At 42.4% G+C, this 142,500-nt stretch overlaps 10 protein-coding genes and 5 long non-coding RNA genes across 20 annotated transcripts in view; 11 read left to right on the forward strand and 4 right to left on the reverse strand.

Moving 5' to 3' along the window:
* Window positions 1-5,487, forward strand: part of LOC109643007 (ras-related protein Rap-1b-like) — an 8,138-nt gene extending 2,651 nt beyond the window's left edge. Inside the window, 8 exon segments of the mRNA XM_069519372.1 lie at window positions 2,126-2,198; window positions 2,973-2,983; window positions 2,985-3,039; window positions 3,181-3,237; window positions 3,381-3,521; window positions 3,693-3,836; window positions 4,157-4,249; window positions 4,338-5,487. Of these exon segments, the coding sequence (XP_069375473.1) occupies window positions 2,142-2,198; window positions 2,973-2,983; window positions 2,985-3,039; window positions 3,181-3,237; window positions 3,381-3,521; window positions 3,693-3,836; window positions 4,157-4,243 (552 nt within the window). The 5' untranslated portion in view covers window positions 2,126-2,141 and the 3' untranslated portion in view covers window positions 4,244-4,249; window positions 4,338-5,487.
* Window positions 5,488-9,360: 3,873 nt separating this feature from the next.
* Window positions 9,361-20,110, forward strand: mdm1 (Mdm1 nuclear protein). The gene is made up of 16 exons (XM_069520121.1): window positions 9,361-9,560; window positions 11,695-11,794; window positions 11,909-12,058; window positions 12,137-12,316; window positions 12,590-12,681; window positions 12,764-12,901; window positions 13,170-13,331; window positions 14,035-14,150; window positions 14,261-14,303; window positions 16,874-17,091; window positions 17,199-17,354; window positions 17,436-17,518; window positions 17,594-17,655; window positions 17,945-18,167; window positions 18,388-18,438; window positions 18,816-20,110. The coding sequence occupies exons 1-16, from the start codon at window positions 9,543-9,545 to the stop codon at window positions 18,923-18,925; spliced, it is 1,902 nt and encodes a 633-aa protein (XP_069376222.1). The 5' UTR covers window positions 9,361-9,542; the 3' UTR covers window positions 18,926-20,110.
* Window positions 20,111-20,259: 149 nt separating this feature from the next.
* Window positions 20,260-22,573, forward strand: il22 (interleukin 22). Its single transcript, XM_069520122.1, has 6 exons — window positions 20,260-20,474; window positions 20,572-20,799; window positions 21,060-21,125; window positions 21,248-21,397; window positions 21,723-21,782; window positions 22,128-22,573. Exons 2-6 carry the CDS (start codon window positions 20,617-20,619, stop codon window positions 22,254-22,256), a joined length of 588 nt encoding a protein of 195 aa, XP_069376223.1. The 5' UTR covers window positions 20,260-20,474; window positions 20,572-20,616; the 3' UTR covers window positions 22,257-22,573.
* Window positions 22,574-24,590: 2,017 nt separating this feature from the next.
* LOC138406747 (uncharacterized) lies at window positions 24,591-26,297 on the forward strand. The gene is made up of 3 exons (XR_011240108.1): window positions 24,591-24,670; window positions 24,819-24,911; window positions 26,166-26,297. It is a non-coding gene; the product is annotated as an uncharacterized lncRNA (long non-coding RNA).
* A 16,795-nt stretch (window positions 26,298-43,092) lies between these two features.
* On the forward strand, window positions 43,093-50,274 carry ifng1 (interferon gamma 1). The gene is made up of 4 exons (XM_020109277.2): window positions 43,093-47,337; window positions 48,025-48,096; window positions 48,778-49,026; window positions 49,683-50,274. Exons 1-4 carry the CDS (start codon window positions 47,215-47,217, stop codon window positions 49,833-49,835), a joined length of 597 nt encoding a protein of 198 aa, XP_019964836.2. The 5' UTR covers window positions 43,093-47,214; the 3' UTR covers window positions 49,836-50,274.
* LOC138406748 (uncharacterized) lies at window positions 47,644-50,632 on the reverse strand. Its single transcript, XR_011240109.1, has 3 exons — window positions 50,542-50,632; window positions 49,662-50,390; window positions 47,644-49,570 (listed from the first exon to the last, which is right to left on the reverse strand). It is a non-coding gene; the product is annotated as an uncharacterized lncRNA (long non-coding RNA).
* Window positions 50,633-55,877: 5,245 nt separating this feature from the next.
* dyrk2 (dual-specificity tyrosine-(Y)-phosphorylation regulated kinase 2) lies at window positions 55,878-68,570 on the reverse strand. 4 transcript variants are annotated; one of them, XM_069519546.1, is made up of 7 exons: window positions 68,387-68,570; window positions 64,074-64,177; window positions 62,747-63,089; window positions 62,317-62,480; window positions 61,768-62,157; window positions 61,579-61,669; window positions 55,878-61,373 (listed from the first exon to the last, which is right to left on the reverse strand). In XM_069519546.1, exons 1-7 carry the CDS (start codon window positions 68,556-68,558, stop codon window positions 60,721-60,723), a joined length of 1,917 nt encoding a protein of 638 aa, XP_069375647.1. In that variant the 5' UTR covers window positions 68,559-68,570; the 3' UTR covers window positions 55,878-60,720. The 4 variants fall into 4 exon arrangements, with proteins under 4 accessions (XP_069375647.1, XP_069375649.1, XP_069375651.1 ...); XM_069519548.1 differs by having other exon boundaries at window positions 68,265-68,484; XM_069519550.1 differs by having other exon boundaries at window positions 68,298-68,446.
* LOC138406746 (uncharacterized) lies at window positions 56,142-69,372 on the forward strand. Its single transcript, XR_011240107.1, has 3 exons — window positions 56,142-56,272; window positions 62,047-62,121; window positions 69,137-69,372. It is a non-coding gene; the product is annotated as an uncharacterized lncRNA (long non-coding RNA).
* Window positions 69,373-70,343: 971 nt separating this feature from the next.
* On the forward strand, window positions 70,344-74,498 carry LOC109645641 (F-box only protein 15-like). Of its 2 annotated transcripts, XM_069519552.1 has the most exons (11): window positions 70,344-70,619; window positions 70,702-70,785; window positions 71,381-71,485; window positions 71,575-71,814; window positions 71,984-72,181; window positions 72,257-72,380; window positions 72,492-72,574; window positions 72,783-72,913; window positions 73,021-73,145; window positions 73,320-73,470; window positions 74,357-74,498. In XM_069519552.1, the coding sequence occupies exons 1-11, from the start codon at window positions 70,384-70,386 to the stop codon at window positions 74,386-74,388; spliced, it is 1,509 nt and encodes a 502-aa protein (XP_069375653.1). In that variant the 5' UTR covers window positions 70,344-70,383; the 3' UTR covers window positions 74,389-74,498. The 2 variants fall into 2 exon arrangements, with proteins under 2 accessions (XP_069375653.1, XP_069375652.1); XM_069519551.1 differs by lacking the exon at window positions 74,357-74,498 and having other exon boundaries at window positions 73,320-73,746.
* Window positions 74,499-74,524: 26 nt separating this feature from the next.
* tspan9b (tetraspanin 9b) lies at window positions 74,525-82,365 on the forward strand. The gene is made up of 8 exons (XM_069519553.1): window positions 74,525-74,665; window positions 79,060-79,122; window positions 79,246-79,365; window positions 79,744-79,818; window positions 79,935-80,030; window positions 80,301-80,411; window positions 80,582-80,665; window positions 81,196-82,365. The coding sequence occupies exons 1-8, from the start codon at window positions 74,609-74,611 to the stop codon at window positions 81,274-81,276; spliced, it is 687 nt and encodes a 228-aa protein (XP_069375654.1). The 5' UTR covers window positions 74,525-74,608; the 3' UTR covers window positions 81,277-82,365.
* Window positions 82,366-84,700: 2,335 nt separating this feature from the next.
* Window positions 84,701-88,333, forward strand: LOC109642244 (23 kDa integral membrane protein-like). Its single transcript, XM_020106941.2, has 9 exons — window positions 84,701-84,944; window positions 85,740-85,805; window positions 86,001-86,126; window positions 86,217-86,291; window positions 86,510-86,605; window positions 86,695-86,795; window positions 86,875-86,968; window positions 87,103-87,186; window positions 87,337-88,333. The coding sequence occupies exons 1-9, from the start codon at window positions 84,885-84,887 to the stop codon at window positions 87,457-87,459; spliced, it is 825 nt and encodes a 274-aa protein (XP_019962500.1). The 5' UTR covers window positions 84,701-84,884; the 3' UTR covers window positions 87,460-88,333.
* On the reverse strand, window positions 85,173-86,875 carry LOC138406745 (uncharacterized). Its single transcript, XR_011240106.1, has 3 exons — window positions 86,449-86,875; window positions 86,198-86,378; window positions 85,173-85,830 (listed from the first exon to the last, which is right to left on the reverse strand). It is a non-coding gene; the product is annotated as an uncharacterized lncRNA (long non-coding RNA).
* Window positions 88,334-91,290: 2,957 nt separating the features above from the next.
* LOC109642242 (tetraspanin-8-like) lies at window positions 91,291-97,222 on the forward strand. The gene is made up of 9 exons (XM_020106938.2): window positions 91,291-92,161; window positions 93,419-93,475; window positions 94,564-94,683; window positions 94,766-94,840; window positions 95,116-95,211; window positions 95,669-95,791; window positions 95,890-95,922; window positions 96,006-96,089; window positions 96,173-97,222. Exons 1-9 carry the CDS (start codon window positions 92,102-92,104, stop codon window positions 96,260-96,262), a joined length of 738 nt encoding a protein of 245 aa, XP_019962497.2. The 5' UTR covers window positions 91,291-92,101; the 3' UTR covers window positions 96,263-97,222.
* A 14,328-nt stretch (window positions 97,223-111,550) lies between these two features.
* Window positions 111,551-142,500, forward strand: part of LOC109644512 (thyrotropin-releasing hormone-degrading ectoenzyme-like) — a 134,275-nt gene continuing 103,325 nt past the window's right edge. The window contains exons 1-3 of one of the 2 annotated variants that reach the window (XM_069519826.1): window positions 111,551-111,613; window positions 120,186-120,250; window positions 138,087-138,215. The gene's annotated coding sequence lies outside the window, so the exon portion shown is untranslated. Of the gene's footprint in view, window positions 111,614-120,185; window positions 120,251-138,086; window positions 138,216-142,500 lie in introns of those variants that run through there. The other variant, XM_069519825.1, reaches the window with a different exon arrangement.
* On the reverse strand, window positions 113,393-123,299 carry LOC138406771 (uncharacterized). Its single transcript, XR_011240143.1, has 3 exons — window positions 122,837-123,299; window positions 118,854-119,454; window positions 113,393-115,520 (listed from the first exon to the last, which is right to left on the reverse strand). It is a non-coding gene; the product is annotated as an uncharacterized lncRNA (long non-coding RNA).

Raw genomic sequence — 142,500 nt, forward strand, 5'->3', positions numbered from 1 at the left:
CTTGTTGCATCTCATTAGAGAGAGTTGGAGCGGCAGGGACTGTTCAGAGCTTCAGGCACCGAAACACACCTCTGCTGGAAACTCCAGATGTAAAAGAACTCCTGTTCCAATTCTACCTGCAGCGTTCAGGATCATTTTTAGAGAGTTTTTGAAATCACAAACAAAGGGTCCGTGCTTAGTCCCTGAGAGATGATAGAGAAGGTGTCAGTGAATGTGTGAACTTCGTGTCGTGCAGGTTGTGTTGGTTCAGGCGGTGACTAAGGTGTTACTGCTGAGATGTGATGTGGCTTCTTCAGAGTGTTGACAGGTCGAGGCTTCGTCTGCAGTTTGTATTGGTTGTATCATAGACTGCAAATAAAGACGGGCGACATGACCGCTCCCAGAAGTGAAGGCAAAACATCGGGATCGACCCCTGGTGGCCGGCTGCAGTGTAGCTCATCAACCTTGCTTCCTCTATGTTAGTTACTGGGACATAAACAAGACTAAAGGAACATTCTGCTTTTCCTGATAATGATATATTTGTTCTTGTAGATTACGTTCTCCGTAGTTGTGTAATCCTTCTGAAACCGCAGCTAGGGCGTTGCTAAGGTTAATGTGATAGTAGATGCTATTACATGCCTGCTAGTGCCTTGCTAGGTGGTTGTTTAGTTGGTTGGTTTATCTCTGTAAGTTCAGGCCAAATGGAAATACACATCACATAGCATTTTCTATGTAAACCTAAAACAGACGATCCTCGAAATATGATGCGAAGGTATTTAGCCCAGGGCTAAATGTTTCATGTTTACATTGTAGGAGCAGCTAAGCTAAGCAGCTGTTTAACAGCAAACATCTAGCCCTGTGTTTCGAGTGTGGTCCAGAGCTCGGTCACAGGAGCGTGAAACCCTGAAGTGTGTCCTGGTGGTTCTAGAAGATTCAGGCTGGTTTGTCTGTGAAATGAAACAAACAGAAAAACAAATTCAAAGCTGAACAAAGCCAGTGAAGAGAATTTTATTTTGTCATGTTTGAACGTGTCAGAAACGATTCAATCACACATACAAATCATTTCAGTCAAAGAATAAATTAAAACTGATAATCACGCACATTGTTGATCACAGGATTAGAAAAAATCAGCGTTAGATGAAATCTTTTTTTTAATTCTGCAAAAACATGAGAAATTTCTCGAGCTGAAGCAACAAATCAATTAATTAACCAACTGACGGAAAACAAGACGCATTCTTTTATCAACAAAATAACACAGGAAGGACAGATGTTAATGTTTGGTCCTGACACCACACACACACACACACACACACACACACACACACACACACACACACACACACACACTCGCTGGCTTATTTCATCACCATGGTTACGTTGGCAGACCCTTAACAGATATAGAGGCTGTGTGTACTTGTACATCTATCTTTGTGTGGACCATGTTCATCTCTAGTACTAACCTTTGTTTCAGGGGTTAGGATGTGATTGGGTACGGGGGGGGGGGGGGGGGGGTAAAGTTGGAGTAAAGGGTTCGGAATCCCTTGGTCCTCACTGAGGTAGAAGTACAAACACTTCTGTGTGTGTGTGTGTGTTGTCTTCGTCATGTTGCATCTTGCCGCCACCAGCACCGGGGCTGCAAACACATGTGAAGCATGACTGGTATGCACACACACACACACACACACACACACACGTCTCCATATCACTGGCTAAGTGTGTAAACAGTCTTATGTCACCACAACATGACTAATACATGTGCACGCACACACATACACACACATAGAGGCATAGCAACGGTAACCAAGTGGGATTCCAAAGTTGTGACATCACCGCCAGCTGGGCGATCACGTGACCTCACTGTTTTCATTAACTCACACTGATGCATGCTGGGTAATTATTACCTCCCAGTGAGAGAGAGGAAGTGTGTGTGTGTGTGTGTGTGTGTGTGTGTGTGTGTGTGTGTGTGTGTGTGTAATTAATAGTTTCACAGCTCCAGGTGGATTGCAGTAGGAGGCGGGGCTTTGCTGTAATGCTGCTCTCTGATTCGCTTTTGGGAAGTGAAGGAGTGAAGTAAGTAACCTAGTAACCTCTCTCTCTCTCTCTCTCTCTCTCTCTCTGTATTCCTCGGTGTCTCTCGCCCGCCCAGCAGACAGACAGTCAGAATGCGTGAATACAAACTGGTTGTTTTAGGATCAGGAGGAGTCGGGAAGTCGGCGCTGGTGAGTAACGACTTCACCGTCTCACCGTCGGCCTCTGATGTTATTTTATCATTTTTTATTTAGTGCTGTTGAAACTGGGGCTTCACAATAAAACAATATAAATAATTTTCACAGTATAATCATCATTAACAGCAATAAAACTAAATGTAATCCTCAACATGGTGATGTATTGTGTAATCACAGATCATTGATTGACCTCAGATTGGTTATATATTTAAAATGCTTTTAAATCTTTGCTCATAAAGAGTTTAAAACCACAACCTTCATGTTTTGTGATTATTATTGATATGGACTCATGTGAAATTTGTTATCTTTGGCATAAATTCTCTAAATTAAAGGCGACACCACAGTTAAGTCTCAGTATGGAGGGTTAGTCAAATCACTTTTCACTGGGAATCGGTCTCTGACACACACACACACACACACTCTGGTGTACATCTCACTACAATGAAGTGCTTTACTCCAGATGATATAATGGAGACGTGTCAGTGTGTCACATTAATTCCAGTCCAACGACTTTCAATAGAAAACAGAACAGAACAGAACAGAACAGAGCTCCATTAACATTAACTCACGATACTGCCCTACTTCTATTTCTCTCTGTCTCTCTCTCTCTCTCTGTGTCTCTCTGTCTCTCTCTCTCTCTCTCTCTGTCTGTCTCTCTCTCTCTCTGTGTGTCTCTCTGTCTCTCTCTCTGTGTCTCTCTCTGTGTGTCTCTCTGTCTCTCTCTCTCTGTGTCTCTCTCTGTGTGTCTCTCTGTCTGTCTCTCCCCAGACTGTCCAGTTTTCAGGGAATCTTTGTGGAAAAATACGACCCAACGATAGAGGACTCGTACAGGAAGGTAAGACAGCCTCCACCTCATCTCATGTTCGTCTTCTACGTGTACGGCTCCTCTTTTTCTGAGATTCCGCTGATGTTTATTGTAAAATGCTGACGAGATGTTTGAAGTATTGACGACTCTCTCTGTCTGTGTCTCCTCCAGCAAGTGGAGGTCGATGGACAACAGTGTATGTTGGAGATTCTGGACACAGCTGGAACAGTAAGACACACACTTCCTCCTGAGGTTTCTCTTCCTTAATCTGTTAATAAAGATGGTGACCACCTGTCTGTGTGTGTGTGTACGTGTGTGTGTGTATGTGTGTGTGTGTACGTGTGTGTGTGTACGTGTGTGTGTGAGTGTAGGAGCAGTTCACGGCCATGAGAGACCTGTACATGAAGAACGGTCAGGGCTTTGCTCTGGTTTACTCCATCACAGCTCAGTCGACTTTCAACGATCTCCAGGACCTCAGGGAGCAGATCCTCAGAGTGAAGGACACCGAGGACGTACGACACACACAGACACAGACACAGACACACACACACACACACACACACACACACACACACACACACAGACACACACACAGACAAACACACAGACACACACACACACACAGACACACACACACACTGACCGTTGAATCCAAAGATATTTAATTGCTTGTACGGCCGCAGGTTCCCATGATCCTGGTTGGAAACAAGTGCGACCTGGAGGTGGAGCGGGTGGTGGCCAAAGAGTCGGGCATCGGCCTCGCCCGCCAGTGGAACTCCTGCGCCTTCCTGGAGACCTCGGCCAAGAGCAAGATCAACGTCAACGAGGTGAGCGCTCACAGATGAACATGTAGACGTAGCAGCTGTGCTGAATTTCAGTTTTGTAATTTGATTTCATGCTACTTCACAATTTTTATTGCTGAGGGAAAAAAGACAGAAAAGAACAATTTGTCATGATCCTTGACGTGAGCGACCCTGACAGTTAGTGATGCAACCTGCTGCGTGTGCATGAGGCCGTAGATAAACTTAGTTATAACTACATGTTTGCATCTTGGCTACCTTGTGTATCCTGTGTCCGTTTGGCCAAATTATGAAATCTGTTTTCTGTGTTTGTTTACGTGTTTGTTGGTTTACGTGTTTGTGTGCAGATCTTCTACGACCTCGTGCGACAGATTAACAGGAAGAGTCCAGTTCCAGGAAAAACTCGCAAAAAGTCCACCTGTCAGCTTCTCTAATGACAGGTGGGTGTGACACGCTGACATCATCACTGGCATCTTAGCGTTCTTACCGTTATTCATAAAAAACTCTCGTTCTCTTCCTTCTCTCCAGTTTCCTGCTCACCTGACCGACAACCAACCAACCAACCAACCAATCACAGGACATCTTCCAGCTGGTCACACCCCTTTAACATAACCATGTCATCATCAACATCAGCCACCTCTGACCTCTGTTTCCATGACGACCCTTTTCCTCCCCACCCTGTTTAACAGAGACTGTTGCCTTGGCTACATTTAGTCCAAACACCCAGACATGGCGACGGCGATGATGATGACGATGAAGATGTTATTGCAGGAATTAGAAAACAACTACCCAAATTTAAACCACAGTTCCCATCATGCTCTCTGCATAGCCATTTTGCTCCGGGGAGTGGCTTCTTGCTTTTTTATGTTTAGATGTTTCTTTCCTGTTTTCCTTCCTTCTTATTTTCCAGCACAACAGAGCCGCTCACACACAGCTTAACCACTGTCAGCCATGTTGGCGCCACGGCTACCGTGTTGATGTTGCGTGTAACATGGCTGACTCTGTATATGTGTCTCTGGTTGAACCTGTGGATCCATACAGTGATTATTATTATTATTAGTTATAATTATAATTATGTGTGAAAGGGTATAAAATTATTTTCATGTTTTTGTTTTTTATTTGGGGGTGGGGGCCGGGGGGGTTGGGCGTGCAGCAGGTCGGGCGTTGGCTCACCGCGTTGGTAACTTTAAGCTAACTTCAGTTAGCTGACCACTATGACTCAACTTGTAAAAGGGATTGCTTGTTAGCATATTGTTAAAGAAATGAATAAGCTTGTTAGCCGAGCAGCTATTACAATGTAGCGCCATGTGTGGTGTGATAGCATTATTGGGATATCCCCCCAAAAATGATCGTAGCTGCTGAGCATAGGCTGTGGTGAATGCTATCAAAATGAATTCCCCTTGGGAGTGCTAGTGATGTTCACATATTTTTTTAAAGAAATGAATGTGTACATTAGAATACCTTGGTATGTCAGGGAATGCTAATTATTCTATTTCAATATGTGAGGGCTGTTAGCATTGTTTGTATCTCAAAGAGACAGGTGGAAGCTGCCAGATACAGGCTAGCTCTTACTGCTAGCAGCTAATGGAATGATTTAGCAATGGTGTGAGCAGTTGCTAAAAATGTTAAGGAGTGTTAAAGATGTCAGCATATTCATAAAGAAATACATGCATGTTAATGGCTGTGAACTTCCTTATCAGCTACCTGTTGGCTAACCTCTCGTCCTAGTAGCTAATGGAATTTATTAGCAACGTTGCTGCCCAGTTTCCCTGGGCTAGTCAGTCAGCCATCTTGAAAACTGTGTCAGGATCATTGTCAGGAAAAGGAACGTTGTATTTAAACATCAACAATGAAACAAGTTGTTTTGGTCTAAGTGTGTCCGTAAAGAAACTGAACTGTGACCTGGTGCATTAGCCACTGGATGCTAACAATGGTACACTTCCAAACAAACAAACAAATGATAGTAGCTGCAGGCTAGCTGGTTAGCAACACGGTGAACTGACTTCAGATCTGCTGCTCGGGGCGGACAGGTTGCCTTTCGACAGCAGACTCACACTGGTCCAGTACCTTAGCTCTGTGTGTGTTCGTGAGTGTGTGTTTTGTGTGTTTGTGAGTGTAAGTGAGTAACAATGATGAACTAGAGCGTTGGCCCGACATGGAGCAGGGGTTGTATTTACTGAGCAGGACAGACAGACAGTTGTTTCTGTGTTATTAACCACATTATTACTTGATTATTAATATTATTAACACGTCTGAGGGAAACACGAAGGTCCCTTAACTGATGGGAACATATCCAAGTGTCACGATCAGGAAATCGTTTGTGTTGGTCCTTCGTGTTGCATGTTGATCAGTGGGTGCAGCGAGTTTTTTTTAATGCACATTTTCAAAAAAGAAATCTTGACATTTTGCATAAAATACATTGGCTTGGCTGAAAATTGATGCCTGGCTCAGTAGAAAATTATCACCACCAGCTATTTTTCTTGATGATCCTACTTTGAATATTCACGGATCAGGACGAAATTAACGAATTAGCATTTTCTTTTTTAAATCTTCATGTTATGAGTTATCGTAGAATACTGCGGAGAAATAGCTGGTTATGACGTCAGTATTCTGAAACGTTAAAGGAGCTGAGCTCACCTCGGTGTCTCGTCAAAACAGTATCACAGCTGAAGTTGAAAGGGGGTTGGGCTTGAAGTTGAAGCCCCGCCTCAGATAGACAGAGGGCGTGGCCAGTGAAGCAGTAGCCGGAGAAAGCGTTTGAAAAATCTGCGTCTGTTGAAACGTGAGTTCCGCTCACAGATTCCGTATGTTGGACCAGTGACCTCTGTGAGTACTGCTGTGCACAGTGTTGTACCACCAGGAGTACTTCTGTCAGTATTCTGGTTCTCCCCCAGTACGTTCAGTCATGTAGCATGTTGATGTTTCTGTCAGTTCTCGGTCTGACCTCCGGGAGGTGCTGCGACAGTTTGCATGCCGAGCAGAAGCTTTCAAGAGAAAAGTCTTATTTGCGGCCGAGACGGTGCATTCCGGCTAATTCCAATGTTGGCAGAGTTATTGTAATGTGCAGTTCAAGTAAAACCGATAGGAATGCCAGTGTTTTGATCACTGCCGGATTATTCCCACGGAAAAGTTAAGGGAATTGAAAACACCTTTCTGATGAAGCCATAAAGTCTCATTACTGCCCCTTGTGGATGGATGGCAGAATTCACCCACTGCAACTACAGTAGTAATGTGTGTTTATTTTTTCAGGCCACAAGGGGCAGCAATGAGTCTGTTCCATACTCAAACAGTAACTTGGTCAAGCCACGCGAAGGTGAAATTTATGGTTCATCAGACATGTTTTCAAATATCTTTTTTTCTGGTTTTGTAACAGATAAAGAACTTGTTTGTTTGATAAATGCAAAGATTTTCCGGGTACATTTTATTTGAATGTATTTTTAGCATTTATAAACAGTATATAAACACTGTAAAGAGATGAGGATATTTTAATGTTTATTAATAAGTTATTAATCAACATTTAGAATTTCTCCTGCAAAGTTTCTACAACTGCTGTAAAAACAGTTATAAATATATAATAATATTCAAATTATGTTCAAACATGTAGCCCAAGTACTGTTTATGAATGCTAAACACGTGCAGTTTAAATGAAACGTACCCACAGTGGACGACACATTCCCAAACAGGTTTTGCGTGATTAGCGCTCCTGTGATGTGAAAGCTCACTTAACTCCTTGGCTGAAAAAAACAGCCAATCAGATCTTAGCGTGGCTGCAGCTGCAATCAGACCCTTCAGCCTCCCCGAAGCTGCATTCATCATTTAAGTTGTAGAAATGTAACATTGGACGATTCGTCATCCATTTCTAATCCTCACGTCCCGGCATGCTTCAGAATCGCTAGGTTACACTATGAGGAGCAGACGACCTCTGTGGTGTTCACATTAAAATAAGATTCAGAATAAGCCTGAGAATGAGGCTAACACTTTGCCGTAATTTCTCGGTCCTGCCGTTGCTGCTTAAATTTGGTGTGATTGTGATAAAGTAGAGAAACTTGTTAGATTCTGTTTAAAATAATTTGACCAGCACTTCTTCTCAAACACACTGAGGCCTTGACAGTTGTGGTAAGCCGACATCACATTTTATTTTAAAGTTTCCCTTCTGTGTCGCATTCATTAGCAGTGTATAAAACTGAATAAATGGTTATTAGAGAACTAGAAGATACACGTAAGCAGCTGTAAGTGTTTATTTAAGTATTTGTCAACAACTCTAGCACCCCCTGTGGGCTCCCATGAGTATAGGCTGGTGTATAACCTGAAGATAATGATTGATGATGTAACAACACAGATGGAATCTAAAATATGTCGTCACAGGAGATGTTTACATTGTTATGAATACCAAAAACATTTATGGCTGCATTATAGTGTGATTTAAACTGTAAAATCTTTATACACTGCTTCTAAATGCTAAATAAGTGTTGGCGGCTAGCAGTTTCCCTCTGCTTCTAGTCTTTGTGCTAAGATAGGTTAAACACATTCAGGACCTTGTCTGTGCTGGACTCAGATTAAACTCAGAGTTTCATGTGTAGCTGCAGCATCATGGCGATCGCAGCTGCAGCCACCCGGAACGATCCACTGACGACAAGAAGAAATGATTATTGTTCATCACTGAAATGAATCTGCTTCTTTTCCTCTGTACGGCATGATGACCAGTGAAATGTAAAAGAAACCAGTTCAACCGCTGAAACATCAGGTTCAAAATCCCACGTCCACTCCGCTGAATCTTTTCACTTCAGCCGAAGGGACTATTTCAGGACCTGGTATCAACCTGGTTTGAGTACAGTCTGGACCAGGTCTAAACCTGAACCTGGTCTGAACCAGGTCTAAACCTGGTCTGGACCTGGACTGAAGTGGTTTCTTCCAGAACAGCATCAGGAGGTTGGGGAGGGGGAGTGAGGGAGGGGGGAGGGGGTGAAGCCAAATGTAAAGTAAAACTAAAAAGCCTTAAATGAATAAAAGTGGTGCAATTTTGTAACAGCAAACTGTGACGTCAAGTTTCTATGGATGGATGAATGAATGAATGGATGGATGGGTAGATCTCATGGGTAGACCTCATGATCAGGAGGTTGATCAGTTTAGAGTTATATTGAAACAAATATATTATTCATGTGAGAAAAAAATGATGTATTGTATAAATAGCAATCCAAGTATATAATGTAAGTAAAGAGGACGATATAATATTCTACTCATCATAAAAGTACAGGATCTAAAGATTAAGATTTATACCAATCTACTGTAATTCAACTTTCATTATATACTGTGATGTGTATTGTAATGTATATAGTATTTTATCTTACCATGTTATTTAATACAAAATAGGAGCAACTATTTGACAATGTAGTATATATATATTTATATATATATGTCATTTTGATAGTAATAACTTTGGTAGATGCTTGTTTTCTTTTTTAAATGACAGTAAATAAGAGAAGAGATTATTCAACACATCTAATAATCCAGAGGGAATTAAACTCTGATGCTGGTGACGTCACTTGTCGAGCGACGCTGAGCTGCCATGGCAACGGCGGCATCAGCAGAGGCTCGGTGTCGCCGCCGGTTAGCGCGCTGGTCGCTAGTTAGAGAGTTCGTTAACTAGTCGTTACACGTTCAACCAGCGAGTTAACACGGGTCACCTGGTCGCTACGTCATGAGGGGTCGCGTGAGGTCAGCGGGGACAGCGTCATGACGGTGCGCTTCAAGGTAAACAACGACAGCTGCTAGCTTCAGCAACAGGTTAGCATGAGAGCTAATGAGCGAACACAGCTGTTAGCACGGTTCTCAGGAAGAGACCGGCAGACGGAGAAGTGGGGAACCGGTCAGAGTGACCTGTTCACCGGACTGAAGCAGACAGAGCACCGCTCAGTCCGGATTAATGGGAGATAATCTGATCACAGCTAATCCAGCGAGTCAGGGAGGGATGGTCGATAGATATAGAGATCTAATCATAGATAGATATAATTATAGATATCATTATAGATAGATATAGAGATCTAATCATAGATAGATATAGAGATCTCATTATAGATAGATATAATTATAGATAGATAAAGAGATATCATTATAGATAGATATAATTATAGATATCATTATAGATAGATATCATTATAGATAGATATAGAGATCTAATCATAGATAGATATAATTATAGATATCATTATAGATAGATATAGAGATCTAATCATAGATAGATATAGAGATCTCATTATAGATAGATATAATTATAGATAGATAAAGAGATATCATTATAGATAGATATAATTATAGATATCATTATAGATAGATATAATTATAGATATCATTATAGATAGATATAATTATATCTATCTATGATTATATCTATAATTATAGATAGATATCATTATAGATAGATATAGAGATATAATCATAGATAGATATAATTATAGATATCATTATAGATAGATATAATTATAGATATCATTATAGATAGATATAATTATATCTATCTATGATTATATCTATAATTATAGATAGATATAATTATAGATATAGAGATCTAATTATAGATAGATATAATTATAGATATCATTATAGATAGATATAATTATAGATCTCATTATAGATAGATATAATTATAGATCTCATTATAGATAGATATAATCATAGATAGATATAGAGATCTAATCATAGATATAATTATAGATATCAATATAGATAGATATCATTATAGATAGATATAGAGATATCATTATAGATAGATATCATTATAGATAGATATAGAGATCTCATTATAAATAGATATATAGATAGATATAATTATAGATAGATATAATTATAGATAGATATAGAGATCTCATTATAAATAGATATATAGATAGATATAATCATAGATAGATATAATTATAGATATCAATATAGATAGATATAATCATAGATAGATATAATCATAGATAGATATAGAGATCTCATTATAAATAGATATATAGATAGATATAATCATAGATAGATATAATTATAGATATCAATATAGATAGATATAATCATAGATAGATATAGAGATCTCATTATAGATAGATATAATTATAGATAGATATAGAGATCTCATTATAAATAGATATAATCATAGATAGATATAGAGATCTCATTATAGATAGATATAATTATAGATAGATATAGAGATCTCATTATAAATAGATATATAGATAGATATAATTATAGATAGATATAGAGATATCATTATAGATAGATATTATTATAGATATATATAATTATAGATAGATATCATTATAGATAGATATCATTATAGATAGATATAGAGATATAATCATAGATAGATATAATTATAGATATCATTATAGATAGATATAATTATAGATATCATTATAGATAGATATAATTATATCTATCTATGATTATATCTATAATTATAGATAGATATAATTGTAGATATAATTATAGATATAGAGATCTAATTATAGATAGATAGATTTAATTATAGATATAATTATATATAGTAGAATTATAGATATAATTATAGATAGATAGATGGATGGAATTATAGATAGATAGAAATTATAATCAGTTACCAAAAGTTAATTTAACTTTCCTGTCAATCGTCTAATTGATTAATTGACTCGGGTCAGGGTGTATATATACATGTATACATTTAAATACAGAGTCACCGGCTGCAACACGTCACTGAAGCTACATGATGCAACAAAAAGTGAAACGTTCAAACATTCAAACCAAACATTATCTTTATATTCTGTCTCCTGAATGGTTTTACATCACTGACTTAATTCAAACCAAATACATTCAATGTGTGTGTGTGTGTGTGTGTGTTGTGTGTGTGTGTGTGTGTGTGTGTGTGTTTCAGTGTCAGAGTGAATACCAGAAGAGCTACAGGGTTTCCCGTTCCAGGAGCGTGTCTCCTCAGCGCTGCGCCCCATTGGCCGGCCTCCGCTCCGACCAAATGAGTAAGAACATTTTTCAAACATCTTTATCCTGAAATATTTGGATTCTTCCAGTTTCACGTCAAAATGTCTGAGTTTGAAAAACTACAGTTTGTCTCTTTGACGTTTGTGTCTCAGGAATCTGCAGAGAACCAGGTCTGCAGCGCCGGAAGAGACTTGTTCCTGGAGGTCTCGCTCAGTCCTGCACTTCACTGCTCTGTCCGTCAGACCCACAGCGCCCCCTAGCTGCTCCGACTGCTCTCACTCACAATAAAGTGCCCTCTGATGGTAGACAGTGTAGATTTGCATGTCAGCATGTTAGAGTATGAGTTAACGAAGTGTTTCATAAATTGATTTCTTCTTCAGCCTCTCGGAGTCGCTCAGCCCACAGGAAGGATCCTTCCCCCAAACCTCCAACGCCTCCAGAATCTCGAGCAGAACCCAAATCCCCGGCTCAACCGGAATCTCCAGCAGGACCACGACCTCCAGAAAGATGTTCTGCAAACTCCGGATCACCAGGAGAACCAGGAGTGACTGGAAAATCAAGTAAATATGGATCACACACATTCCACAGTGTAAATAAGTGGATGGATTTTTTTGTTTTTCAGCTTCTGAGCTTCACAAACATTTAACGTGAAATAAACGGAGGTAAAGTCTCAGCTTTGATTCAAGCAGGTTAAAGATTAGATTCTGAGCCTGATGTAAACACATCTGTCCTGATAATCTGGATTTAAACGCAGCTTCACTTTCTTCTTACTCCGTTCTGTTTTCACTCACTTCATTTTAAAGATTATGATTTCAAATATTCTGTCTCCTCAGGAAAGCTCCACCCCTCACAGCTCAACAACCAATCACAGCCCAGCCGCCCCTCGTCAGCAGCACCTGATGGACGGCAGCCCTCAGCCAATGAGGTGAGCTGCGTGAACCTGTTTCTATTTTTCTGTTGAAAACATGGAAATGGAAATAATTCGGATTAACTGGATCGGGTTGCAGGTTGATCATGCTCTGCGCTGGAGGGCGGGGCTGACGTCAGCAGGTCAAAGGTCAGGAGGTCACCGGTCCGAATACCACCGACAGTTCAGCTGGAAGAAACCTGTAACTTCTGCTTCACCCATGCTGACGGCTGAACAGGTACAGTACTCACTAATACTCATTAATACTCACTAATTCACCAAATACTACAAGAACGTCACGTGATTATTACAGAATAATCAACAATGAAAATAAGTGTGATGTTTGAAGACTTGCAGTTCATGATAGTGTCCACTAGGTGGAGGTAGACTCTTTATTTTCAGATTGAACTGAACGTGTCTGTCTGTTGACACAGAGATTTTTATTGATGAGTCGTTCAGTCGTCAGAGTTTTATTGATTGATTCGTTTCCCTCCGCCCCCCCACAGGTGCTGTATTCCAGCAGCAGGTCTGTCCCCCCCTTTAAGAAAAACCCCGTCTCCATGGAAACCGAGTATCAGCAGAGCTTCAAGGGTGTGGCCCCTCCCACTGGACCCCACCTTCTGAAACATCTGGAACATCAGCGAATCCCACTGTTCCACACGTACATGGTACACACACACACACACACACACACACACACACACACACACACACACACTCAGTTGTGTCTACGTTACTTCAGAGGACATTACATTGAGTTAAATTGATTTCCTGGAAAGAGACTCTTACTCTTAACAACAATTACTACTTATCTTATCTTATCTTATCCTAAACCTTAACACAAAACATCAACCTAAAACTAACTTTAGCCTAAACCTTCAAACATGACTTCACATTAATATTTTCTGATTTATGTTATAGGGACTTGATTTCATGACACACACACACACACACACACACACACACACACACACACACACACACACACACAGTATTTGTGGTGATGTAGCTTTGCTGACTAACATTTTGTTTCAGGATGTGTGGGTTTGTGTTTGACCTCATTTCTCCTGAATGATTCTGTTCATATCAACAATGCGACTGAGACGCTTCTTTGAATCTTCCAGCTGCAGCGCTGGCTTCAGGTTCTGTGGACTGAGTTTTGAAACCTCAGTGTTCAGCACCGGTTCTTCAGACAGGTCTTCTTAAACCCACCGCCGCTCTTATGGTCACAGGTTCATGTGGAAAAGACGTCAGCGTCAGTTTGAAACTAGCGGAGACTGTTTAAAGATGGACGACGTGTTAGCTTCCAAACCTGAGGCCAAATGTCGGATGTGGTTGATTAAACATGTTTTCTCCCGTATTCATCTCCAGAGCAACAAGAAGAGGAGGGAGGAGTCTCAGAAGAAGCCCCGCCCCAAACACAATGATCCCGCCTCTCAGGAGGATGACATCACAACTCCTCCTCCTCAGGTGCAGAGAGGTCACAGGTGTGTTGTTGTTCGTGTGTGACTGTTGAAGCCTCTCGTGTTCATGTATCGTCCGTGTGTCGCAGAACCGTGACACAGTTTGAATCCAGCTTTCGTTCTGCCCTCTGCAGGATCCTAGAAGAAGGCGGGGCCATGGACGGTGACACCCCTCAGGTCAGGTTCATTTGGGGGCGGGGTCGTGTGACGAACCCGATGTTGATGGGTAAAATCCTGAGACATTAATTATTTTTCTCGTCACACACAGAAACCTTTCACACCGAGTCCCATGTGTCTTTTTATTCTATTCGTTCTGAGAATCGTTTCCTCTCGAAGAAAACGTCGGGTCCATCCAAACCTGAGAAGTCGCCTGGAAGAAGGAGAATTTCATCTTCTGCCAAATGATCCGATCACTTCTACGTCTATTTCAGGACGTCAGTGGTCAAGTTTGATTTACTACCACACATTAAAAAGATAAACTCATTTCTGGGATCTAACTGATCCAGAACATCTCCAACAACAAAAACAAACCTGATCCACAAAACTACATAACGAACAAAAGTATCTGACTCATCTTTCCAGTATCAAGATAATAAAAATGAACAAGGATCAGATGTGACAGGCAGATTTTTATATATATTTAAAAAGATGCTTGTGAGAAACAAAACTCACAAGTTGATATAAGAAGCTTCTGAATTTTCTGTTCCTACTTGTTAAAGTCTTCACATCTCAGGCAGGAACTCGTTTCACATTCCCATAATTACGTGGAAGTGAAGGTTGTAGCCGAGTTAACGTGGCTCCGCTCAGCGCTGACATAATGTTTTGCAAACGGGTGAGATTTTGTTTTTTACGGCGCTACAGAACGTGTCCGCGTCGAACGATGTGTCGCCGCTTTCACTCTAGAAAGATCCGACTCGTTATTCGTTTATTTTTCTCCAGCAACGATGTGAAGTGTTTCTTCTTCTGATATTCAATCATTTACACACTTAACACAAACACTTCTAATTATCTAGGTCGTATTTTTCATTGTGTGTGTCTGTGTGTGTGTGTGTGTGTGTGTGTGTGTGTGTGTGTGTGTGTGTGTGCGTGTGTGTGCGTGTGTGTGTGTGTATATGTGAGAGTGACTGATGTGTTTCCCTGAAATGAAGCTCTTGTGGTTTCACCGCTGACACTCAGCACTTGGGTTTTCCATCAGCCACACACACACACACACACACACACACACACACACACACACACACACACACACGTCTTGTGGAAAGTGTCGTTGCAGAGACTTTTTGACTTGTCTGACTCCAGATAAGCTGAAAACATCGAACAACCTGCTAATGTTCACAAATCTCTGCATGTTTCAAACGAATTATTTTATCCCTCATGAGGCCAGAAGTATGTGGACAGCTCCCGCACCAGATCCCAAATATGAAGACTCAGTTATCTTTGTCATAAGGGTTCATAACGACGTCTTAGGAATCATTGACACATTTATTTTTTTAATACCATTTGTGTATCTGTGAATATATCTGACAGTTTTTAATAATTCTTTATCCACATCGATCAAACTCTGTTTTTCTCAGTTTTATTGCAAAGAACTCGACTCATCCTTCAGCCTGAAATCACATTTTTTTGTTTATTTCATATTTCAGTTTGACAGACATCATTTCCCATCAGCTCCAGACGTTCACATGCTCAACGTGACGTCAGGACTCGCTCTTGATTTATTAATTTTAAGTTGCAACATCGTTTAAACCACGTGTCAACATTTTCATGAGCTTTTATCTGTCACTGATGAAGTTTGTACATTTAGTTGAACGACGCTGCAGCTTTTTTGACTCATGCCAACATAGAAATTAAACAACTACGTGAAACTCAGAAATCGATGAGTCCGTGCGATGAGAAGTCGCCTGATTAATTTTCCGTCCTGTGGTTGTCAGCTGACGTAGGGAGCTGCCTGTTCAGAGGAAACATGAGTGTCGTTGAGAGCAGAGATGTGCAGCGCCAGGTTTACAGCTTGTGTTGAGGTTTTAGACTCAGGCTGAGGTTTGCTTTGAAGACGGGGTCTGGGGCTCCCCACGATCTGGACGAGGGTCAGGGTTAGTGTTACTGTTTACCAGAAGTGACAGGAAGAGGCGTCGACATCAAGGTGACACAGAAAGAGATGGATTATTAATTTAACTATTCAATATTAGAACTACACAAACCATTTTATAATTTCTGGTGGAAGTTTCCATTCTGCATATTTTACATTTCTTATGATCCACATTTTATTTATGGACTGTAAATAAAGATGCTGCATCTCCACTGTCTAGAATTGAAGCCAAAATATCTCAGATACAACGAAACCAAACGTGTTGGTGAATGTGGAGTAATACGTTCTGCAGCTTTACTTTATTTATTTCTCATTTTAAGTAACTCTGTGGTGTTGTTGTGGTTTTTGTCGTTTCATTAACTTTGTGACAAGTAATTTTCACGTTCAGTTAGAAGAGCCCTGTCTGAGTCCCGTCCGAGGGCCCCTGGGTCTTGGCCCTGTCGGCCCTGTTCACTAATCCATCCACCTCCTCCGCCCAAACTGACAGTTTTTGTATGTATATAACCAGAATATATAAAGTTACATTTAAGAATATAAACTAGATGTTTTCACATGAAATGTGAACATTAATCTTTTCTGTCTTGTTTATTCCGTAAAATAAAAGTTGTCATATCATCAAACACAAAGTCTGAAGTGTTGTGTAACGTCTGTTTCTGTCCAGGTGACGGAGCTGCGGCGGCGAGCGTCGTCGTACCGCCGTCGAGCCTGGGGAACCAACTTCTGCAGAGATCACCTGAACCAGCTGCAGTCCGAACACAACGCTCTGTGGGAGCCCACAGACTCGTCCACCGACCCCCCCACCCCCTGCCTGACCCTTGACTTCGGCCAGGAGCCCGACAGCCGCAGCACTTCCTGTGTGGAGGCTCTGGACCTGGCCAGGTACGAAACTTCTCCGGGAGAAAGTAAAAACGTCTCACGATCAAGAAATTGATTATCAATTAAACTGAAGTAATCAATGGATAAAACATCTTGTGTCTGGTTTGCAGTCGCTCCTGTCACTCCAGCCAGAGGTCGTCTGTCGTGGGCTCAGCAGAAACACACAACACAAACAAAAACACAAAGACAAACGCACAAACACCTCCGGCTGAAAGACGCACGGCGTGGGAAGAAGAAGAAGAGGAAAAAGAAGAAAGTGTAGACGAGTAAGTTTTTCACCTCAGTTTGTGCTCGACATCAGGTCGTCTGGTTATTTTTGATTTGGTATTTTATGTCTGTGTGTTCAGGGACGAGGGGAGGTTACCGACTCCCAGACTGAAGATGAGACCAGTTCAGAGAACTCACCACGACCTCACCACACCTGCCACAGGTACACACACACACACACACACACACACACACACACACACCACAGACCACTGATCGATCTCTGTGTGTCCTACAGGAGGCGCTATACTAGTGGGAACAGTGAAGAGCAGTGAGGAATCGTCTCTAAACAAACAACAGGTACAAAAAAAAACAGTGAGTAAAACACACGTAAATAATAACGTCATTATTTTATAATCATTTACAACAGATATTAAAAACTACAGTTCCCATGATTCCTTTAGAGTTTGAGAGAAAAACAAACAAAGGTCCTGGATGTTTTTGAAAATAGATGAAAGTGCTTGAATGTAAATGTTTGTAAACATAAATCAAAGGTTTGATGTTTTAATGAAAGTAAACAGTCGGGGGTTCCTGACCATGTTGAGTCGAGTGGATCATGTGACACTTCACGTGTTAACGATTATTTCAGAGATGTGGGTCAGTGGTTTCCATGGCAGCAGCTCTCGACATGCCATCGGAGAAGAGCAGCCCCCACCGCCCGTCACTTGGCCCCTCCCCTGACCACAAACCAGCCTCTAAACCAATCAGGATGAAGCAAACACCTCCACCGACGGTAGCACCGCCCCTTCAGCTCCGGCCCGCGCTGCACTGCATCCAGGGAACGTTGAGACGCCCCGAATTCCAACATAACGGTGAGCGGACGCACGGACGGATGAACGAACGACAGAATGAACAAACTAACGAATGAGTCAACGTGTGAACTCACCAACATCCTGACAGGAAACATCAGAGACTAGAGAAAGCACTCGGAGCATCGGCCTCACGGTGCCGAGCGAAGGTTTGAAAGAGTGTGTGACGTGTGACTGCAGCAACCAGAAGATCAAACTGCTTCTCTGCCTGTTGTGTCCTCAGGTGAGCTGGGGTCCAGGTTCACGGAGCTGCAGACTTCAGGAGGCGATGAAGGTGAACGTCTGAAACATGTTGAACCAGCTGCTGATTAAAGTGACTGTGAATATTATATTTATATTACTGAGCGTCTGTGACTCGGGTTCATCTCCTGAGACAGTGAAACTGAGCTGAGATCAGTTATTAACAACCAGAGTTTATCTCCAATGTTCAGCAGCAAACTTTAAAACATGAAAACTCTGAACAGCTGGTTACAGCAGCAGCTCAGGAAGCAGAGGATCATGGGTAATCTTTCAGTTGTGATTCAGTTCAGTGGGAGGAGTCAGTCAGAGCCCAGCAGAGTTAATCAGCACGTGTGGCTGCAGGGGGCGCTGTTGCTCAGTAACATCCTGTTGTCACTAACACTTTTTTAACTCTCTCATCCTGTTGCCCAGACGACCGTCTCTCAGTGATGTCATGCCGTTCGGCAGCCTCGTGCTCCGCGGCGTCCGTCGTCCTCGAGCGAGCTCAGAAGAGACGAGAGAGCTTCTGGGGGAAGAGATGAACCCCCCCCACCCCCACCCCCCGTCACCAGGTCTCTGCTGTCACCATGGAAACCAGCGTGTTGTTCGTAGAGCTGAGTGGAATTTTTTTATAGACGTCACCAGAATATTTTCTAGAATCAAGTATTTTTATAGTTGAATTCATTAAATTATGAAAGTTATTTTTTGTAGTTGATGTTTTGATGAATGTAACCATCGTGTGTAGTTTGTGTTTGTGTTCTTTGCTGAGATAAAAGAGACTCGAGCGTCCTCTCGTCTTTGACTCGTCGTCGTTACAGACGTCGTGAAAATCGTCTCAGAGTCGAAGTCGTAAAATCACGAAGATGTGAAAGAAGCTGAAACGTGAACTCGTTGGTTTGTATTTATATAAAATATCACGTTTTATCACATATTAGTCTTCGTTCTGTGAGGTCACACAAACCTTGACCTCCGACCATCATGATCCTCCAGTGGAATAAGTGACGCAATTAAAAGACAATACAGATGGGATTCTTCAGAACACACACACACACACACACACACACACTCACACTCACTCAGCTTTACATTGTTTGTTCTGGTATATTGTTTCGAGGGGAATTCACAGTCGGCTGCTTTATCAGCTCATCATCCCTGACTGAGTGTGTACATGTTGTGTGTTTAACGTGTTTGTATAGTTGGCCCAGTGGAAGTTACCAGGTCGTGTCATCTCTGTCTGGAGGGAATATTTAAAGGTGTGTGTGTGTTTCAGGAATGTTTCTATTAATTCCCGTGTCGTCTTTTAATCGCATCACTTGCTTCACATATTGTTTTGTGCGTCTCTGCTTTAACGCCAACGTCCTGCGTCAGAGTTGTTTTTTAAATTTGCATCACTGTGACCTTGGTGCTCCACCGTCCGACCTCCCTCACTGTGACGTGCAGCTGGTTGCAGCAGGTCGTGAGTCGCGGCTCCTCGACCGATGCGGAAATGATGAAATTCCTGATTTGACGAGTTTATGGAACCAAAACATTTTCAGTTTGAGTTGATCCTGAGACACACACTCGATCCAGGTCCCATCTTCTTCGTCTCTCTGCAGATTGATTTGATTGTTTATAAAAACCTCCCTGATATTTACAACAACAGGTTTCTAATGTCACGTCTTATGTATTTCACTTTATTATAAGTGTTGTTGTATTTGTTGCTTAATAAATCTGTTGTTCAAACATCAGAGCGACTGGCTTTTCTCTGAGGGAAGTTTATTTAACGACACACACACACACACACAAAGAGGAAGTGATGTCATTGGAGAACAATTAAAATGCTGTTTTTGCATTGACGACAAACCTTATTAGACGATGTCACAGTTTGACTGACAGTTAATTTCCTTTTTGTGCAAGTGACAGTAAACAGATTGTACCAGCTCAGCACTGACCTGTGTGTGTGTGTGTGTGTGTGTGTGTGTGTGTGTGTGTGTGTGTGTGATGGGGTTTTTTTGCTGGTTACCTGTTCTACATTTCGACGAGGGGGCGGAGGGTTGATGTGTATAAAGCCTCGGGGACGGAGTGGTGGTTCACAGCAGACTCCTCTGACAGGTGAGACTCATCGATCACAGGATCGTGTTCTTGATCGTCACTTAGAGACTTGAGATATTTTTACTGTATCGTGATCTTCTGTCTGTTTCTGTTTCAGGTGAAAACTTCTGAAAGGATCCGCATCATTGATCTCACAGACAAGATGAAGCTCGACATCACCACACTCGCCCGCTCCCTCCGTCCAGCGGCCGCCATGTTCGTCCTGCTGCCGCTGCTCCTGATTGGCTGGGCCGAGCAGGTCATGGCGCACCCTGTTGACCGACCGCTCAGCCCTGTGCTACGAAACAAAGAAACGTACCTGGCTGTCCAGAACGTGTCCAAACACGTGAGTATTCATTCCTCTATAGAATGATCTTCATACATTCTGACATTTGATTTGAATATAAATGTTGGAAGTTAATTTCAACACCTGTAATCTTTATTTAAAATTGTGAAACGACCGTAATGTAATTCTACATCTACATTTATTTCTAAATATAATAAAATCTCGTAAATAAACTAAAGAAATTGGAATAGATAAATAAAATGATAAGTAAAAGGTTTTGTTCGATGCTGATCAGAGTTTGTGTGTCTGTGTGCGATCAGGCTCAGAGTTTACAGACGGAGGACGACTCCAGCACCAGACTGATACCTCGAGTCAGCAACGACCAGGTGAGGAGGAATTCAGAGATATTACCCCCCCAACACACACACACACACACTCACACACACACACACACACACACACACACACACACACACACAGACTGACCTCTGACTCCTCCCTCCCTCAGGACCACCTGAAGATCTGCTGCCTCCACGCCAACATCCTCGACTTCTACCTGCGCAACATCCTGTGTCACCGTGACAACGAGCATCCCAGGATGCACCGGCTGAAGAACGACCTCTCCCGCGTCAGCGAGGACCTGCAGACTCAAGGCTGCGTGAGTGTCGACACTGTGTCCCTGCGCCGCCGCCGCCGCCGCCGTGTTCGCACGCTGCAGAAAAGTGACTGTGATGAAAGTGTTGAACTGCTCCTTTAATCAGCTGATTATAAAAATAAGACAGAGAAACGAGAATAAACGTCTTTGATCTCGTTTTACACCTCAACAGTCTGACTTCGCAGCGTTGTGCACGTGTGGTGGCGCCGCGTTGTCTTATCAAACAATCTGTGGTGTCGGTGAGAGAAAGTGAACCGATAACAATCTGCTAACCTCTCTCTCTCTCTCTCTCTCTCTCTCTCCTCTCTCTCTCTCTCTCTCTCTCCAGAATGTGACTCACTACCACGACCATCGCCACGCTGTCGAGTTTCGCAGGAAGCTCAACAAGGTGAGGTCACTGAGGATCCGTTTAAAAAGACGAAGCTCTGGTGCAGAAGTTTAAAAACCACGGCAGCTGTTCGTCTTTGCTCGATTCTTAAATTAAACATCAATGAAGTTTTTATTCACTTGAATAAATTTCTGCCTGATTCAACGATTTATTGCAAAATAACGTCTCATGTAAACGTCTCAGATCCATGTGACGGGGAATCATCTTCTGATCCATATCACCTCTGTGATATTCAGCGTTATCTTGAAAACGTGATTTATTCGGATCATATATTTGTTGACCTCGACTTTTGACCTCTGAGCGCTCGGCTCCAAAAGCGTTTCTGACGTGTTTCTGTTGTTTCAGATGGAGGTAGAGCAAGGCATCAACAAAGCGATAGGGGAGGTAGACATCCTCTTCACGTACCTGCAGGATTTCTGCATCCAAGTGAAAAACTCCACCGTCGCCATCATCACCCCCGCCGCCGCTCGCTGACGCTTCCGCTCCCGCTGAGCAGAGACGTTTTCTACTTTCATATTTATCACCTTTTATACGTCCACTTTTATACTTTAACTTATTCATGTATTTAATTTGAGAACGTATTTAACAGTTTTTTATATTTATGAGAACTCGGTGATGACTGATTAGTTATTGATCGATTTATGGATCAGAATGTTTGAACACCTGAGAGGATTCTGGTGTTGATCTGTTGCCATGTTATGGCTCAATATCACAGTTTTTAAAACTGGTGTTAAACTGAAACTGTTTCAAAATTTAACTGTTAATTAATAAAGTTTGAGTCAAATATGAAAGTTGATTTTTATCGTTTTTGTGATGAAGAAAAAAAAAATCTGAAAATAAAAACTGTGAAAAAAAACATCGTTGAATCAAAATGGTTGAATTTCTGGACTTTTGATAAAGATGGACGACGTGACAGCTCCGATCAGTGAAGTGTCTCTATCGCCCCCTGGTGGCTGGTCTCCACCTCCTCCATGTTAGCAGGTGTGACATGGATCACAAAAAACATTTTAATAAAAACGTCAACACGACGTCGGTCTCTTGTTTCACTGGAAACACGACGAACATGAAACACGACGAGTGTGACGCTCAAACTTTACATGTTTGTCATGAACACGTGGTTTCAAATAGTTTATTTTATTTTCATGAATAAGCTGCAATCACAAGTGAACCTCAAACCTCCGTCGGTGCCAGAAAGTAACTGAGTACTTTTAGTTACTTGTTACTTTTCATACAAATTATTATCAGATACTTTATAATGGAATTGTCTGTCTAACACACACACTCACACACACACACACACACACACACACACTCACACACACATACACACTGACCTATAAATCAAACTGGTGCAGAAATCTTCAGAAACCACAAATTCATGAAACCTACTTACCTACTTTCACTAGTGTAGGTTTGTGTGTGTGTGTGTGTGTGTGTGTGTGTGTGTGTGTGTGTGTGCTCATAACTGTGCATGACAGATTGTTTAGTAGCAGCTGCATCAGTCACAGAAAAGTTTGACTCCGAGTAAAAGTGTAAAGTTTTAAAGTTTTTTTTTTCAGTCCGACTTTATTTGTCGAAACCTTTTCATACAGACGTGTCACACAAAGTGCTTTAATAAACACAAAAAACAATAACACAACACAAACAGTAACACAATAGAAACAATAAACACAAAAAATTTAAATCCTGATTAAAAAAAATTACTTAAAAATAAATTACTTAAAGCTACAGTGTGTTCAATTTAGTGACATCTAGTGGTGAAGTGTCATGTTGCAGCTGAACACCCCCCCCCCCACACACACACACACACACACACACACAAAAAATGAAGAACCTGTGGCAGCTTCAGACATCTAAATGTCCTGTGTTGCATAACGAGACAAACTAATTCTTATTGTAGTCACACACACACACACACACACACACACACACACCTGAGTTCATTTACCACCAGGGATCTACCTGTGTGACGTCATCGCTGGGAGTTTCCCACACTGGTCACACAAGGAAGTAGAAAATACAACAGCAAATTGTGTGTGTGTGTGTGTGTGTGTGTGTGTGTGTGTGTGTGTGTGTGTGTGTGTGTGTGTGTGTGCGTGTGTGTGTGTGTGTGTGACAAGCATCTATATTTAGAACCCTGTGGTGTCAGACAGCACGGAGCAGGTCATGTGATCACATTCAAACACCTGATCTATAAATAGAAACTCGTCCAAACAAAGATCCTCTCGTGTTTGTATGAAGACAAATATCTGAACACGGGAGTGAAACATGGAACCGATGATTGAAATGAACAGTTTGTGTTTATGATTCTCTTTGTTTGCATTTGAACAAACCGTGTGAAAATAAAGACGCTGGAACTCGTCAGCAGATTATTTTGATTTGTTGGCGTTTGTGATGTTTTAATATCGGAGCTGCTCCGAAACATTTGAGGTTGAGATGAGTTTGAGTTCATCTGTTATCGTGACTGTTTAAATAAAAACTGTAGAACCACTGATGTCTTCATGTCCCGTCTCATCCGATGATGAACGAAGTTCACATCCTCGTTCTGCTGTTTGAGCTGTTGTAGATTTTCTCCTCCGTGTGTCAAACACTTCGTCTCCTCACGAGAAAGAGATTTTAAAGTTCATTTTCAAAAAGACAAAGAAAACTAAATATATTGTTCAATGAATCCAGATCAGTTGTGTTTGGATTCAGACATTTTAAAAGAAAATTCAATATTAATAATATCATTTAAAACTATTAACTATTATTATTTTATTTTTTATAACTTCCGGTTATGTTCTACGTTTCAAAACTACAATTCCCACAATTCAGAGCTCTGGCGGCTGTAAACAGGAAGTACAATGATGCTTGCAGTGGATCCAGGTTTCAGCTTCATCCGCTGAAATGTATTTAAATTTGGGGGAAAAAGTTTAAGAAAAATGAGCCGAATTATCTGTTAGCAGTTTGTGTTTGTGGCGCATTGATTCGTTTACGGATAATTGTTTCTGTTTAACTGAGAAACTGAAGAAAACCTTAAAACCTGATGTTTCTCAGGCAGGTTCTGAAGCTTCATTTTAATGGATTCTAAGCGGAACTGTGGACGTTGGTTCTGGATGAACATCGGACATGAAGACTCGTCCGAGAAGAGTGAGTCACACCGATTCTATAAATGTCTGTGTTGTGTGTCACTGTTCAGATTTGACGCAGGATTTCTGACGCACAAGAAACTTCGCAAAGAAAACCTGCGTTCGAACAGAGTTTAAATTGATCCAGTATTTTATACATTTTTATGAAAATAAATATTTAATGTCATTAAATACACAGAATATCTTCTAACTTCAAAATATCAAACTCTCATGACAGAGAAATTTAACTGTGGTTTGATTTAATTCAACAATAAACTTTGTCATAAATATTATAAAATGAAAGAAAACACAAATACAACCGATTATATAGATCTTGAATTTAAAAACACAGACAGACACAGAGACCGACACAGAGACAGACACAGAGACAGACAGAGACACAGAGACAGACATAGACACAGATAGAGAAACAGACAGACACAGAGACAGACAGACAGAGAGACAGACAGAGACACAGAGACAGACAGAGACACAGACAGACACAGAGACAGACATAGACACAGATAGAGAAACAGACAGACACAGAGACAGACAGACAGACAGACACAGAGACAGACAGACACAGAGACAGACAGAGACACAGACAGACATAACAGACACAGACTGAGACAGAGACAGAGACACAGACATAGACACAGATAGAGAAACAGACAGACACAGAGACACAGAGACACAGACAGAGACACAGACACAGACACAGAGAGATACAGACAGAGACACAGACAGAGACACAGACAGACACACAGACAGAGACACAGACAGAGACACAGATAGAGAAACAGACAGACACAGAGACAGACAGACAGACACAGAGACAGACAGAGACACAGACACACAGACAGAGACACAGACAGAGAGACACAGACAGAGACACAGAGAGACACAGACAGAGACACAGACAGAGACACAGACAGAGACACAGACACAGACAGACACACAGACAGACACACAGACAGAGACACAGACAGAGACACAGACAGACACACAGACAGAGACACAGACACAGAGGCTTTTCCCTTTCGGAGAATTTCAAACTTGTGCTTGGACTCGTTCTCGGCTCCTGTTCAGTCACATTCAGAGTTTTCTTCACTTCGTCACATTCTCACAGAGAGAGTCACTGATTAACTGTCGCTGTTTGAGGAACCTGGAGAAACCCACGGAGACAGTGTGTGTGTGTGTGTGTGTGTGTGTGTGTGTGTGTGTGTGTGTGTGTGTGTGTGTGTTGTGACGTGACGCAGAGGGGAGAGGGAAACAGGTTTTTGACCAGAACACGTTGTGAGACTGTAAAATGGGTCGAACAGCAGCTCGTCACTTCACTGACAACAAACCTGCACAGTCACCGTTTCCCGGCCAAGTCGACAAAGATGCAACCTACTTTAACTCGACCGCACATCGAAACACAACCCGCTCGATGGAGGAAAATGTCAATGCCAGTGACATCATCACCGCAGGCTGTAAAAGAAACGTCAGGATTAAGTCTCATCAGCGCTTTTCTATATTATATCACATCATATTGTTTTATATTATATTATATAGAAACAGTGTTTATTTGTAATCTTCTCTCTTCAGAATTATTCCTCGTCGTTAGTGAGTCGTCCTCAAACTCTTCGACAATATTCGGTCACTTTTTATTGTTTGTCGAGTTTTTTTTATAAACAGGTGCAGAGTGAAGTTAGAAAACTTTGTGTTCATCCAACCTGGTTCATCTGCACTGAAGAGTTTATCAAACAAAACTGAATTTTCTTACAGTTACTATTGTTCACGAGTTTATATACAAGTTTCTTTAAAGAACCAAGTCTGATGGTTCAAAAGCGCCACACAAGTTGAATTCATTATTTTCTTTATATTCTTTTCTATCTATACTTTTTAATTAATGAACGAGTTGATCATCAAACCCATTGAAAGACAAATGTGCTTCATCAACATGCTTCCCATCATCTGCGATCTGGGTCGGACGTTGACTCGGCGCTTTCTGAAACCTGCCGAGGTGGGAAACAAACCTGCTGAGTCACAGTTTTCTTCACAGTCACAACCTAGTTTTATCTGACCACAAAATCTAAACACAAAAACCAGGTTTCACACAAATGACATCTTCAACGCCGCCGCCGCCACCACCGCCGTTCTGATGACAGAGGAGACAGGAAAAGAGAGAACAAGTAGAGAAGGAGATAAGGAAGGAAACAGGGGAGGAGAGAAATTTAAAAAAGACCACGAAGAGGAGAAATGAGGAAAAACAATGAAGAGAATAAAGTGGAGAAAGGAAGAAGAGGAGAGAAGAGGCGGATGAGAGGAATGAAAGCAACTAGTGGAAGAGGGGGATGAGGAAAAAGGAATTGGGGGGCAAAGGGAAATGAGGAAGAGGAGGAAGAAAGAAAAGAGAGATGTGAGAGGAGGTGCAAGATGAGGAGTAGAAATAGGAGATGACCAAGGAGAGGAAGAGGGGAGGTGAAGAAGAGGGGAAGGAAAGCAAGAATGGAGAGAGGAGGAGAGAGGAAAGACAGCAGGAAGAGGACACAGGAGAAAAGAAAGAAAGGAAGAAAGAGAGAGAACTCAGGAGAAGGAGAAAAGCAAATAGGAGGAGAAGAGAAGAAGGAAAAGAAATAAAAGAGAAGGAGGAGGAGAAAATTACAGAAAAGGGAAGAAAGAGTAGGAAGAGAAAGGAGGAGAAAATTTAGACAGAAAAGAGAAGAAAGAGGAAATGAAAGAACAAAAAAGGGGAAAGAGGATATGGGAAAAAAGAGGACAAAAGGTGAAGGTGAACGAGGGGGCGGAGAGTCAGCTAAGAGAAAGAAAGAGAGGAGAGAGGATGAAAAGGAGGAAGAGGAGAGAAAAGGAGGTGACATCAGAGGGGAGACTCCAGCTGTGACATCAGGAAAGTTTTTCAACAGCACAGAGGGAAGAACATGAAGAAGAGAGGGAGTGGTGAGAGGAGGAGAGGAGGAGAGGAGGAGGTATAAATGTGTCAGGACAAACTGAACCTGCTGCAGTTGAAGATGCAGCTCCTCTTCCTCCTCCTCGTCCGAGCGTCGGCGCTCGCTCTCCTCAGCCTCCTCCCTGTTGCCACGGCGACGGCCCGACCGGGGCTCAGCTGCCGGCAGGAGATCCCGGCCGAGCTGATCCGGCAACTGTGGAGCCGACACTCGGAGCTGATCCGAAGACTGCCGGTAAGATCAATACCACACATCTGAAGAACGATCTGTAGTTTCATTATCAACATATCAGAAACATGTAAAGCTGTCAATATCATTTATATCATATATGTTGTTTGGCTGTTGATCAATATTTCAGATTAGATGAAATGAGACATTTGTGTTGATTTTACTATTTATTATTATTATTAAATTCTAATTATTAGTCTTATGATTAGTCTGCTAATCAGCATCAGCAATTTGAATTAAATAATAATAATAAATAATCAATGAATAAACATGAGTTTATCAATGATTTTTGTAGCAGTCAATACAACAGTTTGATGACAGATTAATTATTAATTACACACATATTATTATTTGAAGATGAAGACTGAAAATATCAAGAAACGAATCTTGTTTAGTTCCACAGGAATCAGAACGTTCATCATCTCGAAGTGAATCATTACTCGAGCTGATCAAATATAGAAAATGAGATTGATTGATTCAGATGTTTTCATTATATTGATGAGTGCTCTTCATTGATCAGTTAAACACAGACTGTCAAAATAAAGTGAATACATTATCAATCACTATTCAAAACATTTGAAAAAAATCAAAACAATTTGGAATTGGCTCTTTCAAAATACAAGAATTTTATCTGATCTGATTTTTATAGATTAAAAAAAGGTGTGGTTTCACATCAGCGATTGATCGTTCATATTACACGAGTGATGCTGTGACAGGAAGTGAGAGAGCAGAAATTGTAGTTTTGACACTAGAACACATTTTCTCATCAGATCAAAGAGTTTCTCATCAGATCAAAGAGTTTCTGACTAAAAACACTCAAAGCACTTTTACTTCCCAGAAACTAGAAACATCTGAAGATTTGAATTCAATGTCAACTTACTTTTAGTGAATCTTTCAATGACCCGTCTTTGTCTTCAGAGGTGGACGGATTTTCCTCCGTTATAGATATGAATATAAAACAAATGAGTTTTCATGTTTTTATCTCCAGAGAGAAAAAACTTTCTCGAGGCGTCTGAGACTTCTGCCCAAGTTCTGCACCAAATGTCCTGAGGTCAGTGAATGTTTGATCGTTAACACAGTTGTCACCAGTGAGTCTGGTTTTACACGTCACAAGTGGAAGTAGATGTTTTGCTGAGGTTTCAGCTGTCAGCTGTGATGTGTCCGCTCGGTGAACCTCAACCACAACATCAGCTTTCTCCTGTTAATTAGTTTTGCTACAGAAACAAGTTTAACAAAACACAACGCACAACACAAACACAATGCTCTGTTCACACAAACATGAACTCGGCCAACCAGTGGTTTCCAGGTGTTTCCCAACACGCTGCAGCTGAAACACTTGTTCAGTGGAGCGGGAAGTTTGGATTTCACCGAGGGAGTTGTTGTGGACAGAAGTGAGTCTGAGGAGGTTTGATGCCGGCAGGAAAAGAAGAGTTTGATTTGTTGTGAGTTCTGATGTGACGTCTCGTCCATCATCCTCCAGCTCTTTGATTCACAACAAAAACAGACTCAACATTTTGTTAATCTGTCCAAAATATTTCTGAACTGGATGAAAAGTGTTGATGATGTCAGAGTTTAATAACCGTATTTTAAAATTCTTTATATTTTATGAACTAATAAAGAAAAATTCATCACATCAGTTTCCTTCTAATCACTGATTATTAAATGTTAGCATGCTAACATGACAAACAAAGAGGAACATGCTAAACATCATACGTAGCATTGTTAGCATGGCTCACAATAAATCACTGGTGATTGTTTCCTCCTCAGCGTGTGATTGGTTGGCTGGAGTTGCAGGAAATGATTGACATCTACCAGAGGAGTGTGTTCAGCAGAGACGTCATTCAGAAGCTCCTCCCCCTGCACTACAATGACCTGCTGTACCGACTTCAACACACACTGCAACACTGTGTGAGTACACAACACACACTAACACACACTGTAACACTGTGTGAGTACACAACACACACCAACACACACTGTAACACTGTGTGAGTACACAACACACACTAACACACACTGTGTGACTACACAACACACACTAACACACACTGCAACACTGTGTGAGTACACAACACACACTAACACACACTGTGTGAGTACACAACACACACTAACACACACTGTGTGAGTACACTAACACACACTGCAACACTGTGTGAGTACACAACAACACACTAACACACACTGTGTGAGTACACAACACACACTAACACACACTGTGTGAGTACACAACACACACTAACACACACTGTGTGAGTACACAACACACACTAACACACACTGCAACACTGTGTGAGTACACAACACACACTGCAACACTGTGTGAGTACACAACACACACCAACACACACTGTGTGAGTACACAACACACACTAACACACACTGTGTGAGTACACAACACACACCAACACACACTGTGTGAGTACACAACAAACACTGCAACACTGTGTGAGTACACAACACACACTAACACACACTGTGTGAGTACACAACACACACCAACACACACTGTGTGAGTACACAACAAACACTGCAACACTGTGTGAGTACACACAGATTGTTGAGTCGGTGTTGTGAACGTTGTTTACGTTGTTTTCAGGTTTCTTCGTCTAAACCGTCCAAGTGGCTCAAAACCATCAAGAAATTTGAGAAAAAAATAAAAAAGGTAAGAAATTTGATCTATATAAGTTATACAGTTATAAAACACTATACATATATAAACATACATATATATATATGTATATACATATATATATATATATATATATATGTGTATATTCTTTTATCACTGCTGCTGTTCATACATGGAAACCACCAACAGTGGTAAATTAGTTTAACACTGCCCCCTCTCTTTCTGCTGCTGCTACTACAATTATTTACTTATCGAACTGATTTCACTTTATTTTCACTGTTCTGATGAAACTTGTCCTAAAGCTCCTGTTGCTATGGCAACCGTTACCACTTATTTCGATGCTGATGATGATGCTTTGAGTAAAACCAGCTACCGATGTTACCACTGCAGGACCACGACTGTATTATTCTATATAAAACACAATATTATTACAATCTGCCTCGTACAACATGCTGTTTCCAGTATGGTAACAAAGAAAAATATATAATATTTTTGATGTTGAGGAAATCTACTTTATTCATATAGTTAGTGATAAAATGTACTTTGTAATATAGTTATTGATAAGATGTACTTTAGTCATGTACTTAAATAGATGAAATATGCTGCTTGTGATTTCACTGTGAATGAATGACTGTAACTTTCTGCAGAAGAGAAGAGATGAAGTCGCACTGAAGGCTGTCGGAGAATTTACCCTCATCCTCCGATGGATCGACGAGCTCGCACAGCACCACATCCTGTAGAGCAGAGGACACCAACCTTTGTGCAACTGAGAGCTGCTTCATGGGTGCTGAGTCATACGAGGAGCTAACACTTTGCACATTCGCTCAGTTTGCCTTTAGTGATATATTATTATTAATGATAAATGAGACTCATCGATGTGAAGACGCTGATCACGTTCATGATTTCTCACAATAATTATCAACAATAACTTGACAAGGTGGGAAACAGATGATATCAATATTCAACACTTTATTTCTATTAAAGTATAAAAAGTAAATAATTAAATTTAATTAGAAACGCATATCAGATTTCAGACGCAGCTCACTGGTGAGTTGTGTTATTTTTAGAACTGTGGGCGACTCCGTGGTCCTCGGGGGCGACCTGGTGCCCGCGGGCACCGTGTTGGTGACCTCTGCTCACCATCCTCATCTTCATCATCAGCCTCATCCTCGTCATCATCATTTGACATTACTATTTTCAGGTTAAAGATTATTTTAGAATTGTTTTAATTGTTTTTTAACTGGACTTTTCAAGCACTTGAATAATTTGTTATTTAAAAGAGAGGAAAACTTTGATAATAAATCAAGGAAACTTGATTTATTATTTTAGGACGATATGATTTCATGTTTAAAGAAAATGTGAAATGTAGTATTTTTTAATTCCCAGAGGAACAAAGTGGTAAAACATCATTATCATCCACAGCCGAAGTTTCTCAGAGGATCTTTTACATTCGTACTTCTTCTTTTTCATAGAGCAGGAATATTTTATATTTTTTTACTTTTGTTTTGAATTTCTTAAAGCTTTAAATATGTATAAAAATATTTATGAAAACATTCACCTCAATGTTCAAAGTGAACTCACTGAATTGAAAACAATATTTAGGGTGTTTTTATGTGAATTTCTGTATTTATATGAATTTGTTATTGAGATTCTAAATGAAATAAACTATATTTTTTATCTTTACCACCGTTCACACGTTTTAATTGAAATATTTTGAGTGTTGACTCCCTCTGCTGGTCAAGCTCTGGTAATATGACACGTGTGAAGTTTGAATTTCAAGAGAAAGAAAAGGAAGAGAACAACGAAAGAGGAGGAATGAAGAAAGAAAGAGGAGATAGACGAGATTTAAAAATAAAATGTGAGAAGGGAACAAGACGCGAACAAAAAGAAACAAGACGATTGGTTGAAAGAAAAGAAGAAAATTTGAAGGAAAAACGAAAAGACGGAAAAATAAAGATCCATTAAAACTGTTCACTCAGAGTGTGAGTCTGTGGAAGAATTAAAGGAGCAGCTCACTCAAAAGGAAAACTGAGTCACAATCTCCATCAGCTTTGGAAATTCCATAAAGTCACAGGTGTGACCACCAAAACTCAGAGTGAGAGCTCCGCCTCCACACAGAGAACTGAAGCATCGACTGAGTCATGATGCAGCTGAGTCACACAAAATACAACAAATCACTATTTCAGCCTTTCTCGTCAGTTTCATCTTCTACTTTCGCTTTCACTGCTTCACTGCCGTCAAGTTTGTGTCTAAAACTGAAAAATAAAAGTATTTTCATCATTTAACAAGTTAAAATATATATAAACAATGTTGGTAGATAATTCGAGAGCTTTTTCCTGCTTTAGCCTTTCTGGTATGACCCAGTGAGTTACAGTGCGATATATTTATTGAAGCTGCTAACTAGCAAAGTTAGCTCGTGGCTAATTGTAACATTGAAGCTCCAGTGAGTCAGATTCAGGTGAAAGGATCTATTGTCAGAAATCGAATGTAGAATAATCCTCATGATGTTTTCACTCGTTCATTTCATCTAAATTATATGACTTGTAGTTTTCTTTACCCCAGATAAGACCCTTTATATTTAAATACTTTATATTTAAATACTTTATATTTAAACACTTTATATTTAAACACTTTATATTTAAACACTTTATATTTAAATACTTTATATTTAAACACTTTATATTTAAATACTTTATATTTAAACACTTTATATTTACATACTTTATATTTAAACACTTTATATTTAAACACTTTATATTTAAACACTTTATATTTAAATACTTTATATTTAAATACTTTATATTTACATACTTTATATTTAAACACTTTATATTTACATCTGGGGGACCCTCTCTACAGAGGCTGCCATGTTTTTTACAGTAGTCCAGACTGAACAAACTAAAACCTTTTGAGTAAAATTTAAATCAATCAAACATGAAGTTTGGTGATTGAATGTTTCCACAGTGCAGAACTTGATACCAAAGATGGTCAGAGGAGATGGAGGCTGAAGGAGGCTGATTGGACTCTACAGACAAATCGGGTTGTGTTTGGAAAAGTCAAGTCCTCAACCCTTTGCAAAAGGATGTGGCATGTGTGTGTGTGTGTGTGTGTGTGTGTGTGGTGTGTGTTGACGGTTGGACCACACTCTGGTTTGACTTCTAGGAAAAGAACGCACACAAAAAAAACTGTTTTTTAATAAAGCAGACGAGCAGTTAATTCCAGTTAATTAACATTTACTTAGAAAGCTGGCAGCCAGAGTGTGTGTGTGTGTGTGTGTGTGTGTGTGTGGGTGGGTGTGTGTGTGTGTGTGTGAGAGAGACTGGCACTCTTTCATAGTGGGGAAACTTCTTCTAGAATCTTTTAAGTATTTCAACAGAAAATCACTTTGTGCATCACAGGATCTTTAATTCATGACAGGGATGATTTGTTGATGTGGCTCTGCTGAAAAACTTCATATTGTGTTATTAATGTGAATATTTGTCTCATATCTCACTGTCGTAAACTACGTGAGGTAATCCTGTCGGAACGTTTCGGTATTTTTCAACCTCCTGATTCCTTCGTCTCCAAAATGTGGGACCATCGAGGCTCTGAACGACCTTTTCTCTTGATAAACTGAGAGATAGTTTGAGTTTGAGCAGCAACACCTACAGAACTGCTCATAACACACGACGCTATGCAGACGATGCACAATTTTGTTTTATCATTCCTGAACTGTGCATCTCGTTGAATCTGAAGTTCATCAGAGAATCCCTGAAAGTTTCTGATGGTGACGGTCTTTCTGCCTGAAGTGATGATTCAGCTTCGTGTGGTGAAGTTTCCAGCATCGGTGACGAAGACTCTGAGACGAAGGTTTCTCCTCCTGCTGCTGCAGTGACAAGACTTTCAGCGGTGACACCACCAACCTCCGCTGACATTTCCACCTGTGCCACGACTTCTCTACCCACAGTGATGAAACCTGTCGTGAGGCTCATGTTCACACGTATGTGCACATTAACATGTGATGGTTGAACATTTAAAATGTTTCTGACAGATGTCGATGAGGTCGAACGCTGATGGATGAGACTTGTTGCTGTTCAAGGGTCAATTAATTATTATTATTATTATTATTAATTCACAATTAACGAAGAATTAACTTTTCACAGATCTGAGACTAAAGAGTAAAAACAAAATCCTAATTCTAAACTTGAGTTTTATAAAGTTTTATAGAGTATAATTACTATATTTACAAATAAAATAATACACACATGTATGTATATATATATGTATATAATATTATAGTGTATATTCAATTCAATTCAGTTTTATTTGTATAGCACCAAATCACAATATACATTATCTCAAGGCTCTTTACACAGAAGAATCTTATTCAAATAGAGAAATCCATTATATTATATGTGTATATGTATATATATCATTATGTGTATATTTGTATCTATATGTATATTAGTATGCATATATTTGTTTGTGTAAATATATGTATTTATATAATGTATATGTATGTTAGTATGCATATATATATGTATGTATATAAATGTATGTATCTGTGTATGTGTATATACTGTATATATATATATATATATATATATATATATATATATATGTGTGTTATAATGAAAGTTTCAGTAGAATTATCAGGAAACTTTCAGTGACATCGTCCTGAACACAGTTTATAAATATTAGAACAACACAAATGATTTCACAGTAAAAAGTATTTAATCACATTGTCTCTGTTGGTGTGAGATCGTGTTTAGCCTAGCTTAGCACACACACTGGGAGCAGATGGAAACTGCTAGCCTCGCAGCAGCTTCAAATCGTAAGCTACACACAGAGTGAGTGTGTGAGGTCACAGGAAGTGAAGCTGAAGACAGCAGAGGCCCGGTGGGCTCTTTACAAACAGTTCGACTGAAAACCTTCAAAAAGGTTCGATGCTCTTTACTGTGAAATCTTTGTTGAGGCTCGATCGTCGCTGAGTCACAGGTTCATTCAGGATCTCGACCACGTTGTTGACAAAGCATCATGTTCTCACAGTGAACTTCATCAGTGACACATCAGGAAACTAAACACAAAATAAAAATGAAATATAATAAATGTAAAGCATCGTCACCAACTTAAAGACATTTCACTCACAGCTTTGTCTCGTTAGACTTTCAGACAGGAACTGAAGAAATCTACAATCTGAAGGTTGTTTGAGTTCAGGAGAAGCTGACGTGCAGCTCCTGCTGACGATGCAACTATCGAATCGTTTCACGTTTGGTGTATAAAACATTTGTTGAGCAAGATGTCAGATAGTGAAAAACTACCGTCACCGCTTCCCAGAGCACAAGGAGACACGAAGAATTAAAATTCAAATCATTAGAACGATGTAATCTGGAAGAAAATCCAAATATATTTGTTTTATTCAGAAATAAAAACCAAGAATCGAGTGAGAAGCTGCAGCCGGAGAACGTTCGGCCTCGATGCTTGAACAATAATTTACTTAAGTGACGTGATCAATTATCAGTAAATTGATTCCAAGCTTTTACTTTACAACAAAGCACTTCCATGCTCTGAAGCTTGCACACAAAAATGCACACATGCAAATAGTTTCATAACGCTTCCATGAGGTTTTATGCATGCACACACACACACACACACACACACACACACACACACACACACTGTGCACTGCTACACTTAGATTTCGATGAAGTGGTCTTCTTCACAGTGACGCCACATTAACCATGGAGTCTCCTCATTCTGTGTGTGTGTGTGTGTGTGTGTGATCAGCACATGGACGTGAATGGAAACCTAACCAGGGAGTCTCATGTGCACGTATGTTCAACATCAGCACAGTGAGTTTTAGAGGAAAAGTGATGCTGCTCTTTCTGGTGCTTTTGCTGAAAGCCCACAGACCACAGACGTGCACAACCACACACACACACATCACAGACGAGACGCACAGTGACACAGACAGGGATACAGACGTCAATATATAGATGAGCCCACGGGTCAACAGAGAGTATCAGCGACTTGACAACACATCACCGCTCTTGACTCGCTCAGCCTCTCTTGGACGACCCTCCTCTCCGACATGTCTCTGTGCCGCGGCTCACTGTGTCTCCTGGTCCTTCTGGGCGCTGCGATGGCTTTTGGAAGTCCTGTCCGGTCTGAGGAGCGCTTTAACAACCTGCTGGTGAGTTTACCCGCGGCGTTCCGCAGGGCTCGAGTTTAGATCCCACGTTGTTTTCCCTTTCTGCTGAACCTTCGCTTGTGAAGATCAAGTTTAATCCTCCAGATGAAGGTTTATTTAAGAGCTCAGCACTTTGGAGATTTGATTTCACATTAACAGACGTGTGATATTTCAAGTTAACGTTTTCCTCTGCGGCCTCGTACAAACCAGTGTTTTGTGCTTTTATTTATATTTGTTTTTTTACTGCAGATGAAGACTTGTAACCATTTTAACCAACATTTACAAATTGCAGTTTTAACTTGTGATGATCAATTTAATATTCCTGAATCATCAGAGGTCGGTTGTTTGTGTACGGAAGCCTGGAGAGGCCACGTTATGCTCGATGCTCTCTAACCTGTGATCGACATCACACGTTTAATTAATGGATTATTTAAAGCAATGACCTTCGACCTTTAATTACTTATATCTTTAATTATTCTGTTTCATGATATGTGGATATAATGTGACCGGGGTCGGTATTTCACGGTTTTCAAACGCGACCCTCCCCGTCTCAAAGATTTTTAGACAAAATTAATTTATGCTTTTCTTTTCTTAAAGAATGTTCAGGTTACAATATCCTGTTGTTATTTTTTATCACTCAGCGACCCGCGCTAGTTTGACTCATTTAAGAGTGAAGACACTAATTCCTGGAAAATTCAAAATACAGCAAAGAAAATCATAAATCAGTGTTTTTTTACAAGAGTTTAGTTGATAGTTTTCTAGATTGTATTATTTTTTCCATATTTAAAACACCTTTGTTTTAGTATTCTCACAAAAGTTTGTCCCTTCATTACTTTAATTCCTTACATTGCTGAATATGTTCTAGTGAAAATGACTTTCCTTCCCAACTTATCTCAGATATTTCACCTTTTAAACGTCTGAAAGAATTTTTTATGTTTTTATTATCCAGAGAAAATAACGACAATGTGTTCAAATAAAATAGAAAATGAAAACAGTCGGAAAAGAACTGAGAGTAAATGAGACTTTGTGTTTATGCTGCTCTTTCTTTTTCGTGCTCCAGAGGCTGAAGGAGGTGGAGGTCGGCAGCAAACCTCTGTTCAATTCTGTCGTCAGGAAAACCATGTGTCAGGTACAACGACACACAAACACACACAAACACACACAAACACACATTTCACTGTTAAAAACATCATCAATATCGCTGCCGTCGTGTTAAACAACCAAGTGTCATTAAATGTTCCTGTATGTGTTGAGATATGTTGTCCCACTAAGACATGACGACACAAAGGAAAAGTATTCAGAGATGAACGACACAGTGATTTTTATATACATATAGAATATATATATAGTTTTAATAATTCAGTCAAGACATGACTAATATTCCAATTTTATCTTGTCATCATTTTTCCTGCTTTGAGAGAAATCCACATTTTTATTTGAGGTGTCAGGACGTTTCATTTTGACGTCTGTTAATTTATAATGATCTAAACCCTGACGAGGCCTCAGCATCAGTCTGATCCCGGCACACTGACTCTCAGACGCTCACTTCCTCTCGTCCACAGACAGACATGCAGCTGGTGAACGCCACTCTGGACGTCTACATGCGCATCTTCTCCAGCATCCTGCAGCACGACCACCATGGACCCGACCCGGCGCTGCTGAAGACCCTGACCGACTACGATAACAAGTTTGTGTACGCGGAGCTGATGGTTCGGAAGCAGAAGATGGAGGAGCTGAGGGGAAAACTGGGCGAACTGAACCACGACAACGAAATCACGATCCACCATCTGAACAATATAAAGGTGACGGGCGCTTTCTATGCATCGCTGAATTTGTGGATCAGACGCTTCACGTTCCTCGTTCATTGTTTCAGAAGAGCCTAGAAAATAATAATTCTGAACAAAAGATCATATTATTAGTGTTGTTAGTAAGTAAATATTACAAACACTGACAGGGCTGTTCAGGCCCCCCCCCCCCCCCCCCCCCCCCCCCCCGGCCCCGCCTCTGGATCAGCCCCTGGTCTGTCTCTTTAAGAACCCCCCCCCCCCCCATGAAGCCCAGTCTGCTCTGATTGGTCAACCACTTCCAGCGCGTGTCACAAATGTCGGCTCCGCTCTCTCAGCAGTGACGACTTCCTTTTTCTGCAGAAACCAAACTGAGCTCTCGTCAGATGTTGTGGTTTCAGCTACAGATGAACGTCTGGAGAGGAAACTGTCAAACAGCTGATCACATGTTTAACCTGAACTTTAACAATCATCCAATCTAAATTCTAATCCTGGATATGAGCAGATAAAAATCATCACGACACAATTCTCTCCACCGCACATGTCCAACACCAACGTCCTCTTTTTAACTGTCCCCCAGAAACACAAGGCAGAAATATATAAATATATATTGTATACATACAATTGATAAGACAATTAGATTTAACAATGCAACAATGCATATGAATGTAATACTAATTTAAGTATTAACTAGTAATTGAATAATCATATGAAATGTTACGTCCCCTTTAATTAAATCTCGTCTTAGTTTTCTTTCATTTCATTTAACAATTTTTTCACCTTCACGTTTGGAAATAAATTCCCCAAAAAGAAAGATCCTCCTTTCTTTCTTTTACAATATTTCAAAAATACAGAGAATATTTTATAATATTTGATTTTATAATTTTCTGACTTTTAACTTAATAATGTTTTTTCCCTCCTCAGGTCGACGTCCCCCTCGAGCAGAGAAAAGCTCTGGCTGAGTTCAATCTCGTGTACAAGGCGTTGTCTCACTGCAACTCGTCTGTCCACTAGTTCCGACCAATAGAAGAGCTGGAATGTGTTCTCCGTGAAAACGTCTACCGTGTTTCACCTATTTATTTTATTTAAGATCATTTCTTCAGGTCTCTTCTCAACACATCGAGTTTAATTTTATTATAATGAATTTTTTTAATTTATGATACATTTATTGACTTAATTTATTTTCTTGTTGTCGTTCAAGGACTGAATCTTGTTTGTTTGAATAAAAAGCAGAAATCAGCATCAACAAAAACTTTGATCTTCCCTCTTTTCTAGATTAAATTTTTTTTACTAAAACTAAATTACTAAACTTTAGTCACTAACTATATAATCTGATCAAATCTAATTGATGCAGATAAAATCTTTTAATCAAATCAAACTTTATTTATATGGAATCTTCAAACAAAGGTGACAAAACACAGAAGTGAATAAAAACAACATGTGCGTTTAAACATCTCATCAAATAACTAAAGAAAATGAAAGCAACAACTTTTTCAGTGAAATATGATAAAGTGGTTGTTTGTCTATTTGTTTTTCACTTCAGCAGAAATTTCATGAAATTGATCGACTGTGAATTCCCTCAAAAACCTCTTCCTGTGTGTGTGTGTGTGTGTGTGTGTGTGTGTGTGTGTGTGTGTGTGTGTGTGGGGGGGGGGGGGGGTAGGCATCACACCTCTAACACCTCGATGTCAACAATCTGCCTTCAATCTTATCTCAACTCAAATAATAGAATCTGAATTCATCAAATCTCAAGCAATCTGATCTAATATAATCTAAAATCTGATAATCTAATCTTAACAAATCTAATCTACTAGAAACAAACGATGTAATATTTATAATCTAATCAATATTTATAATCTAATCAAATGTAGAGTCAGATAATCTACTCTGACGTAACATAATCTATTAAAAACTCATTTGAATCAACTTTCAAACAAACTTTATTTAAAACCACAGATGCGTGAAGGGGTTTCCCCTCGGACCAAACAAGGGAACGTGACGTCAACTGAGGAGAAAGATTCAGTTCGATCCAAAGTTTAGAAAAACTGAATCATCACAGATGAACGACTGGAAAATTCTGTTTCCTCTTTGAGTCGGAAAAATGTATACAGCTACAGTTAGCATCGCAGCTACAGTTAGCCTCGCAGCTACAGTTAGCATCGCAGCTACAGTTAGCATCGCAGCTACAGTTAGCCTCGCAGCTACAGTTAGCCTCGCAGCTACAGTTAGCATCAGGTGGAGCTGGACAGTTTATGGAGGATTGAAGTTTAATAGTGAAGACGTCACTGTGACCTTCCCTCTGCAGCGACAGCCGATGGACGGACGTGTTTGAAGACTTACTTCAAACACTTACTCACCTGAACCTGACACTCAACATCCGGGTCCCAGATAAGTACCTGCTGCTTTCATTTACTGTGACAAGACTCAGTACTGGTGGTTTATACTCAGTACTGGTGGGTTAATACTCAGTACTGGTGGTTTATACTCAGTACTGGTGGTTTATACTCAGTACTGGTGGTTTATACTCAGTACTGGTGGGTTTATACTCAGTACTGGTGGTTTATACTCAGTACTGGTGGTTTATACTCAGTACTGGTGGGTTAATACTCAGTACTGGTGGTTTATACTCAGTACTGGTGGTTTATACTCAGTACTGGTGGGTTAATACTCAGTACTGGTGGTTTATACTCAGTACTGGTGGTTTATACTCAGTACTGGTGGGTTAATACTCAGTACTGGTGGTTTATACTCAGTACTGGTGGGTTAATACTCAGTACTGGTGGTTTATACTCAGTACTGGTGGGTTAATACTCAGTACTGGTGGTTTATACTCAGTACTGGTGGTTTATACTCAGTACTGGTGGGTTAATACTCAGTACTGGTGGTTTATACTCAGTACTGGTGGTTTATACTCAGTACTGGTGGTTTATACTCAGTACTGGTGGTTTATACTCAGTACTGGTGGGTTTATACTCAGTACTGGTGGTTTATACTCAGTACTGGTTGGTTAATACTCAGTACTGGTGGGTTTATATTCAGTACTGGTGGTTTATACTCAGTACTGGTGGGTTTATACTCAGTACTGGTGGTTTATACTCAGTACTGGTGGTTTATACTCAGTACTGGTGGGTTAATACTCAGTACTGGTGGGTTTATACTCAGTACTGGTGGGTTAATACTCAGTACTGGTGGTTTATACTCAGTACTGGTGGTTAATACTCAGTACTGGTGGGTTAATACTCAGTACTGGTGGTTTATACTCAGTACTGGTGGTTTATACTCAGTACTGGTGGTTAATACTCAGTACTGGTGGGTTTATACTCAGTACTGGTGGGTTAATACTCAGTACTGGTGGGTTTATACTCAGTACTGGTGGTTTATACTCAGTACTGGTTGGTTAATACTCAGTACTGGTGGGTTTATACTCAGTACTGGTGGGTTTATACTCAGTACTGGTGGGTTTATACTCAGTACTGGTGGGTTTATACTCAGTACTGGTGGTTTATACTCAGTACTGGTGGTTTATACTCAGTACTGGTGGGTTAATACTCAGTACTGGTGGGTTTATACTCAGTACTGGTGGTTTATACTCAGTACTGGTGGGTTAATACTCAGTACTGGTGGGTTTATATTCAGTACTGGTGGTTTATACTCAGTACTGGTGGGTTTATACTCAGTACTGGTGGTTTATACTCAGTACTGGTGGTTTATACTCAGTACTGGTGGTTTATACTCAGTACTGGTGGGTTAATACTCAGTACTGGTGGGTTTATACTCAGTACTGGTGGTTTATACTCAGTACTGGTGGGTTAATACTCAGTACTGGTGGTTTATACTCAGTACTGGTGGTTTATACTCAGTACTGGTGGGTTTATACTCAGTACTGGTGGTTTATACTCAGTACTGGTGGGTTTATACTCAGTACTGGTGGGTTATACTCAGTACTGGTGGGTTTAATACTCAGTACTGGTGGTTTATACTCAGTACTGGTGGGTTTAATACACAGTACTGGTGGTTTATACTCAGTACTGGTGGGTTTAATACTCAGTACTGGTGGTTTATACTCAGTACTGGTGGTTTATACTCAGTACTGGTGGGTTTATACTCAGCACTGGTGGTTTATACTCAGTACTGGTGGGTTTATACTCAGTACTGGTGGTTAATACTCAGTACTGGTGGGTTAATACTCAGTACTGGTGGTTAATACTCAGTACTGGTGGGTTTATACTCAGTACTGGTGGGTTAATACTCAGTACTGGTGGGTTTATACTCAGTACTGGTGGTTTATACTCAGTACTGGTTGGTTAATACTCAGTACTGGTGGGTTTATACTCAGTACTGGTGGGTTAATACTCAGTACTGGTGGTTTATACTCAGTACTGGTGGGTTTATACTCAGTACTGGTGGTTAATACTCAGTACTGGTTGGTTTATACTCAGTACTGGTGGTTTATACTCAGTACTGGTGGTTTATACTCAGTACTGGTGGGTTTAATACTCAGTACTGGTGGTTTATACTCAGTACTGGTGGTTTAATACTCAGTACTGGTGGTTTATACTCAGTACTGGTGGGTTTAATACTCAGTACTGGTGGTTTATACTCAGTACTGGTGGTTTATACTCAGTACTGGTGGGTTAATACTCAGTACTGGTGGGTTAATACTCAGTACTGGTGGTTTATACTCAGTACTGGTGGTTTATACTCAGTACTGGTGGGTTTAATACTCAGTACTGGTGGTTTATACTCAGTACTGGTGGGTTTAATACACAGTACTGGTGGTTTATACTCAGTACTGGTGGGTTTAATACTCAGTACTGGTGGTTTATACTCAGTACTGGTGGTTTAATACTCAGTACTGGTGGTTTATACTCAGTACTGGTGGGTTAATACTCAGTACTGGTGGTTTATACTCAGTACTGGTGGGTTTAATACTCAGTACTGGTGGGTTAATACTCAGTACTGGTGGGTTTATACTCAGTACTGGTGGGTTAATACTCAGTACTGGTGGGTTTAATACTCAGTACTGGTGGGTTAATACTCAGTACTGGTGGTTTATACTCAGTACTGGTGGGTTAATACTCAGTACTGGTGGGTTTATACTCAGTACTGGTGGGTTAATACTCAGTACTGGTGGGTTTATACTCAGTACTGGTGGGTTTAATACTCAGTACTGGTGGGTTTAATACTCAGTACTGGTGGGTTAATACTCAGTACTGGTGGGTTAATACTCAGTACTGGTGGGTTAATACTCAGTACTGGTGGTTTATACTCAGTACTGGTGGGTTTAATACTCAGTACTGGTGGGTTTAATACTCAGTACTGGTGGTTTATACTCAGTACTGGTGGTTAATACTCAGTACTGGTGGGTTTATACTCTGTACTGGTGGGTTAATACTCAGTACTGGTGGTTTATACTCAGTACTGGTGGTTAATACTCAGTACTGGTGGTTAATACTCAGTACTGGTGGGTTAATACTCAGTACTGGTGGGTTTATACTCAGTACTGGTGGGTTAATACTCAGTACTGGTGGTTTATACTCAGTACTGGTGGTTAATACTCAGTACTGGTGGGTTTATACTCTGTACTGGTGGGTTAATACTCAGTACTGGTGGTTTATACTCAGTACTGGTGGTTAATACTCAGTACTGGTGGTTAATACTCAGTACTGGTGGTTTATACTCAGTACTGGTGGTTAATACTCAGTACTGGTGGTTTATACTCAGTACTGGTGGGTTAATACTCAGTACTGGTGGGTTTATACTCAGTACTGGTGGGTTAATACTCAGTACTGGTGGGTTTATACTCAGTACTGGTGGGTTAATACTCAGTACTGGTGGGTTTATACTCAGTACTGGTGGGTTTATACTCAGTACTGGTGGGTTAATACTCAGTACTGGTGGTTTATACTCAGTACTGGTGGGTTTATACTCAGTACTGGTGGGTTTATACTCAGTACTGGTGGGTTAATACTCAGTACTGGTGGTTTATACTCTGTACTGGTGGGTTAATACTAAGTACTGGTGGTTAATACTCAGTACTGGTGGTTTATACTCAGTACTGGTGGGTTAATACTCAGTACTGGTGGGTTTATACTCAGTACTGGTGGGTTAATACTCAGTACTGGTGGTTTATACTCAGTACTGGTGGGTTTATACTCAGTACTGGTGGGTTTATACTCAGTACTGGTGGGTTTATACTCAGTACTGGTTTTTTTTTTCTTTCAGTCTTTGAGCAGAAGGTCAATAAACAGATTTGATTCAAATATAATATTTGAATCAATCTTCTCTTTATTTATATGCGTTTCAACATCTCATCAAATAACTAAAGAAAATGAAAGGAACAACATCAGTTGTTTTTCTATTTGTTGTTTTTTACTTCAGCAGAAATTTAGTGAAATTTCATGAAATTGATCGACTGTGGATTCCCTCAAAACCTCTTCCTGTGTGTGTGTGTGTGGGGGGGGGGATACCCGTGTGCTGTATTTATCACACCTGAAACACCTAGATGTCAACAACCTACCTTCCTGCCAAGGAACCTGGATAAAAAGACTGAAGCTGCTCAGTTTACTGAGTTTATTAAATATAAAAATAGTAATAACTTTATTTATATAGTACATTTCAATCAGCTGACAAAGTACTACACGAAGAGGAGGAATAAGAAAGATGCCAAAGTGATAAAGTTGTAAACATTGTTGGTAAACTTTCTGAAATTGTTGAAATTTCCTTCTTGTGTCTTATGGTCGTCTCACTCGAACTATTGCTACACTGCCCCCTGATGGTATGCGGTGGTACTGCTCTGTTTCGTACATATCCGTAAACTTTCAGAAGACGTGCAGATTCTGATGAGATGAACGGACAGAAGGTTCCTTCCTCCGTATACGTATCTAACGTTGAGTGTGATTGAGCCGAACATGTCGACATCATGTGACTTATGTCAGAATCCACATATCTGAAATCCGTTATCGATTATTCAGAGTATTAATCTGGTGTCCATGGAAACGTATCTGCAGCTTCTCCTCATTTACAATAAAATCCTTTCTCTGAAGCTCAGACCTCCACTGGTTTCACTTTCCAATGTTTCCTGAAGGGTTTTTCCACGTGTGTGTGGCTGACAAGAAAACCTCTTCAATTCTAATTTCATCAGTCTCTTTCGGACTAAATGAGACGCGGCTCATTCCCCCTCGTAGAAACACCTCACGCCCAGGCGCCAGGACTCTGCTGCATGACCTCACTTCCTGTCCTCGTCTTGCTTGTCAGTCACACTGACGAAATGTACATTTAATGCTTCGTCAGCGTTTCTTCTGTCTGAGATAATCCAACACTTAACTCGAATAGAAACACTTTGTCAACCAGATGATATTTTTTAATGTCCATCACCTTGTTTGTTTGTAAACAGGATTTCACAAAATGGTCCTTTGCAGAAACTTAAAACCTGAAATAGTTTCTTTTCTTTCTAGTTTGGCAAAAGCCTCAACTATTTTACTCTCGACATGTGAACCCAGGTCGTGTGTCATCAGTCGTTGGTAACTGTCTGTTAGTCTGATGGTTACTGTAGTTGGTTCTCTGAGATTTCACACATTTTATGACTGCACAGAAAACAACACGAAGTCTGTGTAACCGACCGTTTGTTGTGTCAAGACCTTTTTTTATGGAATTCAAAACTGCAGCTTTGTTGCATCTGTGTTTTCCCTAAAGCTGCTTTCAGACCTGCACTGAACTCCTGATAATCTCCTGAGGTTCTCAGGAGGTGCTGTTTGTGACAACATAAGCCATTTTCAGACATGAACCCCCGATCATGTCCACAGAATTGGGTCTGGACTTTCTCTGGAGTCTGGAGAATGTTCGGAGTCTCTCACTCAGAAATGATGTCAGGAGATTATCAGGATTTCAGTGGGCAGGACTCCGGACGAGAGTAAAAATCAGTAGTCCGAGTTTGTTTCAGCTTAAGTTTGCTTTATTTGAAACACAGAAACTTTCAGCTCATAATAAATCCACAGACGCAACAGTTTCCATGAAAGCTTCTTTGGATCTGATGGTTTCTGACGCAGGCTGCAACCTGACGCTTTCAGGAAACTTCCAATACGCCGCCTGGAGCCTGTGCGCGCTGCGTTCAGGTACAAGCATCAGAACCATCACCTGCGTCCCCTCGTTGACCATTAAAACTTTCGATTATGATAAAGGCCGTGGATGACTTGAAGTTCAGCAGCAAGCTGACATTCAGTGTTTAATGAGCGAGTGGGAGACCCCTCAGCCTCTTCTATGAAGTTTGGTGATTTAAAGGAAACTGCACAACCACAATTTCACACCTTGATCATTGCTGCATCACACATTGTCTCACTCTCTCCCTCCCCTGTGTGTCTGTGTCTCTGCCTCGCCCTCGCTCTGAGTTATAAATAAGCTTACACACAAGCTTTCAGGACATCTCAAACACTTTGAGGCAACTTCAGGGCGACTGTCACTCAGTCACAACATCAGTCAGAAAAGTCTCTGGCATCAGTCTGAAAGCCGGCACTCGCACCAGGCAGAACTTTGGAATTGCACCGTCGACTACAAGCGGCGATATGATGGTTTCCACGGCGAGGGCAGTGGTCTGTCTGTCCCTGTGTCTTTGTGTGTGTCAGGTCAGAGGATCACACATCCCTGCAAGGATGAACAAAACCATCCAGAACCTCCTGCAGCACTATGTGAGTACTAAGAGTTTCGATTACTGAGAGTACTAAGAGTTCAGAGTACCGAGAGTACTCAGAGTTCAGATTACTGAGAGTACTAAGAGTTTATAGTACTGAGAGTACTCAGAGTTCAGATTACTGAGAGTTCTTAGAGTTCAGATTACTGAGAGTACCAAGAGTTCAGAGTACTGAGATCACCCAGAGTACTGCTGAAACTTGTGTTTAACTCTGTGGTTCAAACTTTCAGTTTCCTCCTCTTGCTGCTTTCTCGCCGCAAACACACACATGCACACACATTTCTTAACTTTGTACTAGTTTTATCTTTAAAGGATTCTGATGTGTTTTTTTGTTAAACTCATCATACAAATTAAAAAGTTAATTTCAGCAGGGTCACTCTGCCTGATGCATTCAGGGACCTTCTGACCGATTGCATCTTTTTTAATGCAAGAAGCAAACAAATGCAACTTATATGCAAACATATTGTTGGAAGGTTTTATATAAAATGGCAGGAAACTGAGAAACAGAGCTCATTAACAACAACTGACTCTCAAGTCTCAGATGTCTGACTGTCCTTGAATGCACCTTTGCAGAAAGTGTAAACATTCACACTCTTTAAATTCTGAATGAAATTCTGTGACTCATTAGTTCACGTCACATGTGACCTGACAAATATTTCACACATCTTTTCTTTTCCTTCTTCAGAATATTTCAAACAAAGACAGATTCAACGGGAAGCCCGTCTTCCCCAAGGAGCCGCTGTCCGGCAGGATGGAGGTAAACAAAGTCACCGTCTTTCACTTCGGTCTGAAAACATCCAACGAACCTGACGTGTTGACAAAGTCTGTAAACTCCTACAGCCTTTAACGTATCAGGGTGCCCCCCCCCCCCCTTTCTATTGACCGTGTGAGTTAGTGATCAAGTGATGCTGGACTGACGTTGATGAGTCATCACCTTTAATAATGATGAACTTTAATGTCATTGATGTTAACGATGGTGAAGAGATTCAGATTGTTGCTGTTGAGCGACGTCTCCAGGATTTCAGACTCTTTGAATCTTCAGATTTAATTTTACGGCGAAGTGACAGGACCGTGCTGACCTCCGACCTCTGTTGTGTTCTTGCATCCAGTTAATCTTCAGACCTTAACTGACGGTTTAAAGTGTGACGTTAAAGAGTGACTTGTTCCTTCAGACCCACTCTGCTGGTTTTATCCCCTGTGTGGGGAAACCACAATGTGTTTCCACTGTGTGAAACTCTGTCAAACACAGCGGCTGGTTTATTAACCACAAAGGTCAAATTTAGATTTTATGCTCCACGTTTCCATTCAGAATTTGTTTGTTTTAATTTCTCTCTAAAGTTTTAATGGACTTGAAATCACATTCAGGAAAAGATTCACAGCAGTTTTTAAAATCCTCCTCCAGAAACCGTGTTTCTCATCTACTTCTCTCGTCATACAGACAAAGATGCTGTTCATGGGCGGCGTTTTGGAGACGTATGAAAAGCTGATAGGCCAGATGTTGGAGCAGCTGCCGAACACGACTCCCCCCACAGCCGGGGCCAGAGAGGGCCTCAACTCCGCTGCCCCGGAGGTCAGCGTCAGGACGGACCTGAATTACATTCTGAAGAAGGTCCAGGAGCTGAGGACAAATCGCTTCAAGGAGCAGAGCAAACTGCTGCAGGGGCTGCACGACCTCGGAGACATCAAGGTAGAGACATGAGACGCTTTCACACGTGACCTCCGGAGGATGTCCACAGTATCAAGTCTGGACTTTCTCCGGAGTTTTTCTTTCACACATGAACGACACCAGCAGGAGATTTCTCGCTCAGACAGAAATCTCGGGACCGAGGGGCGGAGCAGGAGGCACAACGTAACGTTTGAATCCCGCGGTGGAGATCGTGTTTTTTTTGTCTTGTCACCAAAAACTCTTTCGAAGTCTTCGTCCCCACATCCACGTGTGTGGCTCCAATTTTTTAATCCTGAGATATTTGATTCATTTTTATTAGTCTATTTATTTTCGCGTGTGTCCCGTGTTAGAAACGTCATCAACACGCCTTCTCGCGGTGAATTTCCTGCTCCTCCAGACATTCGACAGAGGTTTTACCAGCCAGCAGGAAAGAGAAACCTCTAGATAATGTCTGGAGGATCTCAGGACGTCAGTGCAGGTCTGAAAGCAGCTCCTATCCTCTCTGGGATTCACTGTCGACTCCTCTCGCCCAATCTCAGCTGGGATCGGCTTCAGCTCTGCGTCCCTTTGTGGATCAACAGTGTAGATAACAGATGAAGCTGAAAGTTTTCCTGAAAGTGATATAGGACTTGTGGTTGTGTGGGAACTGTTCTTACCCCCATTTCTTTCTCCACCAGATGAATAACTTCATCATCCAGAGCAAAGCACTGTGGGAGCTGCAGTGGATGTACGAGGAGGCGAGTTCTCTGTCAAACAACACCAAGATGCAGAGGAGGCGGCGGCGGCGGCGGAGACAAGCTCGGAAGGTCAAAACTCCTACAAGAGCCTGAGACGCCAAGAAACTCACCATCGACCAAAAGCAAAAACCAAAATGTGGGAAAGTTGAAATATCATGTTTTTCTGTTCTGTTTCATCAATGAGAACATTTCATGGATCTAATCACAATGAACCAGCAGTCTAAGCCTTTTGGAAGTATTGAAGTTTAATGTATTTTTTAAGGTAGTTTGATGTTTTTATACTTGAAAGTAACGTGAGGAGTTTATGGGTCCAAAGACTTAAACTCAGTTTTAACCTGGAAACACTTGATTCCCTGATTATCGATGCTCTTTTGTATTTTACCGACATGTTGTAGTTTTCTATATTTATTTTCATATTTAAAGTCTATATTTAATACTGAATCTTTATGACTGACAGTTGATTTATTTATTGTGTATTTATTGATTGGCACATGCAAGAAAAATGCAACTGAATAAAACAGAGTGAACCTGATCTCCACTGTTTTACTGTCGTCTGCTTCTCACCGTGTTTTTCGGGACTTTTAGGACTTTGTTGTCGTCGCTGTTAAACTTTAACCTCGAGTCCTCGATCGCACTGAGATCACGTTGCTGTTAAAATAACAGATTCTGTTAGAAATGACAATTATAAACAGATAAAAGGACGATTCAATGAAAGAGTTATGGTGGAAGAATGGGGAGGGGTGTTCAGCTGCAACACGACACTTCACCTCCAGATCTCAATAAATTCTACACACTGCACCTTTAAGTTAAATGGTCACAAAACATATGAATTCATCAAAGAGAGAAATGACAATGAAGCAGCGTCTTCAGATGACAGGCGCTCTGTTGCTGCTCGGCCCGGCTGCTCGGGTTATTTCTGCAGAATACCCCAACCCACAGCAGCGACATCACTTCCTGTGACATCACTTCTGGTAAACAGCAGGTAGTCGTCTTTTACAGTAACTCACAGCCCTTACCCACAATGCACTGAGGCCTTTATGAGAGTGTGTGAGACGCTGCAACTTCTAAGAACCTGAGCTGTGTTTCCCCACCGCATGTGTGCATGTGTGTGCATGTGCATGTGTGTGAGTGTGTGCATGTGTGTGCATGTGTGTGTGTGCACATGGAGGTTGACTTCAGTCATGAGCAGAGTTTGAAAGAGGGAAGAACTTTTCTAACATTGTGAGATCAGGATGTTTTCCTCTCCTGCTGTTTGTCCTTCACTCCCTCTGCACAACACCTTCATCAGGCAGAGGAGTGGGTTCAGTGGCAGAGGCACATCAGACAATGGACACATCTCTTTGCACAACTTCCTGGACTCTGTCATTGCCATGTCTGATCTATCTATCTATCTATCTATCTATCTATCTATCTATCTATCTACCTATCTATCTATCTACTTATCTATCTATCTATCTATCTATCTACCTATCTATCTATCTATCTATCTATCTATCTATCTATCTATCTATCTATCTATCTATCTACTTATCTATCTATCTATCTATCTATCTTCACGTCTGTAGTCGTCCACCTCCAACATCACTGAGGATTATTTTAAATGCAAAATCATTATTTGTGATTTTACTTCTACTTTGATTTTTTTATGTCTGGTTCATGTCGCACCTGCTAACATGGAGGAGGCAGAGTTTTGACCTATACTGCAGCCAACGGGGGGGAATCAGGACGCTTAGCTTCTTATCGAGATAGACCAGAAGCAATGACAAACAAATGAGAATAAATCAAACGGCTTCACCGCAGCCACTGTTTGTTTCATGTGTCAATAAGAAAAAGTCTGTTCTGAAACTCTGATCGTTATCTCACCACTGAAACCAGATAAACGATGAGACATGATATTCAAACGTTTGCTCAATAGTCTCAATATGTCAGTCTTGTCGTGTGAGTGTTGGATAGAGAGAGAAAACTAGCCTGACGAAATCAAACACTAGTTTAATGGACTTAGACTCCGGGTTTGGAAAGTGAAACCTGTCTTCTCTGTAGTGACCAGCAGGGGACGACTCCTCTGGTAGTTTCTATGAAAGTCTATAGAAAATGTCTCCTCTCACTTTATAACGTCAGTAAACTTTGTCCTCAGGAGTTTTTGTCTCAGTCTCAAGTCGTCTTCAAACAGCTGATGTTCATTTATCAGTTTTGATCATTTAGAGTCAGACAGACCACAATCACCGGATGTAAAGGGGTGGAGACCACAGTATGATTGACGGCTAGTACTGTCCAATGGATGCAGGTGTAAGTGTCCTCTCACTCTCAGTCAGGCTGCAACCCCACTCCTACATATATGATCTCTTATAGTTTGAAATAACCAAGATGGCGCTGAACAAAATCTCAAACTGAGGCTTCAGAGCGTTGATTGACAGACACAAAAATAAAGTGCTGTGGTCAGATACAGCTGTAAGAAAATAAAGAACGTATGTTTGAGGTATTTTTACTTTAAATCTGCTGTTTGAGAGAAACAGAGTTAATTTGAAACTGTGTGAAAAGATGATTCAGACATTTTGTTAAGTTCATCAGTTTCAGTAAGTGTTCATAAGGAAGGAACACACACACACACACACACACACACACACACACACACACACACACACACACACACAGCTCATTAACATAGCAGACAGAAACTCACTGTGGCATTTCTATGAAGCTAGTTGTTGCTTCCTGTTGCAAAGGAAGCTGTGAGTGGGTTCACATGCAAACACACACACACACACACACGCAAACACACACACACGCAAACACACACACACGTACACACATTGTTCTTACTTGCAATTGAAGGTACAAATGTAGTGTAAAGGTTTGTCCTGAGGGTGGTACTAGAGAAAAGGCCATAGGGTCAAAAAGTAAAACAGTGAATTAAACTGTTTCCCCACCTTATGCATGTGTGTGTGCGTGTGTGCGTGTGTGCGTGCGTGTGTGTGGTGTGTGGGTGTGTGTGATGCCTCTGCTGACATCTAGTGGAGGAACTTTGCAAATGAATCCTTTATTTTTTTATATTTAAACATTACAGCTGTTGGTCACACTGACTGTGTTTAATATTCTGAGTGTTGACCCGAGCCAGAATAAGAAATGAATTCAGTAATGATGTTTACATGAGTTACTGACAGAACATTCCATTTATATTCCTGTGAACATGTTGTAGAGCAGAGTTTGATTATGACTCACGTCCTTTTCTTTAAAGCAGAGATGTTTAAGAAAATGTACAGATGCGGTGTGACCACTAGGAGGCGGCAGAGTATTCTCCAGTGTTCTTACTCCAGTGCAGTGACAAAAAACACTCTGATTCATAAATGTGGAATTTCAACGTGCAGTAGAAAGTTCACACGTAAAGTATATCTCTGCTCCCAATAGTTAATCATCATGTCGGAGTTAACGCAGGAAGAAGTGAGAGAAGAGAATCAGAGTAAACGTTTCCCTATGTGTGTGTGTGTGTGTGTGTGTGTGTGTGTGGGTTTGTGTGTGTGTGACGGACGACTGTATGATGAAGAGAGACGCTGGAAATAAACTGACCTCTGGCCTGACAAATCTGACACCATCTGAATACACACACACACACACAGAGTTTTGTATGTGTCCTGAACTCAGAGACCCTCGGTGCAGATCAGCGAGCGGCTGCTGCTGCTGGTCGAGTCTATGTTCAATTATACAGAGAGAGAGAGCGAGGCAGGTAGAGAGACAGTTTCCATGACTGGTTTTATATTTAGGTTTTCAAACTGTCGGCAGAAGGTGAAACGATTGAGACTGAAAGACACGAAGTCGAAACTCTGAGAGTCAGAGTGAGTTTAAATCACTGAAAACAGATTTAACGTGATGCAGAATATTTGAACGTTCCTTCACGTCTTCACTTTAAAAAGCTGAAGGCTGCAGATTCACATTGAGTCAGAATGTGGTTGAGACTCGGTTTGTGTGGAACGAGGACTTGAAGGAAGGAAAGAGGCTCCGAATGTTTGGGTTACTGTTGGTTTTGAGTGAATTGTTGATTATTGATAAGATTGAAGTAGATTTATTGTGGTTACAGGTTTCGATGAGTGTTTGAATGGATTAGAATGGATTAGAAGCTTCTAGAATGGGTTTAGAACGGATATAAAAGCCTTAGAAGGGGCTATATTTGGATTTAAATGGGCTCAGTGGTTTTAGAGTGGGTTAGAATGGTTTTAGATTGGGATTAGATACAAAAGTAAATCCAGTCAGACTGGGTTAGAATGTGTTCACCAGGGAAGTAAAGACAGACGACGCGTCTCCACTTCTTCCTCAGACGTGATGCTAAAATATTTCGGACACCAATGCTGCCACATTGGGGGGTCAGGGTGTGTGCTGTGGTATCCAGGTCCCGCCAATACACGCGCTCAACCAATCACGAGTCAGTCTCAGCTGTCAATCATCGTCAGATAACTAATTAAAACCAAAGTGATCAGAAACACTTGAACAAACATCAGTGTGACAAGAACGACCTGAAATGTATGATTTGTTTTTGCTTGGTCGATGCCCCATCAGCTAACATGGAGGAGGTGAGGTTAATGAGCGATACTGCAGCCAGACACCAGGGGGCGATCAAGATGCTGTGGCCTCACTTTCAGGAACTAGCATGCTGTCCATCTTTATCTAAAGTCCATGCACGAGAAGTGTGTGAAGTGCACTGCATGCTGGGAAGTATATGCAAATAAGAAGTGCCTTTCAAAATAAAAGTATTCATTTGAGATTTCGCAGTGCTGAGGAAAAAGTTAACACTGAGTGAAAAATAGTTTTCCTGCTGTCTTCAACTAAAGGAGCAGAAGTTACTGAATGAGAGTCGAGCCTGTGTTGTGAAGCTGCTTTAACATTTGTACAGTAAGTGGAGATTAATTTGGACCCATACTCAGGTTACCAGAGTGTGTGTGTGTGTGTGTGTGTGTGAGTGACAGAGAGAGAGAGAGTGTGTGTCTATTTAAAACTGGATGTAAGTCTGAGCTCACACACACACTGAGGTGAGGATCATTGGTTTCAGTGTGTGGAGGCGTCCAGTGACTCTGCAGCGACTCAGCAGAATGTGATGGAGGTTTCAGGTTTTTGTTTGACGTGTGCACGATGGTAAAAGAACAAACTCACTTCAACACCACTCCTCTTTTATCTCAGGCTCCACCCAAACTATCGCTCCGCTTATATCTTCCAATCCCGAAAACTGAGGCTGCTGATCACACTGTAAGCTAAAGCCACAAAATAAGATTTCATCTTAAAATAGTGTTTTTCAAAAGTTAACTACCCCTTTTTCAAAATAAAACGAGACCAGCAACGTTTACAGACGTCTGAGGCTGTAACCGTAGTAACAGCGATGCATTTATTACACACCAGTGTGGACGTGGCTTTTGTTTGAAAATGTCATCCATGGGGTTTTTATGTCGCACCATAGGTGAGCATCCTGCAGGGCTGCCTTGATCTGTTAGCATCATGCTAGCTTCTATAGTTAGTAACCGTCTACTTCCTGGTAATCTCCCTGCTTCCTAAATAAGAACACAGCTGCTCATCGTTTGTTCATTGAACCAATTATCAATGATGGAGAGAGGAACAAAGAGAGTGTGAAAAAAAAGTGCATGACAAAGTGTGTGTGTATAATCTGTTGTGTACTAATGTAAACACAGCTATTTAGTGTGTGTGTGTGTGTGTGTGTGTGTGTGTGTGTGCTGGTCGTCATGACAACGCGTCTTAGGGTTTCCTTCCTCCTTCATTGGCACCCCAAGTTGTCATGGTAACAGCAGCCTCCTCGGAGTTGAGTTGTTTCTTTCTTCTGATATTTATTTGCATCATCTAAAATTAAAATATACCTGTTCTGTACTTCAGGCCACTAAATCTTATAATGAATAGAAATCTATCCGTTAGCTTAACATTTAAAATGTTTGTATGCGATCATTATATTTCTTTTTTTTCTTACTTAAACTTAGTTAAAATGCCTGTTTTATAATTAGCTTAAATATAGTTTTTTTTGCTTCAACTAAGCTAGTCAACTAGCCACCAAGCTAACACATTATAGTTTTGATAGCTAAACAGCAGACGCACTCCTGATGAACCAACTTACTGAGGCACTCGCTGAAAGGACAACACATTAAATCAACAATAAAACTGTTTTATTAATAATAATAAGATTTTTTCACCACAATAAAATTTAACAAAGGCTCACTAGAAAAGTGTCGACGTCTGTGTTCTGTACAGTAGATACAGTACATTGTAAAACTGGCCGCGGTGGCACAGCAGCATTCAACCCCACACATGTGTTATTCAAACTTTTTTCAACATTATTTACAGATAAAATCCACAATAACACGCAGCCGTCAAACATCACAGAAACTCAGTGTAGCTTCACGCTAACAGTGGCTAACCTCTGGCTGTAGAGATCTCCCAATAGAAGCTAAATGGCTAACGAGCTTTCACACATGCTACCAGGAGGTCAGCGGTAATGACCGCGGTCATTTCATCAGCTCTTTGTAAAAAACGTGGCGTCCACGGTGAGTTCCTCCTGCTTCTCCTCTGATTCCCTCCGACATTTCTGTTGGACTTTCCATCTACTCGTCTGTCAGTCTGTCTGCAGCTAGCTTTAGCTAGCTTTGTAAAGGAATGCACTTTGGTAGATTCAACCAAATGCCCTGGGTGTTAGTCACAACAATGACAACACTAATCATGATAATATTAATAATGATAACTGAGTAATCTGAGGTACCAACATGGAAAAAGAACGCTTTAAAACCACATTAATGCTAACGCTAACAGTTTGCATGAGCACAACTGTGAGGAGCTCAACCTGACTGTAGCTAGCAGGTAAACACGTGCTATGTGCTACTAGCAGCCAGTTAGCTGTAGGCTAGTGTTAGCTTCACTGTAGAGAAAATAAACGTCAGTGCAGCAGCTAGCGGCTGGACGCTAGCAGTCGATCGGCTAGTGTTAGCTTAGCCCTGTCGTCAGCAGGCGTCGCCCGTCTCAACCGAGGCGACAGTTGGCTGATATGTGTCTGTACATTGTGCAGCCATGTTGCACAACTCACCCCAACACACACACACACACACACACACACGCGCACACACACAGGAAGATGTCTGTCAGTTTAAAGCTACAGTCTGTGGTCAGTGCGTTGGCCTGTGAACTGGCTCCGCCCACAGAAACTTCAGCCCATCTCCTCTGAAAGAAAGGTGAATTTCTACTTTGGAAAAATACAAATACACACATGTGAGTATAAAATATTCAGAATCGATTAAAAAATGTATTACTTGATAAAATCCAACTTGTGACTTTGTGTCCGATGATTTGAGAGAATTCAGTCAAAATTCTTCACTCTGTTCTGAGATTATAAAATTCAGGAATTTTGAGATTAGCAGACTCAAGATGCTAAATTAAAAAGCTTTAAAAAAAACAGTTAGAAAAACCAGACACGTGCTGTGAGGAATTGTTCCTCAAAGTTTTTTGACTTTTTCGTGGACAAAACTTAGAATCAAATAGAGAACGTTGAGCGATGCAGGAGTAATTACTTCATGTTGATGTTAACGAGGATTCTCCATCAGAGGATTTGAATCAACCTTCTGCATCTGATTGGTGGAAATTTCTGTGGTAACTTGAGCCGTGAGGGTAAAATCGTAAGTTGCACCAGTACTAGTGATTGTTGACATCACCACTATAAATGTGTGTGTGTGTGTTGGGCGGGCGCAGCATGGCGATGAGATGCTGAAGGCACAAAGTTACGACTCTCAGCGCTCCTTCTCACTAAAAAACATAAAAAACTTAAAAAACATACTCAACAAACCAATCAATCAAATCTTTAGAAAACAAACATCACAGAGGGCCGGCCCACGCGTCCTCCTCCGTCCAGAGGGGGCAGAGTTTCCCCTGAGGTGGGCGGAGCTGGTAGTCTGTGTTTTACGTGAGAACCTCCTTATGTGCGTCACATCATTGTCGTCGTCCTCTTCTTCTCGTGTGCTCGGTAAAACACATTTGTCAGGCTGACGTCATCACATGACCAGCCCTGGGATCTTCTTCCTCCTCCTCCTCTTCATCTTCGTCCTGGCGTGATCCACTTCTCAGAGTGTGTTAAGATTTTTATATCGATAAATGTGTGTTTGTGTGAGGGAACAAGCTTTTCAGAGGACCTGTCCTAACATCGACATCGCACACACACACACACACACACACACTGCTACATACATCTGACACACACACACATTCAAGTATACGGTATGAACTGCACATCATAGTAAATATGTAGATTAGAGTAATAAATATCAATAAAAGTGGAGTAAATAAATAAGAAGCACCCCCCCCGCCCAATCACACTGATTGATCCTTTAACTAATACTGACCTCTGATCAATCGATCAGTTTGATCAGAGTCGACACATTACTGGAACTGGTCATTTTTCTGTTTTGGATCAGGTCGTTCATGATTCATGTTCTGTAACTTCACTTTATACAAGAATCCTTCTGTTGAATAAACGTTTATTGTTTGAGAGAATCTGGGTCCAGTCACGTGATTGGTTGTTTGTAGCAGTGAAAGTTGCTAAAGTTGAGAGTTTACAGAGAATTATCTGTGTTCAGTGTAAACACGTCTTATAATCATGGTTATTATGAAAATTTGAGCCAGTCTCACTCTGGAATCAAGTATTTTGACTGCGTAGACTACATCCATACTAATACGTCCAAAACAAAAATGACCTCAATCCACACGAGTGTTTTAGCTCCACTTACTCTCAGAATACTCTGACTAACACATAAGCACATGACCATTCACGCACACTGGTCATGTGGTGTAAACAGGAAGTAGATTGTCTTCTCTGCAGTTGGTCGTTTAGTTACAGAAAATACATCGAAACGAAGGAAAGCCACGGAGAAAAGTAAGAGGAGGGATGACGAGGTGGAACTGTTACTGACAAGCGTGTTAGCGACGCTTTGAATTCACCGCTGGTAGTCGAGTCATGTGACTGATCCAATCAGGAAGAGAACATTTTTAAACATAGTCCAGACTGAAACGCAACCCTGGGGTTTTCAAAATATAACAAGGCCAGCAGTGTTTATAAAAGTCTCTGATTTGGAGGCTTGAAACTCCGGAGTAGTGTGGACGGCAGGTGTAACCATAGCAACAGTGATACGTTTTAAAACTAAAACATAGCAGTGTGGACGTAGCCTTAATGACAGACAACAGGACTACTTGCTTCTGATCAGCTCAGAAAAACTTTAGTGGTGTAACTGGACCCTTTTAAATTGTTAGGGTCTCGCTGCTGCCAAGCTCCAGTTACAAAAACATGCTTCTTAAAACATATTTATGATTCGGGACGTCACGCAGGATCTCGTTTTAATCTGGGGTTTAAAGCTGTGAAATCCTGAGAGCTGCTTTGTTTTCCAAACAGCCAGAGGGAAGAAACGTTCGATCCTCTCCGCTCTCTCGGGCCGTCCCTCAAAACGTAACAGTCCGAACACATCCTGCTCTGTGCTGTGACATTAAGGGAGAGAATTTGGTCTCATGTGATCCCTGTGTGGCTGAAGGTCTTTGATTAACGTTGGTTATCTGTAACTAACAGACTTTTATATCCAGATGAGCTGACAGCTTTTTTTATCTGGTCTTTCAATATTGGCGGATCAAATATAAACAATATGGAGTGAAGGCTTCACGACTATAAACAAGACTTTGGTTTCTAACACATATCGGAGCCCTTTGTTGAAACTTGTCTATAAAACCACCTTCAGTCCACTTTCTTCTTTCTCCTCCTTTAACAACCATTTTGTGTCATTAATAATCACACACCTTCTCCTTTCCTTTTTCTCGCTCGTCACCTCTTCGCTCTCTCTGCTAACCTTCACCAAACTTAAAAATACTTAAAAATCATATAAATCTGAGGCGTTAAAAATGTTAAGTCATTCTATCTGTGCTTCGTAAGGCTGGGCAGTGGAGAGCTAACAGGCTATGGCTAAAGGAGGCTAAGGCTAGCCATCTGACTGCCAAAAAAGGCTAATAGTGAGCCAGCTAAAGCTAGGCTAACTGCTAGCCAGTTAGGTCTAAACAGGTAGCAATATAACAGCTAGACACAAACAAGTAGCTGTCTACCAACTGACCAGTGCCAGTTAGCAGTTAGCTAGCTGAGAGGCACGAAGCTAGCAACACTGTAAAACAGCTAGCTAGGAAAGTTAGCCAGCTAACAGGTAGATGATGGTTCCAACTGGGTCATTACGATATTTTTTTTTACTTCGATGAATTTCGAGTCATTTACGTGAATATTGACATTAGCCCACTCGTGTTCCCCAAACTCTAATGTAACATTATTTCTAGAGATATGAAACAAAGACTAGCCAGCTAATCACTGCTGTGGCTTTAGTATTATAAGGATATATCTGCATTATTTAGTCAGTTAACTACATAGATATTTTCTATGAGTCCCTGTTATTGTTGAACAGATATAACCTTGTAAGACTAAAATCAATAAGAGTTGTTTTTGGTGTCTACTCCGTGAATCAAGTGTTAGCTCAGCTAAATAGATTATGTACTAAAAACAAAAAGCCTTGTTCCCTCCATCAGCACCATGTTTGAGTGTTTGTGTGTTCGCAGCTACAGAGCGATGTTGTGTGTTTTGATTGTCGTAGCAGCCTCACAATCATTTCAAACACGTCTTGCTGCTCACAACATAAAACAACAAATTGTCAAGACTGACAATGCACCCCAGTTCATCAATCAAGTTTCCTTCAGCTTAGTTTACGTCCCAGCCAAGCAATTCTGCACATTTTAACAACCCAGTGCACAGCCTCCATGACTGCATTTGTTCTGCATGCACCCCAACAACGCTGTGAAAGCCAGTTTCAAAAAAACCAAACGCTCTTCAAAACTGGACAAACCAGTTTTATTCAGGTCCAGCTGGTTACTCGCAGCTAATTGGGGAGCACAGCTTTCACTTGCCATGACAGCGAGTGGGGTGCATTCACTCTCAGCTGACCAGTTTGGGTAGGACCGTCCTAGGCTGGATGTTTCCATTGGCATCGGTGATTGCGGCCAAGTTAGTCCTGGTTTTGGAGGAGGAGGATGTTGTGGTTGAGGAGATGGTGGTGAGCTTGGAGATGGAGCTGATGCCGCTGTCGGAGGTGGTGGAGGCCCGTTTAGATGACGAGGTCTTCTCCCCTGTGGTGGTGGTTCCTGCTGGTGGCTTGGGAAGTCGCCTCCTCAGCCACGGGTGGCGCAGAGCACGGCTGGGCGTCATCCTGAGTGCTGGGTCCCACTCCAGACACTGTTTAAGGAAGTCCAAGAACAGTGCGTCATCGCAGCCTTTTAGTGCTGCACTCCAGTCTTTGCTGCCCGGTGGCCCGCGTACCTTCCCCCGCCGTGATCGTCCACCGTTCAGCACAGTGCTGCTGTCGGGTAGCGTGGTTACGGTGCAGTACCGCGGGTACCCTTTGGACGAGACAAAGTTCTTTGCTCGTTTGGAGCCGTCAAGGAGCTTCTGGCTGGGCATGCCTAGGAGTTCGATACTGCAAGCCAGCTGGTCGGCTTCATCTTCACCCGGTAACAGCGGGTACCCAGTCAGCAGCTCAGCCAGAATGCAGCCCAGGGACCACATGTCGATAGGCATCCCATACCTGGAGCCTGAAGGAGAGGGCAGATGTCAACCATCAAAATCCAGACTCAAGATGCTAAATTACCTGATGATTCATACTTTCCATTCCTACATTTTCTAAACAATGCCATCAGCTTTCACAATGACAGAAAATTGTGAAGTGAATAAGTTACTCTTTAGCTAACTCATTAGCTTAGCCTTGCTTTAATTTCCTTTGAGTTCCTCTCTTCTTACCGAGGATGACCTCTGGAGCTCGGTAAAACCGGGACTGGATGTACGTGTAAACTCTTTGATGCTCATAACAGCTGGAACCAAAATCGATGACCTAGAGACAAGGAGTAAGATAAAGAGCATTTTTTATTGATTAAATTTCATGCCTTCAATAGCTAACCCAGCAAACACAGAAGTGGTTTTCTTTCGCACCTTGATGCCGCTGCGTCCCTGTTGTTTGAGTAAAATGTTCTCAGGTTTGAGGTCGCAGTGGATGATGCGGTTGTTGTGCAGTGATTCCAGACACTGCAGGATGGAGTGGGCAAACTTCCTGACCAGCGGGAGGCTGAAGCCCTGGAACTTGTTCTTCTTGATGAGCTCGTACAGGTTCATGCTGAGCAGCTCAAAGGTCATGCAAATATGGTTTCGGAAGGTGAAGTGTTCTAGCATGTGGATGACGTTCATGCTTAAGTCCTTGTCCTGCTTCCTCAGGTGCTCCAGGATGCGGATCTCCTCCGCCGCCTGCCGGTGGAAGCGTTTCTCGTTGCGGACCATCTTCAGAGCCACGTGAGTCTGCGACTTGTGATCGAACGCCTTCACCACCTTCAGGGGGAGCAGAAACACAACGCTCTCATTAACTTCAATCTATTAGACCTTCCCTATTGCAGAGTAGAAAGGCTTGATTGTTTCTTCAACATATAGCCGACACATCCCACCAGCAGACGACTAATCACTAGTGTCAGACTGTAGTTGTAATCATACCTGTCCAAAGCTGCCCTTGCCGATGACCTTAAGGACTTCGTAGCGGTAGGCGATGTGGTCATGTGGGATGTGGATGTAGGATCCCTGATCATCGTCGTAGCCGCTGTTGTTGGCTCCGCCCATGACCCCTGACCTCTTCTTAGAATTCGGACCAACAAAATACACTGGAGAGAAAGTAATAATAATAATTATTATCAATTATTTACTACTCTTATTAGTGCCAATCAGGAACAATCTTTGGTTTGTGTGTATTTGTATTTTAGTAATGATAATTCCAAAGCTGCAAAGAAATTAAGTAAATCCTGAATGTTTCTCTTAATCGGATAAGAATTCAATTAATATTAATTGAATAATTGACATCTGAGCTCTTATTCGTTTGCTATTATCAGCATTAACCAATCAAGATAAGCATCTTACGAAGGCTGCTCACCCTCAGAGTACCCGAAGACCTCGTGGTGTTCAAACGAGGACATTTTGGACATGAACTGCTTCATGGCCTGCTCCGGGGACAGGGGGTTGGACTTTGGTTTGCTGTCTGTTGACTTGTTGGAGGTGGCACTGCCCTGGCGGCAGTGGTGGCCGGGCTCTGAAGACGAAGTCTGCCGGTCAGGCAGCGGCAGGCCCGGTCGGGTGGAGCTGAGTGGAGCCAGGCCATTGGGCTGGGAGGTCAGGACTGGACGCTTGTTGGTGTTTTCCTCGTACAGCTGGGTGATGTGGACCTGTGACTGTGACGATAGCTGGACAGTGTCCGCCATGACGGCTTTAGAGCCTCCCTGAGGGGAAACACGGAGAAGCATCAGAACTTCTGATTTCATTACATCTGATCTTGATCTAAAAGTTTTCTGATCTTCCTTCCAACTTTTTGTCAACGTTGCTGCAGCAGCAACAGGTTCAGTAAAACATGAACTAAAAATATTGTCAACCTCAGTTGTTGGGATGTTCTTGAACGCAACATAGGAGACTTTGAGAAACTGTCTCTGTTCTTAATAACCAATCATCATTTGTTCCTTTGAATTGACTCAATTAGTTTAATAATAATCTATTTTTTTATAAATAGACTGGTCTCTCTCTCTCTCCCTTTATGTGTCTCTCGCTCAGTGAGTCACTCCTTGTCGCCGTGGTGACCAGAACACCTGGGTCCTTTCAGATAACACACACACACACTTGCACACAGTTACACATTATTGTGGTGTGGTAAACAGCAGGTTTTTGAACTGAACCTCATCACCACCTGTAATGAAAAAGTACAACAACATGGAAAAGCAACAATCACACAGACAGCCGACGTGCATGTGTGTTTGTATGTTGTCAGTAGTTACAGTGACATAGGAGAACAACGTGTTTGGTTCTGTTGACTCCACCCATTCCTGACAACACACACACACACACGCACACACACACACACACACACACACACTGTATGTTTAAGTTTCCTGTGAACTAATAATATGTCATAAAGGCCTCTGCTGTAACAGGCTAATGATGCTATTGCTAATCCTTTCTAATTCTAATAGTAATGATATCATTGATAAATGTCAGTCAGTCCCTTTATACCATTAGTCCAGTGTGTGTGTGTGTGTGTGTGTGTGTGTGTGTGTGTGTGTGTGTGTGTGTGTCCATGTCCCCTTCAAACCAGCCTATAAACCAATCAGCTGTTTAAAGCGTCCCAGAGCAGAGGGCTATTATTAGCCTTAGGCTACAGCTGACTGCTCCACATGCTAACAGCATGCTAACACAATAAGTGCAGCTGTGTGTACCGTCAGGAGGTGGTGGTTGTTGTTTCGAAGCGGTGGCAGGGCGACGGGCGACGTTGTCTGAGAGCCGCTGTGACCAGGAGAGTAGACCGGCTCACCCACTTTGCCTGAGAAGAGACAAAGAGAAAAAAGATGAGAAATTTTAGACATAAACTAAAAGTCTGAACATTTTCCTGAAATGTTCTGAAGGTTCTTCATGTCAGAATCAATTGTAGTTGTAATGAGTCTGACCCGGACAATGTCCAAACTACAGAAAATATCCAGACTCAATTTTATGCATATTTTCTGGAGTTAATGTCTGAAACAGCTTTATTGGTACAGACTGACACACTGAGGCAAACACAAATGGCTCAGACTGAAACTTTAAATATCAGACACTAACACACATTTAGACTTAACTCTGAGACGGTAAAGTCTTTTCCTGTAAACACACGAGACTAAAGAGGAGCGAACAAACAACTACATTTGTTAAACAAACATCCGCCCGTTAACTCAACAGCAGAACATATTCAAATTACTCTTGAGCCTAAAAGTAATTATGACAAACTGTCAAAAAACCAACATTAACTGTATGAGCCTTCAAACAAAGGCCACCACGTCCCTCTCACTGTTACATGAGATCATGAACGTCCAGCTGAGACATGTTGTCATTTTTATTCAATTAGCAAAACTTAAAAAAACTCATCTCAACATAAGAACATTACTTTATGAATTCATCTTCGTAGGGCACATATTTTCACAGTTAATAAATCTGCTGTTTTGATTGGTTAATGGTTATGAGTCTATATTAGTCTTTCGAGTTCTTTCTTGCTTCACATGAACACAGCCTCGGACCGGAGTGACCCAGGACCAGGTCCCTTCAGGAGTCTGGAGTCTGTTTGGGTCCCACAGGTTGATTCAGTCTAAGGAGGATGAAGGTTTTAATATAGCCTGATAATCCCACATACACTGCCTACCTCTCTCTAGGGGACGTGTGTGACATCTGACTCCAACGCCATCAATCATCAGCTAATCAATAAATTGAGAAAATCATCTGCTGTAGTAGATGATTTTAGTATTTAACCTCGCTGAGGACGTGCTGCGACCCTCACAGTCCACGGCCCGGCTCTGGGTGTCACAGCCGCAGAACGCAGCTCGAAGCAGACAGATGGTGTGTGCTGCTGCTTTCTGCCTTAATCTGAACACTTGGTATAATCCTGCTAATGAGGACGACTCAGATGCCAGCGTGCTGTAAAACGACGACACGGCAAAGGACATGCAAACGACAGGACCTGGAACATTCTCCGTCACGCGAACACGGTGCTACCAAGGACACATTCCTGCAACAAACTGCAGGCACAAAGTTAACAAACGTGATAGAACCTTAAAGAAACACTTGCTTATTAACCAACGGCTTTAATGTTAAAATGTCAAAAACATCAGGCTCTAATTCAAAATGTTTCCCTGTGGCCCCTCAGCAGCTCCACAGAGCCCCGCCCTCTAAACTATACTCTGATAATGTAACAGGGATTGACAGAACGCTGGAGAACATGTCGAGTATTCCTCACTGCGAGCCTGACAGATGCATGCTAACGGCGTTCTGAATGTGAAATTGACACCGCGCTGGAAATTCCAGAGTGCCGGCGAGCAGCCGCGACATGCTGCTCGGCAGGACGAGTGGGAAAAATGCAGCAATGTGAGCGTGTGTACTTCGCAGCAAGACGTTCAGAAAGTGACCTGGATAAGGAGGAAGTAAAAGACAGAGTGCCTCCTTTTATCACGTCAATCTGCTGCCGGTGTATTTCTGTCCCTCAAAGGCCTCTGTAGATCAATCAGTGGCACTTAATTGATCCCAAGCTGCACAGTAACATCTACTACTAATGATATTTTAAAGCGTGTAGCTTAAAATGTAAAGAAAACTAATTATGATGTTTTTACAAATCCAAACATTTGTTCTCAAGTTTTGTCTGTGGTGTTGATCATAATTTAGAGAAAGAAAGTAAATCTGCCGGAGCTGAAGAAGTCACATGATGGATTAGTAAAATAAAGATTTAATCTGCAAATATTTTGATCATTGTATATTTTCGTTATTTCCTGAGCAAACGTTAAATGACAGTGAACTGATTCTAAGGAGTTTGGACTGTTGTGAAAAACAATGTACAAAGTATCGATTGATTAATCTGGAAGAGGAAGATCAGCAGATTGATCAATAATGGAAGCGATTGTTAGATGTTTCACAGTGACGACTGAAACTAGGGCAACAAATGGAACCAAAGTGAAGACGCAGCCTGAAGCAGCTCAAACTGTTGCCACAGAGCCTGCAGGAAGAAAACACACGACAGATTCAACCCGCTGATGAACCGGTTATTAAACCACTGATGTGGCGAAACGTGAAAATAACATTTCTGTAATGTTAAATTACACAGTCAATAAAGTGTTAATACCAACTTGTGACCTATTGGTTGCATTTAAAACAAGTTTAAAACTCAAATGAAAAAAAACCTGAGGGTACATTTTTGTAAAACTTTGTAAAAATGTTGCTGAGTTGGAAAAAACTGGTGAATCAATGCGTAAAATGCAAAATTAGCTAATTTAATAATAACGTTTACCACAGATGTGATGACTCGATCACGATTGGACCAAAACAGTCACACGACAAACGCAGTTGTCAGACGATATATAAAAAATATACAACTTGTAATCACAATCTCGTTCTCATTCAACAGTCTCATCTTTCTGCTCTGCTAGCTTGCTAAACTGTTAACCTCTGCGACTTCTACTCACAGACCCTAATAATAATATTATCAACGGTAAATAAAGATGGACAACATGGCTGCTCCACAAAAGTGAAGCCAACGCGTTTCACAGTGTCTGAACAAACAGGAGCTTGACCTCAATAACACCGTGATGTTGTTCCTTTAAAACACAGACGTCAACACCAGCAAACTAAACTCTCTAAACTCTGTAATCACGCAGTTACTTACAGTTAGCGTCCATATATGCTGTTGCCTAGCAGCAGCGTTCTCATGACCTCACCACAGGAATGCCAACATACAATCTAATAGTGTCGCACTGTCACACAATCAAAGACTAACAAATAAAGATGGACGACAGACATCTGTGAATCAGAGGCGTCTGGATCGCCCCCTAGTGGCTGGCTGCAGTGTAAGTTATAAACCGGATACTTCAGACTACAGCAACATCAGTAATAACACCTCTGGTCGTCTCATCCATTTTCTCCGTTGCCGTTTCAGAAAACTCTTGCTACGAGATGAATCGTGACCATAAAACAAAACGATATTGGACAAAGATTTTAAGCGTGAAGGAAGTACACATCCAGTAAATGATTTCAAATGATCCTAAGCTGCATGACGTGTAAACATGTTATAACACACGTAACACAGGACGGACACTGAGCTGCATGACGTATAAACATGTTATAACACACGCAACACAGGACGGACACTGAGCTGCATGACGTGTAAACATGTTATAACACACGTAACACAGGACGGACACTGAGCTGCATGACGTGTAAACATGTTATAACACACGCAACACAGGACGGACACTGAGCTGCATGACGTATAAACATGTTATAACACACGTAACACAGGACGGACACTGAGCTGCATGGTGTATAAACATGTTATAACACACGTAACACAGGACGGACACTGAGCTGCATGACGTATTAACATGTTATAACACATGTAACAACATTAGCCTGCGTGTTATAATGAAAGTGTCTGGTTGTTGTTAATTTCACAGATGGAGGAACATGAAGCTTCAGTTGTGTCTGTGGAGCTGGAGGCCAAAACACCTCCACACACACACACACAGACAGACAGACAGACAGACACAGACAGACACACACAGACAGACAGACAGACAGACACAGACACTTGACATGACAAAGTGAGCCAGCTCACAGGGAGGAGACATGTTGGAATCCTCGCAGCAGTGAAGTGTTCATGGAGAGACATGAAGTGTCAGGACACACTGAGCTGTCTCAATCTGCTGCTTCGCTAAAAATAAACCTGGAGACGTCTGCAGCCGCTCGAGCTCTAGTTTTCCCCCTGACTCTCTGTGTCCCTGTCTGTGTCCACACCGCAGCTTGTCCTCTGTCTGTCTTCAGAAGACACAGCCCATGTCATGGACAGACACAGACTAGTTTCTGTGGCTGTCACTTCGTTAGCCGTCACGGCTCCTCACTGTTTTCATGCCGGTCACTGACGCTACATTCACCCGGAGATGATCCGAGAGCGATCGGCGGCGCCTCTCCGCCGCAGTGTCCGGGCTCAGGAGCCCTCCGGCCGGTTACAGTCTGTGCTCACCCGTCGGGAGGACCGAGGCTCCGGGCTTCTTGGTTAACATGGCGGCCACTCCTCTCCTCTGGACACAACCGAGCAGGACACCTTCTCTTCCTCCATCTGCAGCTCCTCCTCTTCCTCTTCCTCCTCTTCCTCTTCCTCTTCCTCCTAATCCTCCCTCACTCACGATATTCATAATTATAATAACCCCCCATCCTCTCACTAATTCACTTAATATTAATAATAATAGCAATGTTAATAATAATCCTACATTTCCTCTCACTCGATTTTATTATTTATACAAATACAATTAAAATAGATTTATTATTGATTCATGCACTTTTGCTATATGAAATGGTATTTTCTCAATTGTGATATAATAATATAATAATTATTATATTATTATTATTATTATTATTATATTATTATTATACATTTTTTATTTTAATTATATACAAATAATAATATAAATAACATTTCTTCTCACTTTGTTGTATTTGGAAAACCTCTCAAATAATATAAACAAATATAATAATGCTGTTATAACTACAACTATAATACTACAACTGAATATTTGAACACAGGACATTCGAAACAGTAAGACAGCTACAACAATAAAAACAATAATAATAATACTCCTCCTTTATTCTAAAATAATATTTAGGTAAATCTTTTCCTAAGATCTAATCAGTGAATCTTGAACTAAGTTTTATTTCTCTTTATCAAACTAATAACATTATTTAATCTCTGTATTTCGGTGGTATCGCTCCACAGGTAACCATAGAAACAACAGTGATGCTCCACAAACATCAGAGAAGTTTAGATCGTGGGGGGAGCTGTTCTGGAGCAGGTCGACGGTTCTGAGCTTCTTCAGGCCTCAGGACACTGACTCAACGTGTTGTCGAGGAGTCGAAGAGCCGAGCTGCCTGGAGACCAGCAACATGTTTACATCAGAGACACACAGACGCTACACAGAAGCTGCTCCGAGGCCGCCCTGCTCTGACACTGATGTTTGTACCGTGTGTTCTCAGGTTTCACAGCTTTTAGTTAAATTACACAGAGGAGCACACTTACGTAAGACTGACACAACCAGGACACGCCTGTGTCAGGTGAGCACACATTACAACATCTTTCAGGTAAGACGGTGATGTCATCGGTCAATAGGAGTTTCTGGATAAGGTTAAATGTCAGTTTGCACATCAGTCCGTCAGCGTCTGTTTGAGACCGACTGTAAATAAAGATGGAAGGTGTGTCTCTACTTCCTCTCACTACCCAGAAAGGAAGCCAAATTACTAACGCCACCATCTTGTGCTTATTTGGAGCCAGAGTCTGTGGAGTAGTTGAAGTCATGAATCATGACGTTTCATCGTGTTTAACTTGAATTAACTCATTAAAACCAAAAACCATGTGGATCATCTTTCTGCCTCTGTTTGTTCATAATGAAAAACCCAGAGTGTAAATAAAGATGAACGACAGACAGATCCTCAACAGTGAATCCAAAAACTCGTGATCGCCCTCTGGTGGCTGGCTGCAGTATTGCCTCCTCCATGTTAGCAGATGGGACATGGACCGAACTAAAAACAATCCGAGTAGATATTAGAAAGAAAATTGAAGTGACTTTAAATTAGTGTCTCTCAAAGATGGTTTCTGTCATTTTAGGTATTTCTTATCACACTGATGTTTGTTCAAGTGATTCTGATGAATTTGGTTATAATTAGTTATTTGATGTATAAAAATTATAATTATATATGATATGATATATATGATATAAAAATGAGCAACAATAAATAAAAAAGAAAGAAATACTTCCAGCTCTTAGGCTCAAGATCGCAACATGCATATCCAGTTTTGGCTGTAGATGCTATTTTACCTTCACTTTTGAACATCTGGGGGATGTAGAGACGTGCAGTCTAGATTCATTTATTATATTATATATAATTAATGATTTTTATAAATCTGTGATTTACAGAAAAACACGCCACTGCCATCTAGCGGTTCATCTGAGGCTTTTATTGTGGAGAATGCAGCGGACCGGAAGTCCTGACTGGCGGGTAAAGTCAGTGACCTCCGTGATGGCGGCGGGTCGAGGGGAGTTCTTCCGGAGCCTGTGGACGGGTCTGGAGACTCTGTCTCCTCCAGGAGGACGACCAGCACCGCCGGGACGCGGCAGAGCGATGCCCAGGCCGGAGAGAGGCCCTGCGGGCAGCCGAGGCTGGAGGAGGCCGCCGAGGGCCGCGTCGAGCCGAGTCACCGGGAGGTCACCGCCGCCGCCATGTTGGAATATTGTTTACACGTTTTCTTTCCTCCGCAGTTTGTTCATGTGTTTATTTGTGTTTCAGCTTCCGGAGAGAAAGAAAAGAGAGAAAGTCAACAGATGTCCTCCAGATGAAGCCTCCTCAGCCCAGAGACGTCCACCTGGACAGGTGAGTTTGTCTCCACAGGTCCAGTCCAACTTCACATGTCTGTCTCTTCGGTCAAACTCAGCTCACATATGAATATTAGTCACTGCTGTGAAGGAATATGATGATTAAACCACGAGTCATATTCAAAGACACTTTCAACTTATTGGACCTGATAATTAATTAAAACTTCATTTAAATAGTTTGTTTCTATAGAAAATCATTTTCAATTAAACCTTATTGATACAAAAAAATTGTTAATACAGTTACAAGATAAATAATATGAGATGAGCTGCAACAACAACAATTAGATAAATAACTAAGTCTGTTGAATTCAACGTCTCCTGACTCGAAGACGTTCCACAATCAAAACCAAAATATCACAGATACGAACTCTGCCATCTCGTGCATTTCTGAAACTTATCAGAAACACGACAGTTGATAAGAACAACCTAAAATGACAGAAACCATCTTTAAGTAATAATTAATTACAGTACTTTTAATTAGATTCACCTGCTGCTTCATAACGACGTGCAGCAGTGACGAGAGAAGCTGTTGATTGGCTAAACCACAGTTGTTGTCAGTCGTTTGCAGTAACGCCTCCATGCTCCCTCTTCAGGCTGCCGCCGGAGATCCTGGTGAAGATTCTCTCGTTCCTGGACGCCTCCTCGCTGTTCTGCATCAGTCATGTCAGCACACTCTTCCACCAGCTCGCCAACGATGAGTACGTTTGACAGTCCGTCATGTCGATGAAAGAATTCTGATCAAAAGTGATGTCCCGTTCACTGTGACCTCGTGTTTCTCCCACTGCAGCGGCCTGTGGAAGAAGATTTACACCTCGGAGTTTAGGAGTCAGACCTGGAGGCCAAAGTCGGCGCATGAGGCAGCGAGTCGGGTGGAGGAGGAGGTGGAGGAGGAGGAGCAGTCACTGGGACACTGGAAGAAGATTTACTTCAGCACACTGGCTGGACGAGAGGTGAATAAGTGGAAGAGAGAGCTGAAAGACATCAGGCTGTACACGGGGCTGCCCCGGCAGACAGAGTGGCTCCTCAGGTACGACGAGAAAACTGGAGCTTAAATTTCAAATGTAAGAGGTCGTCTGATGCCTCCACACCAGCAACACCCAGTGGCCAAGGGTGGAAAGGTTTTCTCGCTCTAAAGCTTCTTTTCACGTCTTGTTTAAAACCATCAGATGTGATTCTCCTCCGCTGTGTCTCTTCAGGACCCTGAACGTGAGCTGGGAGCTGACGCTGTGCGACTGCTGGGGGCAGGAGACGGTGCTGCAGGAGAGTCGAGTGCACTTCCTCGATTCCTCAGTGATCGTCCGCTGGAGCGAGGGCGTCTTCCCCAGGTACCGTCACATCAGCAGCATCCAGGTGCACGGCGTCAGGAAGGAGATGCAGAAGAGCTCCAGAGTCAGGTAGAAGGAGACATTTTCCTCAACGTCTACAGCACCTCCTCTCCTCCACCCGTCCTCCCTCTCCTCCTCCATCAGGCCCAGCTGGAGGTCTCTGATTTTAAAGCTGGACATGGAGACTGAGCGTCGTAGCATCATCGGCAGCGACAAACTGATCAAACTGATACTTCTGTCGCCGGGCGTCATCATCGGCAGCTGGAGGGTGAGTCTGTGATGGAAAAACCAAATGATGCTCGAATGTTTTTGTAGAAGTTCTGAATCAAACTGTTTTGTGCGTGTGCGTGTGTGTGTGTGTGTGTGTGTGTGTGTGTAGGGTGCGGACACTGTGGCCTTCATCATGGTCAGTCTTCACTTCCACAAGCTGGTGGAGAAGAGTCTGTTGGGATCTCCAGCCTGGTGGGTTCATGTCTCTTTAACTTAATATTCAAGTTACTGAGATCATTGATCATCAACAGTCGACCATCATATATATATATATAAACACAAGAGTAGGCTGATGTAAATGTCATCAAGTTGTTTTCATCCACCTCATAGCATTGTAATTTTAATTAGTTGTGGAAACATCTGTTGAAGATCTCAGGCTCTTGTTTGTCACTTCCTGCAGCCTGTACTCTGAACCCGTGGAGAACTCACACCCTGCGTTTGACTCACAAGGCTACAGCGTCCACTTTGTCCTGCACAACACCGGCACTGAGATCACGTCGGACCACTTCAGTCACGTCTGCTGTCGCACAGGTAATCCGATAAAACGCTCGTCTGGATGGAGGATTTCAATTTGTGTCTCTGAAAATGAAACTGGTGACGAACTGTCGTTGTGATCGTGGTTGATTTGCTGCGAGCAGTTCGGCTGGAGCGTGAACTTCTGCAGTTGAAGCTCATCGACAGCACCGTCTTGCACCAGCACAAACTGCTGTCTGGAAACATCAAGCTGCCGTGGAAGAGCGAGGAGCTGGAGGGAGCAGTGGAGGTGCGTTTCTGGTGTTACATGGTGCTCAGACTCATGGTGGTGGTGCCCACATCACTAGTGATCAAAACGCTGCAGTTATAAAGTGAAAGCATCGAAGAGTGTTCTGCAGTTTTCTGAACTCAGTCCGACTCGTCAGGTCCCGGTTGTTTCTTTCCTGACGTTTGTTTCTCGTAGAACTGCTGCATCATGACGCTGACGGTGCTGGACAGGTTCCTGAAACCAGTCTGGTGTGTCAGCACGCCGATCTTCATCAGGATGGCGAAGAGGCCTCTGTCCATCACGTACTGCGGCGAGCACTTCCTGATGGACTACAACGGCCCCGGCGGTAAGGTGAAGATGAAGCTGGTGTGGATGAAGGAGCAGAAGCAGTTTTTCCTCATCAGCCTCATCATCTACATTTAATTTCCCAGAGGCAGCTTGTGTTGATTCTTCTCTCGAGCAGAAACTTTGAGTTTATCTAGTTTTTGTTGATGGTTTCAATGGAATCAGTGAAGAAGAGAAGATATTTAAAGCTCCAGATGTTTCAGCTTCATTTCTTTAAAAATGAGTTCAAAGAGTTTGGACCTCTAGAAAAATAAAAGCAGATTTCATTGTAAAGAAATTGTTTCTTATAATCTGTGTTTTGTTCTTCGCACATTTTCACTTTGAATAAAGAAACAAAAACAGAATTCTCTCGTCCTGAAAATTCAAAACCCAAAGTGGGACATTTCAAATTTATTAAGTGATTAAAATCTAAACAATTTTTTAAGTTTAGTTTCTACTGAGCAGATTAAGAAGACTTTTAAAAAAACTTTAGAATTTGAAGTTGTTTGTTTTTATGCAGCTTTAACTCAGTGATTTACCTTCTGTTCATTCATCGTGCAGGTTAGACACCAGGGGGCGTTAAAGACACTTTCACTTCTGGGAGGTGACATGAGAAGGAATGTTTGTGAGTCAATAACTAAGGGAGGTGGCCGTTGTAGTTTTCACTAGCTGCCACTAGATGGTGATGAGGAGTCACATTTCACTGACGACCTAGTTAAAGTTTCAACAGGTCCTCAGTTTTTAATTACTCAATTAAAACTCAGAGTTCATCATGGTTTAAAGTTTCCTGCTGAACATTGCAGATAAACTCTGGTTGTTAATAACTTCTCTGTGTTTTGAACTGATCACAGTTCAGCTTCACTCTTCAACTGTCTGGAGCTCATGGACTTGTCTCTGCTTCATTCGAGGTGTCGGAGACGGACAGGAGGATGAGTTGTAGGACAGGAAAAAGCCCCAGAGAGATCAGAGCAGGTGAAAGAGAGAGAGAGGCAGGTGGCAGAAAGAAGGAGGGAAGAAAAGAAGGGGGAAGAACCATGAGTGAGAGGAGGAAACTGGTGGAACAGGCCGGTCTGTTTACTCGTCTGAGGGAGTGTCTCTGTGTTTCGTCCTGAACGAGAAGCTGCGCAAGAGAGACGAACAAGTGAAGAGACAGAAAAATCATGGCTGTGAATAAGTGCGTCAAATATCTGCTCTTCTTCTTCAACCTTCTCTTCTGGGTGAGTCTGGAAAACAAAACACTGTTTTATTTTCTCATCCTGTTGAACTTCTGAACACTTTGACTTTACATGTGAAGAAGTGGATGAATCTTAATGTTCCTCAGAAACGATCGTACGTGGACCTGACGTTCATTCAGACTAATATTCTGTCCAGTGGCTTTGAGTGAATCAGTGGCAGATTGATCTGATTCTCCTTCATTAATCATTCAGATCGCTGAGACATGTTTGGTTCTGATGCAGAATGAACTGGTGATGGGTGTGTCCACTGGTCTGGAGGCATTTAATTACAAAAATGTAGAATTTTTAAAAACTAATTTTCATCATGTGGTCTGTTGATTGTTGTGTTTCTGTCTTTTGAATTGAATGTCTGTGTCTGTTCTGACCTCTGTCTGTCCCTCTCATTTGATTTCTGTGGTATCAGCAGCGTAGAACAGGTTGTGTCGCTCTTTATCTCTCGGCCGCTCCCTCCACAAACAAACAGCGGCTGGGTTTCAGGGCGTGGCTCGCCGCCTGCCTCCCACCCTCACGTCTGTCATCTGCCGCCTTGTGCAGCTCCTGCACTCACATTCACATCTGAAAGGGCAGTGAAGGTGGAACGAGAGCGTTATTAGTTTAGTTCCACATGACCATCCATTAACTGTCTGCAGAACAAGGTGAAGTGATTCACGTCCCTCTGCTTCACATGACTGAGCGCTGCTCTGTGAACCACGGGTTCAAGTTAATCTGTAGCTCTACTGACGTTCAATTATTACTCAACACCTGATGATATTGTAGATTATTATTGTAGTTATGACAGAAGGAAAGACAGATTGACTTGAACACGGAGGATGTTCTCAGAATTGGATCTGGAATTTCCCCTTGGGTTTTGCTCTCGCACGTGAACGAGGCAGCAGGAGATTCTTCGATCAGACACGTTCAAAGCAACACAGAAATCTCTGGACTCTTTACGTCTTCGTGTTCTTCGTCTTTCTCTGCTTTTTCCTGAGATCGTCTGTCGCACGTTAGAAACCTTCCGCTGCCGTGTTCTCACGTCGGCTCCTCCGGTCGGCCGTTAACATCCGGAGGCCGTCACTCAGACATTTGCGTTCACACATAGAGCCGCTTGGATCTCTGGAGTTCAGTGCAGGTCTGAGAGCTGCTCTATGCATCACTCAGCGACATGTGAGACCTGGTCAAGACTAACAAACGCCACAAAGTCAGAAACAACAATGGTGGCTGTAAACCTGTTGACAGGGGAATCGTGTTTCATTTGAAGTGGACGTGTTTCTGTCTGAATTTGGCCTTAAAACCTTAAAGACGTGGAAATCTTTCACAGACACTCTGTGTTTTACGGTTCTGCTGAGACTGGGTTCTTCAGATTATCTATATTCACATTATATAATATTACAGGATGTTAACTCACTCAGCCGTGGTCGTGTCCTGCCCTCAGTTCTAATTAAGTTCTGCTCTGCTTGATCACATTAGGATTTTATAGATACGAACACAGATGGAGGCTGAGGCTGAACTTGGGTTTAACTCCAGGTTCCTGTTTCTCTGTCCCGTGTTTGAGCGTCAGTCCTGAGGTTATTTCAGTCCTTCTCACGTGTTCCCAGAAACAATGTTAAATCGATGTAAACTAGATTTGAACCACTCAGAGGACACAATGATGATGATGGCGAGGGCGGGGCAGCGTCGTTATTTACTTTAAAACCTCTTTTACTGTTGTTTTTCAAACTCGTGGCTCCGCTGCAGCTTTTAGTTGTTGAGTGACGCCTCCTATCTTCTGACGGTCAGATGTGACCACTCAGATACAAAAGACAAGAGGTTTGTCGAACTTCTGAGCGAAAGGCTGTGATGCTGAACCATCCTACGTCACTGAGGTTTCTGTGGTGGAACACTTCAGCTGCTGCAAACATGTTCATCAGACGCCGGAGGAATCGTGGTGTGTGAGGGGAAGAGAAACAAACAGGGTCTGCGGCTCTGAGCATTATCGCCTGTTAGCCTCACGTCCGCCATGAATAATAGATGCTTATTTTTTGTTTTGGCATCTGATGTGCAACAGTAATGACAAACATGTAGTTTTAATATCAGCGGAGGAACATCTGGTCGTGTTGTGGTAGATTTTATTTTCATGAACAAATTCAAACATTTAATTTCATTTAATTCCTTTAATAAATATATAAAAAATGTAAAAGATAAAGTCTTTGCTAGTTTGAGATCGTCCGGAGCTGAGGTCAGGTTCATCGAGGATATCTGACGAACAAAAACACTGATCTGAAGTCAGTGGTTCAGTATTTCAGTGATATTTTTCTTCCATGATTGAATGAACATGCGTGATTTAGAGATAGATCGACCAATGAGAGCGCACCCTGCACACGGACTCTGTTGTTGTTTCTAAATTCACTCCTGGACAAACCACAGGCTCATGACGGGACGCACCTCCGTGTTATTAATCGTGTCACTGCTGGTCTTTGTCATGTGGTTAATTGTGAAATGTCGACGTCTCATCCGCTGCTGCTTTTGAAACAAATTCACCGCAACAGTTCACACATTGACTCACAAACGCTGAGTCACTGCGGAGGAATGAAACGCCCCCGACAATATAAAGAACTTGTTTCAGATTTATTATGTGTTGAGCCAACTCTTCACTTTAGATCCATCTACTGGAGTAAACTTTACTTTTTATTATAAAACAATTTTACTCATGTCATCTTTTAAAAGATACACAGCTCAGATTCAGAGTGAAGACAAACTAGAAAACAAATCATGTTTAATCCCCATAATCTGAAATAGTGTGTAATCCAATTAATTAAATTTAAATCCCAGTTCCTCTCCATGAGTGATGATTAATCCTGGGAATTAAAATAGATTTCTCTGTGATGTTGCTCTTCTGGAGTTCTTATTGTTTGTGATTCTGGTCCGTCCTGAAGTCGAGTCCAGACCTGCTGACTTCTGACTTCACTATGTGGCTCTGCAGGTTTTCTGTGTGTTCGTGTTTCCGAGCTGTGACGCACACACAGGTTTAACCGCAGATTAAACTCTGTGATAACAAACACACACAACTCCTGACAGAGACTCACAAAGTTTCTTCACCACACACAGGGAATAAAGATGTCGTCCGGCTGCAGTGCAGATCATAAACCTCCTCCATGTTAGCAGATGGGACCAAACTAAATCGAAGTGGAGCTTAAATAGTTATTTGATGATATAAAAACGGGCGGAGACGTCATGATTGACAGCTGAGACCAATGGCAGCGCTCATATCTGAGATATTTTAATTGATTCTTGATCTGTAGGAGAAAGTGGTGACGTGTCGTCCATCTTTATTTTGCGTAAAGATAAAAGTAAAGTCATCGACTTTATTTGCAACATGATCAAAGTCAATTGTGGCTTCAAATGTTTTTATTGTTAAGAATCTACGTCCACATCTGAATTTAACGGATTCATATTCCATCTCTCCTGCAGACGAATGAGATCCGAGACTCTGATCCTCTCAGCCTCAGTTAGTGTTTGGTGTTGGTTTGGTTCTGGAGCAGTTTAGTAAAACTCGCTGGTGATCGGACTGTTTCCCTCAGGTGATGTTTCCACCTGCAGACGGACGACGTCTCTGTTTGTTGTTCAAACAATCTGAACTTCAGTTGGTTCCTGAAATGTCCATCAGGAGTGTGCGAGCGTGACACACGACACCAACTCCAAACTTTTGAATGTGCACAAAGAAAACTGGGCGTACACAGAGGGTGTGGTGACTTCACTTGATCCATTGTGAGCACAGAGCTCGTGGCCTTAAAAGACATTTGTCACATTCAGTCTTCGTGCAGAACTTCAGAGAATCCGACTTTTTAAATTCAACGTAAACACAACGTTTCCGTCAGTGTTTCCTTTTTCCAGGAAATGTTTCATCTACAACTGAAACACGAATGAAACTGATGATTGTTGTATTTTCATTATCAAATAATTTTCTCTTGAATCATTTGGTCTCTAAAATCAAAACGGTTGAACAACATCTCTCGAATATTTAAAGTTATTACGAACAAACTACGAAAACGTCTTCATTTGTTTGTAAATAACGTTCATGTGAAGAGAATGTCCGGACCAGAGCTCCGATAAAAACCTGTGTGAATCACAAACATCAGGTTTTTCTCGACGACCCCTCACATTCGTTTCCACGACACTTCAAACTCGGAGACGCACAACAAACACACCTCGTGTGTTGTGTCAACATTTCCCGCTCACACACGGGTTAACACTACAACGTTACGCAGGACGCATGTTACACACAGAATCAAGTTGGTTTTCCAGTTTCAGCTGTTTTCTCCACCAGATGTCGCCAAAAACATGTTGCACAAAATAAATCTCTCTCTCGCTCCCTCTCTCTCTCTCTCTCTCTCTCTCTCTCTCTCTCTCTCGCTCTCCAGCTGAGTGGTTGCATCATTCTGGGCGTGTCCATCTACCTGAAAGTCAATAAGGATGGAAACCAGGTGAGACTCTGAATTGAAGAATTGATTAATCACCATGGCAGCTGAATGTCCCTCTAACGCCCCACTCTCTCTCTCTCTCTCTCTCTCTCTCTCTCTCTCTCTCTCTCTCTCTCTCTCGTCCAGCTCACTGACGAGGCTCTTCCTGGCATCGACCTGATGATCGCCATCGGCGTCATCATCATGTTGCTCGGGTTCCTGGGCTGCTGCGGAGCCATCAAAGAGAACCGCTGCATGCTGCTGCTGGTGAGAGGCGTCACATGTTCACACCTTCTCTCACCTTCTCTCGTTCTCTCACCTTCTCTCACCTTCTCTCGTTCTCTCATCTTCTCTCGTTCTCTCATCTTCTCTCTCGTTCTCTCGTCTTCTCTCGTTCTCTCACCTTCTCTCACCTTCTCTCATCTTCTCTCGTTCTCTCACCTTCTCTCGTTCTCTCACCTTCTCTCGTTCTCTCATCCTCTCTCGTTCTCTCACCTTCTCTTTTTTGGGGGGTTAAAACATTTTACTTAAGGTTGAACCATATAAAAAAAAAAAAAAATATGTGAATGTTTTTATCAGTTCTGTTAAAAAAAAGTGTTAAGCTATTTTGATTAGAATACTTACCTCTTCCTCTTTGTCTCTAAGTTCTTCATCTTCCTCCTCCTCATCTTCATCCTCCTGCTGGCAGCAGGAATCCTGGGAGCTGTGGGCGAGTCGAAGGTAAAACAGGAAGTGAATCTGTCCTGAAGACGTCGTTAATTTCCTCTGTTTGTTGAGAAAATCAAAGTGTGTGCGTGTGTGTGTGTGTGTGTGTGTGTGTGTGTGTGTGTGTAAAGGTGAAGGACTGGGTGAAGGAGCGTCTGGATAAATTCACTCCGCTCTCGAAACAACCAGCGGATGTGAGGGAAGACGTGGAGAAAATGCAGCGGGAGGTAAATTAACCATTTTTCATAATTATTTCATTGATGACTCATCAAATTTTTCTTGTAATTTGACCACAAAGTTCACGAACACAAACTTCTCCGGGACATTTGTCAGTTATGAGTTTATTATAATAATAACATTAAACTTCAGAAATATGAAACCAGTCAGGCTGTAGTTACCACATGGATCCACCAGAGGGCAACACGCACCAGTCAGGACGCACACTGTCGGTGACGCTGACCTTCGTCTCAGTCTGACGACTCGTCGTTTTCTTCCAGCTGAAATGTTGCGGTCTTGTGAACGGACAGTCCGACTGGGATACGGTTCCAGACTCGTGTCGCTGCAACAGCACCGACCCAGAATGCAAGTCGGCCGGCATCTACAGCGAGGTGAGTTGATGATGATGATGATGATGATGATGATGATACTGATGATGATGATACTGATGATGATACTGATGATGATGATGATGATACTGATGATGATGATGATGATGATGATGATGATGATACTGATGATGATGATGATGATGATGATGATGATGTCGTCTCACCTGCAGCCTTGTGCCGATAAAATCATCAGTCTGATGGAGAAACACATGGAGGTCGTCCTGGGAATCGCTTTCGCCATCGCCGTCTTGCTGGTCAGTGCACACTCTCACACACACTCACACACACTCTCACACACACACACACACACACACACACACACACACACACACACACACACACACACACACACACACACACACACTCACACACACTGTGTAGCAGGTCAGTTCAGTAATTAATGAATAAAACGTACGTAAACAATCATCAGGTCCATGAACAGTGTGACCTGCATCCATCTACACACTTTTATACAACGATCACAAACAAACAAACAAACAAAGGCCACACTACACCTGACAGATCACACACCACCTACTGGTCAAACAAGGGAACACATCTTTGAAGAACGTGTTTCTCAAACTTTAAAGTTCGTCCTCACTGCGTCTCTCATGTGGTCACATGATCATGATGACGATCGTCACACAGAATAAACATTTGCTTCACTTTCCGAACCCGAAGTCTTCGTCCGTTTTTGAAACATTTCCACAGGTTAGTGTTTTCTACAGCAACAGGAAGTGTGATGACAGGATGTAGAATGTCTCACGGGTTCTGGTCTCCGCAGATTTTCGGCATGGCCTTCTCCATGATTCTCTACTGTCAGATCGGCCGGAAGGAGAGCGGCGCCACCACGACCAACGCCTGAGCCCCGCCCTCGCTGCCTCACAACAGCCAATCAGCTGTGCCCTAATGACCCATGCAACATCTACCTAACCTCAGTGCTTCTGTGATTTCACCTGCAGTTTTATTGTGAAGGAACACTTTGACATTTTAGCTAAATCTTCCTCATCCACGTGGACGGTTGAGAAATATTGATTATGAAATAAATAAATGATTAAAATGTTTCCCGGAGACGAAACAAGTAACTAAGTAAGAATTGATCCTGAATCAGACAGAACACTAATCATGTCAAAATGAAAACTGAAACAATCACACGAGGCCTCGAAGAACAAAATCCAGGAAAATGTTAAAATCCTCATGTTGTATGTAAGTATGGAAGCCCATTACTGCCAAAAGCAATTGAAAACAACATTTAATACAATATAAAATACAGTTTCTCAAGTGTATGTGTTTTCCACATTATTACATTTTTTTATACATATCCTCAAATTGATATGTATGTTGTGATCGGCTAAAATGTTGTATTAATTTTGGACATTATTGAAATCACTTCAGTTTGTGGTTATATATAGTTTGTGTGGGAATGAGAATCATAGTAAAATGCACTGTTTCTGTTCAATCTGTCCGCAAAAAAAAAAAGATATCACCAGAAAATAAGGCAAAAGTTACTGATTGTATCATAAAGACTTTTATTTATGCAGTGTGTCCCTATGGTGTATTAACATAGTTGCATTTGTTTGTATTATGATTAAAGAAAGTCAAATCTTTTCTGATACCTGAGTCATTTTTGCGACGTCATATTTTTGGATTTGTAGATTTTGCGTGCAGTAATGGGCTTCCGTGAATACACGGCTCTAGCTAACGGAGGATTTTTTTCTCTGGAGGTTTTAAGTCGTGTTCTCCTGCTGTAAAATAATAACTTCAAAAACAATGTTAATCATTATAAAACAAAAGAACCTTGAATTCACATCTATCATCTCGTTCTAGAATATTACATATCCTCAGTGTTTTTGTTATAGAAGTTAAGAAGTGGTTAAATGTTGTGAAGCTAAACTTTTGTTTGCACTGTAAATCGTGACGTCATAAAGAATAAAAACAAAACAAATGAAACACACGAATTAATCCTCTGATGTTTTGTACGGACCGCCTCCGCTCCTGCGAGGACCTCAGACAGACCCCAGACCACACGTTGACTGTCGTTGACCTGCACGCAGTGATGAAACATAAGAGGATGTTGTTTGTGATCTTGTCATAACGTGATCCTGCTGTGGATAATGATGTCATCACGTGTTCCTGCTGTGGATAATGATGTCATCACGTGTTCCTGCTGTGGATAATGATGTCATAACGTGTTCCTGGTGTGGATAATGATGTCATCACATGTTCCTGCTGTGGATAATGATGTCATCACGTGATCCTGCTGTGGATCATGATGTCATCACGTGATCCTGCTGTGGATAATGATGTCATCACGTGTTCCTGCTGTGGATAATGATGTCATCACGTGTTCCTGCTGTGGATAATGATGTCATCACGTGTTCCTGCTGTGGATAATGATGTCATAACGTGTTCCTGGTGTGGATAATGATGTCATCACATGTTCCTGCTGTGGATAATGATGTCATCACGTGATCCTGCTGTGGATAATGATGTCATCACGTGATCCTGGTGTGGATAATGATGTCATAATGGTTCCTGCTGTGGATAATGATGTCATAACGTGTTCCTGCTGTGGATAATGATGTCATCACGTGTTCCTGCTGTGGATAATGATGTCATCACTGTCCCAGATGTTTAAAGAGAATAAATGATGAAGTGAAGTTTTGTCTGATTCTTTTTGTCACAGGTGAAACAGACGAATCCAAACTGCTCGTTGATCACAGGGAATAAAAAAATCTACAGTTTGTTTTCTCGCGTCGTCGTTTTCATCTCGACTCAAAATGTTCGCGTCTCCTCGTGTTTTACTTTGGGACTGAGTCTGAAAATAGGAGAAAACATTGAAGCTGAAATATCTCGGGTTCGAGACGCGTCCTCGTCACTCAGAAGTGATGTTGAGGGTGGGCGGGACCAATCGTGAGTCTCAGCCGTCAATCATGACGTATCACTCGGTTTTTTTTAATGTATCAACAAATGCATTAAAATTGAACTGATCGGAAACACGAACGTTTGAACAAACGTCAGTTTGAAAAGAACGAACTAACCTGACAGAAACCATCTTTCTGTTTTTATTTTGCTCTGAATGCACACAGCGCCCTCTGGAGGCTGAAATGTTGATCACACGCTCACAGAACAAGATTTACACCAGGGACCAACGATGACGGACGAGAATGTTCCACTTCATCCGTCACATGTTTGTGCAGCTCGAGTTTTATCGTCACTTTGTGTGTGTGTGTTTTTCCATGATCCGCTGTGTCAACCCACACACACACTCACACACACACTCACACACACACACACACACACACACACACACACACAGACACACACACACCCCTCTTCAGTTATTTTTAGACTAAACTAAACGGCTCTGTTTAACCACTCGACTGAATTCCCTCTGAGTTTTATTCTTCACTGAGTTGAAGAGAAACTGAATCTGTTGTTATTACAATGTTTTATTCTGCCACACGATACAGAAGGTGTTGATACTAGACATCCCATAATAAACAGAAATCACCCATGATGCATTGCAAGAGATAACGACGAAGGCAGACCAGAAGTTCGTCATCACGTTAACGACATGTTGAAAACGTTCTGTCAGACTTCAGCTCAGGACGATTACAGAAATCCTCCGAAGTGCAGAAGGTCGCAGTTCGTGCTCTTCTTCTTCGTGTTCCTCTTCGTACTCTTCTTCTTCTTGCTCGTCTTCTTCGTGCTCTTCTTCATGCTCTTCGTGCTCTTCGTGCTCTTCTTCTTCGTGCTCTTCGTGCTCTTCTTCGTGCTCTTCGTGCTCTTCGTGCTTTTCTTCGTGCTCTTCTTGCTCTTCTTCATGCTCTTCGTGCTCTTCTTGCTCTTCTTTGTGCTCTTCTTCTTCGTGCTCTTCTTGCCCTTCTTCTTCGTGCTCTTCTTGCTCTTCTTCGTGCTCTTCGTGCTCTTCGTGCTCGTCCTCAGAAGGAAACAGTTGGTTTGTGAGGAGATGAGGAGATGAAACAGGAGATGAAACAGGAAGTCATTAGAAGCCATCAGTTATATCACTTATAAATAAAGATGTTCTGATATTTGAAGATAGTTTTTCTGTCTCTTGTTCTTTTGCTCTCATCAGTCGTTCTCTCTTCACTTCCTGTTGTTCATTCATTCTTATTTCTCTCTTCCTCTTCTTAATTAGATCTAATGATACCTGGAATAACCTCTCATCTCCTCCTCTCCTCTCTCCTTCTCTCGTCTCCTCTCTCTCTCTCTCTCCTCCTCTCGTCTCCTCTCTCCTCATCTTCCACTCTTCCAAACTTGGTCATGTTCTTCGTTCAGCAGCCAAACACTCTTGAGGTTTAAACATCCATCACACACACACACACACACACACACACTCACACACACACACACACTCACACACACACACACACACACACACACACACACACACACACACACCTCACACAGCTCTGCTTCTCCTCCAGCTCTCGTCTCTCAGGCTCAGTCATGGCTCGCTGCAGAAGTTACTTACGAGGACTCGCCATCTGTGTCACTGTGTTGCTAATGGTAAGCTAACCTTTAAATGCTACGTTCTGTAGCCGCTCGCTGCTAACTTCATGAACGTTGATAATAATAATAAGAGACTTTGTTTGACTTTTTGGAAACAGCATGTTTGTGTTTGAGATTCTTCACGTGTCACATGTCCACACATGTTTTTATGACACGGTGATGGAACTAAATAAAACTGAGGATGTTTAATAAACTTTAAATTGATAAACAAAATAAAAACCATCATTTTCATTGAACATTATTTCTGTTTATTGTTGAATATGATTTCTCTTTTTTTGGACTCCTCGTAGTAACTGACTGTAACTTCTTATGAATGAATAGATAAGAAACAAAAAATAAAGTTTATGATAAATTAATATGATTGAACCCATTAAATTGTTGTTTTTTGATGAATATTTTTACCTTTGTTTCTCATTTCATATTTGCAGTAAAACATTAAAACCAAATGAAATGGGGAAAACATACTTCTCTCGTTCAGCCTGAGTTGACAGTGGAAGTGTAGAGGCCATGTTTGTGTTTCTCACTGAAAACTTTCCACCGTGTGTATTTGTGTTTTACTGGCTCCTGTTTCCCTGTTTCCTGTTTGGCTGCTGAGTTTTCATTGTTTACACGACATCAGCTGATTACAGTTAATTACTGTGCATGTTTCAGATTAACTCGACTGAAGCTTCAGACTTTAGCTTCTTCTTCTTCTTCTTCTTTGTTGTTCGGAGGTAAAGACTGTTTAATTCACTTCTGCAGTTTAATGCAGGAGTTTATTCTGACGTTTGTTTCTCTCCTTTTTCTCTGCAGGCGTCTGGCGTCGTGATGATCGGCGTCGGATTCTCCTCCATCGACGGCAACATACCTGTTGCCGTGGTAACTGCTTCCTTTTGGTCTATTTCTAAATGAACGAGTGAATGATGAAAAGAGAATGAAACACAAACTTTAGATAATAATTCAACACATGTCCATCTTAAACATGTAAACCTCTCTCTCTCCCTCTCTCTCTCACTCTTTCTCACCCCCCCCCCCCCCCCCCCCTCTCTCTCTCTCTCTCTCTCTCTCTCCTAGTTGTTCAACCAGTTGTCCAGTAGTGATGGTTTACTCGTCCTCCAGGTGTTTGGTCCCATCACTGTGCTTTTGTCTGTTGTGGGCGTCTGTGCTGCGTCTTTAGACCTGAAACCTCTGCTGCTGGTGGTGAGACACACACACACACACACACACACACACACACACACACACACACACACACACACAGACGCACTAACCTGCGATTTTCTCCCACAGTTCTCTGCTCTGATTTTCGTGGAGTTCGTGGCTCTGATCGTCGTGGCCGCTCCGCTGGTCCAGGTTCAGGCTCAGGTGATCAGGTGTTACTGTGAAATCCACTATCATCTGCTGCTGGTGCCCCCTAGTGGCTGCAGTGGTCATCACAGTCTAGGACCCATTCTAAAACAAACAACAATTCATACCATTAAGATAAAACACACTGATAAAACGTTTATATTCTCTCTTTCACCTGAATGTGACACTGATGTGTCTGTCCCATGAGACAGTGACACTGTGCTTGTGTCCTGCAGATGGACAGCGCTGTGGACGAGGTGTTTCAGAACGTGACTCCTCTGCACAGAGCGGAACGTTACATCCAGAGTCAGCTGAACAAACTGCAGACTTCAGTTGAGTCCTCTCTTATGATTCATCCCTTAAATCACACTATCATGGCTGAAACTCTCATTTCAAACTCTTCATGATGTTCGTGTCTCAGGACTCGTGTTGTGGTTTGAGGAGTTTTGAAGACTGGGAAAATCAACTTCCTGTTTCCTGTTTCTGCTCGCCGGCTCCTCCCTCCTCCGACCTGCAGCTGAGGTCAGACGGATCAACACAATGAGCTCTTAACGTTGGAGCCTCTGGTCCTGAAGTGTTGTTCCTCTTCTCTCCACCGCAGCTCTCGGCCTGGTAACTGGAGCTCAGACCGGCGCTGTGTGATGGCCAACCCCCCCACCCCACAGCCCACTGATGAATTATGGGTTCACTCTGAGGTGACTCCACCGCCCTACTTCCCTTGTTTGTTCATATTCAACTGACATGGAATGATTTCACTTCACAATCACTCCCGTGGGGGGGATGCTCCCTTCGTGACCTTTGTTTGACCTGTGACCTCTGTGTGCGGCAGCCCTGCGGCCCCGTCCTGAAGAGCTACTTGAGTTTCCCCATAAAACTCAGGATCGGAATCATTTCAGCGTTCGCCACCATCACGGTAAAATAAAGACACGAAAGTAAAGTCCGGTTATTTGAATCGGAGGTTTGTGACGTAGTGAAAACACGGTGACTAACTGTGCTTTTATTAAACGTGTGTTTTTATAAGCTGATGCAGGTTCTGAAGTTTCTTGTGGAATCTTAACTGCAGATGGCGGCCATCGCTCTGTGTCTGGCTTTGGGTCTGGAGGAATACTGGAAGACGCCTCCCGTAGAAACCACCGTCGACGACTACAACCGAGTAAAATACCAACCAAAACCCTCCCACACCTGACCCCTCCCCCCTCCACAGAGTCCTGCAGACGCTGCCGACATGGAACTCCAAGAACAACCTCCTCCCTCCGAGCTTCATCATCATCGTTCAGTCAGACAGGAACAACATGGGGCCTCTTCAGGGGGGAGGAGAGGCTGATGACATTTCTCCAGAAGATTTGGCGGAAGTCTGCAATTTAAAATAATTAGTAATTGGCTCGATTTCCCTTTAGCTCCAGAGACGTCAGGTTGTTTCAACAATAATTTAAAACAGGGAAGGATCCAGAAACCAAGGAGATTCAGGACAGCTCCTATCTCAGATGTTTGTCGTGATTCTGAAGTGATTTGTGGAGAATAATCTCCGACAGCAGCTGAACTGAGACGAGATCTTTCCTCCTAAACTTAACATCAGGACTTCAGGGACGAGAGCCTTCGTCTAAAAAAATTGTTACGTCTGTTAGTTGAGATAAAACGTTTGATAAATACTTTATAGATAAAGCTCTCTCCTGTTTAGTAATGTGCGTGTGTGTGTGTGTGTGTGTGTGTGTGTGTGGGTGTGGTCTGGAGTTGAAGTTTCCTCCTGCGGCCACAGTGAGGCAGTATTGTGTATTGTGCACAGCCTCAAGCGTTTTTCACCACATTTCACTTAGTGAGCACTTTATTAGGAACACCACACCGACACGGCTTTGATCTGGAAACTTTCCTTTGAAATCCTGCGTGGACGCGATCCGTTGAGATTCCGGGTCGTCACTGAACTGCTGTAGGCAACAACACAATGTAACTGTGATGGCACTGTGGGTTTTTTCACTGATCTATAATCAACTTGTGGTTTGAAAAATCAAAAGTTAAAGTATTTGTTGTGTCGAATAAACATTAAAACCTTAAAAGAACAAAAATCCTGTGACAGTTTAATAGTTTGGTCCGCTCGTCTCATAATGAGCTCCTCCAGAGATTCACAAGTTAAATCTGATTAAAACCATTTTACTTTTCTCCGATCTTTACTTAGATTTTATGGCATGCCGTTCAGGAAATGAAACCATTGAATATATAAAATGAAACTTGACTGACTTCAGACTTCACTGGCGAATGTGTGTACGGCCCAAAATCCCCCCCGATAGCCCCGCCCAATACCGTTCAACTGACAAGGAAGTTCGCTCCCTTTTGATCCTGGCAGAGCTCCTACATCAGGCAGCTGTTTATCAGGCCGACCTCAGCGTGTCTTCAACCTCACAGGAGAGCCCGACAACACCCCGTGTACAATCTCCACCCGTACACAAGGAAGGTTCCAAGACACCGTGTGGTCAGCTTGACATAGTTTTCAGGTGATTTAACGAAGGTGAAACACAGTGAAGGGCCGTGCGTAGTGGCACTGAGCTCTGACGCGGGACTTCTCCGCCACTGGCGAAGCTGCTGCGGCTACAGGGACACGCAGACAAATGTATATATTCAAAGTTTCATTCCATATATTCAACGTTTCGGCATAATCTCATTATGCATTCGTCTGCGTGTCCCTGTAGCCGCAGCAGCTTCGCCAGTGTGTTACTGATGTCCTCATAGTTTAATATTGCTGCAGCGAGATTGTGAGCGGACTAACTCATTGTCACTCACTTTTAGCTATAGCATCCACGTTACACAAGATGGTCGCAGGCACTGCGGTGAAGTCTGACGTCAGTCAAGTGTCATTCCATATATTCAGACTTCATTCAATATATTCAAAGGTTTCATTTCCTGAACGGCATGCCATAAGATTTATATATATATATATATATATACTTAGATTTATAATATGTAATATATGTATAATATATGTGTGGTATATACATAATATACATTAATAATGTGTAATAAATATGTGTGCAATATATGTAATATACATCTATGCATACATATACCATGGGAACTGTAATACTTAGGCCCAAAACAAACTAAATGTAGAATAAAAACTGAAATAAACCAGTAGCAGCGTTAAAACATCTGGAACCAACGATATAATTATTCATAAATACAAAACTGTTTAATTCAAATTTTTGGTTTCAAAAGAACAGATTTCCAGATGAACAGGACGCAGCTGCCGGAAGATTTATTAAATCTGCCGAACTCATCAGAAAGAATATGAGGAACAGGAAGTGGTGATCCAGGCCCCTCCTGGGCTTCAGTTGTTTAATGAGTGTATCTACAGGTCATATGATTTAGACTAATATGACACCTCCATTCTCACAGTATCACAACTTTATTCTCACAGTATCACAACTTTATTCTCACAGTATCACAACTTTATTCTCACAGTATTACTATATTCTTGTGATATTACAACTTAATTCTAGAAGTATTTAACCTTATTCTTGTAGTATCACGTCTTTCTTATTGTAAAGCTTTGATCGTGTGTTTCCAGTTTCTTGCATCTTTATAAAGTGTGTGAACAACACACTCACACGCACACACACACACACACACACACACACACACACACACACACACACACACTCACACACACACTCACACGCCCACACACAGGCGGTTACTTGCTCTTCTCGTTTGGGGGAGTTTGTTTACAATTCTGGGAAAACGAAAGTGAAAAACCTCACAACGTCTTCATGAGCTGAAAACTGAAGGAACCTCGTTTCTTTAGCAGCGTTGAAAAACTCACATACAGACAATATGAGGAAAAATGTAAAAAATATATTTTAAGCTGCTTTATCTTCCAGAATGTTTAGAATCAACGAGCAGCTCAGATTTACGTTATCTGAGCTGTCAATCATGACATTTTTATTTTATAAATGAACGAATTACAACCAAACTGATCAGAGGTGACTTTTGACTTTCTAGTTTGGTCCATGTCCCATCTGCTAACATGGAGTAGGTGACCTTTACTGCAGCCAGACACCAGGGGGCGAACAAGATGTTTTCGACTTCACTGAGCTGTCTCGGCGTCCATGTCCATCGACAGTGTGACGTTGTGACTGAAATGCGATCTGTGTTTTTTAGGTTTGAATTTCGTTACGTCCACCAGGGACGTTATGTTTTCACCTTTTACTTCAACATTATGATAAACAATGTTTTTCCAAACTTCCCTTGATTTCTCAGAGAATAATTCATCGAACGTGATGAACTTGGTTCCGACATATTTGAAGAACTGATATCTGTGAAGGTTTGTTTTTATTTTTTGTCGTTCCCTCTTTGCCCCCTCTCACTTCCTGTTGATGTCGTTGTCGGTCTGAGCTTGGACGATGTTGGTGGAGGGAGATTTCATGAAAATAAAGTCTGACTGATTGGAGATGAGGGCGGAGGTCACGACACGATCGTCGGGACGTTAATTGGTTTTATGATATTGACTCCATCGTGTTCTGGTGTATTTAAGCAACACACAGCGAGACCAGGAAATCTGTTGTGCATCATCTTGGTCCCCAGAGGATGAAGCTGTTGAGCTTCGTCACAAAACTACCACAGATTAAGTGATTTACATTCACAACAATATTACGACTCCTGACTCGGTCTGAACGAGACGTCATGAACTGGAGGAGCAGAACTCATCAGAACACAAATACAAATTTAAATGTGTTTTCTTCAGGGGAAAATTCTCCACCTGTTCTCAGAACCGGATTTTCCACGACCTCAGCCAACATGTTTTCACACCTCTGTGGGTTTTTTTGGGGTCGGATGCAGGAAACTGTGCAACTGAAAAAACGACAGAAATCCCCCGTAACTGTCCTTTTGAATTCTGAGCAACATAAAAAACACGTAACTTTGATGCTTAATCCTCCAGCTGCTGGTGTGATCATTATTCTTTTAACGAATTAGAAACACTAAAACACAACCCTCTGACTTTTTAACTGCCACCCCTCCCCCTCTCCGTGTTTCATTCGTAAAGATGGAGTCGTTATCTGAGGCCTCGACATTCTGTCAACACGCCATAGATGTGCAGCCGACCAGACAGGAACTGAGCTGTTTCCTTTTCCTGTTTTTTCACAGAAGCAACAAAACCACAGCTTTTTGTATTTTATTATTTTAAAATTTCTTTTGTGTTGGACGGTTCCCTCGTTTCGGTCTTTTTTATTTTAATCCTTAAAAATACATTTAACTGTTTTTACAAGTCATTCATTTTTCCTGTGGTCTTTTAAAATCTGTATGACTTTTGAACTGTACAAGTTGTTTTTAACGTTTTTCTTTTCTTTTACTGATTTGACGTAAAGTTATAAAAAAGTTCAATTTTGACACTGAAAACAATAAGTAATCTAATTTAATTTAACCATAACTGCTTCAAAATATAAAGAATTGTAGGTGAATTAAAAATGTTAGAAGACGTCATGAGCGTTTTGTTTTTAACATGCCCCCTGCGGTGATAATGGATCAGAGTCACGTGATTTTTAATAGAAATCATTATTATTCTTTTTGCAAATAAACACAAGAGCTCCTCTCATCATTTATTTAGAAATCTAAAGTTAGTTCTTGGAGCTTTTGTCGTTTTCATGTGAATCTCTTCAACCTCTAGGTCTCAAGTCAGAGCAGATCTGTGTGACGCAGCTCTATGTTCCTCCTGCACACACACACACATTCTCTTGGCATTTTTATCTGAGCTTTCCCTGCTGCACATCATCACACACACTCTCACACTCTCACGCTCTCACTTCTTCATATCCTGGGAAACTTTCACCACAAAAGTGAAAATGGGGAAAATTAACGGATGCCTGAAATGTCTCTTCATCTTCTTCAACGTGATGTTTGCTGTGAGTAGAAAAACTTTTCTTTTTTTTTCTTTTTTTCTTGACTTGTTTTTTATTTAAAATCATTTGTTGTTATTTTGAGTTAATTCACATTTATGTGTTTGGAATGAAAGAAACCAAAAGTACTTTCATAATATCTGTTTTTTGCTTTGATCTCAGTTTAATTTCTTCGTTAACATCAGTTTTAATCTGTTTGACACAAAGTTACATGAGTCAGTTTGATTGAAACACAGAAAAAAGTATTTTGCTCCTAAAGCAACACTGGAAATAAAGATTTACAAACTTAGGAGAAAAATGTGATTAAAAAAAAACAACCTTTATATTGAATCAAAAAGGTCTAAATTCCTTTAATTGTATTTGTCGAAGGTAAAATGTTTGATGAAATGAAATGTGAAGTGATAAAATGTGTTGAAGCATCATGTTTCACTCACATTCTTCAATAAGTTCGTCAGCCTTTTTTTTTTCATCAGTAAACATTTGGTTCCAGAGAGAAAAAAACAGCTACGTCTCAGATTTCACCCCCGAGCCTCAACTATACAGACAAACCCAAACGTTCATGAAAGAAGCTGCTGGAACAATAAAGATCCACTTTTATTGTGAGGAATAAATCAATGAATATCTTAATTCATTATCATAATAAAACACTGAAAGTTAAATTTACACTGAATAAAGGTTTTTGTTTTTGTTCCCCTCCCGACCTGATTTCCTGTTCAAGCTTCCTGCCACTGGCTTTTATTTATTTAATCGTTTATCATGTACAGATGCATTGGATTGAAATATTTTCTTTCAGTTCTGTTCTTAGATTTATGTTTTCCTCCGGTGACTGAACGGAGAAACAGAAATTCTACCAAGAGACAACATTTTTACATTTGGTGTAAACAAAAGTTTTAATTTGATCATTTTACAGAAGGATTTTCTCCTTAAAGTAAATAAAAAATACATTTCAAGCAGTTGTCGCCTCGTTAAATGTGTTTTTTCCTTTTTGTCATTTAAATGTTCTAACATTTATACAACAACAACAACAACAACAACAACAACTGGAAACTTTACTAATAAAGTTGTGCAGATTTTGTAGCATTGGAGGCATTGAAGGGTCTCACAGGAGAAGTACATTAAATATATATATATATATTTATATTTGTTTGCAGCTTCTGTTTATTCTTCCACTTTTTGTTTTTGAAGACTCTTTATTAAAGTGGCACCTTTCTGCCTCCGTACCCTGAGCTTTTATTAACGCTAACGAACGTGTCGCCTCCTCAGATCCTCGGATGTTTGCTGATCTACGGGACGGTGAGGCTCACCGCCTACAGCTTCGAGGTAACGCTAACGCTATTTTACATGCTGTGTCAAAATATTAACATTTTAGAAACAACAATAAAATAACACACTTTTTGTTTCAGGTTTGCGATAACTAAACTTAAATCATCTCGTAATCATGGCTCCACCACAGACTGTGAATAAAAATGGACGACGTGACCGCTTTTTGAAAGTGAAGCCAAAGTGTCTTGAATGCCCCCTAGTGGCTAACTGTAGTATAAGTCGTAAACCACACCTCCTCCTTGTTAGAAGACGGGACATGAGCCAAATGAAATAAAATGGAGTACGTGTAAAAATGACCTGTCGATGTGTTGAAGCGCTGACAGAGAACAGAACGAAACCTGTGATCCGATTCTCTCACAAAGTTCCTCCATTATCTTTATCTTTGAGTCACTGTCAAACATGAATTTCCCAACATCCCTGTTACTGGAAGGCTCTTGGCAGCAGGTTTACTGTAATGTGACTCACAGTGTGGGAGGATAACTACAGTCAGATGTGGAGAAAGTGTTTGCACGGGGGGGGGGGGAACAGACTCTCCGTTACGCAACGTTTAAAGACTGTTATGTAACCACAGAACACTCCGAAATCTAATATCCTCTAAGTTTTATTTGAAACAAAAGCAGCTGGTTTGCGTGTGAGCAAGTCGAGGCTGGTCTGGTCGTGTGGAGACTTCGGAGAAAACATACCTGTTTAGAAATGTTGAGAACAAGCTGAGGTGAAGGATCAGGAGGTGAGTAGCTGCCCAGATGTGGCGGGGCCTCTGATTTCTTCATGTAAGACGGACCAGATGTGGCTCAGGGAGGTTTCCACTCTGGGACAGAAAAACAGGATGAGTCTCACAATATTATCAAATCAGAAACAGGAAACTTCATTTATCCCAAAGGATAAAAACTGGGATGGCACCGAGACCCAACGATCATTAAATTCAATCAGGCTGCAACAAATCCCACAAACATCAGTCCCAGATGTTTTCGTCATTCATCAAGATCAATGAATGTTTGTTGAAATGTTGAAAATGCCTGAAAACTTTATGGTAGATGTGAAATAATCCTGCGCCTGTTTGTTTCGGTCCGGTCGTGTCCGAGCAGCTGTCGGCGTTCGGGAGCCCCAGCCTGGGTTGGATGTGGTTGTTTGCCATCGGCGTCCTCGGCATCTCCTCCCTGGGGATCTACGCAGCCTGCGCTGAGAACGCTCTGGCCCTGAAAATAGTACGTACGACATGATGCAGAGGCAGAACCGATAAGAATCCATTTTCTCTGTTCGGCCGCTCCTAATTGTTGTTTCGTTCAGTTCGCAGGTTTCATGGTGGCCGGAATGATCATCATGATGATCTTTGGCATCGTTATGGTTGTCACGAGGAACAAGGTCAAATATCTGTCGAGCTAATGTCTCGATGCTAATTTTGTCTCTGTTCCTTTGTGTTTATTAGTCGCGCTAAACTTCTCTCTTTAGTCTGTTTTCACTCAAAAGTAACATGAAGTTCTTTCCGTAGCATCTTTCTGTTACTAACCTATGCTAACTATTCTTTTTCATTTTACTGAAGTTGTCTCTCCGTGTCTAACTTTCTTAAGTCTCTCTGAATGTGCTAATAAGCTGTTGTTCACGTTGTTAGGCTAACGTCGCTCTCTCGCTCTTTGCAGGTCAGAGATCTATTTGAGAGCGCCTCCGCTGAACTGGTGAAGCCCTTCATGGATGACGATGGAATGAAAGAGATGCTCAATACGCTGCAGCTTTCTGTATGTTCTCTGTGTATTAATGAGATTAGTTAAGATAAGTAGTGAAAACGTGTATAACACGGGTATGTGCTATATATTAATACAAAAGGTATACTTTCACCGTAGTATACTAAATATCAGTACCTGATGTAGTATAATTATGAATGTATAAATTCAAGTAGTAGAATAAAATATAATAATTTATTAAAACTGTATTTAAAAAAAATCTATATATTGAATAGTACATTATGGTAAATGGTTCTTTTATAAGTAAATGGTACAAGTAATGGTGAGTATTGAGTATTCAGTGCAACGTGTATTTTACATTCCGAACTGTGACACATTGAAAACTCTCCACTATCTGAGGGCGAAACTTTTCAATGTGAGGTCGTTAATGTTTCCTGTATTATCTCAGTCACTTTATTCACGTGGGATCCAACTGTAACTGGTTCCGGTTCTGACCGGTCTGTGGTTTCAGGCTCACTGCTGTGGAGTGGTGAGCGCCAAGGACTGGGGCGAAGACATCCCTGAGTCCTGTGGGTGCAGGAACAGGGGACAAGGGCCATATGGTGGAAGTGATCAATGCACAGCCAGACCTTCGGTTAGTTTTGTCATCTATTGAATAAATGTAATGAACTTGACAGAAGCTCTGAACTCGTTTCTCGTGCTAACTGTAGTTTTGCGCTTGTTTTCTTGCAGGGAACCAAAGGACCGGCCCAAATTTATGAACTGGTATGTTTCCGATCAGGCAGCTAATCTTCTATGGTCAGTGATGTTTCCAGATGTTGACACCGTCTCTGTCTCTTTATCTGTAGACCTGCAGCACAGTAATCTACTCGTACATTCACCTCGCCTTCGGCGTCGCCATGGGCTTCTTCTTTGGATGTGCTGTTACAGCGGTAGGAATGTTTCCGGCTCTGTCCGTTTCTTTGTTGGTTTATTCTTGTGTCTCTGTTTTGAAACTGACTTCCTGTCTTCACAGCTGCTCGGCCTGTTGATCTCGCTCCTGATGGTCCATCAGGTCAACCGTCACGACGCATCAGGAGCGTCCATCGCCATGAAGGGCTACTGACCAACCTTGACCCCTGACCTTTGACCCCTGACTTTTAACCTCTGCACTGCCACTAGGGGGCTCATCTTTGTATGACGGCGTTTCTGCCTTTTTAAAGAACGATAGGAAAGACAAGGTTTTGCAAAGTAAGATTTCATGCGGCAGAAAAAGTGCTTTACCAGCTTTTTTAATCGTAGAAAATCTTATAAATATCTAATTTTTTGGTGGATAATATATCAATGCATATATCATGCGTGTTATTTGATGGTATTTTAGCTGCCTCATATTTCTAGGCTCAACATTTATTTTTACCACTGAAGGTTTTTTAACATTTATTTTTTTAGAAAATCGCACCATGACGTTCACCTGAGCATCAAAAATCTGATTAATGAAGTAACTGCAGTAATAAATGACTCTTGACTCTTGTATCGCAAAACTTAGAGGTTTTGTGGAGCAAGAAGAAAACGTTAAATGAACATGGATGGTGAAAAATGGCTAACAGGCTAATTGGATAGCTTCCTCCATTTTGAAATCCCCATTTTTTAGTTTTCTCTAAAGGTCACGACTGTGAAAATCTTGTGCTGTTGGTCAACAACACATTTCAATCGATAAAAGATTGAAAGTATATTTGTGGATTTTTTGTCTTGGCAGCTTCAATTGGAATTATGCTTTAAAGTAAGACGACCAAAAAGGATCAGAATCAATTGTATTTTCCTTGTTGGTAACAGAAAACAACAGTTATGGACATTATTTTTTATAGAATTACCGGTAAACATTTCAGAACCTTGTTGGATTAAAACGATCCGGTCAGAGGAAGTCAGCTGCCACCCGTCTGCAGGATTGTAAGGAATGTACGACAAAGTCACCCGAGTTTAAACTTTCTAGGTAAAACAACTTCTTGTTCTTTTCATGTGTCACTGATCCACAGAAACTGAAATTGTTCTGCATCACAACTCCCCAATAAACAATTCAAAGAAAACATTTCACACCGTGTTTTTTTATTTGTGTTGTATTGATTTTACAGATGTGTTGTATATTCTGTTTATAATGATTATAACCAGAATATATTCAACCATTAATATGATTGTAAAGTTCATGAGTGCACTTACTGTACCTAATGACAAAATAAACCAGCAGCAGCCACTAGATGGCAGTACACACCAGAGAACAGTGCAAGTAGACCACAATGCACCTGGTCACAGCTTCTCTGATGAAACATCATGATGCTGAATCAATGTTTTTTTCTCCTCGGCTCCAACGACTCACACTGGAACGTTTTTCATCTTTTGTTCAGTCTCTTACGACAGAGTGGAATTTAAATAATGGAGCAGAACATTTGACATATGAGACACACGCCAGGCTTTGATTGTCCAAATGATCAAATGTGCACAAAGAGCATGAAGGGAAATGAAAATGTTCCGTTTTGCAGTAACAACAAACTTAATTAATTAAACATCATCCAAGAGGTTGATGATTTCTTTAGAGGTTTAATCAAAGCCAGGAAGGAAACGTTCTGATCTGTGTATAAACTAGTTTCTTCCATTGTTCCTAAGTCATTTTTATTTTCTGTCAACCAGGACGAAGTCATTCATTCTCGTCCTTCAGTCAAATCGTCTCTTGACAGATTTCTCTATCGTGGCTGATACAGACGACTGCAGCCGGGATCTGAACGTGTGACAACGTGAACAACAGAGTTAAGGAAGCAGCAACGGAGCGAAACCTTCGGAAAATGACTTCGTGAAGCTCCAGAGCACGAGCAGGTGGAGACGGTGGAGCACGACCTGCCACCGATCGTGGATGACGCTGCATGAAATGACATCTCCTCAAAGTGAAGCCAAATCACCTGGAGCGCCCCCTGGTGGCTGGCTGCAACATAGATAATCAACTCCACCCCCTTCATGTTAGCAGATGGGACATTGACCAAACTAGAAAACCAAAGTAGATGTCAAATTTTTTTTTCTCAAAGATGGTTTCTGCCATTTTATGTTCAAGTGTTCGTGCGATACTTAGTTTTAGTGGAAGCGGAGACACGTCGTCAGTCAGAGTGACTGAGGGTGAGCACGGCTGATTTGACATCATGATGGTCCCCAGAGGATGAATCTAAAAGACACTGGTGATCCTACGACTGTTTCTCTGGCACCACCTGCAGGTCACAGTTTTGTGTTGGTGAAATAACGGAACGTTGATGGTCCCAGATCATAATGAGTTTGATCTTTAAACACTTTTATAAAAAACCTGCAAAACTAATGTTAGCATTGTATTGACCTGAGTCCATCACACACACACACACACACACACACACACACACACACACACACACACACACTTGCTTTAATCATTCTACATTTTCCCTCTGACACATCAATCTGTGTGTGTGTGTGTGTGTTGACCCACATTTCTCTATGACGTCTCTCGTATATTGTGAATATACGACACCTCTAATATGTTCTTAATGGCCTTTTAATGTATTTCGTGTGTGTGTGTGTGTGTGTGATAGATTTTAACAGCCACCGGCTATCGAACCGTTACGCTGACACACGTTGACGCTGAAGAGTGAGACTGACACAGAGAGAGAGAGAAACATCACAGCGTTTATTTTCTCTGAGGGTTTGAGTTACTTTTAATAAATATACAAATCCCATACAAATAAAATGGGAATTAAAAAAACATTGTGTAAAATAGAAATGATCTAAAACGACCGGTTTTACGTCGATTCCAGTTTCTTTCTGCTAAATTAAGCGAAACTCATTTTAGCTCATCTAAACTAAGCTAAGCTAACGCGCTGTGGGATGAAATGGTCACCGGTGCATCACTGAGTCTGATGTCGTTCATGAAGCTGCTGTCGATGAGAAAAAAACCAAAACAACCAACAAACAAATGGACAAACGATGGATCATTTTCCAAACCATCAAAACAACATTAAGCTTTTCATTCAAGTTAAAACCAGAGTGGTTTGGGCTCTTTCCCGAGACGTCTCCCTGTGGGGGTACTGCACGCATGGGACGAAAACCCTGCGGCAGACCCACAATGCACAGCGGGGATTAAACGTCCCATTTGGCCTGGGAATGCCTCAGGACCCCCCTCTTCCCAAAGGAGGCGCTGGAGGCAGCGGGGGAGTCGTGCCTGCTGCCACCATGTGTGAGACCTGCGTGACCGGATGGATGAGTGGGTAACTGGAACAGATGGAGGTGTGGACTCACCGTGGCGGCGGCGCCCGCACTCAGCGCTGACTTTGCATCATGTGCGTCTGTTCGGTCCTGACAGGCCTTTTCTCACTTGACTTGTGCAGTCGTTTTTGATTCTGACGTTTGGAATAAATCCTTTAGTGTCTCACTTTCTGACTCGTGGACGAACCCCCCCCCCCGGAGACGCTCGCTGCAGCAGGAGGCTGCGGCGAGTGGGTGATGCAATGTTTGCGCTCAGTGGGTCGTCTCCGGTTTTCATGTCGCTCTCACTGTTTCACACTGTTTGAATGTGCTTTTGATATTTACATTTACATACACTGTGTAAAGAAGTGGGAATAATCAACGTGCTCAGAATGTTTGTGCGAATTGTTTCCAGCATTTTAAACCGTGAGCGTGTGTTTGAGTTGAGCTGCAGCTCCTGAAATGTAAAAATAAAAGATTGAGCAGATTTCACGGTTGAGGAACAGGAGAAATGAAAGAAGGAGAGAATCAGAGGTGAAAGGAAGGAGAGGAGGGAAAGAGGTGTGTGTGTGTGTGTGTGTGTGTGTAATGACGCCTGACTCTGTTAATACCTCACGGCGAGGTTTTCTTTCCGATGCCAAAACACATCGAAGACGAGGTAATTTTTTTAAAATGGCAGCAGTGAAATAACAACAATTACAGAGATGAATGACGACTGTCAATCAACCAATCACAGGCTTTGTTTCCTGTCTGAGGAAAAGAACAACGACAAACAACGTCACATGAAAAGAACAAATTTGATCCAGTTTGAGGAGAAAGTGTGATTTTTCTTCAGGTTTGGTGAAGTGTGTCCGTCGGGTTCGTTGCCAGAGCGCAATGAATCCTGGGATATGTTGGGCTTGGAGATGGAAGGATGCACTTGTGGGATCCTTCAAAATGGACGTTGTGTCGATGTGTCTTCAGATGCAGCCTCCAGAGGATTTGACCCCTGAACTGAGACGCAGAGCTTTTATTTTGGTAGGGACAAGTTGGTGTTAATGCCTGGTTGCTGAATTACAAAAGTAAAAGCATTAGAATTCATTAACAGTGTTCTGCTTTACTGTGGTGTAGATTTCACACACACACACTCACACACACACACACACACACACACACACACACACACACACTCACACACACACACACCCTCACAAAGCTCCCACAGGATCTAGAGAGAGAGAGTGTGTGTGTGTGTGTGTGTGTGTGAGTGTGTGTGTGAGTGTGTGTGTGTGTGTGTGTGAGTGTGTGTGAGTGTGTGTGTGTGTGTGTGTGTGTGTGTGTGTGTGAGTGTGTGTGTGAGTGTGTGAGTGTGTGAGTGTGTGTGTGTGTGTGTGTGTGTGAGTGTGTGTGTGAGTGTGTGTGTGTGTGTGAGTGTGTGTGTGAGTGTGTGTGTGTGTGTGAGTGTGTGTGTGTGTGTGTGAGTGTGTGTGTGTGTGTGAGTGTGTGTGAGTGTGTGTGTGTGTGTGTGTGTGTGCATGTGTGCGTGTGTGTGTGTGTGTGTGTGTGTTGGCGCTCTATGTTTAGCCTGCAATTTTCATGACCAGGAGTCCTTGTTACCATGGCAACCCTCGGAGACAAGAGGTCAGGTACAATTGAATCAGACTCTTTTCTCTCTGTTGAGTTTTATTTTATCATCTTGAGCAGATTCTGTCGGTTTCATCTTTTCTTGAATAATCTGAGGAACAAGTGGTTTGTTTATTTTTCTTTATGAGAAACGAGGTTAAACCGTGAAGCTCAAAAAATAAATTCTATTGACTGATCTGAATCTGCGGCGAGAAGATTTCAACTCTTCCTGTTCCGTCTCCAGCCTCGACGCTGACGTGCAGCAGCAGCAGGTGTGAGACTGACGGCTGCAGGTGGGCGTGAGCCGAGCTGCCGTCCTGCCGTCAGGAGCTGAACCTCCGCGCGTGTGATTCTGCCCGAGGCTTCGGTTTTCTATTCATCCACGTTCTGCTGTGAAATCAGCAGCAGGTTGGATCAGGTACCACGTGTGATTCATTACACACAACATGTCCGACATCACAACGACGAAACATCTGCCTGGAGTTAAGAGCAACATGAAGTCAGTATTTTCTGATAAGTACTTTTATTTTATAACCAGAAATACTCTCCCTCCACCAACACACCTGAAAACACATGTCACATGACCAGTCACATACATTGGTCATGTGATGTAAACAGGAAGCAGACTGTCTACTCTGCAACTGGTTGTTCATTTACAGAAAACAGACGTCAGGGAGATAAGACCTGAAATGACAGAAACCATTTTTGACATTTAACATTAATTTAACGTCTACTTTGATTTTTCCCATCTGCTAACATGGAGGAGGCGGGGTTTATGACCTATACTGCAGCCAGCCAATGAGGGCAATCGAGACGCTTTGATTTCACTCTTGGGAGGTTTCATATCGTCCGTCTTTATTTCGAGTCAGTGTATGGAACTAAATAAACTGTGCTCGGTCATTTTACACCTCGTTATGCTGCCCCCAAGTGGCCGAAAGAGAAGTTAATGGCGCTTTAGGACTGCAGCTGGTTCACGTGTGACCTCGGCGTCGTCGTAAATGAACCCAGACACAAACAAACAGTTTAAAAAGGACGTCGCTCGGATTCTAAATGTGATTCATGTCTTTGTGTTTTCAAGTAACTCTCCAGATGCCGAAACCTCGTTCATCAGACGGAGCCAAAGAAAACAATCTGTGCACGACAGCGTCCAACACACAACAGAACGAGTGTTTATTGCATGTGTGTTCGCACCGTGTTCGCACAGCTGTGCACCATCAGCCATGATGAATGCCAAGCACCCTGTTCAGACTGTGCTCGTGTGTAACTCGGTTCATTTAGATAAAGAAACACTCCAGACACTGTGTCCTCTCTTAAAAGGTTCTGGTGCCACGGTTGTTCCTGCAGAACACAAACAAACATTAATAACAATGAGGTAGAAGTTATAATTAATGAAGTTTTCATTCGACACTTTAATTAGTGAAATATCAAACGAGTGCAGGAGAGACGACGCGGCTCGACTGTGGGAAAGTAAAGAAATCTCCGTGGTTGTTGCAGCTGCAGAGGTGGAAACAAAGATTGAGCCTCGCTGACGTCCTGACACACGAGGTGAAAACACATCGGTTCATTGGTCAAATCGTTTTCCTGAAACCTGAACTTCTTTGAGTTTGTTTCGTGTTACTTTTAAATAATGGACCATTATTGATCTCAGACGTTGTGGTTTATTATTTGTCTTGTTTTTATTTAAACTTTGTAACGGCTGTTTTTAAAGGTGTGACATGAACAAACTTATAAAAGTCTGTGTTGACATGTTCGTTAAGGAACCTGCTGCTTTTAGAACAGAGAGAATTACCTGTGTGTGTGTGTGTGTGTCCGTGTGTGTGTGTGTGTGTGTGTGTGTGCGTGTGTGTGTGTGTTATTAATTAGCCTGTGGGTGAAAGCAGAAGCGTCTCAGTAAAAAGCCTCGTGAAACAAAAACTGTGATTAATGTCGCTGCGAGACAAAGAGAAACTAACTCCATCTGTCATCGATCCTCAGAATAAATCAGATGTTATCAGCTCTGATTCATGAACAGTCTCATCTGAACAAAACCCTCGTCAGCTTATTTAAAGCTTCCATCTGTTTCTGGCTGTTTATCACGAGCCGCGGTCAGTGTGAGAAACTCACGGCTGCCTCTGGATCTTTTGTTGCCATGGTAACCAATGTCCATAACCGCCACTGGAATGCCGCGTTTTTTTAAATTATTATTATATTATTATTAAAACAAAAAAACAACCATAAATGTGACCAGACGACTTTTTCAGACGAGAAAATCTTTTTAAAAAAATCACCTGAAAACTGAAACAGATGATTCATCTTGAAAACGATAAAACGACGGACGAGAGTCGGATATTTGTTCCTGTTCGGCCTCAAACCGTCCTGATTCCACGGGCGCCCCCTGGAGATCACGTTGAGATCTGCACCGTGAAGGTCTGGGTCAGTTCCATAAATCATTTTTAACTCCGCCCCCCCACCGGCCGATACAAAACTCATCAGAGGTCCAAACACTCTCCTCGGAACTAAAAGTTCAACACAACATGGTGACGTTGTGAGTTCTTATGATCAGCTGCTGGTGTGACATTTTGTGTTATTGCTTCCAAACATCAATTAGAGCTCATTTTGTGTTATTTTGTATAAACTGATAAGTTGTTTCCTACAAACTAACACAAACAGTTGTGTTGTTGTAGCCGCAGCAGTGATGGATGTAGTGTAGTGGTAGTTTTCACAGTATAACTCCACTGTAGAGTCGCAGTATTAACAGCAGCACCACAGTACAGTAAGTTTCTCTGTCCCACATTAACAGCCACGAGGAACCAGAAGGAGATATTCTTCCCTCTTTACGTATTAAACTGATATCCCGTCTTCCTCTCCTCCACCGCTGCTTCCTCCCTCCATCTGTCTCTCTCCAGCTAAATGCCAGCTGAAATGAATATGTTAATGTGGCTGCTGGCTCATAGCTCTCGTGATCAATGAGAGTCTCTGCTGTCGGTTCGGGCTCTGTCGGGATCCATAGGGAGCCGGATCATTAAAACACCACGAGCCAGGTCCGAGCCGCTCAATTCAAAAAGCCTATCGCTCATCGTGTATCGCAAAGGTAACATTATCGTATTTATCTTCATATGAATAACGTTTTTCATGCGTCTTCCCCTCTGACGTCTGAAATCAGTCGGTTTCCTGCAGGCGTTCAGGAAACAGCCGAGTCAATACGGTGAAGAAGTGAAGAGAGAGACGAGGCAGCGATGAATATTTTATGTTCCTGTGTCATTTCTACTCCACACAAGTCAAGTGAGAGAAAATACTTCCAACAAACAAAATCACGCTTTCTTCAGTGTTTCACCAAATCCAGAAAGAAAACTCACGGCTGCCCCCGAGGCAAATCCCCGATTTCTGATAAACCACGAGAACTTAATTATACTTCTTATAGCGACAGCTTTGTACGAGACATGTGACGAGACAAAATAAAATACATCACTAATATTTTATTCTTCTTTGAAATGAATAATTAAATGTATAAAACCCTCCAGAACCAGAACCTTCCTGAGGAGCGTCACAGGTTTAGGTTTTCTTCAGTGTCACAGTGATTCAGTGACTTTTTTATTAAAATGTTTTAAATCCAAATGTTTTGGTTAAAAAAATCAGGTTATTTTATTTTATATATTTCAACAGTAAAGTTGAAACTTTGTCGGAGTTTGTCATAATTTTTCTTTTCTTTTTATTAGAAGAAACAAGTTTCACAAGAATAAATTTGTCACTGAAGAGAATTTTGTATTTATTTATTATTATAATTATTAGGACTTGTAATAAAAGTACAAATTCTTACAATATAACAAGTTTCTGCTCAATTCTTAAATTTTTTCTCTTAATTTTAATCTCAATCAAGTTTCATATCAAGGAGAACTTTCTATTATCATTACACTTTGACAGTTTCTTCTTCTTCTTGTTTAACAGGAAAACAAATCAGCGTCTCGTGTCTCGAGCACGTTCTCCAGAGTTCTTGGAATCTGGAGTCGAGCTGTGAGGATGAATTTGTTCTGGGTATAAAAATTTGGATGGAGGAGGAACACGGCCGCATCCTGATGAGTCTTCATGCAACACCGAGTACACTTCATGGTCCTGGCTACCACCTATTCATTAATACACACAAAAGTACTCTCAAATATTTTCACTCTGAATCAGTTCATTGTTTATCCACCTGAGATAAGAGCCGGGGAAGAGGAAAGAAAAAGAGCGGAGGAGGAGAAAGGAGGTAGTAGAAGAGGGGACAGAGGAGGTAAACGAGGTAGAGAAGAAGAGAAGGAGTGAGAGAGGAGGAGGAGAGAATGAAATGAGAAGGCAGTTAATGAAAGGAGGCGCTGGAAGGAAAACGGATGAGTCGGAGAAAGAAAAGAAATTTTAATGGAAATGGAGCCGAGCCAAGGAAAATGTAAAGAGAGGAGAATGTGGAGAGAAGATATTTGAGGAGAGTTAGCGTCATTATAGCAAGTCAGCAAAGTGTGTGTGTGTTTGTGTGTGTGTGTGTGTGTGTGTGTGTGTGTGTGTGTGTGTGTGTGTGTGTGTGTGTGTGTGTGTGTGTGTGTGTGTGTGTGTGTGTGTGTGTGTGTGTGTGTGTGTGTGTGTGTGTGTGTGTTTTAACTTAAAGAGAGTGAGTTTTTTCCGGGGGCCAAGGGTCACTGGATCAACAACTCGTCTGCTGCTCCGATAGTACACTTCTAATTAGACTGCAGTGTGTGTGTGTGTGTGAGAGTGTGAGTATGTGTGTGTGTGTGTGTGTGAGTGTGTGTCTGACAGTGATTTATGGACGTGAGGTTTATTGTCATCACACTGACGGATGAATATTCTCAAAAATCTTTCTCCTCCCCTTTTATCTCGTTCCTTCACCTCTTCCTCTCTCTCTCTTTATGTCTCTCTCTCTGTTTCTCTCTCTCTCTGTTTCTCTCTCTCTCTCTCTCTCCATCCCTCCATCATCACACAGGTTTTCTAACTGCAGCAGACGGATTGAACCTCTTTCCTGCTGGAATAAACTAAAACCAGTCAATAGGACGTTAGTGGAGATGCAATTTATGACTTTAATTTGACCAAACAGGGTCAAGTTCGTGTGTGTGTGTGTGTGTGTGTGTGTGTGTGTGTGTGTGTGTGTGTGTGTGTGTGTGTGTGTGTGTGTGTGTGTGTGTGTGTGTGTGTGTGTGAGATATTAAAGGTCAGTCAAAGATCATAAATTAACGAGCACACACACTCCCGCCCGTCTTTGTGTGTTCAAAAGCAGCTGAATCAGGCCTCGGAGATAAGTAGCTATAAACTACGAAGCTGCAACCGATGGTTATTGATTTAGTTTTTTTTCGTGGGAACATAAAAACAAAAACGCTCCGTCAATCTTTCCGCTGATCTTTGTACGGAGGTGTGTAATATTGTTTTACATGTCGTCAGTCATTTTGAGCTGTTAGCTGCCGACGTTTGCTGATTAGCAATGAAAACACACCACAGGTGTTGAAGTTCAAACTTTCACCTGGTGATGGCGCCACATTAAACGTGGCTCAGTAAAGCTGATGATCTTGAGGGGACCATGCATTTTGAAAGGTACTTTTTTTTTTTGGACATAGTTAATAACAACCTCATGGTGGCGCCACAGGGAAATTCATCCTCTGGGGACCACAAACATCCAAATGGTTTCCTGATTCAACCAAACTGATCACTGGCAAAAAGAAAATGCAAATCAGCATTACACAAACTACAGGAGCCGACTTATTTAGACAAACAGCAGGTGGCGCTGACTCTCTGGTAAGTCTGGAAGGAGGAGGGTGCCTCCGTCTGCTGATTAACACCATGTGATTTTAATTGAAGGCCTCAGAAGTGCATCACGGCGGATTTTTCTATTCAGCCAAGTTTGATTTAAAAGAGAACTTGTGTTTTTGTTTATTTCATTTTTTTTCCATTCAGGAGGAGTTTGTGTTTAATTTGTGTTTTTTGCCTCTTGAAGAGCTGAAATGTGTCCGACTGTGTCTCAGCAGGAAGCGCCTCTTTAATCATCTCCTCATAACGCTCAGCGTGAGCCGCCCTGCTCCCTGCACACGATAACAACTGCAACGCCACACAGGACGGGATATCACCTGAGGAGAGGGAGAGCGAAGGTGTGCTCGTCTGGACGTGGGGTTCAGGTTGTGAATAATAATGACAGTTCACTTTAACTCATTCAGTCTGATACCAATGTTTGGCAGTTTGTGAGAGTTTAACTTGTAAGTTTACTTGAAAAAAGAGCAACGGATTTAAATTGTGTAGTTTACAGTGTTTAACTGTCGCCACCATTCATGGTCACAGGAGGTTAGAGTGTAATGACCTCGGCAATCCTCTGATCTTCGTCCTTTCTCTCATGTCCTTCCCTGATGATGATCCTCTTGATGATCCTGATCTGTGCAGGAGAAAACTTCTTCTTTCTGGCAGAAGTAAGAGCAGACAGCTTCCTGTTTCGACCAGACCACAGGCGGCTTCAGTTTTTCATGCTATTACTCAGAGACAGTTATTTCTTATGTTTCCTGTTTACCTGACTGTTTAAAAACCGTGTTCCACTCTGATCGTTCATGCTGAGTGTGAAACCCTCTGCAGAGCTTTCTCTGTTCCTAAAGACGGCTCCGGTCTGAGAAACTCTTTATTTCACATCATAAATTAATTCTATATTATCGTGCTCACATGGCGAAAAAACTATACCCACTAAACATGTTAGCATAGCCTTCAGGTCATAACGACTCCACAGCTTTCACTCGATAGCGCCATCCTCAGGGCAGAGTTTACTGGCTTAGCACCAGTGAAGCCGGAGAAGTGTTGCTGTGTCAGTTCAGTTTTCTTTGACCCTTGAACATGTCACGATGAGGCGGCTGCTGTCAGGAGGACGATCGTCTGCAGATCTGCTGAAACCAGGAAAATCTTTTACTGCAATCTCAACACTTTTCTGTCCAACTTCACTTCCTGCAGGTTCTGCTGCTTTCTTTGTTATTTCCATCCTTTTGTCGTCAGCGTGTTGTTTCTTCCAGCGTCGGTCTTTATTTGATCAGATTTTAAATCTGGTCTCCTTCCGATCGGACACTTGAGTAAACGTGATCGATTGATTTCTCCTTGTGTTTGTTTTCTTGTGTTTTTCCTCCTGAAGTTCAGAAACAGAAGAGGGAACTTCTCATATCTGTGATTGTCGCTGCGACTCAGTGAATCTCTTTAAAGAGCTGAAATAAAAACCACTCGACTGCATCACTTCACATGACAGTGAGTGTGTGTTTATCCTGCTGTCTCTGTGAGGACCGACCTTCATGACGAGGACTTTGTTACTGCTCAGTATTTATTAGTCGTTAAGGTCACACTGGTAGAATCAGTAACATGAGTCCAAACCAGTGTGTCTGTGTCTGGTTGAGACGCTGCAGATATTCAGTGTCACCAGAGGATCCTCTGACCTTTAACCTACAGACCGCGTTCATGGTCCCCAGAGGACGACACGGGAAGTTTTCTGATCAGAGTCTGAAGCTTCATGTGTTTGTTCGTGTTTCATTTGATCCATTTTAGTTTCACATTGTAATTCAGGGACTGAAGAATTCCGTCTGACATCATACGTCCTGTCGTCATCACCTACGTGGGCGGAGTCTACCTATACTTGACTCTGATTGGTTTGTGGGCGGCGTCTGATGAGGCGTGTTGTCAGTTCCTACGTTTCCTTTTGGTTGGAATAAATTCTACTGTAAATAAAAAAGTATTTCTCTGAACCATCTTTGTGCAGCTAATCCGCTTGTTGTGAAACGTGTGACGTCATCAGATCATTGAGAGAGCAGCAGAGGCTCAACACACACAGACACACACACACACACACACACACACACACAGTTAGAAAACATGAATTAAACATGGGTCCAACATAATGTCCAGTCTCGACTGAGGACAAACAGAGGCCACTGGGAGCTTGAGTACGACAACAACAGGTAAACAAACACACACAACGCTATTTGTGTGTTCATGTGTGTGTGTGTCTGCCCCATGGGGCTCGTTGCCATGGGGACGGTGATAAGGGTTCTAAATGGAACTCAATAATTCATGAGCTCCTGATAAGATGCACAACACACTCACAGAGTACACACTCAAATACAATACACACAATTACAAGGAAACAAGACAAACAGTCCTCTTCAGACAAACAAGGAGGAAACTGCAAACAAATACAACGACAGAGGTTAACACACACACACACACACACACACACACACACACACACACACACATGCCGTCTTGTTGTGTTACTGTTCTTCATCTGAGAACCTGAAGACGATCAATCACAATTTCTGACATATCACAAATGAATTGTTCCGTCCGACAGCAGGTCGGGAGTCTCTGATTGCTCATCGCTGCCCCCTGGGCACTGCACGACAAACAACGTCTCAGACACTCGCACAGTTTACATGTATGTCCAGATTAATGGGGACGTGTCCACTGTTGTAATTATATAATTAATTTTTAATTGAAAAAAGTGGGTCGGACGCTGACTCTCGTCTCTTGTGTTCCAGCTCGTCACTGTCTGTGTCCGTGGATTTAAAATCTGTCTCGTCCGTCAAAGTGAAACTTGTGTCCGTCTCTGATCCTCCACGCCGTGTCCATCGATCACTGATGGAACCTTGGGACCAATCAGACGAGTCAATGGACGATCCGACCATCAGCCGTCCGACAGACAGGCCCCGGAGGAGGCGATCGATAGGTTGACCGATGAGGTCATCGGGTGAGAGGAGGACAACCAGCCAATGAGCAGGCTCGGAGATGTCGGGGGGGGGTTCTGTTCACAACGACCGTTCAGACGATCGATCGTGTTCCGACGCTTCTGAGACGTTTTTCTCTTTATCTCTTCAAAGCTTTTCTTTAGTCGACATCTTTTTCTTCATCTTTCACCTCTATTCCATTCAGGTTTTCTTTTTACCCTCCTCCTCCTCTTCTTCTTCTCTCCCTGTCGTCTTTTTTCACCACTTCTTTGTTTCTCTCTCTCTCTTTATCCTCTGCTATCCTTCCCATCTTCCTCTCGCTGTGATAATAAAACCTGTTATTCTCCATCTCCTCCTCTTTTCTCCTCCTCCTCCTCCCTCAGCAGTGATAAAACTTGTACTAATAAAACGTCCCATTTAATTGCTTTCTTTATGAAATAAACTTTTCTTTTTCACCTTTTTCTCCTCCTCCACCTCTGGCATTGATGAAGCCGGCGTTACTCCTCCTCCTCCTCCTCTCCTGACAGTGATGAAGAGTGTTTTTCTTCCTCAGACAGCTCCTGGTCTCCTGGTCTCCAGCTTCAACTGCTTTTAATTACTTTTTCTCAGCTGTTTGTTGTTTGGATCAGAGAAGAGAGGGCGTGTTAATATTGACATGGACGCGTCACATTCTCCAGCTCGGAGGTCGACGCCAAATTTATTTACGGACGAGGAAATCAGAGGTTTTGTAAAATGAGATTTACAAATAAAATATGATTTGATTTTCAGTCTTTCAGACGACATCACATTTAGACTTTGAGAGAGACTCAATCTAAAGGTGTGAACTCACGCACTTCAGACAGACTCACACTTATGATCAGATCACGTGAGACGCACGTTAATGGCATCATGTATGACACATGATGAACCGTCGAGTGATTCCAGACAGAAACACGAGAAACTGGACTGAAACTAAGAAATGTTAACAGAGACGTCAGGACATCTGGTGTGAGTGGAAACAAGTGTGTGTGTGTGTGTGTGTGTGTGTGTGTGTGTGTGTGTGTGTGTGTGTGTGTGTGTGTGTGTGTGTGTGAGTGTGTGTGAGTGTGTGTGTGTGTGTGTGTGTGTGTGTGTGTGTGCGCTGGCTGCAGGGTGTTGTGCTGGGTTAACTGCGGAGGCTCTCTAGCGTAAATGAAGCGCCCCCTGGCTGCTTCGGGCTCAGATGGTGTGTTGGCTTTGTCCCTCTGCTGCGGCCTTCAGGGCAGCGGGAGCCGGGTGGAGCTGTGCAGTGAGGAGGGGGGAGGAGGGGGGAGGAGGGGGGAGTGCTCAGCATCTGGGTCTCTCTCTCTCGCTCTCTCTCTCTCATTTCATCTTTTATATATCAGTTTGTCAGAAGATGATGTGCTGGTTGACCTTTCCTCTGGGCTCCGTGTGGCTCGGTGGGCGGGATCTTCCACGTCACCACAGGTTCTGTTAACGAGTCGATGTGGTGAAACTCTGCGGGATCGTGATCCGGCTGCGAGCGACGCAGGAAGTATAAATAAATATAAATTAACCTGTCGACGAACACAAAGTGAAATCCAGTGAAAGACTGTGAAGATGAATCCTCTTCAACATGGTTAATTCTTATTTACGTGTTTAATCTTATTTACGAGTTTACTCTTGTGTGAACGGAGGCGTGTGAGTGGGCGGGGCAGCTCTGGAGTGTGAGTGGGCGGGGCAGTTGTAGAGTTGCTACATTTGCTTTATTGGACTTCCTGTTTTATTTTGGAAATGTCACTCATCTTCCTGTCATTTCACTTCCTGATTCTCGGTCACATGACTCACTTACTTCCTTGTATGGATTCTATCCTGCTCTTGTTTGAGGGAATCGAACCTTGACGTTTCCTCTTGACCTCCCGCCTGCTCCCTGTGGACGAGCCTCTCTGGTTGTGACCTCACCTGCTTCACCTGTAAGTTCATTTATCAACGCGTCTGAAACTAACGCAGAACCAAACTGAGCGTCCGTATCGGAGGAAGTGCTTCGGTCGTACAGGATGTTTGTTTCACACGTGTCTGTTTTGGCGCAATTCTAAACCAGGAAGTGATTTTGGTGACGTGATACAAACTACAAAAGTAGTTTCACTCATGATCCAGCAGGGGTCACTGCGGCCGTCAGTAAAATAAGTCGGTTACGTAGATTTTACAGCCTGAGAACTCCAGAGTATCTGCACGTGGACAGATGTGTAAGTTCGATCTCTGGTTAAACACTGTACACAGAAGTATTTGAATGTGTTCGTGTCAGGTCAAACTCATTTTACCAGAAATAATTTAACTTGAACTCAGGTCGTCTCTTTTTCCGATTTTTCCATAATTCTTCTCAAAAACGGTAACGACGCACTCGGGAGGAAATTTCAAGGGATTTTTCGGTGTCGCTGTCGGGCACGAAAAACAAAACGAGAGTTCGACTGCGAAGACGATTATTCATATTGTAGAGATTTACATGACAGAGGACGAGTTCACAGCGGAAAGAGAACGAGGGAGTCGATGTCTCAACAGAGCAGAACTGACACCAATCTGTCACACACACACACACACACAATAATGAAGATGAAATGAAGAGGAGGAGGAGGAGCAGAGGAAGAAAAGAACAGAGGAGGAGGAAGATGAGACGAATGGAAACAGACAAATTCTCTCTCTCTCTCTCCCTCTCTCTCTCTCTCCTCCAGGATATTCAGGTTCTCAGTCCGTCTTGTTTGTGTGATTGTTAACACTGACGGGCCTCTGCCCCTCCGCCTTCACACAGAAACCCTGCGTTCACACGTATGTGCGTGTTGCTGCAGGTGAGCGTCGCTGACAGCTCTCACATCTAATGAAGCACTGATATAAATATCTCTTCATTCTATCAGGGAACACGCAGAGCGGTTTGTTTCAAGAAAAGTGCAAGCGTTGAGATTACAAACGAGCAGCGGGAGGTTTCGTCATGTGGTTAAAAGTAGTAGGAGCTAAATTTAGATTCAAATCCGTCACGATGGAAACATAAATATTCACATGTGCTCTCGACAAGACGCGGAGTCTTAAACACTACAAAATAAAATGAGGATAAATACAAAGATTTATTAATTCAGCTCAGCTGGTGAAAGTCGGAGATCTGCCGTCCTCGACTCCTGGAGGGCTTTTAATTTGAAACAGGTATTTTTCAAAATAAACAACACTCTGCTTAAACAAACAATTTGTAACTTCGGCCACTAGGGGTCTCTCAATCAAAACCACAACAAAAGTTTGATGACATCATGAAGCAGAAAAGGATCATGGGAGTTACTGTTTTGAAAGCTGCTGTTTGAAATCTATCTTAACGGACTCAGGTTCAAATCGTGTTTGTAAATAAAGTTTTATTTAAGTTTAAGCAGCGAACTCCACGATAACGATCACTACGACACGAACCTCCAAACGTGACTCATTTAGTTCTTCTACAGTAAACACAAATATTTTCTTCATGATTTCTCTTTTCATTACATATCTTACAAAAGCTAAACTTCACTTTATGAATTTAAAATCGTACTGACTCGAATTTGAGCCGACGAAATGACACATGAAAAAAATCCTTCCATCACTAAGCTGCAGACAAACACTGATTCATGCTGATCGGTATCAAAGCAATAATCCTGACGATAGTTCTTCACTCGTGTGTTGTGCTGTTGATCCTTTAACACAAATTAATATCTGTTTATGTTCTTTCAAAGCAGCTGACACATTCTGAGTCGATGAGATCTGTCGGGACGGTCTGTCAGTGATAAACCTGTAATGAAGAGTTTCACTGCAGCAGTGATGAGACGCTCTCGTCGCTCTTGAACTCGCCGTAATCAGATGTAATGCAGACGAGGGAGAGATGAGAGATTTGAAGCCTCGACGTGGAGACGCCTCGCTGAGGAGACGCTCCAGCAGGAGGTGAAACACGTTTCATCTCATTCTCCTCGTTTCAGACTAAACCACAACAAAAAGCATAAAAATAACAGCGAGAGACAAAACAAGACAAAAGCAGCAGCAGAAATCAAACTCAACAAGAAGTGACATGTTTTTAATAAACAGCCTGACAAACTTTAAAAACTCTGAAGTCTGAAGCTTCATGTCTGTTCACGTTTCATTTGATCTGTTTTAATTTCACATTTTAATTCAGGGACGAAAGAATTTGGTCTCACACACGTTCGTCCTGTCGTCATCACCTATGTGGGCGTCGTCTACCTGCACTTGATTGGTTGCAGACGGTGTCTGACGCGGGCGTGTTGGGGGGGGGGGGTAGTCTTTCTGTTTGAATGGAGGAAATGAGTGAAGTGCTTCATGTGGTTGCCGTGGTAACGTCATGATGGTATCACGAGCAGCATCAGCAGAACCCGTTCACATCTTGATGGTCGGAGTTTTGTCTTCAGATGAAGGAGTTGATTTGTCTTCACGTGATTTGCAGTTGAGGGATTTTCAATGACAGCTGCTTGAAATGTTTTGGGGAAAAATCGACAAAGAGGCGTTCAATTTTTTACATTAGCGGCGACTTTGACCTTTGCACTTACACTTGAAAGAGAAAGTGGAAGCGGCTCTCTGCTCTTCGGTGGTTATGTGTCCTGTTACATCTCGTCTTATTTCTTCTCTGCCGTGATTGAAATTGAAATTCTTTGAACCCACAAAGCTGACGTCTCTCTAACTGCAGCAGGAAGAAAAAAGATTCCTGAAGGACGGACTGAACCTCGCAGCGACGTCTCAGCTGCAGCGTGTTTGAGATACCGGTGTTTTAAAACAGACCCGGTCTAACAGAACTGCTAAACACGGCTTTGAATCTGTTTTACGCTCGTCTTTGACAAGTCAACCAGAGAGGTCAGACTCTCAATCTATTCCTTAAGCCTGAGAGACAATACTGAGGCAAAATTAAGTATATTGGTGTGTGTGTGTTGCGAAGACAAACAAACCGTGGGACGTCATATCCAGCGATGACTGACGGACGGACGTGAGGATGCGGACGGACGAGTCCTTTCATGGATTCAAAGTGTCCACCAGACGTTACTGTGAGAGGAATGATGCAACAAGCAGAAATAGCATCAAACACACATTTTCATATGCATAAGAATCCGACAGGAGGAGTAGATTGTGTGTTTGCAGCTGGAGATGCTGACGGGTGGTTGGAAAGAGTTTTATTCACACAGAGAGAAAAGACGGGAAGAAGAAAATGAAAGAATCAAAGAATCTCACTCGTTTTCTGTTCTTTTAATCTGTTTATCTCATCTCTCTCTGCTTATCTGGAGTCAGCAGATTAAACATGCTGCTGCCGTCGTCTTTCTGCCCAGCTTCGCTTTCCAGCTCCTCCTGAGGGAACCCCGAGGCGTTCTCAGGTCAGATGAGATTTGTAGTCTCTTCACCGTGTTCTGGGTCTTTCCTGGGGCCTCCCATCAGCTGGGACGTGCCTGGAAAACCTCCAATGGGAGGCGCCCAGGAGGTTCCTGATCAGATGCCCGCACCACCTCAACTGGCTCCTTTTGACCCCAATGAGCAGCGACTCAACTCTCTCCTGATGTTTCGGCTCCATCATCTCTAACACAGGCAGTCCGAGGGACGACTTTAGGCCGGGGCCCAATCTCGAAAGAGTTCTTGAGAATTAACTCTCGAAAAACTGGCAGCAAAACTATATAAAACCACCTCCTCGCCAGAGAGGCACACCTAACAGAAGCTTCTGGGGTTAAAGACGCTTGCCAATGAAAACTCCTCCCAGGCTCCAGGAGGGCGCCGTGGTTTTCCTGGTCTGAAAGGTGACTCACTCTGGAGAACCTCCCCGGGGAGCAGTTCTCCTTCCTCCACAACGCAGCCCGAAGGATCACACACAGACCTCCTCCGTCACTATGAAGAGACGAGACAGAGACAAAGCCAGGAAAATGTGAATGTGATCTAAATACCACCACAGGTTGAGAACATGATCCATCAGCTCCCTGCTCCAGGCTCAAGGACAGAGATGGTGTAAATACAACTCCTCTTAAATGAAATGTCATATTCAAAGAATCAGTTCCACAAGCTCCTTTCATGCTCCAACAAATTACATCTGAAGGAGAAGTGGTTTGAAATGAAGAAAGAAAGAAGAATCCCTGCAGATACGATTATGATAACAACTGCAGATACCAGGAGGTCTTATGACAATAAGATAAATATTCAAAATCCAAACACAGATCGAGATTCTGGGACTCATGGAAAAAGAATCATTTCATTTGAACATAAAAGAGAAGATTCAAACTAATTATTTATCAGGTCTTTTACTCGCAGCAAGACAAACAGCAGACTGAGCTTCCTCCAACGAGCTGCTGAGGGAGATAAAGCTGAAGTCAGCCGAGGTAAATAATGGAAATGATCGAGCCGACAGTCTAATCAGCCTCTCAGAGCTAAATAACAGCATCATTAGAGGCGGGAGCAGGAGGACGAGGACTGTGGACCGGACTTTATCAGCAGCACGGAGACTGGAACTCAGCAGCTGGAAGGAAACGTCCTGCTGCTCCACATGCTGATGAGCGGAGGCAGCTCGCTAAGTGTGTTTATTACAGACACCACATGGAGTCCAGCGGCTCCTGAAGGAGCTCTGTCATATTCCTTCATCCCAGTGATTTCATGTATACCTACGTCCTGGGGTCCCGCCCATACACGTGCCTCGACCAATCAGGAGCCCATCTCAGCTGTCAATCGTGAAACCATCTTATCTAACATGTACTATGTTTTTTTTTTTGTTTAGTTCATGGCTCATCTGCTAACATGGAGGAGGTTTTATGACCTATACTTCAGCCGGGCCACCAGGGGGCGACATATATGTTTCAGCTTTGTAGGATTTATCTTGTCGTCCATCTTTAACAGAACCATGTTAACGTAAAGCAAACTCATATAATGTTCCTGTTTTCTTTCAGTGTGAAAGTTTCTTTATATATATATATATATAAATATATATATATATTTATTTATATACTAGAACATAGTTCCCACTTGAAAAAAAGAATAATTTGCTCTGCAGGAGTCTGTTTTCTTTCTCACTGTGGTTAAAGGTTGGTTTTCCGACTGAAGTCTGAAATCCTCCGACAGTCCAGACGAGAGAAGACGTGAGCGGAGAAAAACATTGATATTCAAGATGTTGTCCAGCAGAGGATTTTCTCTGCCCTGGATTTGACCTCTCAGGCGACTCACAGGCCTCTTATCAGCGGAGGATGTTGAGGTGTTTACGACCTGAGAGAGAAAAAAAACTATCAGCTGCGTTTTCCTGAAAGAGGTTGAAGAAATGTTTTTTAACGAACTGCAGCATTTTCAAAATGTGTCGGGAAACTAAATATAAGTTTAACTCGGTTCAGTGAAAATCATTTCTATTTTTACCTCCGACAAAAGCGCGTTCTGTTGACAGCTGAGACGGACTGAGTTCGAGTTTGGACGGAACTTGTGAAAACTTTTGAGATGAGACATTTAACAACATTTCTTCAGAAAATCTTTTCTGCATCTTGATTAAAACACATCATGTCTAGAGGACTGATGTTTGTGTGTTTGGTGCAGATCCAAAAACATCTGGTTTCGTTTGGAGCCTGTTTCACTACAAACAAGAACGTGTTCGCTTGTTAACGGTGCACATGAAGGTGTTTCTTCACCATCTGGAACCAAACCTACATCCTGATTCATCAGTTAGAAAAGTGGGAGAGTTGGCGGCGGTGATCGGCCTCACTTCAGGGGACAGAGAAATAAAAGGTGTTATATGCAGGCGACCTTGTGAAAAGACTGCGGCAGGGATCTGTCCTTACAGGAGAATCACTGCAGGGGCGGAGGATTATCAATAAATACAGAGGATATGAAGGGAAAAAGAACCTGGTGTCAGGAGAGTGGTTTTTATTTCACTGAGGGAGGAAGCAGAAACACACACACACACACACACACACACACACACACACTCAGCAGCTCCACCTGACGAGGCTCAACGATAATTTGACTTGAGGTGAATTCACAAGGTCGTGTCTGAAAACAGAACATAACGGAAATCTATTCAAAACCGGATCTAAAAATATATATATAAATAATACAATTTAAAAAGGTTCCATGAATGTTAGAGACGGGAGCGACTTGAGCACGAACTAAACAAAGTGATAATACACACAACAGCAAAATCATTTGTATACATTTAAATCCAACGCTGTCATTCTTTTGTTTAACCTCATTTATTCGTATTTCTGTTTGGTTTTTGGGAGAAAATGAGTCGTCTGTCAGATCTCCAGTTTAGACGTAGACACTCAGAGAAGTTAAAACACAGAGTCACATCTTCTAACATGTAATATCACTAAGGTGGGACTCGAACCCACGACCCTGAGATTAAGAGTCTCAGGAGACTTTCGGAGAAACGTGTTCAGTGGATCCCACAGTGTTGATCTACACCGAGTGGAAAACATTTATATTCTCAAAGCAGCAGCGAGTGGATGAAACATATTTAATATCCGGGCGAGAAAAAATATGTACATTTGAAAATTGGTGCGAGATGATGTTCCCACTGCGTCTGTTTGAGAATGCGTCTGTAAAATATGTGACTTTACACAGAATGTTTCTGTGTTTTCACGTTTGCATTCACGTTTGTTTTTGTTCATAGTGAATTTGAATGTTTCATTTGGTTTGGCAGCGTCTGGTCCTTGTTCTTTTTATTGTGTTGTGTCGACACGTCGGACTCGTCAATGCAAATAAAATACATTTGAACGTGAGGTGGAATGAAAGAGAGTCTGACAGACAGACAGGAAATGTTTGCTTGTGTTCTCCCTGCAGGCTGTTCTTACATTTTACTGTGTTCAACCCACAACATTCACATGACATAAATTATTCATTACATCTAGAAATGGTGTGTGTGTGTATGTGTGTGTGTGTGTGGGTGAGTGCGTGTGTGTGTCTGTGCACAGCTATATGCCCCACGTCTTTATTTCTTTTATATGTATATACAGTGTGTTCGAGCGTATTTGTGTGAATACTCTGAGCTAATAATTCATTTCTGCTGCTGATTGTTTTTGCTTCAGTTCTCTCCTTCTTCTTCACGTGTTGATTTAAAAGCAGCAGCACGCTTTTGAAGCACAGAGAGAACAGTGTGTGTGTGTGTGTGTGTGTGTGTGTGTGCGTGTGCGTGTGTGTGTGTGTTGCGGTATGGTTGTGTGGCTACATTTAGAACTGACACCACCATTTTACCTCGTTTAAGATTCAGGTTGGATTAAGTTGGAGATCAGGTTCAGGATAAACGTCGGGGCTCTGGAATGCAGCGCGTGTCCTCACGGCTGCAGAAAGATGAGTGTGTGAGGTCAGGACGGATGTTGAGCTCTAATGGCTTCAGTGTCGAGCTGCTGCAGGAGCTGAGCTGCAGCGGACGCCTGCTGAACTCCCACTTCATCTCAAAGCTGTGAATTCTATAGAAATACAATATCTAGTCAAGAGGATGCAGGGACGGATCGATTCAATATAAAACATATTTTCATAACAGGGACACGAGCGGCTCATTACAGCAGAATCCTCAAAACAGAATTCATTAGACGCCGGAGAAAGAAGCATGTGGAGGAATATTCAATAATTAGAGTTTCTGTTTTAAATTCTTTAAAATGGAGAAAACAGATGTGAACCGGTTGGATTCCTGAATCCTGAGAGCTGCCACACGTCACTCGTGAAGATCATAATGTGTAAATAAAGATGGACGACATGGCGGTGACATCCCTCCGAGGTGCACCCTGACGTGGAGACAGGAAGTCAGTGGTCTGCTCTCAGACCTGCACTGAACTCTGGAGGATTCAGACTTTCTCTGTGAAGAAGCAAAAAACAAAACACAAACATTTGGTGCCGGACTCGCAGAAGGTTTTGTTGTCGGTGTGTGATCTCCGCAGCGTTACGTCGCGCTGCTCCGTCTGAGCCGAGGTCATGTCGGACAACAGCTTATTTTATCTGCGCAGTATTTCTGCCCCCTAGTGGCGACAAACATCAGCTAATGCAGCTTTAAATAATCACTCAGTTCCTAAACATGCATCCATCAGTAATCAGCTGCTCCCACTCACACTGCCGCTGAATTAATGTGATGACTGACCACTTCACTCTGATTGTTCAGCGGAGGCGTCACTTTTCGCTTCTGAGCGACGGCCGAGCGCACGAGAGGATTTTCAAACGTTAAGTGACTTTTAAAAATGTGGGAGATCACAGGTATATCGACACGTTTAAATGATTTCTACACATGTTGTCAAGACTGGTTTATGCTCCTGGTGTGTCTGAGTCAGTCTGCTATCACACAGACAAACACTAGTTGGCGATGGTGTTCCCCTCCCACTCTGATTCTACACAAGACGGAATCTGAAGGGACAGAGCTCCGATAAATAATGATATATATATTATATATGTTTATAATTAAATTCTATATATTTTTATATAATGAGCCGAAGATTCAGACTTTGACTCTGGTGTTTAATTCAAGTCTCATTCTAAATGTACAAAAGTTAAAATCATGAACCACATCTGGAGAATCTTGTTTTTTTGTAATTCCAGATGTGACGATCACGTTAAGGTCGACTTCAGATGCAGCAGATTCATCGTGTGATCTGGAGACAAAGGTGTGTGTCTATGTGTGTGTGTGTGTGTGTGTGTTTGTTTGTGTGTCTTTGTGTGTGTGTGTGTGTGTCACGACTGCATTTTTAATTTTTGTTTGTCGTTATGAAACTGCTCAGAGAGTTGACCGCAGCTGTCACACTGCTGAGACTGTAACCCTGTGTGTGTGAGTGTGTGTGTGTGTGTGTGTGTGTGTGTGTGTGTTTGTGTGTGTGTGTGTGTGTGTGTGTGTGTGCTTCAGTGAGTTTCTGAAGGTGTAACTTAGTCTCGTATTGCCGATGACACTGAAACCTTTTTAAACTGTCACTCCTAATATCTGGTCTTTACAGAAGCGACTACAATGTGTGTGTGTGTGTGTGCGTGTGTGTGTGTGAGTGAGTGAGTGAGAGAGAGAGTGTGAGTGTGTGTGTGTGTGTGTTTACTGATTGTATTCACTGTGACAGTACAACAGCACTGTAAATGGAGTTTAAATTTTGAATGACCTTCGTGACCTGAAATTCACTCTCTGTTACCATCATACACCCACACACACACACACACACACACACACACACACTGTGTCTCAGTGGTGTGACAGCTGTGGTCGTGACCTCAGATTTTCAGACGTGTTTCCTCAGAACTAGAATCTGCTGCTGCGGAAAAAAAGGGAAATAAAAATAACGAGTCGAGGAACAAACACCACGACCACCAGCAGCTTTCTGACCACGTGATTGGTCGGGCCTGTCAATCCCAGGCTGATTGACAGGTCTGACGATGAAAAAGGTTGTGGTTCATCACCTGATCTCCAGTCGTCATGGAAACTTAGGTAGAAACTCATTTTCCCATATGTTCTGAGCCCTTTAACGACCGGGCGTCCATGTTGGCTCGACAGTGAAAATAGATTCGATGGAAACCAGCGACAGCTTGTCAAGTTTAAACGTCAGAAACGGTCGAAGTCCCTGAATGCACCAGATAACAAAATGAAAGTTCCGATCTTCATCACCTGATGTGACGGGAGTTTAGAATCTGATGTTAGCTTAGCACACAGGAGTTCCTTGAATGCACCAGTTGAAGCTCTGAGTAGTTTACTTAGTTACAGAAGTTCCCTGAACGTCTCTGCAGGTCTGAGTCACATTCAGGTTAAATAAGAAAAATGAAATGTGACAGATTCAGCAGCTGACGAGGAAACAACAGAAGCTTGAGCGGAAAGAAAACAAGTCGAAGTATAAAACTTCTTCTAATTATCAGGATCAGGTGAGTTAGCAGCTAATTCTCATCAGAGACAGTTTCATGTTGTTTAATTAGAGTCGATGGTAACGAGCTGTTGAACCACGTCCTCACTGACTGTGCCGAAAGACGGAGGCTTCACCTGCGAGACTAAAAATAACGGAGTAAAAATAGAAGAGAGGAAATGGAAAAACAAAGCAGAGGAAGTGGAGCGATCACAGATCAATGAGATTCATTTAATGTTCAGACGATGACGAATCAGAATTCACAACATTTGTCATTTATCACTTCGGGAAAGTGGCTTCATCCTTTTTTGTCCATGAATCAATAATGAAGGAGATTAAATGTGTGTAATAATATCAGTTGTGGAATAACATGCTGCGGTTCCCGGCCAATCAGAAATGTGCTTTAGTTTACTGTTTGAGTAACGTTGTGGTTCAGATCACAGCTGCAGCACATTTCTTATTTCCTCTCTCACCAGGATCACACCAGGTGAACTGGAATGTGAGATATATATATGAAATAATACAAATAATCCTAAAAGTCAGACTCAATTACTTTCTCTCTTGAGTCAGGGGCCACAGGACAAAAAAACAGGGGGGCGCTCAGAGTCCTAAGTGCTTTATCCTCACGCCCACATGAAACGTGTGGGTGTCCGACATGAAATATTAAAAGCTTTTTATCACAGTCAGGACTCAGAGTGCCTGGAGTTTTCTTTCTTATTCACAGGTTTGAGTACACAGGGGCGGTTCTGTTATCAAAAAACTAATTCCACTGTTAGTTTCCGCTCAAGCTACACGAGAACCAGTTCATTTATAAAATAACGATGTTTCTTACATCATCGGATCAGAAAACTGTCGTCGCACGATCGACGCCTGTTTCTGAATCTCGTGGAGCTTTGTTCTTCATGGAGCGATGAAAAGAGAGAAAACGTTGATAATAATTTCACCGCTGCAGAAAGAACAAGAGGAAAAGTTTGACTGATTTAAATTCAGCCAATAATAAAAGTCCTGCTTGTTTCTTTTCTTCTGCTTCATTCTTCCTCCTCTTCACGCCGCCGTGTCCCTCCTCTGCCTCTCTGAAGTTTCACAGAGATAAACTTGTGACAGCAGAAGAGAGACAGCGAGACGTGTCAGCACTCTGTGTGTGTGTGTGTGTGTGTGTGTGTGTGTGTGTGTGTGTGTGTGTGTGTGTGTGTGCAGGCAGCATGGTTCTGCTTCAAAGCCCATTTTGAGTCAATGGGTGTGTCATGACGGATTTTTGTCAGCCCCCTGTGGTGATACGAGACACTCTTGGTGTGTATCCGCAGTCAGTGTTTTCTGGTGTGTGTGTGTGTGTGTGTGTGTGTGTGTGTGTGTGTGTGTGTGTGGTAGCTGACTCAGTACCTCAGGGTGGATCCCTGAAGCTCAGCTGTCAGACTCTGTTTTTCTTCGCCGGTCTTTTGTCTCCCTCTCCTCTCGTACAGTAGATGTCTGTCTTTGTTTCTCTCCCCTGCTGGAGAGAATCCCTGCTACAGTTGGACGGAGGATTTCTCCATAAATCCTCTGAGCTCCGTCCCGACATCACATATTTCAACATATTCAACTCTGGAACATGTCAGCCGGTGAACCGCACGTAGCCCGGACACAGAAATTGTTTTATTATCATCTAGTGGTGGGATGGTGCTTTTGGGTCGTCCATCTTTGTGTCAGTCCGTTCGTCCTGTTATGAGATCCTGAGACCACCTTATGGGATTTTCTTCAAATGTGGTGCAAAGGTTCAGTCGGACCCAACGATGACCTGCAGTCGTCGGCAGAGGCGTCCAACCACAGGCAGCGGTTCTGTCGTGGTTTCCTGTAGAATCCAGTGTTCAGAGCTTGGATCCACAGACACGGTAGATTAGTGAGGGACAGATTTACTGAGACGCTCTGGGATTTATTGGCAATAACAAATTTAATGTAATAACATCAGCTTTGTCCTCTGACCACGGCTCAGAGCTCAGGGGATTGAATTAGGCTGCAGGTAACTATGGTTACGGTGAACTGACGGCCGCCACGTTGTTCCAGAGATTATGAGGATTACAACGGGGGACGGAGGATTTTTCACCAGTTTGCACAAATAAAATTAAACAAATAAAATTAAACAAATAAAAGACAATGATCTTGGTAAATATTAAAACGTCTCTCCTCCTTCTCTAGTTTCCACATTCTGACAATTTGAAAATGCAGGAGGCTGCAGAACCTCCGATGAAATACATTTTTGACCTGATGGTGGCGCTAGAGTGTGTACAGTGAAAATCACCTTCAGTAACAGCTGGTCAACCTCCTGCTGTGCCTGAGCTCTGAGCCGTGGTCAGAGGACGAAGCTGTCATATGATTCGTCCTCTGAGGACCATGAATGTCCATATAGTGAATAATCATCCAGTTCTTAGATCCGCCAACATGGCCGCTCTTAGCCCCCGGCCAATAAAAATATACCAGCGCCCCCTGGAGGTCAGTCAGTGTTTCACGACTTGATCAGGGGAAGAGGTGCGAGTGTCAGATGAGCAGAGAGCAGCCGGGATAAAGGAAGTTATTAAAGTTGTGGTGGATGAAGTGTGTGTGTGTGTGTGTGTGTGTGTGTGTGTGTGTGTGTGTGTGTGTGTGTGTGTGTGTGTGTTAAATGGACAACTCGGCATTAAATCTCATTAGGAAGTGAGGATGAGAGAGAGCCGGTCTATACTGCCTGAGGACACACACACACACACACACACTCACACACACACACACTCACACACACACACTCTCACACACACACACACACACACATCCTGGCGTTCGGATGCCTCTGGTTTCATTTAGAGTGGAACATCCCATGATGAGGGTGTGTCCGTTTCCATGGTGATGCATACTGTGAGGCTTTCGTCCAAAAGCCTTTTCAAATATTTTCCTGACTTCCGACACATCTGCAACTTGGAGCGAGTTCAGGCTGGAGAAGTGCTTTAAGGTGAAAGTCTTCCTCCTTCTTCTCCCTCCGCTCCTCTCCTCCGTCCATCAGGGTCAGTTTCTCTCCATCCTCCTCCCTCCGCTCCGCTGCCTCTCACCGGTTTGGTCGTCGCTCGGTTTTTTCCTTGTTCGTCTTGTTTTGAAAACAATTAGTAAGTAATTATCTTTGCACCTAATTAACAGTCGTACAAGAGAAAGCTGGCGGAATAAATGAAAATAAATAATTCAGCAGCCGAGTCTGGATCATACGTACTTATTTTTTTATTTTCGGTCTTGGTTTGACGCCAGGTCTCTCAGCTCCCACGCGCTGTCTGTCTCTGCTATAATTAAAATCACATTCTCTGCCAAGATGCACTAGTTATCTTTAGTCAGACTCCAGAAGAACATGAAACTGAGACGTCCAAGGCTTTTAGAACAACGTGGCCTCGGTGAAACAAATAGCATCTGTGGCACCTGGACCTGAAGTGAAGAGGTGGAAGATCTGAATCGATGCCTCTTGGGTCTGGATTGAAAGTTCCTCATCGAGAGAAACCGTCCTCGTTGTCTTAAAGAATTCTGACCATCCGTCCACCATCTTGGTTGTTGTAATCCAAACACAACCTTTATGCAGAATCTTAAAGTCAAAAGCATCTTGATTTCCAGAAGGTGTCACATCTTGGTTCTGGTGGTTGAACATGAAGGTGGATTAACTTCTGGGTTAAATGTGGGCGGAACTCTCAGATAAGTCCAGACGGATGTGGGTCTTTCTGGGCTGATGTCAATATTGGGGGAGTCATTTTCGATATCGGAGGATTAGTACACTCCTGAACTCAGACGGGTAAATCCTCACACACTGATCGTGAACACTGGCTCCCGGCACCAGCTGAGCGTGCAGCTCCCAAATGTTTAGACTTGGAACGCGGGGCACGTCGACTGCAACACGGATTGATGATCTACGATGTTTGTGACCCAGATATTCCCCGATGTAAAGATGAGGGATTCTGCAGGAAACTCCTCCTCCACTGGTTTGTCAAGCCCGAGGCGTTGTTCCTGGAGGAAACAAGCAGGTGACAGAGCTGTTCTTTTGTTTGCTTCTTCGTTTTGTCTCGACAGCGAAGACGCGGAGACAACGTCACAGTTTAACCGCACATAATAACCGATCCATGACCGATCCAGGGACATTGTCTCAGACCTGAGGTAGAAAATCTCCCGGCTGTTAAAACACCTTGACCTCGGTAAACTCGTCTCCTGAACCTTTATGAAGCGGTGAGGAAGTTGGAAATACACGATCTTGACGCAGGTGAAAGATTTGAGTCACAGGGTCGAGCTTTGTGGAGCTTCTCAATGAAGCGTCTTCAGATGACGGAGCTCTGGATTATAAATCTTTATCGGAGTTACGCTTCTTGACTGAGGACGACCTTGAAGCAGCAGATTGACTCGGGTGAAGCTCATCCGCCCGTTTTGAAGAGGGTCAGAGGTCGTTTTTTTTTAATCTATCGTATAAAGAGCCGGACGCAGGGAAAATTAAACATCCGGAGACATTTTCATCTTTTTTTTAAATCGACTTTGTTTTGAATGAGCCGATAAAAAAATGGCAGAAATGGAGTTTCCAAGACAACATCATGAACCGCCTCCACCAAACTGTCCGTTATCAGTGAATAATCATCAATGATGAGATACTAACACATGAGTATTATTATTATCTTCCATTAAATATTATCTTATATTATTATCTTCCATTAAATATAACAGAAAACTTAAATAACGTTTCTCACGATCCGTCATATTTCAGCCTGTGATTCTGTTTTGTATTTTTCACAGGCACCTGTTTCTTCTTTGTTTTTATGACAGTTAATAAATAACTTTGTCATTCGGAGAATTCCACGTACCGGTTTCAGTGGGACGGCAGCGATCTGTATTTAATATTCCAGTGAAGCTGAGGTTCGACTTGTGTTTCTGTCCCTCTGTGTGAACGGAAGTAATAAATAACAGACACATGAAAAATCTACTTGATATTTATTCACAGACACATTTTCTGGCAATAAATTTACTCCTGCTACAGAATAATAAAACATTTTATAACAAATAAAAATGGAAAAGCACTCGGGGAAGGTTTTCTACTACTTTCAGATAACTTTGCAAAATTAGAGCTTCAGCTTCCATAAAAACATGAAAATGTGTGTTTTCATCTAATCAAACAACATTAATTACTAAAACAGAATAAAATGAATTCCATTAATAATAAGTCCACTCATTTAAAAACAAGAGAAAAAGCAGATCTCAGCTCGACCGGCCGTCGTGTCTGTTCAACAGAAGCCTCGGATCAAACTGACCTGACGCGATCAGCTGAGATCAGAGTCACGCTGACCTCGTAATGTCGAGCGGACTGAACACGAGGGTGAAGACGTTCCTCGTCTTTACGTCACCGTGCCGCCCTTCATCCGTATTCATCTTCTCCGTGTGGATCAAAAAACCAGCTCCAGAAAAAAAGGCTTTCATTGTCGCTTCTGTATTTTTAACTTTCATTAATCGTCTTTGTGAGTTCCGTGGCGACGATTCATTTCATCTCTTCAGTCTTTCAAAGATACTTTTATCCAACGGGCTTTGATTAGCTAACCGCGCTATCGTCATTTCCTGGTTCACAGCGACGACAGGAAACCTGCAGGTCTGTGGAAAAACATGTGGAACAATTCAATTCCCTCAAAACCGAGCGGAGTTCGGAGCCAAAGACAATTATCAGAAAACTTTTATAAAAGAGGTTTGATTGTTAATCAACATGCGAAACGTGTGATTGCCGACTGATGGGAAACATTTTAATTGTATTCAATTAAATATACAACAAATCAGTTTCCAAAGACGATGATGTTGGACTCTTTTTTTTCTTTACGTCAAATATTCACATAATGCTTATTATTATTATTTTAATTATTATTAATAATTTAAAATATTTTCTGCATCTTTACTCTCGCCAGGCTCGGCTGTCTGAAGCTGCTGTGAATACATATTGAAATACAATTTAGTGCTGTTGGGTAAAGTCTTATTAACCATGAGTGGTCGACTGCTGCTTGTGAAGTAGCTCTGTTGTAATCACATACAAGTACATGCACGTCCTTTATATGCAGTACAAATACAAATACTGTGGAATCAAAGGATGAGCAGAATTCCAAATGAATGACGCTAAACGACCTTGACTGCTTTTTATTCAGCTGATAAAACGGTGTCGTCAGTATCATCGGTCAGAAGATGAAGCCGAGGCAAAGACTCGCACATTTCTTCTCAGCGTTGGTGGTTTGATATCGATCGGACTTCTCTGTGTTTGATGAAGGATTTATGGCAGAGCAGGGCAGACAGGCAGGATGGAGTTATTTTAGATGAAGCTTTATTTAACGAGGTGAGTCCCACAGGAGAGCGAGTCACAGAGAGAGAGAGAGAGAGAGGTGTGTGTGTGTGTGTGGGGGGGGGGGGTCAGAGGTCAGAGGTCGTCACGCAGCGGCTGAACGCAGCAGAACAGAGCGAGAGGATCCGACTGTTCTGCACAAATGGGTTCAATTTATTTCGAGTCTGTCGATTCTCCAGTTGATCTGCGAGGAACCTTCGCTGCTGCTCCGTCCACAGCTTCCTGCTCTCGGTGCTTCCTCCGAGCTCGTTAGGGTTTTTGTGATGGAGGAATTTTAGGGATGATTTCCTTGTTTTAAGGGCGAAGGGAGCGAAATGTTGTTCGTCCTGTGGAGCTGTCGGAACCAATTTGAGCTTTTCATCGATATCAGTGTTTATGTTTGATTCACAGAAGATACAAGTCAGAACTGTGCAGAACCTTCGTTTATAGAAATATCTTGGTTGGAATTGCATTTTGTTTTTTAAAGTAAAGTTTATGACTGAATTGTTAAAAAATCAAACCTCAGTTACGTTTTATTTGTCATTACGGTTTGATAATGATATCTACGGAATCATTGCCAGATTCCTCATATTTTCTTATATTGATTTAATCAAATATAAATAAATTAATATCCCGTTACATTTTCATTATACAGGACACAGCTTTGTAAAGCCGAGTAAACCTCTGGTCAGTGTCACTGAAATTATAAATTACAAGTTACGTCCATTTAAAGAAACATTTGTTTTAGCTAAAATAAAAATGCGTCTGCAGGTGAAAACGCAGCAGTGAGAGAGATGATGTCCTGCACTGACCTCCGTCCACCAGACTCCCGTCAGAAATAGAATTGATTTTAAGATCCTCTCTCGTTTTAAAAGCTCTCCTCGGTTTGATATCAGCACTGACTCCTCACATTTCCAGTCAAAATCCAAAGGTGACTCAGTCTTTTCATTTACCGTGTGAGAACAGCTCTGTCAGATCTGTCTCCACCTCTGACGATAGAAAGTCAAGATCTGATGTCAAACTTTTAACTTTTAATTAAACCGGTGGTTTCTCACATGTGCTCTTAAAAAACCGCGGATGAGCGTCATCCTATATTCTACACATAAAGCAAATCTCAGAAAAGACCTTGTTCTGGTTCCTCCGTCATTAATCATCTCAGGATTCCTCAGATTTATCTTATGACACGTCGGAGGAGCTCAAACCCTCCAGTTACAGTCTCCTGCAGGGAAACAGCAAATAAAGATGGACGACACGTCTCCACTTCCTGCCACTGCACAAAACTGGAGCAAAAAGAGTCTCCGCCTGTTTTTATATCATACATCATCAAATAACCAATTAAAACAGAACATATCAGAAACATGAACACTTGGAAAAAAAAGTAATCATCTTAGCTTGGTCCCATCTGCTAACATGGAGGAGGTGACCTATACTGCAGCCAGCCACCAGGGGGGCGATCTTTATATCTCCTGGCCTCAGTATTGTCAGTCCACATTAAGGTTGTGTTACTGGAGGAGCAGGTGTGCGTCTGTGTGTCGGTTCACACGTGTCTACTCCCTGGTGCTCAGTTAAAGTCCATATATCGAGTTAATGTTTAACATCTGGACACCTCTGGGAAACAAACACCTGTGTGTGAACCTCAACCTGCAGGTGCATGTGTCTACTTGCTGGTTTCCTGTGAGCTTCCCGGTCGCAGGTGTCTAACTCCTGGATTGTTGATCGCAGACCAACTTTACAGAAAGTCTAATTCCTCTAATATGAATTCTTCTCACAGCTCCAGCATTTGTTGATGTTTGTGTTGGAGAGGGAGCGAAGCCAGAATGAGGAATCTGTACTTGGTATTCAGTGTCTGTGTGTGTGTGTGTGTGTGTGTGTGTGTGTGTGTGTGTGTGTGTCTGTGTGTGTGCAGATAAGTGTGGCTTTGTTTTACCACCAAACGTCCAAAACCCCTGTTCCCTGTGCACGTTTAAATGTCTGCTCGATGGTTATGATTTGGTTTGAGCGTGATGCGTTCAGCGCTGATGGTAGAAGTGTGTGAAGTCAATGAAGGGTCCTCAGGAATACAGTAAGACCAGTGTGTGTGTGTGTGTGTGTGTGTGTGTGTGAGACTCCAGGGAGGAAGTGTCACCTTTAGCTCTTGTGGTGGAAGCTGACAAGTCATTAGCTGGGCATGCACACACACACACACACACACACACACACACACACACACACACACACACACACACACACACACACAAACACACACACACACACACACACACACACACACACACAGATATATTTATATAAACACAGACACGCTAAAAAATATATAAATATATATACACACAAACACATACTGCTCACCAGCTGGGTCACAAGAGGTCACACAAAGTGACACCATAATAAGTCTTTGTCAGTCTGATCAATGGCCACACACACACACACACACACACACACACACACACACACACACACACACACACACAGTGAATACCAACAAATGGACACACACGGTGAATTCTAATTAGCCGATGGGCTAAACGAGGCAGTGATCCCATTTACTGCTCACAATACAAAAAGTTTAACTTTCTCTCCGTCTCCCTCTCTTCCTCTCCCCACTCTCTCTCTCTCTCTCTCTCTCTCTCTCTCTCTCTCGCTCTCCTCATGTTAACAAGTTAGTTTTTTTCCGCGCAGCGACTCATTTATCAGAGCGGGGGAGCGTAAACATGAATTAATCAACTTCTGTTTGTTTCAGCACAATTAGTGATCAAATCAATTTCTGCCTTCTCAGGACGGAGAGAGGCGAGGAAGAGGAGGGAGGAGTGAGGGACGGGGGCGTGGAGGAAAGGTAGAGGGAGGAGGAGGAGGAGATGAAGAGGAGGGAAATATAATAAAAATAAGGAAAGAACACAGTCGTGGAATAATGGAGGGATAGGTGGAGGAGGAGGGAGGCATGAAAAATATTGTTCGCATAATTAAATGAAGCAACGACAGATTGAAAATGCAAAGGAGGAGAGGAGCGAAGGAGGAGGTGGAGGGGTGGTATGAAAAGGAGGATGGAATAAAGGAGGGATTGATTAGGGATAGAGGGAAAGAAAGAAAGAGATTAATGAAGGTAAAATGAGAAGGTAGAAGATGGGAAGAAAGGGAGGAGGAAGGTGGGATGAAAGGGATTATAAAGATGAGAGAAAGAGAGGAAAAGGAGTGAAAGATGAAGGAGGCTAAGATGAAAGCAATAGAAAATGAGCAGGGGAGTAAAAGAGGGTGAGAGCAGAGAATGAAGAGAAATGAAAGATCAAAAGAAAGGAGGAAAGAATGGTAAGAAGGAGGTCAAGGAGCAAGACAGAAGAGAAGGAGGTAAAGTGAAAGAGGGAAGGTCAGAGAAGGAGAGAAAGTTGTAAGAAGAAGGAAGGAATACATGAAGACAAAGGAAAGAAGAAGAATGAAATGAGAAGATGAAAAGAAGAGTGATGGAAATGAAAGGAAGGGGCAATGGAAGGATGGAAAAAGGAGGCCAAGGAGTAGAGGTGGCGAGAAAGACTCAAGAAGGAGGAGTAAGGGAAGAAAGGACGGGACTGAGGAAATAAAACCGTTGGAAAGGAAAGATAGAGAGGACGTGAGGAGGGACCGAGGAAAGAAGAAGAGGATGAAGGAGGAGTGACTATGGGAGGGAAGGAAAGAGGAAAGAAGGGAAGGATGACTGAGCGACAAAGGAAGGATCCAGAGGAGACGTCAGAGGAACGAGGAGAGAAGGATGGAGGGATGAAAGGAGGATTGATGAGTGGAGGTTTGGATTGAACGTGTGATTAGCATTTAGCTGACTGAACCAAACTGTGCTGCTGCATCACTATCTACACACACACACACACACACACACACGTTCATTAATAACCCGATGATTTTTTAAACGTCAGAATTTTAAATTAGAACCGACCCAGGCGATCGACAGAGAACACAGAAGTTGAGCCGCGGCCAGAAGATTACCTGCGGACCTGGTGATGACATCAGAGCTGCTGCTCGCTCAGCTGTTCAAAGCTCCGTGACGCTGTAGAACTCCGATCTGGAAAACAAGCTCATTGCTTTTGGCGCGATCGGTGACGTCACTTGAATGGAAGAGTCCCGCCCCCGACGTGTCACGTGTCACGGTTGCCCCCCCCAACAACACACCTGCTGAGTTTGAAGTAGATCGGACCAACGGTTCCAACGAGTCCCGACTTTACATGAAGATCAGCGTCTGGACCTCAGATGAAGATCTGAGCGGAGCTGCAGGTCGTAATGAAGAGTTCACCCTCTCTCTCTCTCTCTCTCTCTCTGGAGAGTGGATATTTGTTCCTCCGTGACAAAGCAACACATTTGTTTCCAGCAACCGAGGCCGATTTAATAAACTGCACTTGTCTTTTAAGTGTTTTGTATTCAAGGGTGATGCTGATGCTTCCCCGGGGACCGTACGTCTGAGTAAGCCGGGTACATCGCGCTCCGTCTTCACAACACAAGCAGCAGCGTGGAGCGATTGTTGAAACTTCTCCATTGACCCACGTTTATATTTTCCCCGCAAAGATCTTCACAGGCCTCTCCCTGTGAGCTGTGTCGTTCAGCGGAGGCAGGGATAAGAAGTAGGACAGAACAGCGGAGGTTTGTCAGGAAGCAGGTCGGAGTGAGCGTCGGGTTCAACACAGTGAAACTCTGACATCGAGGATCGTCTCTCTTTCAACCACGGATCAGAAAACACATGAACCGTGTTTGTCTGGGTTCTGTCTGTTTTGAACGGAGCTGGCAGAGTTCAGCACACGTGCAAACAAAGACGTCACAAATTTAGAAAGTAATTATCCGATATTTTAGTTTTTACGAACGACAAAAACATAAAACGCTAACGACCTTTCAAAATAAAGAACGATTAACTTTAATCAAATAATAAAGAAGTCTTCAGTCTGCCTCCTCCACTTCCTGTGGGCTGGACTTAAATGACCACTTCCTGCAGCCCTCGGACCTTTTGCCAGGTGAGCTCGGGAAATAAACAAACCGTTAAATCACGATGTGCTTTGTGAAACAAACGCTGAATGTGACAAAATGATTCGAACACTTAGTGAGCTGAGCCTCGAGGAAAGTTCTGATCCTTGTTCCCTCCGTCAAGGTTTCAGCTGTTTGTTAGCCTGTTAGCCTGTTAGCAGGATCTCGATGGATTACCATGAAGCTTTGTGAAGGAAGTGATGTCGGTATATTTCGATTGTTGTAAGAATCCAGATCTATAGGTTGTTAACATGGTTTCATGAGGAAGCTGCTGAGGCTCGACAGTGATCGAGTGATTTTCAAAGAATTTTTCTGTCTCCTCTTCGGTCGACACGTGTTTTTTTTCCCTGTGTGATGTTTGGGTCACGTGATCTCTGAAGAACTGAAGAACCTTTGTGGTGTTTCGGGACCTGAATGTTTTTCTTTTTAAATCCAGCAGAATGGAAATGCTCCGTGTGTCGTGGAGCTGAATGACTCATGTCTGGTTTTGCAGTGAATGAGAAATGTGGTTTATTGTTGTAAAGGTTGTCGGTCGTGTTTCTGGCCTAGTTCCAGACAAAGCATCTTGTTTTTACATTTATGCATTAGTGGAAAGAAAGTATGTGCATTTACTTCATTGCTTGTTTCTAAATACTTGAGTATTATTACTCTATTGTGCTTGAATATTTCACTTTCTCTTTGACGATGCTCTGATGGAACAGAGCTGCTCTGCAGGGATTTACTGGACACGAGCTCAGGGAGTTGTCATCGTGTTTTATAAGATAATAACCAACATGCATGAGATATGATCTTGTCCCGTCTCTCAGGATGTTTGGAGCTCCGTCATGAAAGATGCCGGTCTGCAACTCCTGAAAACTTCTCCGGCATTTTACTGGTGGAACTTTTACTAGTATAGTTTTGAGTACAGAGCTTTTACTTGTTCGTGCAGTAATCTGACTTCTCTCCCACCGTTGCCTCTACAGCACATTTCTGAAACATTGCAATGAATCTTCTGTCGTATTTTATGATAAAATAGAAGAATCTTTATTATGTTCTGGAACATTTCCTGGCGAGGAGCAGTTGTCAGAACGCCAGGAGCCTCGTAGATTTCTGGCTCTGTAGACACGAGGGTTTGTCCATCAGGAAACAAGGAAACACGTTTGTGAAAATGTTGAACTGCTCCTCTGAAGAAATAACTTGGTTGAGTTTAGTGAGACAATATCTTAGATTCCAAACGCACCAGACGTCTGTGTTCACATCGGAGATGTTTTGGATTAAGTTAAGACGGTTGAAGTTAAGAAATTTCTATTTCATTACTTCAACTGTGTTTTATGAAAATTAAATCATTTAGGTCGGACCACTGACATTTCTATAAAAAGAAAGAAAACCAATCATGAGTCAGATTATTGGGTCGTGACGGAGGTTCACACGCGACTGAGCGATTTAGTTCCTTGTGTTTTTCAGTCAGTTTCAATGACAGTGATAAATATGAGTTTTCATTTACATTCCTGAACAACGTTCTGCTGAGCTCAGGTCCTTCAGTTCATTTTTAATACGACAACACAGCAGCTGCTCACTTCTGCAGACTGAAGGAGTGAAACACTGCAACACACACACACACACACACACACACACACACACACACACACACACACACACACACACACACACACACACACACACAGGTCATCACGCAGATAGTGGAGCAACCTCGGCTATATAAAGCAAAGAGAGACAGAGGCATACATTAATGTTCAGGGTCGTTTTAACACAGGAGATGAAAATACAGTTATTCGACTAAAACACACACACACACACACACACACAGACACACACACATTCCTTCAGGCTGCCAAAGTCATGTTGCCTTTTTGCTTAACCTCCATTACATCCCTGTGCGTGTGCACATGCATACACACACACACACGGTGAGACGCACTCGTGCTCGCTCACTCTGAGCGCGGCGTTGAAGGCGTGGGCTGTTGCTTCACGTTACATCTCTCTGCTGAGATGATGGATGGAGGATATAAAATCCATCTCTGCAGGCCATTTAGAAAAGAAATGAACACTGACACTGAAAGGATGGATAGATGGATGGATGGATAGATAAATGATAAATGGAAGGATAGATAAATGATAGATAGATACCGACCTTTATCTATAACCAGGATTTTCTACTGACATGTAAATCTGTTTTATGAATCCTGTTTGAAAAAACAGCTCAAAGATTTTCACTGAAACCAGAAAAGAGACAAAAACAAATGAATGAATAGATGAAAAGAATAGAAAGCAGCTGCACTTGTCATTAAGTCGTATCAGGGAGTTTTCGTGATGCAACCCAGGTTTAACAGGCCGGATCTGTAACGTCTCTGTAAATGCATCATAAATAAAGAAGGAGTCAGAGGAGAGGGTGATGAATGAACTGATGTTTTTCTGCCTTTTCATCTTCGCCCGTTAACGTTTGCTCTGCGGAGAGAAAATCATTTGACTCAAACGCTTCCTGCGACTTTTAACGTGAAGCGTTGATGAGCTGACGTTGAGAATCAATCACCGCTCCTGAAAAATCCTTCTTCTTCTCTGCTTTTATTCACGCTCGTGTTGTTGATCTGAACTCCTGTCGTTGAATATGAATCTGACTTCCCATGTCAACACGACCTTTGAGCCTCCGGCTTGTTTTTGTTGGCTCCTCCGCACGGCGCTCGCTTTAGTCTGGATTGGACCAGAGCTCCCACAGCATCCTGGTCGTATAGAAACTTCCTGCTGCGCCTGAGTCACCAACCAATCAGGTGACAGCTGTAATGTGTCGTCCGCCCGTGACACTGAGACGGAGCAGAGAACATTATGTGTGTGTGTCAGAGAGAGAGAGAGAGGGAGAGAGAGAGTGTGAAAGAGATGGATCAGTATTGGATTTTGAGTCGTTTATATTCAGCAGGTGTTCAGACACTCTGCTACAGTACAACACACACACACACACACACACACACACACACACAGCTCCATATATAAATCCATTAGAAGTTATTGTTCATTGGTGCGTTTCTGCCGCAGCTTTTGCTGAATAAAAGCCTCTGATTCAATTGAAAACTTTATTGTCCCGTGACGAAGATTTGGTTTGCAGAAACAGTTTATGACGGAAAACACAATAAAAACAATAAAAACACATAAAAGCAGCCGCGGCAGATGCAGAGCAGCGTGATGTGATGGGAGCAGACCGACGGAGGAGTGAAACCTGCGGAGTGAAAATAAGATTTAATACAGTTACAGCGAGCGTTGGGATGAGAGAGGAAACCTGCTGAAATAACATTTAAACGTGATTACAGAGGCTGAAGTCCTCCTGGAGCCGCCCAGGGACCGCAGAGGTCATTACACACAACAATATGAAAGATGGTAAACAACATACGGATGATTTAGATGATGTGAGAGCCTTCAGACAGATGCTGCTGCAACACCAGCATCAGGAGAGTTGGAGATCTGGAACGAGTTTATGTGACTGTTGGTGAAGAGGAGAGAAATAAAGAGGCAGAAGGAAAGACGGATTGAAAACTCACACAGGAAGGATGTGTAAAGTCACAGTCGCTCAATTTGAACGTCATCAAATCGTTAAATTAATGTCCAGTGTGATTCAAAATGAAGAGTCAACGCAACAATCGAACAAATGCGAGAAAGAGGTGAAGCACTCGGCTGATTTGTGAAAGAACTTCAGAAACGACGCATGGACAAAAGGACACTGGCATCAAACCGACGGGTTCAACAACCTGAATCGATATTTTCTGGATTTTCTTTTGTGGAGGCAGCGGTGAAAGATGTGATCGTACACCCGTGGTTCTGTGTACCCACACCGGCCGGTTGCCATAGAAACGGCAGAGGAGTCGGAGCGGAGCAGCTGCGTGTTGCACTGAAGCATCGTGAGGTTTAAATGCACAGACAGCCACTCAGACACTCCTGCCAGCTCCAGATGCATTGTGGGTACCAGGGGTGCAATTTAGTTCAAGTGCCTCTGTCTGAGCACGACACCGACAAACACACACACACAAACACACACACACACACTCTCCCCCCGTACGCTCACACACACTTGACATGATTCACCGTGCTGAGTTACAACCCAATTTACAGAGGGAGAGTTTCACTGATGACCTGGCAACCCAGCGGCTTCTTTATTTACTATCTGGCAACCCGACATCACATTTACTCTCCAGGAGCCGGGGAGACGCCGGACCGCGGCCACGTGCGCTGTTTGTTTCAGGGCGGGACGCTTGTAAGAACAAATACACGAGATGTTTCCAGGGTAACGAGAAGCTAATTATCGCCAACGAGCCAGTGTACCCATCATGCTTTGCTTTGGATTTGTGCGAAACAAACTGGAGTCTCATTATGACAAGCAGCGCGTTGTCATTAGATTCAATGGGTGCATTATCACAGCAGTGTGTGTGTGTGTGTGTGTGTGTGTGTACCAGATGGTGATGCATCCACCATGCAGTCATTAGGAGGAAATTAGAATCATGAACAAACTGTTTGTGTGTTTGTCTCCGTTACTTTCCTCCAGCCGGTTTCCAACCTTATGAACACGGAAATAAAAACACTTTATCTCCGGTTCACGAACACCTGTTGCTTCTTCTCGAGGGAAACTTTCGATAAGTTGAATCGCTGGTTTGAAGTCTGTGACAAAGAACCTGACGATCTGTGGTGACGACATGAGAGTGGCAGCTCGACCGTCAGGTTTCAAATCCAACTGTCGGAGCTGCGGAAAATGTTTTTATGACTTTTTATTGTTTAGCGCAACAATCAGACTCGAAGAAGATTGATTCCAGTCAAACATCCAGCTCCAACATGTGTCTGTGTAGTTGTAGTTGCTAATACTGACGTTACTGTCATTGCATCAAACACACATCTTATATTCATAACTACCACAACTTAGCACGAGTCTCTTATTCGTTCTTTGTCATCTCTCGTATTTATTCTCTTGTTTATTGGCGTATTCATTGTCCCAGTACTTTGCTGTGTATCATTTACTCAGGTTTACACAGTTTTTAGTACTTTTTATGTTTATTAAATGATCTGTTTTATTTCTGCTCTGCTCTACGTGCATCTATGTATTGTGAGTGTCAACATTCTCTTGGAGGTTATTTAAAATTACGAAAGAAAACTCTGCAGGTCTAGAACGATTGTATAACTGTGTCCCAAACTCAGAGGCTGAATCTGAAACTGTACAGCGTTGCTTTTAAAGATCTGCTGATGATTCAAGTTTTCAGGAGATTCAAGACTCCTTGCTCCTGCTGAAGCGAGGCTGAATGTGTGAGTCGTGTCCGAAGCCGCTGGATTAAAGCTCAGCGTGTGTTCTGTCATCAGATCCCAGCGATGATGGGAACGGCTGACGGAGGCTGAGGACCGGCTGACGGGCTTCGTGATGCTGGTCCTGGATCAGGTCCTCATGGAAGACGGAACCTCACTCTGCTCGTCCTCTGAAGATGAAACCAGGTAAACAAGTACAATAGAAACAAAAACTACAATTCAAATCAATGCAGAGAATATGTACATATGCACCTTTCATGAGGATGTAAACTTTCCCATACGTATACTAAATAGTGTGATATAGTATAAGTGTGTATATGGCTGCAGATCATCAGCTCGCTCAAATGAAAGTCCACAAGTCGCACGTTTATCTCAATAAGAAAAATAAAACCTTTTCCTCGAAGCTGCTGGTCTATAGAGCTGGACCCCTTTTTTAAAAAGAGCCAGTTTCAAACAGTTGGAGGCGACGTGGAGTCGGAGAATCTTCTGCAAACACAAACAAGCTCATTCATCTATTACTTCACCTCATCTGCATAAATTTAAATATGGAGAGTAAACAGTGAATTGGTAGTTTGTTAGTACGGCTTTGAGCTCCTGGATTGGATCCTGTTATATGTAATGTAGAGGAGAAGTGCTCAATTACTCCTGTGCATGTGCAGTGTGTGTCTGTCCGTGTGCAGTGTGTGTCCGCGGTGCATGTGCATTGTGTGTGTGTGTGCAGCGCGTGTGTGCAGCGCGCGTGTGTGTGCTATGCTAATAATTCCATGGAGGGTTGAGGCAATCAAAAACCTCTCACTTTTAATCAGCGTCACACTGAGCAACACACACACACACACGCACACACACACACACAAACACACACACACACACACACACACACACACACGCACACACTCTCAACATGTTGTAAACCAGTTTGACAACTCCAGTATGGTGAGAGTGTAACACAAATACACACATGCCTCACGTTAGAAAAATAAATTGGGGTACAATAGTACAACACACACACACACACACACACACACACACACACACACACACACACACACACAGTGCTCAGAGGACAAAGCAGCCTATCAAAGGTAGAGAGAAGCAATCTGTTTTACATGTGTACAGTTTGCTGCCACACACACACAGACACACACAGACACACACACACTTTGTCGTCAGCCTGGAACAGATAGAAGTGAAAATAAAAGTTAAGAGAGAAAATAACAAGAGAAAAAATTACACGTAAAAAAAAGAATCGATACCTGCAGATCACGCAGAGCCTCCAGAACCCGCCTGCGTCCGTTTGAAATCCAGACCGCGTGTCATCGATCCAAACGGGGGGGGGGGGGGGGCTCCGAGGACGACCTGCCACAGCGAGTCCACTCAAACGGAGAGGAGGCCGGTTTCATTCGGACACTCCACCATCAGAGAACTGTGTGTGACCTCCCTGATTCTGTGACAAACTCAGACCTTCGTCCAGAACGGGAGCGGCGGCGTAGAACCAGTCAGGTCGACCTCGCACTCGCGAAGTCGGTGAAGTCGGAAAACTGGAGTTTTAACAATTTGACGCCTGTTGTGCTGATTCATGCTCATCTGGAGACCGGACTCACACCGACCTCTTTCTCATCCTCCCTCCTTGTCTTTCCTCAAATTCATTGACACGTCAGACGGACCGACCATCGGCACCACCGGTAAATCCTGCTGCGTCAGTGGGATGTCAAAAAATCCATAAAGTTTTTACCATCAGCAGGTGAGCTGACCTCAGTCTAACAGCTGCTCTCTGTGTGTACCTGCAGTTCAGTTGAACATAGTGAGTGTGTGTGTGTGTGTGTGTTCACTGCACACAATAATCAACCCACACTGTCCTGACCCTTGTCCTCTGACCCCCCCGCCTGCTGGTGCACGGCTGCCGATAGATGAGTTTTCTTCCTCCACTGGTTGATAATAAAAGATTTATTTATAGATTCCAGACATAAAGGTTCCAGAGACAAAAACTGTCCAAGTGAAAAACAGTTATTTCCAACAAGGTTCAGGCAAAGAGCGAGAAAATAAAGACGGACATGAGTCCTCACCCCCACCGTACGAACGCTGCCGTCACTTTGACGTCACAGCTCCAGTACCCGGGACTCAGTCTCCTCTCAGACCGGAACCAAGTGTCCTTTTGATTCTTATCGTCCAGTTCCGGTGAAATTTTGAGAACCGTCTGAAACACGTCTTCCACAAATCATTTCCTTTACGTCCTCTGTGCAGTTGGAAGTCATCACATTTCTCCGAGCCGTCCACATCAGGGTGAAGCGAGCGTGCGATTGTAAATAAACATGGACGACGTGTCAACGAGGAAGGGAATAGAACCTGTACTGCCACCGGCCACCAGGGGGGCGAGCGAGACGCCTCGGCTTCACTTTTGTTGAGCCGTCACGTCGTCCATCTTTATTTACAGTCTGTTGTTGGACAGTCTGAAAGTGAAACCTCACATCACAGCAAACTGCTGTTCTGTCCCAACTGAGACACATCCCACATTCATCAGACTCCGTTTACACACACACACACACACACACACACACACACACACACACACACACACACACACTCCTTATGATGGAGCTGAGACACAGCGAGCTTGTGTTGTGTTCACTGACCACAGGAAGCTCGGCTCTTTCTGCATCTGTCTCTTTTATGTGCTGTCACCATGAATCATGGATGGATTTGTGCTTTCAAGGAATTTGAAATATTGATGTTTGGCTTTACGTCTCCTCTCCCTCCGACACTCCTCTTTCATATTTCTGCTCGGCCTCTTCTCTTTCTGCTGCTGCTGCTAGATTGGTGTCAAGTGCAGAGACCACACACACACACACACACACACACACACACACACACACACACAGACACACACACAGACTTACTACCTAACAAGTGATACACATTCATTACATTTTCTGCCCACTGTGTGTTCTGACACCAATCTACCCCGAGGCAGAAGAGTGTGCCACCCACTTAGATCGCTCTCTCACTCTCTCTGTCGCTCTCTCTCTCTCTCTCTCGCCCCGCTGTCTTCCACCTTGATCCAGTTGGCTGGAACAGGACTCTAATTGGCTGTGCGATGTCAGGAAGACTGTGTGTGTGTGTGTGTGTTGGACAGAGAGAGTGTGTGTGTTGTCTTTGTCCAATAAAACTGTCTAAATTATTTTCTAAAGTCCCGCTCGCCCGCTCCATTGGTTTCCATTAAACCCGTCATTATCAAAGTGTTGGCTGCAGAGATGAGTGTGGAATTCTTGGGGCTCGGTGTTGGTGACAGAGGAAACGAGTTAAATCCACCTACGGATCAATTACTGAACGGGCCCCTCCGACCCTGGGCCCCCCCCCACCCCCCCTGTGAGACTGTTAACAAACAGAGATGCACATTTTGAAATGTTGTCTGACTGAGAGTCGATGCAGAAGCAGGAACATGTCCAGAGTCTGTGTGTTCGTGTGGCGAGGGCGTGTGAACTCACCTGATCATCTGCTCAGGTGCTTTTTTAAAGATATTTGTTTTTACTGATAGAACAACGTAAACGTGACAGTGTCCTGCTCAGTTCAACTCCAGGACGACCTGATTCGAGTTTGGGGACATTTAACATAAACCACGTGTGAATGAACCTGAACCAGAATATAATTTCAGTTCTTTTAATCCGATTCCGTCCTGACCTGCTGGACTTGAGTTCGGTTTCCAAACTCTTTCACGTCATGACTCTCGCCCTCATGCAGGAGGACGAGGGGACTTATGTCACCTCATAAAACATCTACGCTTCCATAAGTGTTAATGATCCATTTCAGCCAAATGGATCATCGTGTTCAGTAATCACATGTCGATGAAATAGTCACGTGTCCTCATACTTATGGCCGTGTCGCGTCGTTTGTACGATCGAACACCGTTGAGCTGAATCACTGACCATCAACTCACAGTCAGTGTCACTGACACACACACACACACACACACACACACACACACACACACACACACTCCATACGTCCCTACACATGTCTGGAAACAGTCTAAAGGACCGTAACTGCTGAAAACACACACTCCGACACACCCGTTGTGAGACAGATGGGCAGGAACACGCCAGTCGTTGTAAAATTAATGGCTCATGTGATAGCCAATCAAACGCTTGGCGGGCTGTGTCAATAGCCAATCAAACAGCTGGCGGCATGAATGTTGATGGGCTTGGACGTATGTCAGTGTCACCTTGGTAACGGCCGGGAGCACCTGACTTTCAGGACACGACCGGGGGGGGGTTCCATGTCACAGACGGAGCTCTGTCCGTTAGCATGTGTCAGATTGAACATGTCTCACTGGTCCCTTCACCCCCCCTCTCCCTCTCCCTCCTCTTGTTTGCATTGACCTACGCCCCCTGCTGTTGGTCCGAGCAACTTCCTGTTTCACTGGAGCAGTTTTCCTTCAGGACTCGTTCATGTGCAACTGAAGGTTGAACACGAGGAG

Source organism: Paralichthys olivaceus, chromosome 23 (genome assembly GCF_024713975.1).
Source record: "Paralichthys olivaceus isolate ysfri-2021 chromosome 23, ASM2471397v2, whole genome shotgun sequence".
NCBI lineage: Eukaryota > Metazoa > Chordata > Actinopteri > Pleuronectiformes > Paralichthyidae > Paralichthys > Paralichthys olivaceus.

Excerpts from the sequence above, each read along its gene's own strand:
- mdm1 (XM_069520121.1), top strand. Across the intron at positions 12,059-12,136 it reads CAATAAAGTGCCCTCTGATG|CCTCTCGGAGTCGCTCAGCC; the intron begins GTAGACAGTGTA and ends TTTCTTCTTCAG. Across the intron at positions 17,656-17,944 it reads CGTCTCTAAACAAACAACAG|AGATGTGGGTCAGTGGTTTC; the intron begins GTACAAAAAAAA and ends CGATTATTTCAG.
- il22 (XM_069520122.1), top strand. The coding sequence starts at position 20,617 with ATGAAGCTCGACATCACCACACTCGCCCGCTCCCTCCGTCCAGCGGCC. Across the intron at positions 20,800-21,059 it reads TCCAGAACGTGTCCAAACAC|GCTCAGAGTTTACAGACGGA; the intron begins GTGAGTATTCAT and ends GTGTGCGATCAG. Across the intron at positions 21,398-21,722 it reads ACCTGCAGACTCAAGGCTGC|AATGTGACTCACTACCACGA; the intron begins GTGAGTGTCGAC and ends CTCTCTCTCCAG.
- ifng1 (XM_020109277.2), top strand. The coding sequence starts at position 47,215 with ATGATGGTTTCCACGGCGAGGGCAGTGGTCTGTCTGTCCCTGTGTCTT. Across the intron at positions 47,338-48,024 it reads AGAACCTCCTGCAGCACTAT|AATATTTCAAACAAAGACAG; the intron begins GTGAGTACTAAG and ends TTCCTTCTTCAG. Across the intron at positions 48,097-48,777 it reads CGCTGTCCGGCAGGATGGAG|ACAAAGATGCTGTTCATGGG; the intron begins GTAAACAAAGTC and ends CTCGTCATACAG.
- dyrk2 (XM_069519546.1), bottom strand. The coding sequence starts at position 68,558 with ATGAATATCGTGAGTGAGGGAGGATTAGGAGGAAGAGGAAGAGGAAGA. Across the intron at positions 64,178-68,386 it reads AGCCTCGGTCCTCCCGACGG|GCAAAGTGGGTGAGCCGGTC; the intron begins GTGAGCACAGAC and ends GTCTCTTCTCAG. Across the intron at positions 63,090-64,073 it reads ACAACCACCACCTCCTGACG|GGAGGCTCTAAAGCCGTCAT; the intron begins GTACACACAGCT and ends GTTTCCCCTCAG.
- LOC109645641 (XM_069519551.1), top strand. The coding sequence starts at position 70,384 with ATGCAGCGGACCGGAAGTCCTGACTGGCGGGTAAAGTCAGTGACCTCC. Across the intron at positions 72,575-72,782 it reads CTGTTGGGATCTCCAGCCTG|CCTGTACTCTGAACCCGTGG; the intron begins GTGGGTTCATGT and ends CACTTCCTGCAG. Across the intron at positions 73,146-73,319 it reads AGCTGGAGGGAGCAGTGGAG|AACTGCTGCATCATGACGCT; the intron begins GTGCGTTTCTGG and ends TGTTTCTCGTAG.
- tspan9b (XM_069519553.1), top strand. The coding sequence starts at position 74,609 with ATGGCTGTGAATAAGTGCGTCAAATATCTGCTCTTCTTCTTCAACCTT. Across the intron at positions 74,666-79,059 it reads TCTTCAACCTTCTCTTCTGG|CTGAGTGGTTGCATCATTCT; the intron begins GTGAGTCTGGAA and ends CTCGCTCTCCAG. Across the intron at positions 80,412-80,581 it reads CGGCCGGCATCTACAGCGAG|CCTTGTGCCGATAAAATCAT; the intron begins GTGAGTTGATGA and ends TCTCACCTGCAG.
- LOC109642244 (XM_020106941.2), top strand. The coding sequence starts at position 84,885 with ATGGCTCGCTGCAGAAGTTACTTACGAGGACTCGCCATCTGTGTCACT. Across the intron at positions 86,606-86,694 it reads TGAACAAACTGCAGACTTCA|GACTCGTGTTGTGGTTTGAG; the intron begins GTTGAGTCCTCT and ends TTCGTGTCTCAG. Across the intron at positions 86,796-86,874 it reads TCCTCCGACCTGCAGCTGAG|CTCTCGGCCTGGTAACTGGA; the intron begins GTCAGACGGATC and ends TCTCCACCGCAG.
- LOC109642242 (XM_020106938.2), top strand. The coding sequence starts at position 92,102 with ATGGGGAAAATTAACGGATGCCTGAAATGTCTCTTCATCTTCTTCAAC. Across the intron at positions 94,841-95,115 it reads TGGTTGTCACGAGGAACAAG|GTCAGAGATCTATTTGAGAG; the intron begins GTCAAATATCTG and ends CGCTCTTTGCAG. Across the intron at positions 96,090-96,172 it reads TTGGATGTGCTGTTACAGCG|CTGCTCGGCCTGTTGATCTC; the intron begins GTAGGAATGTTT and ends CTGTCTTCACAG.